The sequence below is a fragment of the Callionymus lyra genome, chromosome 9 (genome assembly GCF_982586985.1).
Source record: "Callionymus lyra chromosome 9, fCalLyr1.hap1.1, whole genome shotgun sequence".
NCBI classification, from domain to species: domain Eukaryota; kingdom Metazoa; phylum Chordata; class Actinopteri; order Syngnathiformes; family Callionymidae; genus Callionymus; species Callionymus lyra.
Genome location: NC_141826.1, coordinates 14036306 through 14154880, shown reverse-complemented (window position 1 = coordinate 14154880; position 118575 = coordinate 14036306). Strand labels below are relative to the sequence as shown.

The window sequence follows — 118575 nt, the reverse complement described above, 5'->3', positions numbered from 1 at the left end:
AGGACGTGAATAGAAGATTACTGGAGGTCAAATTCTTCCTCCTTCTGGAATATTTGATTGGGATTAATAGCCTTCAACATAAAGGAGACAAAGTTCAACAGACCAGCTTCATGGTTGCATCATCTCGATCAGTCGACAAAAACAGATGGTTTTTAAAACGACATTCTATCATCACTTTGCTTTCCAACTAAATCATCATCCAGATTGTTCCTGTGATGTCACATGACAATTACACCATTGATGTTTAAAGTGAAATCAAAAGTCCTGCTTGGTTGAAAAAATCAAAAACTGTCACTGGTTGAAAACGGTTCATAAAGACAAAACTTTTTCAACACTGAGGAGGTTCAGATGCCACCCTTTTGTCAAGTCCAAGACCTGAGGACAAAAAGTAATACTAATAATAACATAATGGAGTATTTGTATGGTTACTATTTGTGTCAAATTGCCAATAAATGTCCAGTTTTACAAACTTTCCTCCTTGACCACTGCTTCCATCATTAAAACTCAAACATTTATTTCTAGTTTTTGTTTTGTATGTGTGACTGGCAAGTAAATTAAGATGGTAAAAAAAGCCTAGGATTTTTTTTTTCAAAATTAATGTAATGGTAAAAACAATATCTTTAATTTATTGTTGATGTAAATATGAACTCAACATGTTCTCAGTCAAACTAAAGTCAGGCTCTCTATATTTTAAGATAGAAGCTTTAAATATAGAGAGCCTGACAATAAACAATTGAAATTGAATGTAAAAATCTAACACAAACACTCACACAGGATCACACCTACAACACAAAGTCACAAACACGCACCAACACACACAGATACATAAACAATCATGTTTCTGTGTTGAATTAGTTTTTGTTTGCTACATTTGAGCTGCTTTTACTTCCTGTTGACGACCACACAGATTTGTTTGAAAAGATCAGTGATGTCGGTCGTTCACACGCCCACAATCTTTTTTTTTTGCTGTGGCTGCTAATTTTTTAGGAGCTGTTGTCGATTGTGCTTCATGTTGCTTCACCTACTTGTCTCTCTCATGTGACATGTTTCCTCCCTGGAGGTGGTTAACCAAACATCCCAGGTCTTTGAAAGTCAATTTTAAGTGACTTCTTGGTGCGTACAAGGAGCTGTCCGAGGTGCTGAAGACGCTGCGAGCAGCAGTAATAGAAAAAAAATATTACTGTGAAAAGAAAATATACTCTTCCTAACATCTCATTACAAAGTATAATATTCACCAGTATCAACATGTATAGTTAACATTCATCATCTATAAAATATGTCTGTGCATGTGCAGGTGAATTTGTGTGTGCGTCACAAGTGTGCTTGAGGATGCTTCTAGAGTCCACCTCAAATTCCCTTAAGTTGTTTTTAAATAGTTTTTAATTAAATGATTTTCCTGTCTACTTTTCATCACCGCTTTTTGTTAAAGCTTCTCAGAGGATATTGTGCTTTGCTGCCTCCCTCCGTTATAGAAAGAGACTCTCGGAAATAAATCCTGTCGATGTAGCTCTGTGCAGCAAAACCAAAATCTTTATTTTTTCTTTGACTTGCTGGTTTAGGATAACATATCATTTAAAGAGACATTTAGTTGGATAACTATCCCTGAATATCTACCTGATGGTGATGTTGTTCACCAGTTGCTGCTCGTTGGAAACCGTTAGCTGCTAGATTGGAACAATACAAATGTTCAACAGACGACAATAAGAGTTTCAAACTCGCAATTTGAATTCAATATTTCCTTCCATACAGTAGAAACACTATGACGTTTTTTCAGAATCAAATCAGATCGCTCTGAGAAGTTTTAATTCAAAAGCAGGATGGAAAACTTTTGTCATGTTTTGAAATGTGTGTTTCCCCTCTGGGGATGAATAAAGCTTTTCTATAAATGATTTTGTCTGATCGTCAAGATAGCAACACCAGTTATCATCACACAACCTTCTGTGAGTCACAAACTTTTTTATTTATTTTTGATTCCATGTTTATATTCACCAATAGTCACTCAAAAGCTAGAACATGTTTGAACGTCACAGATGTCAGATATTACGCAATAGAATCTGAGCTTGAATAGAAACGTTCATGTTACTTTGGTCACTTATTTCAACTTCCTTTCTCTTTCTTAATGAGGTCAAGAACATTTGTTACTTCTTCTCACTGCATGTGACAAAACCACAAAGACCTTCCTCACAGTCCAAACATTCTTCATTTTGATATTGCATTATTAAATGAGGCCGCAATTTAAAAGTTGACTTGTGTGAAAATAGTTATCAATGAAAATATTCTATATATTAAGAAAATTAAATTACTTGACTGTATTATGTCTGTTAAAGGAGTTGTCCATGAGGCTTCCAATGTTCCTGATCCTCCTCCTAGTCCATCCACACAGTTCTTTCTATTGATTGAAGTAGTTCCTGAGTAGAGGTTGAGGTTGTGACGTATCAATCCTTGAAGATCTGACCAGGTCAGACTCCTCTTTTGGCCTCTTGTTCTCTTGTGAAGGATCTCTCTGGTGTTTCCACATCCAGGCTCATCTGAGGTCCAACATAAGTATCATGATGACAAATCTATTCCTTCACATTGACCCCAGAATAGATCACGTTTTCCTGTAGATCCACACGTTTTTCCTTTCTTCCGCTTCTCCTCTTGGTGTAACTCGGCACAGCGTAAACCAATGATTCAGAATTGTCCTGCTGGAAAACGAGAAACATATTAGTACTGATGGATAAATAGAGAAGTTCAGTGACGTCTGGTTTCTACCTGCTGGTCCCCGTCATCAGTGGTGGATGTTGGTTGAAAACGTGAAGATTCTATAGAGGAATGAAAATATTACGCAGATGAACGTGTTTCATTGAACCTCCAACCAAAATAGTGTGAAAAATTCTCTGAACTTTCACTTGTGCTTCTTGTCTCTAGTTTGAGTTTCTATTAGTCTCTTGACAGCATTGATGAGATCAACTGTAGACGATCCTCCTAAAAACCGCCAGAACCTGATGTTACTGGATCCTGTGGTTCATCTCTCTTATATATATACATATATATATATATATATATATATATATATATATAGATTCATGCCAGTAAATATGAGTTAAAATTCAGTCATAGACAAATCAATACTAATATGTTTTATTCTGAAAAAAATAACAGAAATAACCAATTTCCAAAACAAATCTCAACTTAAAGATTTCTAATATAAATCAAGGAATTATAGGATATGTAAAAATATGTTGAACGGGGAGGTGATGAAGACAAAACACATCCCTGATGATTAAAAAACAATGTATTTTCACCCCCCCCCCCCCCCCCCAAAAAGTCAACCCCTTCTTTTCTATTTTGTCTTTGTGTGTAATCATCATCTGAAGTGAGGAATTTGAGGTGAAAGAAGAACAAAAAGAAAGTTTGTGGCAGGAAACAGACTTTTGGAACTTCAGAGTTCTCATGAAGAATAACTGACAAAAGAAAGTCAAACTATTGCATCATTCGGAAGCAAGAACATTGAAGGTGCACCTAATTCACTGATCTACATTTAAAAAAAGAAAGATCTAACAGTTAGTCTTCTTTTTACATCTTTACAAATTAAACATCAGAAGAAACCAAGACAAGAAAATAAATTTGAACCATCAATAAACTTTTTTGAATCCAAAAACGACTTTCTAAGTAAATAATGGATCACATGTTACTTATTTTGTATCATTTTTAATTTGTGGATAAAAATATATATATTCTTACTGTTTAAATCTTGCTTTAGTTTCCAGATGATGTAGGTCATTAGAAGAATAATGAGCAGACAAATGGAGAGACCAGCACCAAACACAATCTCCAGTTTACTTCTGAAGTCACTGCTATTATTTCCTGTTGGAAAATACATTTACAAGTGAATTCAATAATGTAAAATATTTGGTTAAAATACCTTGACTGTCTTTGGATCCATTTCCCCAAAAGATGTGTCCACATGAGACCACGGCGCAGTAGAGGGTCTCATGGTGAGAGGAGCTCACGTCTCTGGACAAGGTGTAGAAACATTTCCTCGACTGAATCTTAGAGTTTTCTTCACATTCATCACCTCCAATGTCACGAGCCAAGAGAAAATGTGGTGCTTTGTCTGCTCCAGATTTGAACCAGTAAACTGATTCTTTTCCAGAACATGAGTTTTTCTTCTCTGTGAGGAGTGAACATTGAAGATTACCGGAGGTTCCTGAATGCAGCAGATCAGTCTGAACCACATCGGTTACATCAGCATCTCTGTCTGTGAAGAAGTCCAAATATTTAGAGATGATTGATTAAAATGGAGAATGAAAACAGATTTATCACAGAAGTTAAATATTATAAATGTAAATATGTGATTTTAAACTGTATCAATAGTGACGAAGAAGATACTTTTACCTTTAACATGCAGAAACGTTGTATTCATAAATGTCGTCTTTAAGAACAAAACTTCACTGCAGTAGTAAAATCCAGTGTCTCCAGACTCTGCTCTGCTAAGAGTCAGATCAAAATGATCTGAGTCACGTTTTGCAGTGAATCGAATCTTGTTTGAAGATAATCTTCCAAAGCGATCCACAGAGACTAAAACTTCCAGCAGGTTGTCAGAAGTTAATCTGGTCCACTGTAAGTCTCCGAGTCTGTTCTCAATGTTGCATTTGAAAGTCACATCCTGTCCAACAAGTACGGTGATTGTTGAGAAGTTTTGATCACATCCTGGAACAGATTAATTTTTTAATTTGTCATTTTTCAGTGTAAATGTAAAATTGTGAACATTTTAATTCACAATTTATCTTTGTTCCACAACAATTTGTCAGTAAAAAGCTGAGTACTGCAGAAATGTTAAAATAAAATAAAAATCTATTTTTGGTTGAAATAGTACCAAATAACCAAAAAAACTTACTTGAACAGTTTGTAAGGAATGTTTTAGGTGAATTTATAGAAACACAAAACTAACTCATCCAGAATCAAAAGGATTTCAAACGAAAACTCAAAACAACAGATGAAAACAATGAGGAAGTGATATAAAAAAACAGCACAAATTATTGTTATTACAAGTAAATCAAGGGTTTTAATGAACTAAAAGTTCATAATGCTGATAATTCTTACCTCCAGTCGAGACAAAGACGAAGAGAAAATAAACGTAAAACATCTTCACCACAAGTCCAGCCAAGTTTGAGATACAAAACCTACAAACAAAGCGTTTATGTTGCAACACAAGTGGGTGGGAACAAAAGAATCATTGGTCGGTCGTCATTTTTTTCTTCTCAGTTCGACCAATGAAAATAATCAGCCTTTTTTTTTACCCCAGAAGAACTCAATGGAAACTTCTGTGTAGAGATTTCAAAGCATGTTTGTGAAAGTATGTTACTCCTCTTTTTACAAGCTTGAAGAATGAATTAAATGGCTCTCAGAGTTATTGTTTTTTCTTAAATATCTTCTGCTTCATGTGAGTTTGGTGCAGCACGTACGAATAATCTTCTTCTGATGTATTCAATTATTGTTTGTATATTTATATTTGAACTTTGAACAGTTCATCTCAAATACTCGGCTGAATTTTGGATATAGTTTTAGATGAGGGCTGTCTGTTGTCCTTAAGAACAGAGTCAAAGCTCGGTCTGCATAGATCCTATTAATTAGGACTCGTTTCCCATGAAGGTTGGAGCATTTTCCGGGTGGAAGATAAGATCTTGCCCCAAATGGAGAAGTTTAAGTACCTTTGGGTCTTGTTCAGGTGTGAGGGAATAAAGGATTGGTAGTAAAAAGAGAGCTAAGCAAAAAGGCAAAACTCTGTGTATACCAGTCGATCTAAGTCTCTACCCGCACCAAGATTCAATCTTTATTAACCAGTACATATTGTTATACATACATAGAATTTTTCGTGGTTGTAACATATGGCAACGAACGCTGGGCAGTGACGGAAAGAAACGAGATTGCGGATAAAAGAGGTCAAACTAAGTTTCCTACGTAGATCAGAACCGCTCCTCTGTCTTCTGTGACCCAAGAGTAGCACATTACATTTTGAATAAACAAACAAATAAATAGATTATACATGTTGGCCATGAACCTGAAGACACAGAAAAATATGAAAAAAATAAAAAATAAAATGTGTAATTTAATCAAAAATTTCAAAAAATCAAATAAATATATAAGAAAAAATTGATTAAAAAAAAATATGGAATAGCGACAGATTTGTTTTTTTTTCTATTCAAATCAAATTTATGTGGAATACTTTACTCACTACATGTTGTTTACACTCACTATAGATATATATTTTTCCATTCAAGTTACACTACAACGACACATAAAGTCAGACATATGATAAAATATGAAGATTTTTGTGCTTGAATAACATATTTTAACTATTTTCATGTTGGATGGATGAGTCTGTGGATAAATGGATGAAAGATACATTTACAATTATAGCTTATAAATGACTGCTGAAACAACTTTCCAAAAAATATATATTTTGTTTGGATATTTTTTTGTTCAAATCTTTATTTCTTTATTGTGAAGAAAACACTCACAGTCTCATAGAGATGTGGTCTAGAGTGCAACATTAAAACCTGTCAAGCGATGGCCCCTGACTTCCTGTCTTCTTCTCTCTGAGGCTTGATGGGCTTCCTGTCTAATGACTCCTAGTGTAAGAAAACATGTCTTTTACACATGTTGACACAACACATGTAAGCAAGCTTTTTGGGCAAATGGGAAAATAAAACTTAATTAAATATCATAAAACATGAAAAAGGGACATGTTGAGTGTTTTAATATCTTGAAAAATGGACTTGACTCCACAGAGCATGTTCATGACGCTCGACTGCTGCAGTTCAAGTCACACCTTCGTGCAGGATGAGGTCTGCAGAGGCTGTTTGTGTAGCTCTCGTGTGGTTACTTCACACGCAGAGATGAAAAAAAGTCCCCTTTTTTAAACCTTGTGCAGCAATAGACAGGAAGGGCGTTTGACGACCACAACAACAAGAAACTTTCCATTCAACTGTGAACAACAAGTTATTCTGCTGGATATGAAACTGTTTAAAAAAAAAGTTTATAATTAGTTAAAATGAAATCAAAAGTTTAACCTTTAAGGGAGATTCGAAGTTGTAAGGTAATTAGAAAAAGGTAATCAACAATATAAACAGTTTACTTGATTTTGTGACTAAATTGTATGTTCGTTCTGTGGAGTGTGTTACTAGAGTGACTTATTTTCATGAACTTTATAAACTGTCATCAAATGCATCTACTGTCTTTATGAATCTCCACAGTCTCCAAATGTTTTTTTTAAACTTATGACAACTCAGATAAAGGGTCTCAAACTCAGTTTAACAGTCACTGAAAATTTGTTTTCACACTTAAAATAATCACTACAAAAGGTCATAAAATTAAATTTGTAGTTATTCGATCCAGTAAAGTTGTTGAAATCTGATCTGAGTGGAGGTGAACTGTCAAAAACTTTTCATTTCTTGTGTGCAAAAGCTAAGAAGAAGATGAGGAGGATGTTTAGATATTAAAAGGGACGTTTTGAGATCAACCTATCAAATCACAGGTACATGTTCTTGTTCCCACCCCTTTTTTGTTTCTCTTTGAAGGCAACAGATGAAAACATTTCACGTCAAAGTGTCGATGTTAGTGGATTTACCGTGACGATGTGGTAAGTATTTATCTCTCACTGGCTGATTTATTTTCATTTAACGTTTCATAAAGTTTCTCTTTCAATGACATTGGAATCAGAAAAACAAAGATTTAACATTTAATAATATGTTTTAATTCAAGTCGAATACGTGCTGAACTTTTTAGCTCACACTAGTAGATGCTTTCTGCTCGCTCTTGTTACTTTCATATCTTCCGTTTTGCAAAGTCCCGAGCTACTTCTATTTCCTCCCACAACCACACAAACACGTCAATGCACGTAAATGACAGCCCATTTCCTGCTTTCAACTTTAAGCGTTGAAGTAGGTCGTCTGAAGGTACGAGAAACTTGGTTTGAAAGAAACATGATTTAAAATCAAATGACTTTTGATTTTGATTTTGAAACAAACGCAAAACATTGAACTTCTTCAGGATAAGTTTTAAATATTTAACATCTACAGAATATTGGTTTTGAGGTTCATATGAATGTGTGACTTATATTTGTTTTTATTATTATTTTGTAGCTGCTTTTCAACAAATGCAGACCAAAGATCATGAAGACCAGGAGGTAAAACTTTCAAAGAACACACTGACCAACTCAATTCAGATTATTCTCAAAGTATATCACTGTGTTTTCTTATAATCCAGCAGGTTAATGAGGACGTTCTGGTCTATGCTGCACCAATTTACAAGAGGAAAAAAGGCAGAAAAGAGAATCCTGATAAGCAAGATAACGTCAAAAATACTGGTGTGAGAGGACATGAATAGAAGATTACTGGAGGTCAAGTTCGTCCTCCTTCTGGAATATTTGATGGGGATTAATATACAGAAAAAGTTCAACAAACCAGCTTCCATGGTTGCATCGTCTTGATCAGTCGACACAAACAGATGCTTTTTAAAACGAGATTCTATCATCACTTTACTTTCCAACTGAATCATCCACTGGATTGTTGCTGTGATGTCACATGAAAGAAAAGCCACCGATTTAAAGTGAAAACAAAACTCGTGCAAGAATGACAATGTGAAAAACTGATACTGGTTGAAAATGGTTTACAATAAAGACAATACTTTTTCAACACTGAGGAGGTTCAAATGCTTATCTTATGCGTATTCAGTCGTGCCTCATCTTGCTTCAACTACTTATCTCTCTCATGTGACATGTGACCGCCCTGGAGTTGGTTAACCAAACATCCCAGGTGCTTGAAAGTTCAGATTGCAGGTTGAAGTCAACTGTTAGCCTCTTAATGGTGCATACGAGGAGCTGTCCGAGGTGCTGAAGACGCCCCTAGCAGCAGTAATAGAAAAAACTAAATTACTTTAAAAAGCAAACAAACTGTTTCTAACATCTCATTACAAAGTATAATATTCATCGGTATCAACGTGTATATTCATTGTCTATAAAATATGTTTGTGCTTTTGCAGGTGTATGTGTGTGTGCGTCAAAAGTGTTGGAGAAAGGACTCTTGGACTTTTTTTTGTTAACTACTTTTTACAGTTATTCATCATCTTACGCTTATGGGTCTTCTTGTTTGAATATTCCCTTTCTTCCTCTTTTCCTGTCCATGTTTACTCTGTGCAGCATAAACAAAATCATATTTTTTCTTTTACTTTCTGGTTTAGGATAACATATAATTTAAAGAGATGTTTAGTTGGATTTCTATCCCTGAATATCTACCTGCTGGTGATGTTGTTCACCAGTTGCTGCTGGTTGGAAACTGTTAGCTGCTAGATTAGAACAAAACAACTGTTCAACAGGCGACAATTAAAGTTTCACACTCGCAATTTGATTTTGTCTGATCGTCAAGATAGCAACACCAGTTATCATCACACAACCTTCTGTGAGTCACGGATGTTTTTATTTATTTTTGATTCCACGTTTATCTTCACCAGTAGTCACTCCAAAGCTAAAAAATGTTGGAACGTTAAAGAAGTGTGATGTTACACAATAGAATCTTAGACTGTATAGCAACGTTCATGTTACTTTGGTCATGTGTTCAAACTTCCTGTCTCTTTCTTAATAAGGTAAATAACATTTGTTTCTTCTTTTCACTGCCTGTGACAAAACCACAAAGACCTTCTTTACACTCAGTTAAAAAACACATTCTTCATTTTGATATTTCATCATTGAATGACGCCACAATTTAAAAGTTGACTAATGTGAATATGCTTGTATATATGAAAATATTTTATATATTCAAGAATACATGACTTTACTGTTTATGTTTATGACTATGTAGTTGAGGATCAACGTTAGTAATTTGAGAAAATAGTTTATTAAAGAAGAGAAATACATACAAAATAGAAAATTTAGTCAGAAACAGGTACTTGTATATGTCTAATTAAGTCTCTGTAAAAACTTGATTATAGAGGAACACAAAAAATAAACAAATATAAAGAATTGAACAAAAACTTATCTTTTTAAGTTTCAGAATGAAGTATCTTTCAGATACGAAGGCCTGAAAAGAATCTTCTTCTTCTTCTTCTTCTTCTTCTTCACAATCCTCTCATCACTTTGGAATGTGGCTTCTCTTCACATCTGCTCTGTATTCTCCCTCTCCAGCCTTTATCAGAGTAAAAATGGCCAAACGTCCAGGCTCATCTGAGGTCCAGCAGGAGCATCATGATGACAAATCTATTCCTTCACATTGACCCCAGAATAGATCACGTTTTCCTGTAGATCCACAGGCTTGTCCTTTCTTCCGCTTCTCCTCTTGCTGTAACTCGGCACAGAGTAAACCAGTGATTCAGAATTGTCCTGCTGGAAAATGAGAAACATATTAACACTGATGGATAAATAGAGAAGTTCAGTGACGTCTGGTTTCTACCTGCTGGTCCCCGCCATAAGTGGTGGACGTTGGTTGAAGACGTGAAGATTCTAGAGAGGAAAGAAAATATTAAGCAGATGAACGTGTTTCATTGAACCTCCAACCAAAATAGTGTCACGACGTCTATGAACTTTCAATTGTGTTTCCTGTCTCTGGTTTGAGTTTATATTTTTCTCTTCACAGAAGTGATGGGATCAACTGTCTCAACTTAAAGATTTCTAATATAAATCAAGGAATTATAGGATATGTAAAAATAAGTTGAACGGCCAGATGATGAAGACAAACTCATCCCTGATGATTAAAAAAACAATTTATTTTCACCCCCTCCAAAAAGTCAACCGCTTCTTTTCTATTTTGTCTTCGTGTGTAATCATTCTTTGAAGTGAGGAAGTCGAGGTGAAAGAAGAACAAAAAGAAAGTTTGTGGCAGGAAACAGACTTTTGGAACTTCAGAGTTCTCATGAAGAGAAAAAAATAACAGACAATATAAAGTCAAACTATTGCATCATTCGGAAGCAAGAACGTTGACGGTATATATATATTTCAATATATAAATGTATAAAAATAATACAACAACAAAGGAGAAAAGTGTCTCTTGAAAGTATTCCATGCTCCTGATCCACTGATCCACAATTAAAAAAAGAAAGATCTAACAGTTAATCTTCCTTTAACATAAAAAAAAAAAAAAAATCAAACCATCAATTAATTGTTTTAATCAAATAACGACTTTTTAATCAATTAATAGATCAATTATTACTTATTTTCAATCATTTTTAATTTGTGGATGAAAGAAAAAAAATATTCTTACCGTTTAAATCTTGCTTTAGTTTCCAGATGATGTAGGTCATTAGAAGAATAATGAGCAGACAAATGGCGAGACCAGCACCAAACACAATCTCCAGTTTACTTCTGAAGTCACTGCTATTATTTCCTGTTGGAAAATACATTTACAAGTGAATTCAACAATGTAAAATATTCCCTTGAAATACCTTGACTGTCTTTAATGTTGGATCCATTTCCAACGAAAATGTGTCCACATGAGACCACGGCGCAGTAGAGGGTCTCATGGTGAGAGGAGCTCACGTCTCTGGACAAGTTGTAGAAACATTTCCTCGATTGAATCTTAGAGTTTTCTTTACATTCATCACCTCCAATGTCACGAGCCAAGAGAAAACGTGGTGCCTTGTCTGCTCCAGATTTGAACCAGTAAACTGATTCTTTTCCAGAACATGAGTTTTTCTTCTTTGTGAGGAGTGAACATTGAAGATTACCGGAGGTTCCTGAATGCAGCAGATCAATCTGAACCACATCAGTTACATCAGCATCTCTGTCTGTGAAGAAGTCCAAATATTCAGTTATGATTGATTAAAATGGAGAATAAAGACAGATTAAACACAGAAGTTAAATATTGTAAATATAAATATGTGATTTTAAACGGTATCAATAGTGGCGGAGAATATACTTTTACCTTTAACATGCAGAAACATTGTATTTATAAATGTTGTCTTTGAGTACAACATTTCACTGCAGAAGTAAAATCCAGTGTCTCCAGACTCTGCTCTGGTAAGATTCAGATCGAAATTATCTGAGTCATGTTTTGCAGTAAATCGAGGAGTCTTCGTAAAAGATGATTTTCCATAGGGATCCAAAGAGACTAAAACCTTCGGCAGGTTGTCAGAAGTTAATCTGGTCCACTGAAGGGGTCCATGTCTCTTCTCAACGTTGCATTTGAAAGTCATATTTTGTCCAACAAGTACGGTGCTTGTTGAGAAGTTGTGATCACAATCTGGAATAGATAAAACATTTACTGATATTTCTGAACGTAAAATTGTGAACATTTTACACAGAGATTTATTTTTTTTAAATGTACTGTTGCCGTTTTGAGATAAGATAAAATATTTTTTTCGTTGAATTTTAACCATATAAACATAAAAACAGATTTGAACAGTTTTTTATAAATGAATCACAAGAATTTTAAACTAAAAATTAAATAACAGATGAAAACAATGAGGAAGTGATTAAAAACTGCACAAATTAAAGTTGTTGCAAGTAAATAACGTGTTTAAATGAAAAGAAAGTCCATAAAGCTGATAATTCTTACCTCCAGTCGAGACAAAGACAAAGAGAAAATAAATGTAAAACATCTTCACCGCAAGACTTCAGAAGTTTGAGATACAAAACCTACAAACTGAAGCGTTTATGTTGCAACACAAGCGTAAGTGGGTGGGAACTAAAGAAGTGATTGGTCGGTCGTTACTCTTCGTCTCACTTCGACCAATAAAAATAATCAGCCTTTTTTCCGCCCCAGAAGAACTCAATGGAAACTTCTGTGTAGAGATTTCAAAGCATGTTTGTGAAAGTATGTTACTCCTGTTTTTACAACCTTGAAGAATGAATTAAATGTCTTTCAGAGTTACTGTTCTTTCTTAAATATCTTCTACTTCATGTGAGTTTTTTTTGCAGCATGAATGAATAATCTTCTTCCGATCTATTCAATTATTATTTATACTTTTATATTTTAACTTTAAATGACTCATCTCAAATACTTGGCTGATTTTCCTTGTTATCTTTAACTATTAATGAGGAAGATTTTTGGTGAAGAACATGTGTTGGTACAAGTAAAAAGTGGATATGATGGAGAGTGTTGAGATAATGTAGAGCATGAAGTTTAATTTTCCTCATTTTCAGAGCCAATTTGATGGCATTTTTTAACAGTACTAAATAATTATTTAATAAAACTTCCCATCATTTTTCGGTAAAGAGTGTCGTCTACTGAGTCTGGGAAAATAATGACTAATAGCTTTAGGTCAGTGGACTGAAAATCCTGAAGAGAAAATGTGCCAACTTCTTACTATCAGCAGCAATTCATCCTCAACACCTCATATTTGTAACCAGAAGGTCCTCAAACCTGTGAGACATAATAACTGTTTTGTAGACAGGAAGTGGAAAACAATATGGTTCGAGCTCAGGTTAGAGAAATAAACATAGTTATGTCGGCTGACTAAGATGCATATTTTAAGGTACATGTTAATCATTTTTTTTAATCAATTTTAATCTCTTGTATCGTTGTGTTCTCAAGGGTCAAAAGGTCGTGTAATCAGCCTCATGAGTCTCAATTTCCCAGCCGTCTACTTACAACCTCAATTTTGTCAATAGAAGAAATTGAAGGCTTATAAATATTAAAAAGACTATTTGTATGACTGGAATTTCAATAAAGACAAAATACAACTCTTAAAAAGTTATTTTTATTCTTTTAGATAAAAAGATAAGACGGATGTGACAAGAGATATTGAACCTGCATGTAATCAATGTCTATGTTTCTCTTTCTTTCCTATTTCTGTGGTATTTATGAACTTTCACATCAGAGTAAATCACATTTTCCACAACATTTTTCTCCGTATGTCTTCTCTCTTCTTCCCTCTTGCTGAAGGTTGGCGTGGCATAAACCAAATGGTTATTTTCCTGCAACAAATTAAACTTCAAGATATATTTCAGATAGTCAAATTTTCATTTTCAAATATTTACCTGCAGATTTTGGTCACTAGTTGTTGTTGTCTCGGAAGCTAAAGAAAAAAAATAGGTAAAACCCTTTTTTTCATGATATGCAATAATTCATGAAGTAAACTGTAGGGAATAAGTTCATATGTCAGACTAAACTAAAAAAAAATGGCTGGAGATCAAGAGAGGTGAAGAGGAGAGTGCAGACAGGGTAATAAAGACTAATGCCAGCTTTCATTTGTGAGTAGCATTTTTTGAAAATGTCAGCACATATATCTTAACAGAGAAAAATAAAAGAATCAAACAAAAGATGAAAGAAAAAAATGAGGATGTTAATACAATTTACTTTTCTTGATTAAAACATTATAATTATCGTATGTTTTGAATCATTTTGATTATGTTCAAGTATATTTTTTATAAATAAATTACAAAAAACATAAATATATAAACAAAAAAAGGACAACTGTCCCTGCAAAGCCTTTTTGAAATATTCTTAGAAAAGTAAAATACAAAAGAAAACAGCATATTGTTACATTGACATTTCTGTTTCCAGATAATGTAGATCATCAGTGCAGTCACTCCGAGGGTTACAGCGAGAACACCAACCAGCACAAACTGAAGACTTCGACATGGATTCACTGTGAAAAGATGTGAGTAAACCATGTTGTTCTTTTATGATCTTTTAAACATTTCACACCTTCAGTGTCCAATTTGGTCCCATTCCCAAACAGGACTTGTCCACATGCGACCACAGCGCAGTAGTGAGTCTCTGAATCAGACGAGGCGTTGCTGCCGACGAGGTTGTAGACACATTTCTGCTGTCCTGTTTTGGATACCTGCACACACTCATCACCTCTGTGTTTATGTGTGTCAAGGACACTGACTTGACCGTTTCTTGATGTGAACCAGTGCACTGTCGGCTCTCCTGAACATCTTGGACTCTCAGGACCAGAGAAGACTGAACACTGAAGGTGTCCGGAGCCATTGAAGGAGATGTCAGTCTGGATATCAGTTTCAGGTCCTGCAAAAAAAGGTAAATTTAATATTTGTTGAAGATCTTCTGAATTGTTTGTCATAACAGAGTTAATTTACCATTGACTCCTACAAAGGTGCTGTTCAGATATTTCATCGTTATATCACCTATTTCCACACAGTAGTACAATCCAGAGTCACTCGCCTCCACTCTGCTGAGGTGCAGAATAAATGTTTCTTTTTTTTTATCGCATGTGGCATTGAAGCGAGTGTTTAGCTTTTCTGGTGAAGAATCTGGGAAAGTTCCTGCTAAAACCTCAGGAGCTGTATTACCAACAGATCTTATCCAATAGTAGTAAGATTGTCCACCAGTAGGAGGAAATGTACATGTTAGATTCACACTTCCCCCGTCATTCACTCGTCTCAAGTTGGTGTCTGTAAATCCTGGAACACAAAAAGACAAGATGACATGATTTTTAGAATCACTATATTATAAATTCATTCCATTATATCAATGTACATTTCCTTTTTAGTTTTAAAGTTATTAAAATGAACACTACTGGGAGCAGAAATGAAAACAAAAAAGTGATAGAAGTGTTCGAAAATATATTTAATAACAATAAAAACTGGTGGCTGAAGTGTTGTGTTAAATAATGCAAGTCGATGTCATATCAAACTTAAATCCACAAACACTTAATTTTAGTGAGAAAAACAAAAACATGTTCTCATACTCACGGCAAATGTTAAAAATGGCTCTTCTAAGTTCATTTTATTTATATTTTACATGTAAATGGAATGAGTTTTGTAGAATGACATTTTTACACAGCATTAATTTAAAAAATGTGTTTCCTCTTATATCACCCGTTTAAAAAAATCTGTCACTCATCGGGCATACTCTCATGTATACATGTAATCATAATATAAAATAAATATAAATACTGCTTAGAAGTATTGTAAGACACATACAATTAAACTACATGTAGAGATATGACATATGGCATTAAAAGGCTTCAAGTTTATAACGTCAGATATAAACCAAAGTCTAACAACTACTGTAGTACTCGCTCCTAAAGACTATTTATCAACGTCCTACATTAGTAGAATTGACTTACGTGCCAGGCTGAAAAAAGAGACCAGGTAGAGGGCAAACAGCATTTTGTCGGTTAATCCAAAACAATCGACAGTGAGAAGTGAACTGACAAAATCTGACGCTAATAGACATTGAACTCTGGGAGGGATCAAGAGAAACTCTCAGAGACGCTATTGGTTTGACACATCCTCTGTGTGTAGATGAAAAGTTCCTCCTTCCTTGCCACAGTTTGATGTTTTAGAAAGTTTTTCTGTATTCATTTGATATGAACTGTTAAAAAACGAGAAAACATTTAGTTTCAATTACCTTTAAATACCTGATATAATGGAGGAGATTGTTGTTTCTTTGATCTCTCATCTTCAACACAGGAATATATCTGGCATGAACATGTCATACGTTTTTTTAGACTGAATTTTTAAACTGTTTTAAACCTGTTTGATGTCCCTTTTTAACACAACTCCCATTGTGTTTAACTGACACAGTTGTCATACTCAATTTGATTCTAAAACACAAACTTATAATCTATTATTTTGAATAAAATTCATCCTCCAGCTGCTAAAGGAAAGTTTTTTTTCTCTGTGGTCTAGAGTGCAACATTAAAACCTGTCAAGCGATGGCCCCTGACTTCCTGTCTTCTTCTCTCTGAGGCTTGATGGGCTTCCTGTCTAATGAGTCCAATTGTAAGAAAACACATTTCTGTCACACGTATTTACACAAAAACTTGAAGGTATTTTTTTCGAAAATTACATAGTTTGGATAAACATTAACTTTCTCTAATTCTATGTTGTAATGTTTATGTAAAATATATTAATCTAATGCTAGTCTAGGTTAACTCTAATGCAAGCCTAGTTGGATCCTCATCTACACTATGTCAGATCTTATTCTAGAATATCATAATTGGAATGCTAAGCTATTCTTGGCTAAAAAATGGACTTGACTCCACAGACCATGTTTATGTGGCTCAACTGCTGCAGTTTAAGTCACACCTTCATGCAGGATAAAGTCTACAGAGGCTCTTTATGTTCGTGCAGCTCTCGTGTGGTTACTTTACACGCACAGATTAAAACAGCAGCAATAGACAGGAAGAGCGTTTGACGACCACGACAACAAGAAACTTTCCATTCAACTGAGAACTTCTTCTGAAACTGTTTTAAAATAGAAAACTACTTTAATTACTTTTAATTTATTTTATCTTTAATTTAGTTAACTGATTTAAATCCAGATTTTTTTTGGGAGCTGATAAAAACTTTAAAGGTTTAGAAAAAAGTAGAAGTAAAAAATGGCTAAAAAGTGAAAATGTGGCTTAATTTTGTGTGTGTTTTGGTGGAGTGTGTGACAAACGTGAATTGTCTCCATTAGCTTATAAACAGTGTCGACAAAAGTATCTACTGTCTCTATGGATGTAGATATTGTTAGTGGCTTTTTGTTCATGTCAGAGCAGGTGCCTTTATGGTATCAGTATCTGAAACCTCCCAGTGCGGGTTAACTGGGGTTTTGTAAAGAAGATAAGAAACATCGCCAGAAAACGGGAATCAGTTTATCTGCTCAAACAGTTCGATGTATCAAACTAATAAATAAATAAACATCATCAAACATCACACGAGATCTGACAGTGTAACATTTGGTCTTCCTGTTTTCGGTTCTCCAGTTATATTTGTTCATGCAGTCTAACCCAGCTAGCTGGGATACGAGAAAAATAACACTCTGGACAGTGCTAGTCCATCCCTTTTAGACATTTTAGATAAGGTCCTCAAACTCAACTGAAATCTATTTATTTAGTAACTAAGGGTAAACATGTGGTAAGAGTTTCTCTTTTTTTTTTAGCTATTTTTCACATTTTCCAAGATGTTCTGGTGTAATTTTTTTCCCCCTAATTTAGGATACATGTACGTTTTTCAATTGGTGAAATATGAATCTTAGCATAATAATAATTAAGTCTCGTTCAAACGTAAATACATCAATTTGGCCATCAACGCCACTCACTTGAAGATCTGTCTTTCCAGTTGGCCCACAAGGCTAAGAGTTTTAGAGTGCTATGATAACAACTATAGTTAATTTATAAATTTTTAATCCATCAAAAGTTATTAAGGATCTTAAGTGTCAGCAATTTCTCTGTCCAACAACTGTGTGAACGACATCACATCGGGTGAGATTCTTTTGGAAGTTTGTCATTTTAAAGATCCTTGAACAAGTGGCAAACAAATCCACCTGCTTAAAATGTACCTTACTTTGAAGATCTAAGATTCAACTTCATTGCAAGCTGTCCTGAGATTTTCTCCTTCAAGGAGCTCTGGAAATAATATGTTTTCACACTTTAAAAAAATCTCTACTAAAGTTAGCAAAATGAATTAATTTGTTGTTGTTCCATCCAATCTAGTTGTTGTTGAAGTCCGATCTGAGTAAAGTTAAACTGCCAGTCAAAAAACAACGTTTGATTTCTTGTGCCAAATCTGAGAAGAAGATGGGGAGGATCTTTGATGCAACACAAGTGATGTGCAGAGTTCAACCAATCACAGAGAACTTTTCATGTTCCCACCCCTCTTTTGTTTCTCTGTAAAGGAAACAGATGAAGACATTTCACCTCAAAGTGTCAATGTTACTGGATTTACCGAGACGATGTGGATTTTTTTCTATCTTGCAATGGTTTTCTTGACATGTCGTAAGTATTTATCCTTACTGGCTAGATGGTTTTCATTTATGTTTGATGAAGTGTTTACACATCTATTTATTTTTTAGCACATTTAATTGTTTAAGGTCCTGTTTGAAAATGCAAGGTCATCAAATCATCACTTTTGAAAAGTTTAGTAATGATTTTGAATTTTATTTTTCTTTGAGGTGGTGAAATTTCCGTTGAAGTGGTAAAAGTCGGACAAAATGTGACTCTGACATGTCGCCGGTTGTCTTCAAGTCAGTGGAAAGGATATTTATATTGGAGTCGACATTCTCCTAATGGTGTTCCAGAGGTTTTAGCCACTTTGCCTTTTCACGGATCACCTTCTACCAAGATTCCTCACATCACAGCAAATCACCCAAACTCTCGAGAGTTTAATCTTCATGTCAGCAGAGTTCATCTGAAAGACACTGGATATTACTTCTGCTCTGAAACTCACTCTTTGGATATGTCGTACTACACTGCAACATTTCTACTGGTGAAAGGTTAGTAATTACTTATTAAACTTAACCCGGAAAATATCGAGACAATTCTTTATATTTTCATAATTTTCTTTCTGACAGAACAAGACCCTCGCAACACCGCTGTGCTACTGAACTCTTCTCTTCATCTTGATCACTCTATGAATCTTCACTGCTCAGTTTTCTCTGGCATTCATAACAAAACATGCTCAGAAGAGAAGAGAGTGTTTTGGTTGAAATCTGGAAGAGAAGAATCTGTTCCAAATGTACTCATGGCACAAGAAACCACATCTGAATGTGAGCAGAAATCGACAAACTCATGTATCTTCAACTTTCACATTAAATCCTCTGCCACCGAGACCTTCTACTGTGCCGTGGTCTCATGTGGAAACATTCTTTTCAGCAATGGAATCAAACTCAACGGTAGATAATGAATCTGGCAATAAAAACACTAGTAAAATATTTAACTTTGATATTTTTCCTGTAGATAACAGGTCCAGTTGTATCCTGTCGACCGGTTTGTTAGGGTCTGTTCTGACTTTGAATCTGGTGGTCATAGCTCTACTGACTGCCTTCATCATCAAACAACGGCACGACTTAAAAAGCAAGTAACCAAACTCGATGTTCTCTTTCTGCTCTACAGTACTTTCTCTTCATGTTTCTTTTTAAAAACTTGAGTATTCCCTCTTATCTTATCACTCACATTGCTGTGATATTTCTTCTTTTACTTCTCATGTATCTAAAGTCAAGCCCTCAAAAAGGAGAAAATATTGTTCCATCTCAGAAACAACATGAAAAGGTGATCTTTGTTGGATTTATGTCACACGATTTAACAGGAAGTCACATCTCTTAGGAGGAGAAAAAAAAACAGGGTGGTCATAGAAACTTTTTCTTTTTTATTGATTGTATTAATGTAAATAGTGTCTAAATTGACTGCATCAGCAGTTGCAGACATGACCAAAATATTAAACACTAAAGAAATTGATCATCTTCATCACAAAATAAAATCTTAGTAGTGATAGGCTAATGAAGATTTAGGAATATTCAGAGTTTAGCATAAGAGATAAAAATTAAAATCTAGAGCATGCTTGAAAGTGTTGTCTCTAACCAACATGTATAAAGCAAAGAGTTTCTGTTTGTTAAATGTTTTCAGGGATTCCTTGATGGGTGAGTTTAAACGCACAACTTAAATAAGCAAAAACAAAAAAAGGTTTTGCTAAATTCATCTATCCTGAGTGAAAATCTGTATTCCAGAGGAAAGAGAAGAGGATGCAGACAGGATGGGACAGTGACCGATCATTTCTATGGCTGTCTGTAACAAAGTACAAGTAGGAATATCACTGCCATGATCTATAGTTACCAGCACAGGTGGTGGTTCAGATTCGGGTCTAAAATCAAACCCCAGATGTATTATTTGTCGCCTGAGATTTAAATAATAAATAATAATAAGTTTGCATTCAGGCTTCAAGTGTGGAACTTTTGTGCATTAGTACCCGCTTGTAGTTACTTTCTGCTCGCTCTTCTTACTTTCTCATCAGAAAAGTCCTGAGCTACTTTTATTTCCTCCCACAACCAAAAAAACATGAAAACACGTGTAAAGTTAAAGCCCATTTCCTGCTTTTCATTTGAAAGCACCACGAGCAAGAAGTAAGTCGCATGAAGAGACAAGAAAACGTTTATTGTTTGGGATTTGTAGAAGTCTGTCGTGGTAGTCAAGTAAAAAAAATATATCTTTCATCCCTCTAATGTCTACGGTTTATTTTTTTTATTTTTTTCATATTGTAGATGTTTTGCAACAAACACAGACCCAACTTCATGAAGACCAGGAGGTAAAACTTTCAAAGAACACTCTGACCAACTCAATCCAGATTATTCTCAATGTATCTCACTGTGTTTTCTTGTAATCCAGCAGGTTATTGAGGATGTTCTGGTCTATGCTGCACCAATTTACAACAAGAGTAAAAGAGGCAGAAAAGAGAATCCTGATATGCAAGATAACGTCATATATACTGGTGTGAGAGGACGTGAATAGAGGATTACTGGAGGTCAAGTTCTTCCTCCTTCTGGAATATTTGATTGGATTTAGTACACGTCAACAGAAAGGAGACAAAGCACAAGCCTACAGACCAGCTTCCATGGTTCTATCATTTCGGATTGTTCCTGTCATGTGATGCTTGGAGTGAAACAAAAACTGCATTGCGTTCCAAAAAAATGTCCTTGGTTGAAATTGGTTGTTAAGATAGACAAAGATTTTTCAACAAAGAGGCGGAACCCCTTCAAATCCATTGGGAAAACTAAAAATATGGTCTGCCTAGTAGTTGAATGTGTCCCACGAGGTGGTTGGCTACAAATGAAAGACAAGTGTTCATATAGCGTAGGCTAAAAAATATGTAACCAATGTCAGCTTTAAATCTTCTATTTTGTCTATCCTACCATGGCTTGCTACTAGAGAATGTCAATCCTCAGGTTTTATCATATGTTTGTGCTAAACTATTACTTTTTTCGGGGGGACACCCTGACCAGGATGCATGTCTGTTGCAGTGCACACTGAGACATACAACCATTAACACACACACTCGTAACCATGGCTACGCCTCCTTCCAACCTTAAAACAAACTTGCAACCTTCTTGCTGTGAGGCGATCGCTCTATCTATTTTCTATCTCTGGTTGCACAACAGGAAGAGGAAACTATACAGCACCTGTTTAAATAGGTCATGAAGCCACGAGCAGAGCGGTTGTCTTACAAATGTGGTATAGACTGAGACCTTTTTAGCAATTTGTTTTATGTGCATTTTTTTTCTTAATCTTTTCCTGGAAACTATAATGAAACAATAAAGTAAATAATAATGTCGATGCATGATTTACAATTTGTGTTTGCTTTTTTTAATAAGTGTATAGTTTGAAAAAAAACAATCTATTCTAGGCTTTGTGCAGAGACACAGGAAGTTTAAAAGCGAGACCATATCAATGTGAAACTTTCCACGCAGCACCAGTTTCTCGTAACTGTGACCACCACAAGGTTTCTGAAAACATGAATGTGTGTGGAAAGAGTCAGCTAAGAATAAGTTTGAGTTTGTGAGAGAGTGGTTTGAAAAGTGGGTCTTGTTCATGAAGCGTGATCAGATCGAGTTTGCCCATAAAACAGTGGGAAATGATTGGGTCTTTTGCAGCCGTAAATATTGTACTAGATCTGATCTTGCGGAAGCTACTGGACCTTCTCTTGAGCATGTGTAAAGTTTTTTTTTTGTAAAATCAAGAATACACTTAAATAATGATCGTCACTATAGGAAATACAGCTTTTAAACCCAGCCCAAACCCTAAATCTAAACCCTAACTCTAAACCCTGACCCTAACCCTAACCCTAAGCCTGACCCTAAACCTAACCCTGAGCCTAACCCTTTCCGTATCCATAAACCTAACCCTAACCTAAATTATGCATGTTCAAACAAATTCTCCAGGGAGTGATCACTGACTAGTTAACTATTAAACAGGTCAAACTAACAAACAATTGGTCATGTTCTGTTGCTGTGTGTGTAAACATTTTCATTCCCACCACAATGCTCACTGCAGAGATCCTATATACTTCCTGCCATGACTTCACAAATACGTGCGCTATGTTGAGAGAGTTTCATGCTCTTGATTTACGAGGCGGGTGTAAGAGCTCAGTGAAGACCACAAGAGGTAAGAATAACTTTCATGCAGAGAGAAGACATACGTGAAGACAAATCAAAAGTTCTTCAGGATGGAATCAAACAAATGCATACAAACAGTATTAACAGTATTGTCAGAGTGGTGGACCAGGACAAATGGAGATGAAGATACTAGGAAGAAGTAGGAAACCTTTTGTGGCAACTTCCTGGTGAGAAATAGCTTAATGTACTTATCGAATCATCATCATGTTTTGTTTTTTCTCCTTTAACATGCTTCTTTTTTAAGCCACAGATGCAAACTTAAATGGCTTATGCATTCTCACATAGATGTCTGTGACAAACACCTGTATAAATAATAAAATAAAGGTTAATCCTTCATCAATATAAATAAAGTATTCAACACAACAGAAATGATTTTACCTCATAATTTTTTTTTTATCGTAGTGTTTCGTTCTGACAGCATGTTGAGGCTTAAGAAAAAAATGGACCAATCAGACGACAGCGAAACTCTCTTGCGACCGTCCTTCTTGTCTTCTATTTAAAAGCGTCAGCTTGAGAGTTGTCGTCTCAAACGACTGAATTGTCAAGAACATGCTGTTCATGTTCTGCTTCATTCTTCTTTTGCTGTTTGGCCGTAAGTGTTTCTTCAACTTAACATACTTGTTTTTATAACTGGATAATTAACTTTACTATATATATATAGAATTACTATATACAGGTTAAAATGTACTATAGTATTGTCATGGTAATGTTACTTTTTGCACTTTTTATTCAGTTATTTTATAGAATCTGCCAAATAAATGCTATCATAGTACAGACATATTCATTTTTAATTGTATCACAATCTTTCTCTATTTTAGTCATTGTTGTCATTTAGAAGAAAAATATTTTTACATTCTCATTATTTTGCTTTGATTTGGTCTAACACAGTATTGACTAATTTAACTAAATTAATTGAACATTTTTTTTAAATTACGTTTCATGGTCATTGTCTTTACAAGAGTAGAAAACTAAACTAATCATATTTTATTGTTCATGTTTCTTGTCTCACAATACTTATAATATACTTAAAATATTTGCTTTTCACATCTGAGTTTATAAAAAAAAGGCAGAATGTAATAGAAAAACTTGACTTAACAGATTTGAAATTCATGTTTCAGATGGTGAAATTTCCGTTAAGGTGGTAAAAGTCGGACAAAATGTGACTCTGACATGTCGACGGTTGACTTCAAGAGAGTGGCAAGGATATTTATATTGGAGTCGACATTCTCCTAATGGTGTTCCAGAGGTTTTAGCCACTTTGCCTTTTCACGGATCACCTTCTACCAAGATTCCTCACATCACAGCAAATCACCTAAACTCTCGAGAGTTTAATCTTCATGTCAGCAGAGTTCATCTGAAAGACACTGGATATTACTTCTGCTCTGAAACTCACTTTTTGGATATGTCGTACCACACTGCAACATTTCTGCTGGTGAAAGGTTAGTTATTACTTATTAAACTTAACCCGAAAAATATCGAGACAATTCTTTATATTTTCATAACTTTCTTTCTGACAGAACAAGACCCTCTCAACACCGCTGTGCTACTGAACTCTTCTCTTCATCTTGATCACTCTATGAATCTTCACTGCTCAGTTTTCTCTGGCATTTATAACAAATCATGCCCAGAAGAGAAGAGAGTGTTTTGGTTGAAATCTGGAACAAATGAATCTGTTCCAAATGTACTCATGGCACAAGAAACAACATCTGAATGTGAGAAGAAATCGACAAACTCATGTATCTTCAACTTCCCCATTAAATCCTCTGACACCGAGACCTTCTACTGCGCCGTGGTCTCATGTGGAAACATTCTTTTCAGCAATGGAATCAAACTCAACGGTAGATAATGAATCTGGCAATAAAAACACTAGTAAAATATTTAACTTTGATATTTTTCCTGTAGATAACAGGTCCAGTTGTATCCTGTCGACCGGTTTGTTGGGGTCTGTTCTGACTTTGAATCTGGTGGTCATAGCTCTACTGACTGCCTTCATCATCAAACAACGGCACGACTTAAAAAGCAAGTAACCAAACTCGATGTTCTCTTTCTGCTCTACGGTACTTTCTCTTCATGTTTATTTTTAAAAACTTGAGTATTCCCTCTTATCTTATCACTCACATTGCTGTGATATTTCTTCTTTTACTTCTCATGTATCTAAAGTCAAGCCCTCAAAAAGGAGAAAATATTGTTCCATCTCAGAAACAACATGAAAAGGTGATCTTTGTTGGATTTATGTCACACGATTTAACAGGAAGTCACATCTCTTAGGAGGAGAAAAAAAAACAGGGTGGTCATAGAAACTTTTTCTTTTTTATCGATTGTATTAATGTAAATAGTGTCTAAATTGACTGCATCAGCAGTTGCAGACATGACCAAAATATTAAACACTAAAGAAATTGATCATCTTCATCACAAAATAAAATCTTAGTAGTGATAGGCTAATGAAGATTTAGGAATATTCAGAGTTTAGCATAAGAGATACAAATTAAAATCTAGAGCATGCTTGAAAGTGTTGTCTCTAACCAACATGTATAAAGCAAAAAGTTTCTGTTTGTTAAATGTATTCAGGGATTCCTTGATGGGTGAGTTTAAACGCACAACTTAAATAAGCAAAAACAAAAAAAGGTTTTGCTAAATTCATCTATCCTGAGTGAAAATCTGTATTCCAGAGGAAAGAGAAGAGGATGCAGACAGGATGGGACAGTGACCGATCATTTCTATGGCTGTCTGTAACAAAGTACAAGTAGGAATATCACTGCCATGATCTATAGTTACCAGCACAGGTGGTGGTTCAGATTTGGGTCTAAAATCAAACCCCAGCTGTATTATTTGTCGCCTGAGATTTAAATAATAAATAATAATAAGTTTGCATTCAGGCTTCAAGTGTGGAACTTTTGTGCATTAGTACCCGCTTGTAGATACTTTCTGCTCGCTCTTCTTACTTTCTCATCTGAAAAGTCCTGAGCTACTTTTATTTCCTCCCACAACCAAAAAAACACGTGTAAAGTTAAAGCCCATTTCCTGCTTTTCATTTGAAAGCACCACGAGCAAGAAGTAAGTCGCATGAAGAGACAAGAAAACTTGATGTAAAATGAACATGAATAAGGAAGTTCAGATGTTTATTGTTTGGTATTTGTAGAAGTCTGTCGTGGTAGTCAAGTAAAAAATATATATCTTTCATCCCTCTAATGTCTACGGTTTATTTTTTTTATTTTTTTCATATTGTAGATGTTTTGCAACAAACACAGACCCAACTTCATGAAGACCAGGAGGTAAAACTTTCAAAGAACACTCTGACCAACTCAATCCAGATTATTCTCAATGTATCTCACTGTGTTTTCTTGTAATCCAGCAGGTTATTGAGGATGTTCTGGTCTATGCTGCACCAATTTACAACAAGAGTAAAAGAGGCAGAAAAGAGAATCCTGATATGCAAGATAACGTCATATATACTGGTGTGAGAGGACGTGAATAGAGGATTACTGGAGGTCAAGTTCTTCCTCCTTCTGGAATATTTGATTGGATTTAGTACACGTCAACAGAAAGGAGACAAAGCACAAGCCTACGGACCAGCTTCCATGGTTCTATCATTTCGGATTGTTCCTGTCATGTGATGCTTGGAGTGAAGCAAAAACTGCATTGCGTTCTAAAAAATTGTCCTTGGTTGAAATTGGTTGTTAAGATAGACAAAGATTTTTCAACAAAGAGGCGGAACCCCTTCAAATCCATTGGGAAAACTAAAAATATGGTCTGCCTAGTAGTTGAATGTGTCCCACGAGGTGGTTGGCTACAAATGAAAGACAAGTGTTCATATAGCGTAGGCTAAAAATATGTAACCAATGTCAGCTTTAAATCTTCTATTTTGTCTTTCCTACCATGGCTTGCTACTAGAGAATGTCAATCCTCAGGTTTTATCATATGTTTGTGCTAAACTATTACTTTTTTCGGGGGGACACCCTGACCAGGATGCATGTCTGTTGCAGTGCACACTGAGACATACAACCATTCACACACACACTCGTAACCATGGCTACGCCTCCTTCCAACCTTAAAACAAACTTGCAACCTTCTTGCTGTGAGGCGATCGCTCTATCTATTTTCTATCTCTGGTTGCACAACAGGAAGAGGAAACTATACAGCACCTGTTTAAATAGGTCATGAAGCCACGAGCAGAGCTGTTGTCTCACAAATGTGGTATAGACTGAGACCTTTGTAGCAATTTGTTTTATGTGCATTTTTTTTCTTAATCTTTTCCTTGAAACTATAATGAAACAATAAAGTAAATAATAATGTCGATGCATGATTTACAATTTGTGTTTGCTTTTTTTAATAAGTGTATAGTTTGAAAAAAAACAATCTATTCTAGGCTTTGTGCAGAGACACAGGAAGTTTAAAAGCGAGACCATATCAATGTGAAACTTTCCACGCAGCACCAGTTTCTCGTAACTGTGACCACCACAAGGTTTCTGAAAACATGAATGTGTGTGGAAAGAGTCAGCTAAGAATAAGTTTGAGTTTGTGAGAGAGTGGTTTGAAAAGTGGGTCTTGTTCATGAAGCATGATCAGATCGAGTTTGCCTATAAAACAGTGGGAAATGATTGGGTCTTTTGCAGCCGTAAATATTGTACTAGATCTGATCTTGCGGAAGCTACTGGACCTTCTCTTGTGCATGTGTAAAGTTTTTTTTTTGTAAAATCAAGAATACACTTAAATAATGATCGTCACTATAGGAAATACAGCTTTTAAACCCAGCCCAAACCCTAAATCTAAACCGTATCTCTAAACCCTGACCCTAACCCTAACCCTAACCCTAAGCCTGACCCTAAACCTAACCCTGAGCCTAACCCTTTCCGTATCCATAAACCTAACCCTAACCTAAATTATGCATGTTCAAACAAATTCTCCAGGGAGTGATCACTGACTAGTTAACTATTAAACAGGTCAAACTAACAAACAATTGGTCATGTTCTGTTGCTGTGTTTGTAAACATTTTCATTCCCACCACAATGCTCACTGCAGAGATCCTATATACTTCCTGCCACGACCTCACAAATACGTGCGCTATGTTGAGAGAGTTTCATGCTCTTGATTTACGAGGCGGGTGTAAGAGCTCAGTGAAGACCACAAGAGGTAAGAATAACTTTCATGCAGAGAGAAGACATACGTGAAGACAAATCAAAAGGTCTTCAGGATGGAATCAAACAAATGCATACAAACAGTATTAACAGTATTGTCAGAGTGGTGGACCAGGACAAATGGAGATGAAGATACTAGGAAGAAGTAGGAAACCTTTTGTGGCAACTTCCTGGTGAGAAATAGCTTAATGTACTTATCGAATCATCATCATGTTTTGTTTTTTTCTCCTTTAACATGCTTCTTTTTTAAGCCACAGATGCAAACTTAAATGGCTTATGCATTCTCACATAGATGTCTGTGACAAACACCTGTATAAATAATAAAATAAAGGTTAATCCTTCATCAATATAAATAAAGTATTCAACACAACAGAAATGATTTTACCTCATAATTTTTTTTTTATCGTAGTGTTTCGTTCTGACAGCATGTTGAGGCTTAAGAAAAAAATGGACCAATCAGACGACAGCGAAACTCTCTTGCGACCGTCCTTCTTGTCTTCTATTTAAAAGCGTCAGCTTGAGAGTTGTCGTCTCAAACGACTGAATTGTCAAGAACATGCTGTTCATGTTCTGCTTCATTCTTCTTTTGCTGTTTGGCCGTAAGTGTTTCTTCAACTTAACATACTTGTTTTTATAACTGGATAATTAACTTTACTATATATATAGAATTACTATATACAGGTTAAAATGTACTATAGTATTGTCATGGTAATGTTACTTTTTGCACTTTTTATTCAGTTATTTTATAGAATCTGCCAAATAAATGCTATCATAGTACAGACATATTCATTTTTAATTGTATCACAATCTTTCTCTATTTTAGTCATTGTTGTCATTTAGAAGAAAAATATTTTTACATTCTCATTATTTTGCTTTGATTTGGTCTAACACAGTATTGACTAATTTAACTAAATTAATTGAACATTTTTTTTAAATTACGTTTCATGGTCATTGTCTTTACAAGAGTAGAAAACTAAACTAATCATATTTTATTGTTCATGTTTCTTGTCTCACAATACTTATAATATACTTAAAATATTATCTTTTCACATCTGAGTTTATAAAAAAAAAGCAGAATGTAATAGAAAAACTTGACTTAACAGATTTGAAATTCATGTTTCAGATGGTGAAATTTCCGTTGAGGTGGTAAAAGTCGGACAAAATGTGACTCTGACATGTCGACGGTTGACTTCAAGAGAGTGGCAAGGAAATTTATATTGGAGTCGACATTCTCATAATGGTGTTCCAGAGGTTTTAGCCACTTTGCCTTTTCACGGATCACCTTCTACCAAGATTCCTCACATCACAGCAAATCACACAAACTCTCGAGAGTTTAATCTTCATGTCAGCAGAGTTCATCTGAAAGACACTGGATTTTACTTCTGCTGTGAAACTCACTTTTTGGATATGTCGTACCACACTGCAACATTTCTGCTGGTGAAAGGTTAGTTATTACTTATTAACTTAACCCGGAAAATATCGAGACAATTCTTTATATTTTCATAACTTTCTTTCTGACAGAACAAGACCCTCTCAACACAACTGTGCTACTGAACTCTTCTCTTCATCTTAATCACTCTATGAATCTTCACTGCTCAGTTTTCTCTGGCATTCATAACAAAACATGCTCAGAAGAGAAGAGAGTGTTTTGGTTGAAATCTGGAAGAGAAGAATCTGTTCCAAATGTACTCATGGCACAAGAAACAACATCTGAATGTGAGCAGAAATCGACAAACTCATGTATCTTCAACTTTCACATTAAATCCTCTGCCACCGAGACCTTCTACTGCGCCGTGGTCTCATGTGGAAACATTCTTTTCAGCAATGGAATCAAACTCAACGGTAGATAATGAATCTGGCAATAAAAACACTAGTAAAATATTTAACTTTGATATTTTTCCTGTAGATAACAGGTCCAGTTGTATCCTGTCGACCGGTTTGTTGGGGTCTGTTCTGATTTTGAATCTGGTGGTCATAGTTCTACTGACTGCCTTCATCATCAAACAACGGCACGACTTAAAAAGCAAGTAACCAAACTCGATGTTCTCTTTCTGCTCTACAGTACTTTCTCTTCATGTTTCTTTTTAAAAACTTGAGTATTCCCACTTATCTTATCAATCACATTGCTGTGATATTTCTTCTTTTACTTCTCATGTATCTAATGTCAAGCCCTCAAAAAGGAGAAAATATTGTTCCATCTCAGAAACAACATGAAAAGGTGATCTTTGTTGGATTTATGTCACAAGATTTAACAGGAAGTCACATCTCTTAGGAGGAGAAAAAAAAACAGGGTGGTCATAGAAACTTGTTCTTTTTTATTGATTGTATTAATGTAAATAGTGTCTAAATTGACTGCATCAGCAGTTGCAGACATGACCAAAATAATAAACACTAAAGAAATTGATCATCTTCATCACACAATAAAATCTTAGTAGTGATAGGCTAATGAAGATTTAGGAATATTCAGAGTTTAGCATAAGAGATACATGTTAAAATCTAGAGCATGCTTGAAAGTGTTGTCTCTAACCAACATGTATAAAGCAAAAAGTTTCTGTTTGTTAAATGTATTCAGGGATTCCTTGATGGGTGAGTTTAAACGCACAACTTAAATAAGCAAAAACAAAAAAAGGTTTTGCTAAATTCATCTATCCTGAGTGAAAATCTGTAATCCAGAGGAAAGAGAAGAGGATGCAGACAGGATGGGACAATGACTGATCATTTCTATGGCTGTCTGTAACAAAATGAAAGTAGGAATATCACTGCCATGATCTATAGTTACCAGCAAAGGTGGTGGTTCAGATTCGGGTCTAAAATCAAACCCCAAATGTATTATTTGTCGCCTGAGATTTAAATAATAAATAATAATAAGTTTGCATTCAGGCTTCAAGTGTGGAACTTTTGTGCATTAGTACCCGCTTGTAGACACTTTCTGCTCGCTCTTCTTACTTTCTCATCTGAAAAGTCCTGAGCTACTTTTATTTCCTCCCACAACCAAAAAAACATCAAAACGCGTGTAAAGTTAAAGCCCATTTCCTGCTTTTCATTTGAAAGCACCACGAGCAAGAAGTAAGTCGCATGAAGAGACAAGAAAACTTGATGTAAAATGAACATGAATAAGGAAGTTCAGATGTTTATTGTTTGGGATTTGTAGAAGTCTGTCGTGGTAGTCAAGTAAAAAAATATATATCTTTCATCCCTCTAATGTCTAACTTTTTTTTTTTTTTTTTCATATTGTAGATGTTTTGCAACAAACACAGACCCAACTTCATGAAGACCAGGAGGTAAAACACTCTGACCAACTCAATCCAGATTATTCTCAATGTATCTCACTGTGTTTTCTTGTAATCCAGCAGGTTAATGAGGATGTTCTGGTCTATGCTGCACCAATTTACAACAAGAGTAAAAGAGGCAGAAAAGAGAATCCTGATATGCAAGATAACGTCATATATACTGGTGTGAGAGGACGTGAATAGAAGATTACTGGAGGTCAAGTTCTTCCTCCTTCTGGAATATTTGATTGGATTTAGAACACGTCAACAGAAAGGAGACAAAGCACAAGCCTACGGACCAGCTTCCATGGTTCTATCATTTCAGATTGTTCCTGTCATGTAATGCTTGGAGTGAAACAAAAACTGCATTGCGTTCTAAAAAATTGTCCTTGGTTGAAATTGGTTGTTAAGATAGACAAAGATTTTTCAACAAAGAGGCGGAACCCCTTCAAATCCATTTGGAAAACTAAAAATATGGTCTGCCTAGTAGTTGAATGTGTCCCACGAGGTTGTTGGCTACAAATGAAAGACAAGTGTTCATATAGTGTAGGCTAAAAAATATGTAACCAATGTCAGCTTTAAATCTTCTATTTTGTCTTTCCTACCATGGCTTGCTACTAGAGAATGTCAATCCTCAGGTTTTATCATATGTTTGTGCTAAACTATTACTTTTTTCGGGGGGACACCCTGACCAGGATGCATGTCTGTTGCAGTGCACACTGAGACATACAACCATTCACACACACACTCATAACCATGGCTACGCCTCCTTCCAACCTTAAAACAAACTTGCAACCTTCTTGCTGTGAGGCGATCGCTCTATCTATTTTCTATTTCTGGTTGCACAACAGGAAGAGGAAACTATACAGCACCTGTTTAAAAAGGTCATGAAGCCAAGAGCAGAGCGGTTGTCTCACAAATGTGGTATAGACTGAGACCTTTTTAGCAATTTGTTTTATGTGCATTTTTTTTCTTAATCTTTTCCTGGAAACTATAATGAAACAATAAAGTAAATAATAATGTCGATGCATGATTTACAATTTGTGTTTGCTTTTTTTAATAAGTGTATAGTTTGAAAAAAAACAATCTATTCTAGGCTTTGTGCAGAGACACAGGAAGTTTAAAAGCGAGACCATATCAATGTGAAACTTTCCACGCAGCACCAGTTTCTCGTAACTGTGACCACCACAAGGTTTCTGAAAACATGAATGTGTGTGGAAAGAGTCAGCTAAGAATAAGTTTGAGTTTGTGAGAGAGTGGTTTGAAAAGTGGGTCTTGTTCATGAAGCGTGATCAGATCGAGTTTGCCTATAAAACAGTGGGAAATGATTGGGTCTTTTGCAGCCGTAAATATTGTACTAGATCTGATCTTGCGGAAGCTACTGGACCTTCTCTTGAGCATGTGTAAAGTTTTTTTTTTGTAAAATCAAGAATACACTTAAATAATGATCGTCACTATAGGAAATACAGCTTTTAAACCCAGCCCAAACCCTAAATCTAAACCCTAACTCTAAACCCTGACCCTAACCCTAACCCTAACCCTAACCCTAAGCCTGACCCTAAACCTAACCCTGAGCCTAACCCTTTCCATATCCATAAACCTAACCCTAACCTAAATTATGCATGTTCAAACAAATTCTCCAGGGAGTGATCACTGACTAGTTAACTATTAAACAGGTCAAACTAACAAACAATTGGTCATGTTCTGTTGCTGTGTGTGTAAACATTTTCATTCCCACCACAATGCTCACTGCAGAGATCCTATATACTTCCTGCCACGACCTCACAAATACGTGCGCTATGTTGAGAGAGTTTCATGCTCTTGATTTACGAGGCGGGTGTAAGAGCTCAGTGAAGACCACAAGAGGTAAGAATAACTTTCATGCAGAGAGAAGACATACGTGAAGACAAATCAAAAGGTCTTCAGGATGGAATCAAACAAATGCATACAAACAGTATTAACAGTATTGTCAGAGTGGTGGACCAGGACAAATGGAGATGAAGATACTAGGAAGAAGTAGGAAACCTTTTGTGGCAACTTCCTGGTGAGAAATAGCTTAATGTACTTATCGAATCATCATCATGTTTTGTTTTTTTCTCCTTTAACATGCTTCTTTTTTAAGCCACAGATGCAAACTTAAATGGCTTATGCATTCTCACATAGATGTCTGTGACAAACACCTGTATAAATAATAAAATAAAGGTTAATCCTTCATCAATATAAATAAAGTATTCAACACAACAGAAATGATTTTACCTCATAATTTTTTTTTTATCATAGTGTTTCGTTCTGACAGCATGTTGAGGCTTAAGAAAAAAATGGACCAATCAGACGACAGCGAAACTCTCTTGCGACCGTCCTTCTTGTCTTCTATTTAAAAGCGTCAGCTTGAGAGTTGTCGTCTCAAACGACTGAATTGTCAAGAACATGCTGTTCATGTTCTGCTTCATTCTTCTTTTGCTGTTTGGCCGTAAGTGTTTCTTCAACTTAACATACTTGTTTTTATAACTGGATAATTAACTTTACTATATATATAGAATTACTATATACAGGTTAAAATGTACTATAGTATTGTCATGGTAATGTTACTTTTTGCACTTTTTATTCAGTTATTTTATAGAATCTGCCAAATAAATGCTATCATAGTACAGACATATTCATTTTTAATTGTATCACAATCTTTCTCTATTTTAGTCATTGTTGTCATTTAGAAGAAAAATATTTTTACATTCTCATTATTTTGCTTTGATTTGGTCTAACACAGTATTGACTAATTTAACTAAATTAATTGAACATTTTTTTTAAATTACGTTTCATGGTCATTGTCTTTACAAGAGTAGAAAACTAAACTAATCATATTTTATTGTTCATGTTTCTTGTCTCACAATACTTATAATATACTTAAAATATTTGCTTTTCACATCTGAGTTTATAAAAAAAAAGCAGAATGTAATAGAAAAACTTGACTTAACAGATTTGAAATTCATGTTTCAGATGGTGAAATTTCCGTTGAGGTGGTAAAAGTCGGACAAAATGTGACTCTGACATGTCGACGGTTGACTTCAAGAGAGTGGCAAGGAAATTTATATTGGAGTCGACATTCTCCTAATGGTGTTCCAGAGGTTTTAGCCACTTTGCCTTTTCACGGATCACCTTCTACCAAGATTCCTCACATCACAGCAAATCACACAAACTCTCGAGAGTTTAATCTTCATGTCAGCAGAGTTCATCTGAAAGACACTGGATTTTACTTCTGCTGTGAAACTCACTTTTTGGATATGTCGTACCACACTGCAACATTTCTGCTGGTGAAAGGTTAGTTATTACTTATTAACTTAACCCGGAAAATATCGAGACAATTCTTTATATTTTCATAACTTTCTTTCTGACAGAACAAGACCCTCTCAACACAACTGTGCTACTGAACTCTTCTCTTCATCTTAATCACTCTATGAATCTTCACTGCTCAGTTTTCTCTGGCATTCATAACAAAACATGCTCAGAAGAGAAGAGAGTGTTTTGGTTGAAATCTGGAAGAGAAGAATCTGTTCCAAATGTACTCATGGCACAAGAAACAACATCTGAATGTGATCATAAATCGACACACTCATGTGTCTTCAACTTCCCCATTAAATCCTCTGACACTGAGACATTCTACTGCGCCGTGGTCTCGTGTGGAAACATTCTTTTCAGCAATGGAATCAAACTCAACGGTAGATAATGAATTATAAATATTAAATTGACTTGATTTTTTTTTTTTAATTATTTTATCTTCCAGCAGAATTTCCAGGCAGTTCTTTCCCTTGGACAATTGTGCTGAGTCTTCCTCTCGTGACTTTCTTAGTTGTTACGCTGTTGCTTCAAGTCATCTGGAAACAAACGTCTGCTGACACTGATGGTAAGAAATCACAATTACTTAATGATAAACTAATAATTTAAACAAAAGCTTTTTTATGACTAGAACTGATATCTTTGACAGGTCATATCCAAGTCCACACAAAGATTTGCAACCATTCATACACACACATACACTTACATGTATTGAATTTATTCATATTACAAACCTGTAACTTTCTTGTTATGAGATTGTCAGGATAACAACTTAACCACCATTGTAATATTTTTATTATAATGGTTATTATCGCAATTCAAATTGCATTTATTGTTGTTGTTCCTTTTAGGTAGAAATTCAAGCTACATTTTTTTACCTACACTAACGATATTATGTGATTTTAGGTATTTATCTGTCTATTTGCAAAATAAAATGTTCTTAACATATTAAATGTTGTTAAATAACGAACATGTGATTTTATTCTATTATGCTTCTCTGCTATCTGCCAATGTTGTTAGTTTCACTAGGATCCATTCCGAAAAGTAAACAATATAAATATGTGAAATATTAAATTCAAATTGTAAAAAAGATAAATGAAATCATCATTTTTATAGTTCAGTATTGTTTTGAGGTTTTAAGGTAAGCCTAAGGTAAGATTTGTTCGAGATCATTGAGTGTTATCCTTCCTTTAAATTAAGCATTTTTAGAGAATATTAGATAATAATTTGCTGTGTGATCTGTTCAATTATTAACCCTGTTTTTAATATTTTCCTAAAGTGTCCACTGAAGACCAACAAGTCTGGAAGGTGAATATATTGTTCTTAAATCACTGCATTGTTGAGAATCACTTAACACATTGTTTATTTATTACAGGAAACCAAAGACTCGTCATTCTACACTGTGGTGTGTTACTCTCAGAGTGAAGCAGGCGGGACAGAACATCAGATGGACGTGAGGCGAAGACAACTTTAAGGGATCAAAGCTGCTTCAATCTGGTCATCAGATGCTTACTTTCAAGCTGTAATGATATAAATATATAATTAGTAAATATATTTTTTCCATTCCTACAAATGATCAATTATTATACTTACATACTTACAGTATACTTGTTGCATATTTCAGGCTATAAATATCATACAGAGATAATGGTAAATATATATATATATATATATATATATATAAATATAAATAATAAATATTAACTATTAATTGTGTATGACATAAAAACTATAATTTAGCAGATGTAAATGTTTGTGTTGGGATGATGTAGTCAGTGGTGAAGAAAGACAATTTATATATTTGAAAATTAACCAGTCATGATGTATGCAAAAACTTTTTTTTACACACAAATCAATAACTTTAAAAATGCTCCTGTATTGAAATAAAAAAATCAAAGAAAAATGGTTGTTGTTGTTTTTCTAACCCTCATGTGATTGACTTTTACATTTACTATGGAAATAAGCCGATAACCTTTTTTTTAAAATGACCTAATGGTAGGATAAATGTTAGTTTTTACATATTGCTGTTGTAAATATGAACGAAACATGTTCGCCCCTATATGTTTCGAGTCAAAAATAAAAACTTTTATGTAAAAATGAAGCAGTCACACAAAGAAGCACGGCCAGAAGCACACCTACAAGCATGCGCACAGACACACACACACAAACACACACACACACACACACACACACACACACACACACATACACACACACACACATTTACTCTACACACACACACACACCTAATCACACGCACAGACACACTGTACAGACACATGCATACAAACAAACCCCTACAGACACACATACATACTGTAAATACACACAAACACCTACACACACACACACACACACACACACACACACACACACACACACACACACACACACACACACCAGTGACAGTATCTTCTGGGATAAAAGTTCTTTATACAAGTTGATCATAATGGATATTAGAGGTATTAAAAAACGTTTGTTTGTATGTTTCGGTAATGTAGTATTCTCTATCACTGTTTCAATGGACAACTTCAGCACCTCGGACAGCTCCTGTTCCATGCCCAGCAAACACTTATATAAATAATAAATTAATAAAATTGCATTTTTATATATATAACAAAAGTAAAGTAGCGATAATAACCATTATAATATTAATCATATTATTAATAATAATAAAACAATGATGGCGCACTGACAGTCTCACAGAAAGAAGATTACACGTTTGTAATTCAAATCAATCAAGTCAATTGATGATTATAATTAATTATCTACCTGTAAGGTTGATTCCATTGCTGAAAAGAATGAGACCAGGGCGCAGTAGAAGGTCTCAGTGTCAGAGGATTTAATGGGGGAAGTTAAAGACACACGAGTTTGTAGATTTCTGCTCACATTCAGATGTCCTTTCTTGAGCGATGAGTGAATGTGGAACAGATTAATTTGTTCCAGATTACAACAAAAACACTCTTTGCTCTTCTAAGCATGTTTTTTTCTTTAAGTTGGAGAAAACTGAGCAGTGAAGATTCATAGAGTGGTCAAGAACATACACTTGAGATCTGTTTGAATTTTTAATTTTTTTAATATCATACTGCTCTTTTATTGACAAAAAATGACTTTAGTTTTCCAAAAAAGATAAGAAATTAAATATGTGTGTTATACCAAATTAAAACAAAGAAATACAGATGACAGGAATAATAAGAATCCGAGATAGAAATAAAATATAAAACAAAATCGAGAAATATTGTGATTCAATTGAAATCAAAAATATTTATACTATAAAAACATTTATTCTGCAGATTCTGAGGAAAATGTGATGTTTAAAATAAGAAGAGTATAAAGAAAATTGCTAAAAGTAAAATAATTAATCATAACATTTACATCAGTTAATATAAACTATGAAATAATAAAGTTAATTGTCAACCAGTAATCATTACAAATGTAAGTAAACTTTGCTGGCCAAACAGCAAAAGAAGAATGACACAGAAGATGAAAAGCATGTTCTTGACAATTCAGTGGTTTCAAATTTCAACAACAACTTTCAAGCTGACACTTTTAAATAGAAGACGAGAGTTGAAGACGAAAGGGAGATTATCTGTCGTCTGATTGGTCCAAATTTACTTAACCATGAACATGCTGTTAATTCCAATCACTACAATAACAAAGTAGCACACTTTGTTTTGTTGAATACTTTATTTATATTAATGACTAATGAAAACATATTTAATTATCTATGAGGGAACATATCATCCATTTCCAGCCCAAATATAGAAGATATATATATATATATATTTTTGTATCGTTCAGGTTCATATCCAGAGAAATAAAGTCAATCTATTCCCTCACTCGCACACCAGAGTAAATCACATTCTCCTCAACAATGATACGATCTTCTCTTCTGCTAGTCTGGTACCTTGGCACAGCATAAACCAACAAATCATCAGGAACCTGCAGGATTGAAGAAGTATGAGTAAGACAGACATTTGAAATTGCTTCTAAATTATTACCTGATGTTGGTCATCTGTCACCAAACAGGAAGCATCTTAAAGTAGAAAAAAACCCATCATCTTAAAATTACGAGTACATATGGCCACACAGGGTTTTATACGGTCTGACATTTTGTGCATTATCTCTTTGCAAGAAATCTATTCTTACATCTCATGGTTCTCTCTAAGACCTCACTCACACCTCGTAAATCAAGAGCATGAAACATTCTCAGCGAAGCTCACGTGTTTGTGAGTTTGTGGCAGGAAGTATGATCTACGTTCTATGCAGTGTGAAAGTGTCGACACACACATGCACAGAAAATAATCCAGTGTTGCTTAGTTTGACCTTTTAAACTTATAACTGTTGAACCTGTTGAAATAAATAACTCACTTTAAAAAAAACAACTAATTTCACTCCTTGGAGAACTATTGTAAGCGTCTTGTGCAATGATCTAATGGAAATGTACCTTTTAAGTTATTTTGTTTCTTGATGATGTAAACCAGTAGAGCTACAACTCCCAGACTCAGAGCAAGACCAGCACCTAGCAGGAACTGGGCCGTCTGTTGGCAGGACTTTCCCTCTGTAGGAAATACAACAACAGCTGTAAGTTTTGAATAAACACCACAATTGGTGGTGAAAATAAAACAGGCAAGTCTGCCCAGTGCAGGGATACAAAAAAAAAAAAAGTATTACAAAAAGCAGATATTTTAACAGTGACAACATGAATAAATCAAATGGGAGGGGCATGAGCTCCAAGCAGAGAATAGCAAGGGGACGCAGCTTTTATGCCAGTGCATCTATCCGACCCCAATTTCAGGGTGAAAGAGGAAATGACAGCAATTTGAACGCACATCAATATCATGTTGCCCTTTTTGGCTAATTTTCTAAAATGTGCGTTGGAAAGAGTAGCTTTACATGCATGGATACAAAAAGTTTGGATTTTTTCGGCAATAATTTTGAGAAGCAAAATCTAATTAATATCTGTCCACTATAATGGCGTCATGATGGGCTAAAGTCCAGCAATAAATCACAAGAAGGAGCGCTGGATCACTGTGACTATTATTATATATAACAAATTCATTATTTATCATTTTATTTATTAAAATGACTTGTACATATGAGTGAAATAAGCTAGATTTGTCATTTAGCTGCCATTTTTAATGAATATTTTGAAATGTTTTTGGGTTTCATAACTGTCGGCCTATCTGGCAACCCTGACGCTATAACATATATGGGTTCTATTGTTATCCAAGACAAGAACTGGTTCCATTACTCCACTCTCATAGCCAAATCACTCAAACACTATTATGTCATTTGACGGATAAAGTATGATTAAATTGTTGGTGTTCCAAATAACCATCTGGATCCAAAAGTATTTTTGAAGGATGGCAATTATCTGATGAGAGAGCTACACGTTGGAAAAGATAATTTACCTTGAGGGATTTTGGATCCCTTTCCGAATAAAATGTGTCCACATGAGACCACGGCGCAGTAGTAAGTCCCATCATCGGATGATCTGATATTCCCATGGAACTGGAAGACGCATACCTGTGAGCCGGTCGTTGAATTCCGCTCACATTCATCACCTCTGGTTTTGTGTGTGAAGAGTACACTAGGTTGTGAATCCACACTCCCGGAGTTGAACCAGTAAACTTTGTTTCCTCCTGAACATGATGTAGAACCAGAGTAGACTGAACACTGGAGGTTCCTTGAACTTCCTGGATTGATCTGAACGAGAGACAAGGCTTGAAGGACAGCGGTGACATCGGTTTCTCCTCCTACCAGGTCAAATAAGATTAGTTAAAAATGAAAAAAAAAAAAAAAAAGAACACATTCTTTACTTAAGATAATCCTACCTTTGACTTGCAAAAGTGTCATGCTCAAAGGCACAAGCTCCAAAGAAAATATTTCAGCGCAGAAGTAAATTCCAGTGTCTTTAAACTGGACAGTTCTGAGACGTAGATCAAACCTCAAGTTGTTGTTTAACATTGTGATGCGCGGCTCTTTAATTACAGGCGGGGAATCGTGCGAGTCCCCTGCTGCGAGGACTTCAGGAAAGCCATCAAAAGAAACCTTAATCCAAAACAAGTTTCCATTCCATACGCTTGATGTTGGACGAGCACATGTCAGGATCACATCTTCTCCAGCCACAACTGTCTTCACAAAGTCGTTCTCACACCCTAGGACACAAAGATGGTTACAAACTATTTTAAATGAACAATCATTTTCATGCTACTTGTAGTATGTTCACTATTAAGAAGAGGAATAACTTCATGCAAGCTAAAAAAAATAAAAATCGCTTTAGAAAAAAATTATTAAGTTAAAAAATCACAAGAAAAATACATACTATTGCAAAAGCAGACAAACATTTTATAGTATGGAAGAAAAATAATTTGTTTGCATTTGAATGTATATAAGTAAAATACATATATATGTTATTGATCAAAGTCAAATAAGTTAATAATCCACTTTTAAAAACTGAAAAATACCTTCTTAGGTTATAACATTTAATGAATGTTAAACATACTTACAGGTAATTGAGAAAAAAAGAGCGAGGCAGCAGATCAAGAGCATTTCGAAAGAAGTCCAGCACAGTTGAGTTGAACACTCTCTTAAGCTTGAGATGGGAGGAAATGAGAAGAGCTCTGTGATCTCATAGGCTGATCTTCACATACAAGTCCTCTGTGCTACCAATAGAAAATCCTTTTAATGTTTAATGCTGTTTTAAAAACTACTAAGCCGGATACAAACCCACATCTATACCCATGGTTAAAAAAAATGTGGTGCTGTCTGTCGTACATTGTTTATTTGTGTTGCAGACATGTGACACCTTTTGGACTTCAAGGATCTTTTAAATAATGATACAGTCTCTTATCGATCTACTGGGAAACTTTTAGGGACATAACAATTTCAAATATATTAAATCCACTAAACTTTACTATATATTTGTGTTTGATGGATCTACTGACTCCTTCAAGAAACATTCTTATTTGTGCAGGCTTTTACCTGACTTACTGGGATTCCTATGTCTGTCTTATGTGTCTTGATCTTTTATGTATATGTTTTAACTGTGTATTGTTTTTGATTATTAAAGCGCTTTGTGACCCTGGTCTAGAAAGGCACTCTAGAAATAACCATTACTTACTTACTTAAGTAAGCTTGGTAGAGTCCAGCCCTGCCTTTGACTGAGAAGTGGTGTGTCTTAAAAATCGAAACCTTCTGCATCACCTCACTAGGAGGTATAGTAGGAGCCTATAGATCTATACAACTGATAATCAGGACATCTGGCGCCGAAGGTCCTAGACGTCTGAGTCCTCCTATTCCTCTGAGCCAGCAGTTGAACCCAGAAGCAATGTTATGCGTACATGACACTGACCACTGCAACTCCCCGTCACCAACTGCGACCCCTGGACGTGAGCCAGTCAAGTCCACGCACAGGAGGACACCATTTGGATTTCACCTTTGAATACCCTGTGCAGGCAATCGGGTCAAAATTGAACTAAATTTGTCCTAAACCCTGGAATGAGGGAGGCTTGCACAGATTTAGAAGTTGCCACCTGTCCACATAGTCGCTGGGCACTTAGCGAACAATGGCGTCCCAATGACTGTGGAAGAGGCAGACCAACCATATCCTGAAGTCCTAAAGCTCTGTCAGTCTTGGACATGACACCATCTGACATGACTTTTTTGTAACTCAAATGATTGATAGCTGACGCCTGGTGTGAAGGCAGGGGGTTGGTCTTTATATTTCAATATTTCAATTTCAACTTGTTCTACTGGGTTTTTGTTTTCACTATTCTCTGATGAAAGAAACTCTTTTATTCGTTCATTGAGATAACAATAGCTAAGTAGTTAAAGCTGTTTAGAGAACATAACACACTGTGTGTCTTTTCGACTCTCACAAATTCATATACAAGTTTGATATAAAGATTTGTGTCTAAAGTGAAGCTCTTGTGGTTAGAATTGAGAAAAACTGGTGCTACATGGAAAGTTACACAATGACGTGGTCTCGCTTTCAACCTTCCTGTGTCTCTGCATAAAGCCTAGAATAGATTTTTTTTTTTTTTTACATGACCTTTAAAGAGCTTCACGAAAACACAGGACGTCCATCTGTAATACCCTTAACTTTACACTTCTTCAAAAGAGAAAACAAGAAAACCTGCGTCGTAATCTTCGATTATATTTATTGTTGTATTATTATCCGCAAGAAAAGGTCGAGAACAACAAAAGCACAAAAAAAAAAAAAAGTCAGAAAGGTCTCAGCCTACATGATATGTGTGAAACAACAGCTCTGGTTGTGGCTTCATGACCTATTTAAACAGGCGCTGTATCGTTTTGTCTGACTTCCTGTTGTGCAACAAGAGACACTTCACCTTCAGTTATGATTTTTGATCCGTCTCCATATAGATCGCGTGAAACATGAGACTACAGCACAGTCACATTTTCAGAGGAGCTGATGTTTCTGGACCTCATGTGTATTTATCCCCTCTGCTTTTGTATGTAACCAGTATTATTGGTGAGTCTCCAGTTCCAGACTTGAACCAGTGAACCATCCCAATTTTATTTTTTGACACTTCCAACAAGTTTTTGTTTCACTCCAAGCATCTTAGCACAAAAACCGACAAGTGGAAGGTTGAGTTGGGAAGCAAAGTGATTATAGAATCTCGTTTTTAAAACCATACATTTGTGTTGAGTGATCAAGAAGATGCTACCATGGAAGCAGGTCTGTAGGATGAACTTTGTCTCCATTCTGTTGAAGTGTATTAATCCCAATCAAATATTCCAGAAGAAGAAAGGATTTGACCTCCAGTAATCTTCTATTTACGTCCTCTCACACCAGTATATATGACGTTATCTTGCATATGATGCTCTTTTCTTCCTTTTTTCCTCTTGCTGTAAGTTGGTGCAGCATAGACCAGAACGTCCTCATTCACCTGCTGGATTATAAGAAAAGACTGATGAAAAATGAAAGACAATAATATGAGTTGAGTTGGTCTGAGTGTTCTTTGAAAGTTTTACCTCCTGGTCTTCATGATCTTGGGTCTGTGTTTGTTGTAAAGCAACTACAAAATAACAAAACAAATGTTAACCTGGTGATAAGAAATACTTAAAAAAACTTTGCTTAATTTAAGAACAGATTTCTAAAAATCCCCCCAAAAATGTTAACTTGTCCTAATAAAGTTCAATGTTTTGCGTTGGTTTATTGATCTAAAGTCATTTGAATTGTAATCATGTTTCTCTCAAACCAAGGTGTTTTGTACATTCAGACGACCTACTTCAACAATTGAAAAGCAGGAAATGGGCTGACAATGACGTGCATTGAGACGTTTGTGTGGTTGTGGGAGGAAATACAAGTAGCTCAGAACTATGCTAGAGGGAAGATATGAAAGCAACGAGCAAGCGAGCAGAAAGCATCTACTACTGTGAACTCATGCAAAAAAGTTGATGCCTCAATTCAAACTTCAAACCAAATATGTTACATCCCATGTTATTCCATTAAACTGGTTATGTTTAATTGTCTTCCTTTAAGTCAAAATTGATGTTCACTTAGGATAGAAAAAAGTTAGCAAATCTGACTTCTCTGTTTTTTTTAATCGTGTTTGAAACTTACCTGGCAAGGAACAAATGTAATACTTGGGTGTACCACCTACTGAACACTGAATATGAGTCTTCCTGAAGCTTTTTTAGCTCATTAATGTTTTTTAGATGATGAAGATTACGAATTTCTGAAGGCTTCTGTAGACTTGTTACTTAATTATTTTTAACTTACTGTATGTTTGATCTATATTGTGCTCTATCAATCAACTTTACCCCTTGTGCGGTTTCTGGGTCGAGGTGAATGACCTCCTTCCCTCCTCTACCTTGACCCAGAGACTGCTCAAAGATTAATAGTATTCATAGTTTAGTATGTCAAAATGAAAGGAAATAGAGTAGAGCCGAGAGAAGGGATCGAGTTTGGTTACTTGCCTTTTAAATCGTGCCGTTGTTTAATGATGAAGGCAGTCTGTAGAGCTATGACAACCAGACTTACAGTCAGACCACACCCCAAGAAACTTGTCACCAGGATAAAACCGCCCCAGTTAGCTAAAGGAAAAAAAAGATACAAGTTAAATATATGCACACTGTATATATATATATATATTTTTATGTATTGCTAAAATTAATTTCCTACCGTTGGGTTTGATTCCATTGCTGAAAAGAATGTTTCCACACGAGACCACGGCGCAGTAGAAGGTCTCAGTGTCAGAGGATTTAATGCGAAAGTTGAAGATACATACGTTTGTAGATTTCTGCTCACATTCAGATGTTTCTTGTGCGATAAGTACATTTGGAACAGATTCATTTGTTCCAGATTTCAACCAAAACACTCTCTTCTCTTCTGAGCATGTTTTGTTATAAATGCCAGAGAAAACTGAGCAGTGAAGATTCATAGAGTGATCAAGATGAAGAGAAGAGTTAAGTAGCACAGCAGTGGTGAGAGGGTCTTGTTCTGTCAGAGAGAAAAAATATAATATTTTAGGAATTTTCAAGATATTTTTTGGGGTCATTTTCATTAGTTATAACTAACCTTTCACGTGCAGAAATGTTGCAGTGTAGTACGAGACATCTGAATGATGAGTTTCAGAGCAGAAGTAAAATCCAGTGTCGTTCAGATGAACTCTGCTGACATGAAGATTAAACTCTTTATAGTTCAGTCGTGTCGCTGTGATGTGAGGAATCTTGTTAGAAGGTGATCCGTGAAAAGACAAAGTGGCTAAAACCTCTGGAAAACCAGTAGGAGAATGTCGACTCCAATATAAATTTCCTTGCCACTGATTTGAAGACAACCGGCGACATGTCAGGGTCACATTTTGTCCGACTTTTACCACCTCAACGGACATTTCGCCACCTCAAAGAAAAAATAAATTCGAAATCAGCCTTTAAAAAGTGACGTTTTCATTCATTAAGATTCACAAAAACAGGAAAATGTCAATGAGATTAGCTCAAAAAAGTGAATACATGTGGAAAAATGAAACAAAAATGTAATGAAAATCAATCAGCCATTGAGAGATAAATACTTACGACATGTCAAGAAAAGTAGGGCAAGATAGAAAAGAGGCCACATCGTCTCGGTAAATCCAGTAACATCGACACTGAGGTGAAACGTCTTCATCTGTTGCCTTTACATAGAAACAAAAGAGGGGTGGGAACAAAAAAAGTTCTCTGTGATTTGATTGGTCGAACTTCGAACACAACTTGTAAGATTTCAAAGATTCTGCTCATCTTTTTCTCAGCTTTTACAAATAATAAATCAATCGGTTTTTTTGTACAGTTCACCTTTACTCAGACTTCAACAACAACTTTATTTGGATAAAACAATAAAAGCTTCTTTTTTTTTTACATTTAGTGGCAATTTTTTCCTCATGAAAGCTTGATATAGGTCGGATGCATACATTTACAAATACCAGTCAATTGTAAGCAAGTATGTTTGTTGGTCAACATGTTCAAGAAAGTGAGAAAAGTGTTAATCTCAAACAATTTGATGTAGGAAATCATCCAAATGGGGGTCAAACTAAAATAATCCTCTGATGCTTGACATCCCACTGGAAATACATGGAAAGAGAAAACCATTTTTTAACATTTTTTCAATCCCCATATAAAGAGTGTTCTCTTCATCTTTTGCTTAAACTTTGTCAGCCAAACAAAAACAAATTAATTTAACTGGCAAATTGAAAAAACTTTTTTCAGGTTGTTTGCAGTTTAGGAATTAATCTTTTATGGTTTCATCGAAAGGTTTCATCAGGATTCGGGTTTTGTGAAGATGTTTCTTATCTTCTTACCAAAACCTCAGTTAACTCTCACTGGAAGATTTCACATACCATAATGGGACCTGCTCTTTCAGAAACAAAAACCCACAGCGATTTTTGCTGCTTCATTTTGGTTTCATTTTCACCACATTTAAGGTAAACTAACAATTGAAAAAATGTGAACTGGAATAGATGCATTTGTAAACACTGTTTATGAATATCATCAAGGTCATTCACTCTTGTCAGACGCACAAAAAACAACACACAATTTAGCCACAACATAATTTTGACTATTCATTAATTCATATTGTTGATTACTTTTCATATTTTAATTAAATTGAAATCGATTTCTGTTTAAAAATAAAGTTTCAGATCCAGCAGAAGACCTTGTTGTTCACAGTTGAATGGAAAGTTTCTTGTTGTTGAGGTTGTCAAACGCCCTTCCTGTATATTGCTGCACAAGCTTTAGAAAAGTGGACTTTTTTTCATCTCTGTGTGTAAAGTAACCACACGAGAGCTGCACAAACATAAATACCCTCTGCAGACCTCATCCTGCACGAAGGTGTGACTTAAACTGCAGAGGTCGAGCGTCATTAACATGCTCTGTGAAGTCCATTTTTCAAGATGTTTAATCACTTTTTAACGTTTTATGATTTAACACGTAAACATTTAATTTAACATTTAAAATTTATAATCCAGAATTAATATTCTGATAAATATTTTATAAAACTGAATAGTTAACGATGAAAAATAAAATTAGATTTTCTTTTCACTTAAATAACAGCGTTATTTACATTATATTTTAGCATTATATATGGCATATGGTAGATGAGGATCTAACTAGGTTAGCAATAGAGTTACTTTAACATAGCATTAGATTCAGAAAAGACTAGCATTAGATTCATGCATCTTGAAACATAGCATTAGATAGATAAAGTTGATATTTATCCAAACTATGTAATTTGAAATAAACTAGCTTCAAGTTTTTGTGTCAATACATGTGAAAGAATTGTGTTTTCTCACACTAGGAGTCATAAGACAGGAAGCCCATCAAGCCTCAGAGAGAAGAAGAAGACAGGAAGTCAGAGGCCATCGCTTGACAGGTTTGAACGTTGCACACTAGACCACAGAGAGAGAAAACTTTCCGTTTAGCAGTTGAATGATGAATTGAGGCTGATGTGGGAGGTTCTTTCTCTGAGACTCTCTGTTACTTGACCATAAAGAGACACGATTTAAACAAAACAAATTTAATCCAAACACATTTTATTTAGGTCTATGATAAACTTGTAGTCCATTTGTTTGATCAGGAATTAGATTAGATAAGATTGACTTTATTAAATGAATAGTACATAGACTTTTGTTGCAGTAGTCATTAAAAGTGTACCATTAAACTTAAATGCTCCACCTATTCACCCATTCATTCATCCGTCCATCTATCCACCTGTCATGCCACCCACAAAACAGGTGAGGTTTAAAGTGTTTTTTAAAATTTAAGAGTCTTGGTACTTGCAGTATGACGGATGGAAGTTCTAGCAAAATGTTAATAAATCATGCCAGCTGTGGTCCTTATCCCTCATAGAACATAACGGATCAAACAATTTTTTATCTTTACTAAATCAGCATTTCAGTTCATGTAAAACTATAAGGAAGAAAACATTTTCTTAGTACATATCAAGTTGTTTTTTTCTTTGAACATGTGAAAAAATACGAAAAAAAAAGAAAAAGGTTTCACCATCTATAACTGTGGCAAGGAAGGAGGAACTTTTCATTAGCCACAGAGGAGGTGTCGGACCAATAGCGTCTCTGACTCCTCTTGATCCCTCCCAGACTGACTTGAATGTCTATTTAATAGCGTCCGATGAAGTCAGTTCACTTGTTAGTGTCGACTGTTTTGGATTAACCGTCAAAATGCTGTTCGTCCTTTATCTGTCTCTATCTTTTTTCTGTCTGGCACGTAAGTAAATTCTACAATTGATAGATGTGTATAAATAGCCTTTTGGAGAGAGTACTAGTTATTAAATGTTGTTATTTTTAAATGTACTTTATCTGTGAATTTCACATTGTTAGTATTTGTCTTACAAGAGGTTTAGTTATAATGACTTTATAATGAAGTGCCTCGAGTAGCAAACCTTTAGATTATAGTTGTGTTATTATTGTGACATTTTCCATTAGCTTATTAGTGTGGAGTGTGAATGATCATGACAGTGTCTAGATTCACCAGATTATTATTACATGTGTACATGATTTTATAACACAATTAATTACGCACAGATTGTGTATGAGATATGAGCGGTAGATTTCTGTGAAGTGAAGGTGCTTTTTGCAATCACCTGGAGGAATATTGTATATGTTTCAATTAAAGAATAATATAATTACTAACGGGACGGCCGTGTACCATTCATCATCATCATCGGATTCCGGGAAAAAAACATAGTCTTGACACATTAAGTATAGTATAATTGTAACATTTCAATGGTTAAAAATTAGCTTACATGATTTGGAATGATGTGATAATTCTGTGTGAGAATTTTCTTGTTAAAATGTTGTTGTTTTTTTTGCCAATACAAGAAAGTGTAGGATTTAGATTTAAACTCACATGGACACTTGAATTATTTAACACAACACTTCAGCTAACAGTTTTTATTCATTTATAACAATTGTAGTGATTTTAAACTTTACCATCTATTGCAATTTTTTATGTTCCAGGATCTACAGCCACCAACTTGATACGAGTGAATGACGGGGAAAGTTTGAAACTACCTTGCAAATGCACTTCTCCTACTGTTTCGAGAAAGGTTACATATTTTTGGATAAGATCTGTTGGTAACAAAGTTCCTGAGGTTTTAGCAGGAACTTTCCCAAATTGTTCACCAGAAAAGCCAAACAACACTCGCTTCAATGCCACATGCGATGAAAAAAAAGAAACATTTATTCTGCATCTCAGCAGAGTGGAGGCGAGTGACTCTGGATTGTACTACTGTGTGGAAATAGATGATATAACGATTAAATATCTGAACAGCACCTTTGTAGGAGTCAACGGTAAATTAACTCTGTTATGACAAAAATTCAGAAGATCTTCAACAAATATTAAATTTACCTTTTTTTGCAGGACCTGAAACTGATATCCAGACTGACATCTCCTTCAATGTCTCCGGACACCTTCAGTGTTCAGTCTTCTCTGGTCCTGAGAGTCCAAGATGTTCAGGAGAGCCGACAGTGTACTGGTTCATATCCAGAAACGGTCAAGTCAGCGTCCTACACACACATAAACACAGAGGTGATGAGTGTGTGCAGGTGTCCAAAACAGGACAGCAGAAATGTGTCTACAACCTCGTCGGCAGCATCGCCTCGTCTGATTCTGAGACTCACTACTGCGCTGTGGTCGCATGTGGACAAGTCCTGTTTGGGAATGGGAGCAAATTGGACACTGAAGGTGTGAAATGTTTAAAATATCATAAAAGAACAACATGGTTTACTCACATCTTTTCACAGTGAATCCATGTCCAAGTGTTCAGTTTGTGCTGGTTGGTGTTCTCGCTGTGACCCTCGGAGTGACTGCAGTGATGATCTTCATCATCTGGAAACAGAAATGTCAACTCAAAGGTAAGAATCAGCTGCTTTGTTCATTGTCATTGTTTATGTGTGTAAGTAGATTTGCTCTCAGTGAGTCTTTTTTTTTTTAAATAGTATATATTAATATTTTTTACCAAAATGCCATATTTTACCAAAATAATCTTCCAAAGATAATAATAGGAAAAAAATACAATTAAATAAAGAAAATAATATTTATATAACAAAACTGAATATAAAAATATGGTTAACATAAACTGGTGTTTTCCAGCTTTCCAGACAACACCAACTGGTGACCAAAATCTGCAGGTAAATATCTCCAAATCATCACTTTAGACTCTGAGATATATCTTGAAGTATCATTTGTTTTCAGGGAAATAACCATTTGGTTTATGCCACGCCAACCTTCAGCAAGATGAGAGAAGAGAGAAGGAACACGGCGACGAACGTTGTCGAGGATGTCATCTACTCTGATGCTAAAGTTCATAAATACCACAGAAATAGAAAAGAAAGAACAACATAGAGATTTGATAATCACAAAAATGTTTTGTCACATCCTTCTTCAGTCTTTCAGTGAGTCAAGTTATGGTGAGTTAAAGTTCAACTCATGTCAAAACCTGACTTTCATGACTTGAAGTCTTCCACTCTAAGATGCAGTAAGTCCCTCATCATGATGTGGTTTAAAGTTATTAACTTTCAAAGTGTCTTGGAGTTGGAGACTTCTGGGATTGATGACACTGCATGACAAACCATTGATGTTTGACCAATCACGGCTTAGTGGGCGTGGTTATGGTAAACAAAATGTCTTCTTTAGAAAAACCAAGTGTTTTTAGTGGGCGGCGCGTAAGATAATTTGCTAATGTATATGTATATGTCAATGAAAAGAGAGTTTTGTACAACACAACACACTGATGAGTACAATAGAGTCCAAGATCAATTTAAGGCACACTTAAATTTACAACATTAGTTGACCTAGTTGAAGCTCAATAAATAAGAGACGCTGGTGAGGGATTGTTGTGAACTGCAAATTAAATCAAATAAACATATCTTTTGAACTCCTGAAGAAAAAACAAAAAATAAAATTGTTTTAAACACCTATATATTGAGTGTCTAAAGCCTACTTCCTTCAAGCATTAGTTTCTATTGACTTTTTTTTTTTTTTTTTTTAAAGTGGCAACTGAAAAATACCTTGTTAAGTTCCCCCCTATCTGCTCTTTCATTGCAACATAGAATTTTAATAAATTACATTTTGTTTATCTTAAACCCAGCTGGACTTGTGTTGAAGATGTTATTCATTTATTTTCTCACAATCTTTGTCGAGATTAAGTTCAGGTTCAAACAAATAAATTGGTTTTAATCACATATTTAATATTATTATGTAAATTGTCGACTTTCTACATTTCAATGCATGTTTTTGGACATCAATTTCTTCTAAAAAGATGAAATATTCACTGAGAATAATGCGGGTAAATCTTCAAACAACAAAAGATTCCTGCAGCTGCTTTTTGTTTAGAAAGTTAAAAATGTAAGAAAAACACAGAGAGAAGAGATCGTAAACTGAAGAGACACATTTTGAACATGTAAACTTCTTCTGGGGTGAAAAAAACAAGCTGATTATTTTCATTGGTCGAACTGAGAAGAAAAAAAATGACGACCGACCAATGATTCTTTTGTTCCCACCCACTTGTGTCGCAACATAAACGCTTACACTTGTAGGTTTTGTATCTGAAACTTGGCTGGACTTGTGGTGAAGATGCTCTACATTTATTTTCTCTTCGTCTTTGTCTCGACTGGAGGTAAGAATTATCAGCTTTATGAACATTCTATTTATCTATTTTAACACTAGATTTACTTGTTATAACATTAACTTGTGATTTTATATAGATATATATTTCTTAATTTGTTATGTCTTTTATTTTAAATTCAGTAATAAATCATTTAATTCAGAGTTTCTTTAGTCTTTAAAAATGTATCTGAATAACAAACCAATTTTTCTGCTTATCAGATACACATTTAACCAGATAATGTTGTGTATTTTACCTTTACACCCTTTAAAAACTAGGTTTTTACACTTTGGTGTGAAATAAAATAACATTGTAAAGTGTGAAGAAAAATCTTCCAGTATTTTAGTTCAAAAACAAAAACTACATGTTTTATCTGTTCCAGGATGTGATCAAAACTTTTCGTCAAGCAGCGTACTTGTTGGACAGGATGTAACTTTCAAATGCAAAATTGTGAAAAGATTCGGGAACTTACAGTGGACCAGATTAACTTCTGACAACCTGCTGGAAGTTTTGGTTTCTGTGGATCCCTTTGGAAGAAAAACATTAACTAAGACTCCTCGATTCACTGCAAAACGTGACTCGAAACATTTCGATCTGAATCTTACCAGAGCAGAGTCTGGAGACACTGGAATCTACTTCTGCAGTGAAGTTTTGAACTCTGAGATGACATTTATTAATACAATGTTTCTGCATGTGGAAGGTACATTTAACATTTTTTTTATTTTTATTTTACATAAACATAAATCACTATGCAGTTATAATGACTTCTTTGAGTTAGGTGATAAGATTCCATGATAATATTGTATTAGTAATTTTATTTCCATAGATTCTTTGCACATTCTCTTCCATCGTTTGTATGTTAATATTTTATTTTTTAGCATTTAAACATGTTGACTGCTTTCATGAATCATCTCTAATTATTTGGACTTCTTCACAGACAGAGATGCTGATGTAACTGATGTGGTTCAGACTGATCTGCTGCATTCAGGAACCTCCGGTAATCTTCAATGTTCACTCCTCACAAAGAAGAAAAACTCATGTTCTGGAAAAGAATCGGTTTACTGGTACAAATCTGGAGCAGACAAAGCACCAAGTTTTCTTTTGGCTCGTGACATTGGAGGAAATGAATGTGAAGAAAACTCTACGATTCATTCGAGGAAATGTTTCTTCAACTTGTCCAGAGACGTGAGCTCCTCTCACCATGAGGCCCTCTACTGCGCCGTGGTCTCATGTGGACTAATCTTATTTGGAAATGGATCGAACAACGAAAATGCTCAAGGTACTTCAACCAAATATTTTTCGTCGTTGAATTTTACATTTACATTTATTTTCTAACAGGAAATAATAGCAGTGACTTTAGAAGTAAACTGGTGATTGTGTTTGGTGCTGGTCTCTCCATTTGTCTGCCCATTATTATTCTACTGATTTACATCATCTGGAAACTAAAGCGAGATTTAAACAGTAAGAATTTTTATTTTTCTTTCACTGATTAAACATGATTAAAACTAAGTAATAACTCATCCAAAGTAATTTTTGGATTCAAAATAAATTGATGGTTTTACTATATTTTCTTCTGAGGTTGTCTTTTTAAAATGTCGATCAGTGAATCAGGTGCATGGAAAACTTTAAAGACCAACTATTCTCCTTTCTTGTTTCATCCTTGATATATATTTTCTTTCAGATTCATAAGACACCTTTAATCATTGAGCTTTGTGTGTTTCTTCTTCTGGAGAACTGTTAAGTTTAAGTAGTCGGTTTCCTGCCACAATCTTATTATTTTCTTATTTTACCTCAACTTCCTCACATTAGAGGAATGAACTTAATTTGCCACAACGACAAAGTAAAAAATTGCTATTTAAAATCATAATGTTTTCGGATCATCAGGGTCACAGACCTGCATTCATAATGAATTCAGAATCAAACTGAACATGTAGAAAAAAGGTTCCTTTTGTGAATGTTTTAACTTAACATTTTCTTTCTTATATTTTTACTTTTTCTTTTATTTAAAAAAAAAAATCTATATTAGAACGTTAAATTAATAAATTAATTTAATTTAATGTTTTTTGCAAGATTGTTTTTATTTTATTGTATGACTCATATTAAAGTACGTAAAATATTATTTAAATATTTGTGATATTGTTATATTTTGCCTGATATTATATACATTCACCACTAACTTCAGTGAAACCTAATGGTCAGACAAGATCGACAACTGAAATCACTAGGAGATTATATACAAAAGTGGAAATCTAAGGTGCAAAATAAAGTATACAATAAAGAACAAGTGTCAAGGAGAAAGATGATCAAAGGATAGAGATATATTAACCACAAGATCCATAAAGATCAGGTTCTGGCGACTTATTCATGCTTCAATAACAAATTAGGTTTTTAGGAGGATCATCTACAGTTGATCTCATCAATGCTGTCAAGAGAAAAATAGAAACTCAAACCAGAGACAGGAAGTACCAGTGAAAGTCCAGAGAAGTTGTGACACTATTTTGGTTGGAGGTTCAATGAAACACGTTCATCTGCTTAATATTTTCATTCCTCTCTAGAATCTTCACGTCTTCAACCAACATCCACCACTGATGACGGGGACCAGCAGGTATAAACCAGACGTCACTAAACTTCTCTATTCATCCATCAGTATTAATATGTTTCTCATTTTCCAGCAGGACAATTCTGAATCATTGGTTTACACTGTGCCGAGTTACACCAAGAGAAGAGGCAGAAGAAAGGAAAAACGTGTGGATATGCAGGAAAACGTGATCTATTCTGGGGTTAATCTGAAGGAATAGATTTGTCATCATGATGCTCCTGCTGGTCCTCAGATGAGCCTGGACATGGAAACACCAGAAAGATCCTTCACAATAGAACAAGAGGCCAAAAGAGGAGCCTGACCTCTTCAAGAATTGATAAGTGACAACCTCCACGTCCTTCTGTGTAAGCTCTCTATTCAAGTGTTTGATGTAATTGTCCCCTGGGTTACCAAAATGGTAAACCTCTCCCTTACTACTTGTGTTTTTCCCAATGCATTTAAACATGCCAGGCTTAGACCCGACTGACCTAAGTAATTACAGGCCTATTTCTAAGCTCTCTTTCTTGTCCAAAATCTTAGCGAAGGTGGTGACTAAGTAGCTGTCTTTGTTCCTGGATCAGAGCGGCATCCTTGCCAGCCTTACTTAAAGTGTCCAGTGACATCATGATGTCGGCTGACTGGGGTCAATACACTTTTCTGGTTCTCTTGGATCTGTCTTCAGCCTTTGACACAGTTGATCAACAGATGCTGCTGAGAAGACTGAAGGATGAAGTGGGTTTGTCTGGGTCTGTGTTACAGTGGTTCTCATCATACCTTTCTGGGCGCAGTTTTTGTGTTTTTAATCAGACAATCAAATAAGGTCTGAATCAGCTGATCTGTTGTGTGGAGTCCCTCAAGGTTCTGTTTTTGGTCCTTAATTATTTTCGTTGTACTTGATTACCCTGGGTTAAATCATTCAGATATTTCCTGATATTACTCACAGCATTTTTGCTAATGACATCCAGCTCTACTGCTCATTTAATCCAACTGAGCCCCAGAAGCTAAACAGCTTAGTCAACTGCTTGCTAGAAATCAAACAATGGCTGAGTGAAAACACTTTGCAGTTAAATGTGAACAAAACTGAAACTCTTGTTACTGCACTTGATGACAAAGTTCCAGTGTTGAGTCGGTACTCGGGTGACTTGGGTCAGTCTGTCAAACAGAGCCTGAGAAACCTGGGTGTTGTATTTGATAAAGACATGTCTTTAGTACAACATTTCAAAAACTGAAAACTGTTTCCTTCAACTGAGAAAAATCTCTAAACTTAGGAAAATGATGTCAAAACACGACCTGGAGCTTGTAATCCATCCATTTGTGTCTTCTTGCTTAGACTATTGTAACAATTTATCTTTTCTAAACCAGAAGGAGCTGTTTTTCCTGCAGTTAATACAAAACTATGCACCCGCCCTAGTAGGAGAACTCACATTTTCCCGATCCTTAATACTCAGCATTGGCTGCCAGTTTCTTTCAGGATCAATTTTAAAATGATGGTTCTTACTTTCAGATCTATTCATGGTCAGGCTCCTTCTTACATCAGTGATCTGATCCAGCCTAAGAACCTAGCTTGGGCTCTGAGGTCTGTGGATCAGAATCTACTGATGGTTCCTGAACACGCTTCTTGACCAGAGGAAAGAAATCCTTCCAGACTGTTGCTCCTAAGCTTTGGAACGATCTTCCTCTCCCTCTGTGTTTGATGATCTACTTACTCCTTCAAGAACGGCTTAAGAAATTTTTATTTGTGCAGGCTTACGTATATCATTTTTGGGGCTGCTCTGCTTCGACCTATGTCATCTTGGCCTTTTAAAGTATATATTTTTACTGTGTATTTTTTTTATTGTTAAAGCTCTTTGTGACCCTGGTCAAAATCATTTGAAAAAATCAAGGTTCCTTGAAACAAAGTCAGAAAAATATTGTATATTTTAAAGAATTAATAAATTAAACTTCATGATTTTTCTAAATATTTTCTGCTGGATGTTTTTTTTTTTTTTTTTTTTAAATACGTTCCCCTTCCCTCTTCCAGATTAAAAAGTGACCTTGATTTTTATCCCTTTTCCAGCGCTTGAATCACTGGCTCTTGATTCTCATTGAATCATTATCATGAATGAAATGGAAAAACTTCTGAAATGTTTCCTAAGCAACCACCTTTTAACAATAAAGTGATAATTTTGTCATCAACATTCAAATGCTATTTTTATATTTTTAAATTCAGAATATCATGAAGGTAGGAAATATTATCAAGTCTTGTGACATTGTAGGTGACGAATGTGAAGAAAACTCTACGATTCAGTCGAGGAAATGTTTCTACAACTTGTCCAGAGACGTGAGCTCCTCTCACCACTATAGAAGTTTGTATTAAATCTAAATCTTTACCCAAATTATTTTGCTCAACATCCACTGAACAGCAAAATGTGCAGTAGGTAAATATTCAAGGAGTAACAGTTAATATTTATGAACATTTTTTTTTAAATTATTTTTCTGTTTCATTCATGCAGGGAAGTGAATATTCATCTGTGCACTCTGTGGCCATGTTTACTCTGATGAAGGCTGGAGAGGGAGAATACAGAGCAGATGTGAAGAGAAGATACTTTTAAAAGTGATGAGAGGATTGTGAAGTAGAAGAAAAAGAAGATCTGATCAATTAGATACAGCCCTTTGTATTGTATTTAAAAGTGTTTTAATTCTAAAAATCATACAACATCTTATTTTTATTCTTTTGATCTCTTTTTTACTTGCTTGTGTGATACAATAGAATAAAAATAGCAAATAGATGCATACATACTGTAGATCAGACCAAGATAATAATCGCTTTTGTCTGAGTGTGAGGGAGGTCTTTGTGGTTTTGTCACATGCGGTGAGAAGAAGAAACAAATGTTGAAGAAAGAGACAGGAAGTTTAAATATGGGACCAAAGTAACATGAGAGTTTCCATACAAGCTCAGATTCTATTGTGTAATATCTGACTAATGTGGCATTAAAAGGTTTGTCATATTCTCAGTTAATTTTGGTAAAGACAGACATGATTTAAAATACATAAACACAACAAAAATGTTCGTGACTCAAAGAAGGTTGTGTGATAATAACTGGTGTTGATATCTTGACGATCAGACAAAATCATTAGTTGAAAATGCCAGAAGTTTTTATCCAGCTATTGAATTAAAATGAACTCGGAGAGCCCAGTGTCATCAGCACCTCGGAAAGCTCCTTTATACGCATCAATAAAACCCTTAAAAATGCACATCAACTCACAGTCAGAACTTTCAAGCACCTGGGATGTTTGGTTAACCACCTCGATAGAGATCACAGGTCAAAACCAGAGAGATAAGAAGGTGAAGAAACTTTTTCATGAGAGCATATGGACTAAAAGGAAATGCCACAGATGACAGACAACAGAGAAAAAAGGGGAAAGAGAGTCACCTGCTCTGACACAAACAGAAAGAAACACATTTTGCTGATTCATTTTGGTATAATTTTCTTGGAATTATGTCTAATCTAACATTTGGAGATAAACACTGTTTATTTTAAGATTGTGAAGGTCATTCACTCTTGTCACACACCCCACAAAATATTTTCCACGTTTAGCAATTACTATTGTAAATTACTTTTTTTCAAAGCACCTTATAACTTTCTAAGTGCCTCAAAAGTTCCACTTTGGAATCAGAATTGAACTTAATTAATGATAAAATTAATTAGTTTTCTATTTTAAAACAGTTTCAGATCCAGCAGAAGAACTTTTGTTGTTCACAGTTGAATGGAAAGTTTCTTGTTGTTGTGGTCGTCAAACGCCCTTCCTGTCTATTGCGAGAGCTGCACAAACATATAGATCCTCTGCAGACTTCATCCTGCATGAAGGTGTGACTTAAACTGCAGCAGTCAAGCGTCATGAATATGCTCCGTTGAGACAGGTCCATTTTTCAAGATGTTTAATAACTTTTTAATGTTTTACAATACTGCATTAAGTTTTAAAAGCTTTAATGTAACATTAAAATAAATAATCCAGAATTAATATTCTGATAAATATTTTATAAAACTGAAAACGATTTACAATAAAAAATACACATTTCATTTCTTTTCACTTTTCTTAGCATATTTTAGCGTTCTTAATATGGTATTTTAGGATTATATATGGCATATGGTAGATCAGGATCTAACTAGATTTGCATTAGAGTTACTATAGCTTTGCATTAGATTCAGAATAGAGTAGCATTAGATTAATGTATCTTAAAACATAAGATAGATATAGTTCATATTTATCCAAAATATGTAATTTAGGAAGAATCTAGCTTCAATTTTTTGTGTGAATACATGTGAAAGAATTGTGTTTTCTCACACTAGGAGTCATACGACAGGAAGCCCATCAAGCCTCAGAGAGAAGAAGAAGACAGGAAGTCAGAGGCCATCGCTTGACATGATTTAACTTTGCACACTAGACCACAGAGAGAGAAAACTTTCCGTTTCGCAGTTAAAGGATGAATTGAGGCTGATGTGGGAGGTTCTTTCTCTGACACTCTCTGTTACTTGGCGATAAAGAGACACGATTTAAACAAAACAAAATTAATCCAAACACATTTTATTTTGGTCTATGATTAAGTTGTAGTCCTTTTGTGTGATCAGGAATTAGATTAGATAAGATTAACTTTATTAAATAAATAGTACATGGACTTTTGTTGTTTGTTGTCTTTTTTTTTTAATTGAAGTCTTCCTCTCCAAGATGCAGTAAGTCCCTCATCATGATGTGGTTTTGAAGTTATTTCTTTATAAAATGAATTCCCGTCTAAAATCTCTGTGAATGAGAGGTTACGAGAGCTGAGTCCATTATGATGTAACAATGTGTCTTGGAGTTGGAGACTTCTGGGATTGATGACACTGCATGATAAACCTTGATGTTTGACCAATCACAGCTTAGTGGGCGTGGTTATGGTAAACAACATTTATTCTCCAGAGTCTCCAAAGTTTTCAGTGGGTGGCATTTAAGATCATTTGCTAATATATATGTATATGTCAATGAAAAAAGAGTTTTGTATAAACACAGATGATGAGCGCAATAGAGTCCAAGATCAATTTATGAGATACGTAAATCAACACATTAGTTGACCTAGTTGAACTCAACAAAAAAGGGAGACTGGTGAGAGATTGTTGTGAACCGCAACTATATATTGAGTGTCTAAAGCCTACTTTCTACATCTGTTTGATGATTTCAGAACTCAAATTCCTATTTATCCTCATATTTTTTTTAATTAGTGCCAACCAAAAAATACCTTGTTAAGTTCCCCCCAATAGTATAGAGTAGAGAATAATGCGGGTAAATTGTCAAACCACAAAAGATTCCTGCAGCTGCTTTAGGTTTAGAAAGTTAAACATGTAAGAAAAAAACAGAGAGAAGAGATCGTAAACTAAAGAGACACATTTTGAACATGTAACCTTCTTCTGGGGTGAAAAAAACAATCTGATTATTTTCATTGGTCGAACTGAGAAGAAAAAAATGACGACCGACCTGATTCTTTTGTTGCCACCCACTTTTGTCGCAACATAAACGCTTCAGTTTGTAGGTCTTGTGTCTCAAACTTGGCTGGACTTGTGGTGAAGATGCTCTACATTTATTTTCTCTTCGTCTTTGTCTCGACTGGAGGTAAGAATTATCAGCTTTATGAACTTTCTATTTATCTATTTTAACACTTGATTTACTTGTATTAACATTAATTTGTGATGTTATATATAGATATATATATTTATTCATTTGTTTTGTTTTTCATTTAAATTTCAGTAAATCATTTCTTTAGTCTTTAAAAGATCAGCTGAAATTATGTTTTTAAGAAAAAGATTTTTCTGCTTATCTGGTACAAATTCAACCAGATATTGTTGTGTATTTTACCTTTACACCCTAGAAATACTGATCAGCAAAGGTTTTTACACTTTGGTGTAGAATACAAATAAATGGTAAAGTGTAAAGAAAAATGTTCAAATATTTTAATTCACAAACAACAACTACATGTTTAATCTGTTCCAGGATGTGATCAAAACTTTTCGTCGAGCACCGTACTTGTTGGACAGGATGTGACTTTCAAATGCAACACCGTGAAAAGATTTGGGAACTTACAGTGGACCAGATTAACTTCTGACAACCTGCTGGAAGTTTTGGTCTCTTTGGATCCCTATGGAAGTCGATCAATAACCAATTCTCCTCGATTCACTGCAAAACGTGACTCGAAACATTTCGATCTGAATCTTACCAGAGCAGAGTCGGAAGACACCGGATTTTACTTCTGCAGTGAAGTCGTGAGCTCAAAGACAACATTTATAAATACAATGTTTCTGCATGTTAAAGGTACATTAATACTTTTTTATTTATTTTTTATATTTGATATAAACATAAAACATTATGTGGTTATAATAAAAATTGCATTTTTTTTTGGTTTGTTTATTCCCATTTCCATTCATGTTTTTAGATCTGACTCTTTGAGTTAGGTGATAACCTTCCATGATGATATGGTATTAGTTATTTTTATGTCCATAGATTGTGTGCACCTTCTCTTGTATCATTTGTATGTTTATATTTAATTTTTGAGCAATTACAACTTTTATCTGCTTTTTGTCCAATATGTTCATGAATCATCTCTAAATATTTGGACTTCTTCACAGACAGAGATACTGATGTAACGGATGTGGTTCAGACTGATCTGCTGCATTCAGGAACCTCCGGTAATCTTCAATGTTCACTCCTCACAAAGAAGAAAAACTCATGTTCTGGAAAAGAATCAGTTTACTGGTTCAAATCTGGAGCAGACAAGGCACCACGTTTTCAATTGGCTCGTGACATTGGAGGTGATGAATGTGAAGAAAACTCTACGATTCAAACCAGGAAATGTTTCTACAAATTGTCCAGAGACGTGAGCTCCTCTCACCATGAGACCCTCTACTGCGCCGTCGTCTCATGTGGACACATTTTCTTTGGAAATGGTTCCAACATCAGAGCCGTTAAAGGTAAAGGACCAGTTACATTTGCATTAAGACTATGCTCAATAATGTATTTTGTTCCTCCAGATATCTCTACCGATGATTTTCTGATGACAACTAGGTCAGCAGCTGTTGTCTCCATAGGTCTCGGAGTTATGGTTCTACTGATTTACCTCCTCACGATACTTGATGAATGTGTTGGTGAGTAAATAATGAAATAATAAAAATATGAAGATGACTTTATAATTATTTTGATTTTATCTGCCGATATTTTTCACCATCCACTGATGAGCAACATGTGCAGCAGGTAGATATTTAGGATGTAAAAGTGAAAATTATTAAATCTGTTTTTAATTCCATTTTGTCCGTTTCATTCATGCAGGGAAGTGTAGATTCATCTGTGCACTCTGTGGCCATTTTTACTCTGATGAAGGCTGGACAGGGAGAATACAGAGCAGATGTGAAGAGAAGACACATATAAAAGTGATGAGAGGATTGTGAAGAAGAAGAAGAAGAAGAAGAAGAAGAAGAAGAAGAAGATGTCGACGTTTTTTTTTTTTTCTGAAAAATGTATTAAATTTTATTTTCAGATTTGTTATGTTGCTTGCGAGATACAATAGAAAAAAAACAAAAATAAAACTGTGATGCTTTCATGATAAAGATCAGACCAGTGTTAATGGGCAATAATTCATGACTGTTATTATTTTGTATCTTTATAATCAAGTGACCACAGAAACTAAAGGAAACCTTAAAATAACTGTTTCTGTTTAACACTTTATCTTGTTTGTATTTTTATTCTTTAATAAAACTGAAATAAACTTTTGAAAAAAACAACAACAACAACGTTCGTCTCAACTTGTGTTAATCCTCAACCACGCAGACACACGATAGTAAAATCATATATTTATTGAAATATATCACATTTTTATTTATGATCATATTCAAATCATCAAATATTAGTGTGAGTGTGAGGAAGGTGTTTGTGGTTTAGTTACATGTGTTGAAAAGAAGAAACAAATGTTCTTGACCTCATTAAGAAAGAGACAGGAAGTTTGAATATGTGACCAAAGTAACATGAAAGTTTCGATACAATTTTGATTATACTGTGAAAAAACTGACTTCTGTGACATTCAAATATTTTTCATCTTGTGAGTGAATTTCGGTGAAGGCAGACATGACTTCAAAAACACTAAAAAATGTCTGTGCCTCAAATAAGGTTGTGTTATAATAACTGGTGTTGCTATCTTGACGATCAGAAAAAATCATGGAGTTAAAACTCCAGAAGTTTTTTATCCAGCTATTGAATTAAAATTAACTTGAAAAGCTTGATAGAAAAAGCTGAGAGCTCATTGTCATCAGCACCTTGGACAGTTCCTTATACGCACCAAGAAAACCCTAAAAATTGACTTCAACTCACAATCTGAACTTTCAAGCACCTGGGATGTTTGGTTAACCACCTCCAGAGAGGTCACAGGTCAAAACTAGAGAGATAAGAAGAAACTTTTTCATGAGCATCTGGACTAAAAGAAAATGCCGCAAATGACAGACAACAGCAAAAAAAGGGAAAGACAATCACCTGCTCTGACACAAACAAAAGGAAACACACATTTTGCTGCTTCATTTTGGTAACATTTTCTTGGAATTATATCTTATCTAACGTTTGGAGAAATTTGGACATTCATGGAGACAGTTAATGCAACACTGTTTATTTTAAGATTCTGTCACTCTTGTCACACACTCCACAAAAAACATACATATATTATCTTTCACTTTTTAGCAATTAATATTCTTAATTACTTTTTTCCAAGTACCTTAAAACTTTCTAAGTGCCTCAAAAGTTCCACTTTGGAATCAGAATTGAATTTAATTAAAGATAAAATGAAGTAGTTTTCTATTTTAAAACAGTTTCAGATCCAGCAGAAGAACTTGTTGTTCACAGTTGAATGGAAAGTTTCTTGTTGTTGAGGTCGTCAAACGCCCTTCCTGTCTATTGCTGCACAAGGTTTAGAAAAGTTGACTTTTTTTCATCTCTGCATGTGAAGTAAACACACGAGAGCTACACAAACATATAACACCTCTGCAGACTTCATCCTGCACGAAGGTGTGACTTAAACTGCAGCAGTCGATGTCATGAACATTCTCCGTTGAGACAGGTCCATTTTTCAAGATGTTTAATAGGTTTTTAATGTCTAACAAAACGTCATCAAGTTGTAAAAGCTTTATTGTAACATTAAAATAAATAATCCAGAATCAATATTCTGATTAATATTTTATAAAACTGAAAACAATTTACAGTGAAAAATATAATTTTCATTTCTTTTCACTTTTCTTAGCATATTTTAGCGTTCTTAATATGGTATTTTAGGATTATATATGGCATATGGTAGATCAGGATCTAACTAGATTTGCATTAGAGTTACTATAGCTTAGCATTAGATTCAGAATAGACTAGCATTAGATTAATGTATCTTAAAACATAGCATTAGATAGATATAGGTCATATTTATCCAAATGTCATTTAAGAAGAAGCTAGCTTCAAATTTTTGTGTGAATACATTTGAAAGAATTGTGTTTTCTCACATAGGAGTCATAAGACAGGAAGCCCATCAAGCCTCAGAGAGAAGAAGAAGACAGGAAGTCAGAGGCCATCGCTTGACAGGTTTTAACGTTGCACTCTAGACCACAGAGAGAGAAAAGTTTCCATTGAGCAGTCGGAGGATGAATCGAGGCATGGGAGGTTCTTTCTCTCAGAGTGAGTGTTACTTGGCGATAAACACATTTTATTTAGGTCTATGATAAACTTGTAGTCCAATCTGTCTGATCAGAAATTAGATTATATAAGATTGACTTTATTAAATGAATAGTACATAGACTTTTGTTGCAGTAGTCATTAGAAGTGTACTATTAAATTTAAATGTTCCACCCATTCATCCTTCCATATATTCATCCACCCAACTGTCCATCCACCTATTCATCTGTACATCTATCCACCTCTATCTCCTTTTTTAATTGAAGTCTTCCTCTCCAAGATGCAGTAATTCCCTCATCATGAAGTGGTTTTGAAGTAATTGATTTATAGACTTCTTTCCTGTCTAAAATCTTAAGGAATAAGAGGTTACGAGAGCTGAGTCCATTATGATGTAATCATGGCTTCACTCCTCCTCTAGCCTACTGTAATTATGCCCCGCTTTGTTTATACAATGAGTGTCTTGGAGTTGGAGACTTCAAAAGAGGTCCAATATATATTTAAGAGATACTTAAATTAACACATTTGTTGACCTAGTTGAACTCAATAAAAAAGGGAGGCTGGTGAGAGATTGTTGTGAACTGCAAATAAAATAAATAAACATTTTGTAAAATGGTTTTCTTTTTAAATCGTGAAAAAATACAAAAAATAAAGTTGTTTTAATCACCTATATATTGAGTGTCTAAAGCGTACTTCCTGTTTTAGATGTTTTCAGAACTCAAATTCCTCTATTAATTTTTTGTGGTGAAGATGTTATTAATTTATTTTCAAACCATCTTTGTCTAGATAAGTTCAGGTTCAAACAAATAAAGTGGTTTTAATCACATATTTAATCAACTTTAGTCAACTTTATTTCAATGCATGTTTTAAGACGTCAATTTCCTCTAAAAAGATGAAATATTCAGTGAGAATAATGAGGGTAAATCTTTAAACTACAAAAGATTCCTGCAGCTGCTTTTGGTCGAGAAAGTTAAAAATGTAAGAAAAACACAGAGAGAAGAGATCGTAAACTAAAGAGACACATTTTGAACATGTAAACTTCTTCTGGGGTGAAAAAAACAAGCTGATTATTTTCATTGGTCGAACTGAGAAGAAAAAAATGACGACCGACCAATGATTCTTTTGTTCCCACCCACTTGTGTCGCAACATAAACGCTTCAGTTTGTAGGTTTTGTATCTGAAACTTGGCTGGACTTGTTGTGAAGATGTTTTACGTTTATTTTCTCTTCGTCTTTGTCTCGACTGGAGGTAAGAATGATCAGCTTTATGAACTTTCTATTTATCTATTTTAACACTTGATTTACTTGTAATAACATTAACTTGTGATTTTATATAGATATATATTTCTTCATTTGTTTTGCCTTTTATTTTAAATTCTGTAAGAAATAATTTAATTCAGAGTTTCTTTAGTCTTTAAAAATGTATCTGAATAACAAACTGATTTTTCTGCTCATCTGGTACAAATTTAACCATATAATGTTGTGTATTTGACCTTTACACCCTAGACATACTTATCAGCAAAGCTTTTTACACTTTGGTGTAAAATAAAAATTAACTGTAAAGTTTAAAGAAAAATGTTCCAATATTTTAATTCACAAACCACAACTAATTGTTTAATCTGTTCCAGGATGTGATCAAAACTTTCCGTCAAGCACCGTACTTGTTGGACAGGATGTGACTTTCAAATGCAACATTGGGAGCCGATTCGGGAACTTACAGTGGACCAGATTAACTTCTGACAACCTGCTGGAAGTTTTAGTCTCTTCGAATCCCTATGGAAATCAAATAGTAAACAAGACTTCTCGATTCACTACAAAACGTGACTTGAAACATTTTGATCTGAGTTTTACCAGAGCAGAGTTGGAAGACACTGGATTTTACTTCTGCAGTGAAGTTGTGAGCGGAAAGATGACATTTATAAATAAAACTTTTCTGCATGTTGAAGGTACGCTAACACTTTTTTTTTATTTGACATAAACCTAAAAAAATATGTGGTTAAAACATTTTTTTTGCATTTTGTTTGTTTGTTTATTTCCATTTCCATTCATTTACATCTGACTCTTTGAGTTAAGTGATAACATTCCATGATGATATGCTATTAGTTGTCTAAAATTCCATAGATTCTGTGCACCTTCTCTTGTATCATTTGTATGTTTATATTTAATTTTTGAGCAATTAAAGCTTTTATCTGCTTTTTGTCCAATATGTTCATGAATCATCTCTAAATATTTGGACTTCTTCACAGACAGAGATGCTGATGTAACTGATGTGGTTCACACTGATCTGCTGCATTCAGGAACCTCCGGTAATCTTCAATGTTCACTCCTCACAAAGAAGAAAAACTCATGTTCTGGAAAAGAATCAGTTTACTGGTTCAAATCTGGAGCAGACAAAGCACCACGTTTTCTCTTGGCTCGTGACATTGGAGGAGATGAATGTGAAGAAAACTCTACGATTCAAACGAGGAAATGTTTCTACAACTTGTCCAGAGACGTGAGCTCCTCTCACCATGAGACCCTCTACTGCGCCGTGGTCTCATGTGGACACATTTTCTTTGGAAATGGATCGAACAACGAAAATGCTCAAGGTACTTCAACCAAATATTTTTCGTCATTGAATTTTACATTTACATTTATTTTCCAACAGGAAATAATAGCAGTGACTTCATGAGTAAACTGGTGATTGTGTTTGGTGCTGGTCTCGCCATTTGTCTGCTCATTATTCTTCTACTGGTTTACATTATCTGGAAACTAAAGCGAGATTTAAACGGTAAGAACTTTTTTTTACATTCACAGATCAATAAATGATGCGAAAAAAGTAATAACTCATCTATTTTATGATTAGAAATTAGTTTTGAGATTTAAAAAAGTTATTTGATGGTTTAATTTTGTATTTTCTTCATTTCTTCAGATTTTTTCTGTGTAGAGATGTTAAAGGAAGGACGACTGTTGGATCTTTCTTTTTATTATATGATATGTCATGATCATTCAGTCATTTGCACGGAATTTGTTTCATCATTTATAGATATTTTTTTACAGTTCATAAGACACCTTCAATTATGTAGCTTCCGAATGATGCAATAGTTAATTTCTATTGTGTTTTTTTGTTTCCTCACTTCATGAGAACTGCAAAAATCAAGCCGTCGGTTTCCTGCCACAATCGTTCTTTTTTTTCTTTCACCTCTACTTCCTCACTTCAGATGAATGCACTTGGTTTTTGACACAAAGACAAAATAGAAAAGAGGAGTTGTGTGAAATGTTCCTTTTGTGGTATTTAACTAGTCCATAGGTAAATGATTAAAAGTATTTTTAATTTTATTTTTTACATACGTCTTCCTGGTTAAAAAAATAAATAAATATAAGAAACATTTTAATAATTTGTTTTTTTGCAGGATTGTATTCATGATATTGTATGACTGTCATTAAATTACATTAAATATTATTTAAATATTGATTTTTGATGTTGTTTTATTTGGCATAATATTATATATATTCACCACTACAGTTTATCTCATCAATGCTGTCAATAGAAGAATAGAAAATCAAACCAGAGACAGGAAGTACAAGTGAAAGTTCAGAGAAGTTTTGAAACTATTTTGGTTGGAGGTTCAATGAAACACGTTCATCTGCGTAATATTTTCTTTCCTCTATAGAATCTTCACGTTTTCAACCAACATCCACCACTGATGACGGGGACCAACAGGTAGAAACCAGACGTCACTAAACTTCTCTATTGATCCATCAGTATTAATATGTTTCTCATTTTCCAGCAGGACAATTATGAATCATTGGTTTACGCTGTACCGAGTTACACCAAGAGGAGAAGCGGAAGAAAGGAAAAACGTGTGGATCTACAGGAAAACGTGATCTATTCTGGGGTCAATGTGAAGAAATAGATTTGTCATCATGATGCTCCTGCTGGACCTCAGATGAGCCTGGACTTGGAAACACCAGAGAGATGCTTCACAGGAGGACAAGAGGCCAAAAGATTAGCCTGACCTGCTCAGATCTTCAAGGATTGATACGTCACAACCTCAACCTCTACTCAGTGACTACATCAATCCATAGAAAGAACTGTACGGATGGACTAGGAGGAGGATCAGGAACATTGGAAGCCTCATGGACAACACCTCTTACAGGAGCAGAATCTTGGCCAAAAAAATTGTTGAGGAGAACACATGATCAGTAAGATCTACTCTGGGATAACATCAGAAGAAGTTAGACATTATTGAATATCCATCATCAACCAAACTTCCACCAGAAGCCACGACACCAGAGAAATGCTAAGGAGAAACTATTTATTCAATGCTATGGATGGACTTTTTTGGAAATGTAACATGTGACTTCAGAATCATACATACATGGTGTCCTTATTTTATTTTAATGAGAAGTTAAATCTGAAAGAGTTCATCAACATTCAAGTTTTTTTATTTACGTGAATGTGTTAATGTAAATTTTAATAAAAAAAAAAAAAAAAGATGTTTTCATTACCATTCACCCCGTAAATTATCATTACCATTCATACACTGTAACATTTAGTATTTTACAGATTTTTTTGGATGCTTTCAAACTAATGATTGTATCTCTTGTATAACATGAAGCTTGTTCAATGTAATAATAAAAGATCAATTGTTACTTATTTTTAATCATTTTTAATTTGTGGATGAAAAAAAAAAATATTACTTTCGTTTAAATCTTGCTTTAGTTTCCAGATCATGTAAATCAGTAGAAGAATAATGAGCAGACAAATGGCGAGACCAGCACCAAACACAATCTCCAGTTTACTTCTGAAGTCACTGATATTATTTCCTGTTGGAAAATACATTTACAAGTGAATTCAACAATGCAAAATATTTGGTTAAAATACCTTGACTGTCTTTGATGTTGGATCCATTTCCAACGAAAATGTGTCCACATGAGACCACGGCGCAGTAGAGGGTCTCATGGTGAGAGGATCTCACTTCTCTGGACAAGTTGTAGAAACATTTCCTCGACTGAATCAAAACACACAACATTTATACTAGAAGTCGAGTTAAAATAGGTTTAAGTCAAGACTTTTGATGAATCTAGTCTTAGTGATTGAAAGGCATAATTTAAAAGAACTTTTATAAAAACTTAAATCATTATTTTGTTCTGCAGTTGATGTTAAAAGTTATAACATCTGCCGTCTGAGTCCACAAGACTTTCAACAAAGACTTCTTCCATTCGCTGAACTCAAAATCAAAGAGTCGAAGATCGTCCAATGAAATCAGAGAACTTACTTCCTCCCTCCTCTTGTGTTTCTACTTTAAAGTGTCGCGCCGAGAGTCTTGACCTCAAACTGTCGCGTTTGCTGAAGCTGTCGTGGAGATGCTGTCGTTCTACTATCTGGCTGCTCTGCTCTGGATTGGAGGTGAAATAGATTTACTTTACTTCACCATAGTTACAAGTCCTTTCGGGAAAATTATCTTCTGCTTTTATAAATCCTTCCATATTACTTTCCTGTTTGGATTCTAACTTAACATTAAATTATCTCATCTTTGTCTTTCAGGGTGTGAAAATGTTTTTTTGAGATCCGTTCAAGTCGGACAAGATGTGAGTCTTCACTGCAGAACGAGCAAATACGGGACAACGAGATGGATTCGATTTTTTACAGACAAGTTTCCCGAAATGTTATCTAAGACAAATCACTCTGAACATAGTGTTTCAAATGCAGGGAAACACGATCAATTAGTGACATTTGATCTGGATTTACATGGAATACGTTTGAATGACACAGGATTTTACTTCTGCCTAAAAGCTTGGCATTCTGATTTTAAGATTCTGACTGCAACTCTTTTGCAAGTTGAAGGTAAGGTGACCTCCTTATTTATTACATGTTTACTATTTATACTGTATGTGTACATTGTATTGTACTGTATATTATTCACTGAACCAGTATCAAATGAAGATACATTTAAGATTTCTAAATACCATTTTTACTTTATTCATTCATGACAGAAATAAAACCTGCGATCACTGATATCCAAGAGACTTCACCTGATGTCCAACGACCTCTTTTCAATCTACAATGTTCAGTTTCTTCTGGTTCAAAGAGTAACTCATGTACAGAGAGAGTTTACTGGTTCAAAACCAGAACTGAAGAGTCACCGAGCTTACTGGTCGCACGTCAAACCAGGCCTGATGATTGCACCTCGAATTCTACGTCTGGATTGAGGGAATGCGTCTACAGTTTGTCCAGAGAAGAGAACTTTGTTGATGATGAGACGCTTCACTGTGCTGTGGTCTCATGTGGACACATTTTCTTTGGACACGGAACCAAAAACAAAACTAACGGTATACATTTAATACTAGGACATGCATTTTTTATTCATCTTATCAGACATTTCCCCTTTTCCAGAAGATCAAGTTTACTCGTGGAAAACTGAAATAGTGTTGAGCTCTGCTCTCACCATCAGTCTGGGAGTTAACGTTCTACTGATGTACATCATCAGGAAACACAACGGTAAGAAAGATCTTTGAGCTAACACTGTGTAGCATTGTGCCAAGATTATTTGCTTGATCTCTTCTTGACATTAGGACTGTTCCTAAAATAAATTAAAAAATACAAATATAAAAAACAGCATTTTTTTTTTATCATCTAGCCACATTCTATACTTTATTTCTAAAGGCTGGTACTTTTGCCGTCTTTGTCTTGTCCTGGTCCGAACAGTCTACAGTCGGTCGCTATTTTTTTTGATCTAAAGATAACAAAGTAGTCGTGAACATTTGTCAAGCTGAAATAAAATAATAAAGATTATATTTTATAAGTTGAACAAAGCATGAAGCTAATAGTATTTAAATGTTGATCTTGACTTGGACTGTCTTGCCCTGACACTCTCTGAACTTAAGTTTCTTGACCTCAACTTTGTTGTTTTAATTATGATGGTCAGTCCATTCTCAGTGTCATTTGAATATTGTATATATATATATATATATATATATATATATATATATATATATATATATATATATATCTTTCTGACAAGTGAAACTTTAAATTGTGATGTTGTGTGATGCTATCTTTCATCAGTTCCTAACAGTCTGAACACACCAGATAACTTCCTGCCACAATCACTCAATCTCTTATCTCTTTGCTTCTGTTTCCTTCTCTTTGGTGTTAACCTCTGATTTGATTGTGGGAGAACTTACTAGTGTTTCTACTGTATGACAGGAAATAACCGTTTTTCTAAAGTGTGGGAGTGAAAATCTCACTGTTTCCTGTTTAACAGTTGTTTTGTTCCAATCTAGCAGCTAACAGTTTCCAACCAGCAGAGACTGATGAACAACAGCACCAGCAGGTAGATATATAAAGGGATATTTATACATCTAAACATCACTTTCTAAAGATCATTTCTTAAATTGCAGCAGGTAAACAATGAGCATTTGGTTTATGCTGCACCGAGATTCACCAAGAGGAAAAGTGGAAGGAAGGAAAGATGTACAAATATGGAGGAAAACATGATATATTCTGGTGTTCGAGGGATGGAATAGAGCCTGTATCTTCAACTATGGACCAGTGGATTCTGGTTCACATTCAGAAACTATTATTGCTATTGTTGTAAAAAAAAAAAAAAACAGGATTTTTTTGTGGTGATATTAGTCAATAAGTAAATAGACAAAATACAAGAATGAAGAAATTAGATGATACAATTAGTGTCAGCTTGTCAAAAAAAAAAAAATCTGATGCACTAAATTATCATCACAATATATAAATTAATATATATTAAGCTTGAAGAAAAACTTCCTGTACATGTTTGTGTCATGTTGAATTCCAGGTTTTCAGTGTTCAGTGTTCAGTGTTAAAACAGTGTTTTTATTAACAGTATGAATAAAATCCTTTGTAATAGATGTCTCTTTTCATGGAAATCTCTCAAGACGTAAAAATGTGAATATTTAATTTAATACCTTTATATTTATTTCATTCTTCACAGGACTTGGGTGAACGTAAGGTCTGTCTATCCAGCTGAAGAAAGAGTCGAGCCAGAAGGCTTTTTATTTACTATTTCTATTCTTACCAATGGTCATCAACCAAAAGAACTAACATGATGGATCTGAGAAGTTGAAATGAGGCCTGCTCTAGAGATCAGTGAGAGGCTCGTCCATTAGAATGAAGCTCAAGATCTTTGAGGTGGACTCTAGACGAACATATTTTACATGTGATGAATATTAATTATACCAGCTTATACTGGTAAATATTACAGATTCTGCTGATAAACAAGATTATTTTGATGCTCCAGTAATGTTTCTCTGTGTATTGCTGCTGCTCGAGGCGTCATCAGCACCTCGGACAGCTCCTTGTACGCACCAAGAAGGCGCCAAAAATTGACCTCAACTTGCAACCTAAACTTTCAAGCACCTGGGATGTGTGGTTAACCACCTCCAGAGAGGTCACAGGTCAAAATCAGAGAAATAAGGAGGTGAAGAAACTTTGTCATGAGCATCTGGACAAAAAGAAAATGCCCCAAATGACAGACAACAGAGAAAAAGGGGAAAGAGAGTCACCTGCTCTGACAAAAGGAAACACACATTTTGCTGCTTCATTATGGTTACAATTTCTTGGAATTTTTTCTAATGTAACATTTGGTCAAATTTGGACATTCATGGAGACAGTTATTGCAACACTGTTTATTTTAAGATTGTGAAGGTCATTCACTCTTGTCACACACTTACTTTTTAGCAACTACTTTTTTTAATTACTTTTTTCCAAGTACCTTAAAACTTTCTAAGTACCTCAAAAGTTAAACTTTGGAATCAGAATTTAACTTAATTAAAGATGAAATTAAGTAGTTTTCTATTTTAAAACAGTTTGAGATCCAGCAGAATAACTTGTTGTTCACAGTTGAATGGAAAGTTTCTTGTTGTTGTGGTCGTCAAACGCTCTTCCTGTCTATTGCTGCACAAGCTTTAGAAAAGTTGACTTTTTTTCATCTCTGCGTGTCAAGTAACCACACGAGAGCTACACAAACATATAACACCTCTGCAGGCTTCATCCTGCACGAACATGCTCCGTTGAGACAGGTCCATTTTTCAAGATGTTTAATAACTTTTTAATGTTTTACAATACTGCATTTAGTTTTAGATGCTTTAATGTAAAATCTGAAATATATAATCCAGAATCAATATTCTGATAAATATTTTATAAAACTGAAAACTATTTACAATGAAAAAATAAAATGTTCTTTTCTTTTTAATTTTCCGAGCATATCTTAGCGTTCTTAATGTGATATTTTAGGATTACTTATGGCATTTGGTAGATAAGGATCTAACTAGGTTAGCATTAGAGTTACTATAGCTTAGCATTAGATTCAGAATAGACTAGCATTAGATTAATGTATCTTAAAACATAGCATTAGATAGATATAGTTCATATTTATCCAAAATATGTCATTTAAGAAGAAGCTAGCTTCAAATTTTTGTGTGAATACATTTGAAAGAATTGTGTTTTATCACATAGGAGTCATAAGACAGGAAGCCCATCAAGCCTCAGAGAGAAGAAGAAGACAGGAAGTCAGAGGCCATCGCTTGACAGGTTTTAACGTTGCACTCTAGACCACAGAGAGAGAAAACTTTCCATTGAGCAGTCGGAGGATGAATCGAAGCTGATGTGGGAGGTTCTTTCTCTGAGAGTGAGTGTTACTTTACGATAAAGAGACATAATCTAAGCAAAACAAAATGAATCCAAACTCATTTTATTTAGGTCTATTATTAACTTGTAGTACATTTGTGTGATCAGGAATTAGATTATGTAAGATTTACTTTATTAAATGAATAGTAGATAAACTTTTGTTGCAGTAGTCATTAGAAGTGTACCATTAAACTTAAATGTTCCACCCATTCATCCTTCCATATATTCATCCACCCAATTGTCCATCCACCCATTCATCTGTCCATCTATCCACCTCTATCTCTTTTTTTAATTGAAGTCTTCCTCTCCAAGATGCAGTAAGTCCCTCATCATGATGTGGTTTTGAAGTAATTGATTTATAGACTTATTTCCTGTCTAAAAATCGGAGTCCATTATGATGTAATCATGGCTTCACTCCTCCTCCAGCCAGCTGTAATTATGCACTGCTTTGTTTATACAATGAGTGTCTTGGAGTTGGAGACTTCATACTAATGAGTAAAATAGAGGTCCAAGATATATTTAAGAAAAACTTAAATCAACATATTAGTTGACCTAGTTGAACTCAATTAAAATCGGAGACTGGTGAGAGATTCTTGTGAACTGCAAATAAAATAAAATAAACATTTTCTAAAATGTTTTTTTTTTTTTAATCCTGAAGAAAATACAAAAAATAAAGTTGTTTTAATTGCCTATATATTGATTGTCTAAAGCGTACTTCCTGTGTAATATGTTTTCAGAACTCAAATTCCTCTATTGACATTTTTTATTTTCAAATAAGTGGCTACTGACAAATGCCTTGTTAAGTTCCCCCCTTGTTAAGTATCTGCTCTTTCATTGTAACATAGAATTTATTTTTATTTTTATCTTAAACCTGGTTGGACTTGTGTTGAAGATAATATTCATTTATTTTCAAACCATCTTTGTCTAGATTAAGTTCAGGTTCAAACATATAAAGTGGTTTTAATCACATATTTAATGTTATTATGTCAAATGTCAACTTTATTTTAATGCATTTTTTTAGACGTCAATTTCCTCTAAAAAGATGAAATATTCACTGAGAATAATGCGGGTAAATCTTCAAACCACAAAAGATTCCTGCAGCTGCTTTTGGTTGAGAAAGTTAAAAATGTAAGAAAAACACGGAGAGAAGAGATCGTAAACTAAAGAGACACATTTTGAACATGTAAACTTCTTCTGGGGTGAAAAAAACAAGCTGATTATTTTCATTGGTCGAACTGAGAAGAAAAAAATGACGACCGACCAATGATTCTTTTGTTCCCACCCACTTGTGTCGCAACATAAATGCTTCGGTTTGTAGGTTTTGTATCTGAAACTTGGCTGGACTTGTGGTGAAGATGTTTTATATTTATTTTCTCTTCGTCTTTGTCTCGACTGGAGGTAAGAATTATCAGCTTTATGAACTTTCTATTTATCTATTTGAACACTTGATTTACTTGTAATAACATTAATTTGTGATTGTATATATATATGTATATATTTCTTCATTTGTTTCGACTTTTATTTTAAATTCAGTAAGAAATAATTTAATTCAGAGTTTATTTAGTCTTTAAAAATTGATCTGAATAACAAACAGATTTGTCTGATTATCTGGTACACATTTAACCATATAATGTTGTGTATTTCACCTTTACACCGTAGAAATACTGATCAGCAAAGGTTTTTACACTTTGGTGTGGAACAAAAATTATTAAATACATTCTCAAGAAAAATGTTCAAATATTTGAGTTCACAAACAACAACTACATGTTTAATCTGTTCCAGGATGTGATCAAAACTTTTCGTCAAGCACCGTACTTGTTGGACAGGATGTGACTTTAGAACAACATTGTGAAGAGTTATGGGAACTTACAGTGGACCAGATTAACTTCTGACAACCTGCTGGAAGTTTTGGTCTCTGTGGATCCCTTTGGATTACAATTACAAACCAAGTCTCCTCGATTCACTGCAAAACGTGACTTGAAACATTTTGATCTGAATCTTACCAGAGCAGAGTCGGAAGACACTGGATTTTACTTCTGCAGCGAAGTTTTAATCTCAAAGATGACATTTATGAATGCAACTTTTCTGCATGTTAAAGGTACATTAACACTTTCTTTTTTTTCATTTGACATACACATAAAACATTATGCGGTTAAAACATTTTTTTATCAACTTGTTTATTTGTTTATTTCCATTTCCATTCATTTAGATTTGACTTCTTTGAGTTAAGTGATAACATTCCATGATAATATCATATCAGTTATTTTAATGTCCATAGATTCTGTGCATCTTCTCTTGCATCGTTTGTATGTTAATATTTAATTTTTTAACATTTAAACATGTTGACTGCTTTTTGTCTAATATTTTCATGAATCATCTCTAAATATTTGGACTTCTTCACAGACAGAGATGCTGATGTAACTGATGTGGTTCAGACTGATCTGCTGCATTCAGGAACCTCCGGTAATCTTCAATGTTCACTCCTCACAGAGAAGAAAAACTCATGTTCTGGAAAAGAATCAGTTTACTGGTTCAAATCTGGAGCAGACAAAGCACCACGTTTTCTCTTGGCTCGTGACATTGGAGGTGATGAATGTGAAGAAAAATCTACGATTCAATCGAGGAAATGTTTCTACAACTTGTCCAGAGACGTGAGCTCCTCTCACCATGAGACCCTCTACTGCGCCGTGGTCTCATGTGGACACATTTTCGTTGGAAATGCATCCAAACTCAAAGAGGCTCAAGGTAAAGGACCAGTTACTTTTGCATTAAGACTATTCTTAATAATGTATTTTGTTCCTCCAGATATCTCTACCGATGATTTTCTGATGACAACTAGGTCAGCAGCTGTTGTCTCCATAGGTCCATTTTTTTCATCTCTGCGTGTCAAGTAACCACACGAGAGCTGAACAAACATATAAACCCTCTGCAGACTTCATCCTGCACGAACATGTACAGGATGACTTTTCCATTTTTCAAGATGTTTTATAACTTTTTAACGTCTAACAACATTTCATTAAAAGTAATTTTAAAAGCCTAAATGTAACATTAAAATAAATAATCTGGAATCAATATTCTGATAAATATTTTATAAAACTGAAAACGATTTACAATGAAACATACAATTTTCATTTCTTTTCACTTTTCTTAGCATATCTTAGCGTTCTTAATATGGTATTTTAGGATTATATATAGCATATGGTAGATCAGGATCTAACTAGGTTAGCATTAGAGTTACTATAACTTAGCATTAGATTCAGAATAGACTAGCATTAGATTAATGTATCTTAAAACATAGCATTAGATAGATATAGTTCATATTTATCCAAAATGTGTCATTTAAGAAGAAGCTAGCTTCAAATTTTTGTGTGAATACATTTGAAAGAATTGTGTTTTCTCACACTAGGAGTCATAAAACAGGAAGCCCATCAAGCCTCAGAGAGAAGAAGAAGACAGGAAGTCAGAGGCCATCGCTTGACAGGTTTTAACGTTGCACTCTAGACCACAGAGAGAGAAGACTTTCCATTGAGCAGTCGGAGGATGAATCGAAGCTGATGTGGGAGGTTCTTTCTCTGAGAGTGAGTGTTACTTTACGATAAAGAGACATAATCTAAGCAAAACAAAATGAATCCAAACTCATTTTATTTAGGTCTATTATTAACTTGTAGTACATTTGTGTGATCAGGAATTAGATTATGTAAGATATACTTTATTAAATGAATAGTAGATGAACTTTTGTTGCAGTAGTCATTAGAAGTGTACCATTAAACTTAAATGTTCCACCCATTCATCCTTCCATATATTCATCCACCCAATTGTCCATCCACCCATTCATCTGTCCATCTATCCACCTCTATCTCTTTTTTTAATTGAAGTCTTCCTCTCCAAGATGCAGTAAGTCCCTCATCATGATGTGGTTTTGAAGTAATTGATTTATAGACTTATTTCCTGTCTAAAAATCTGAGTCCATTATGATGTAATCATGGCTTCACTCCTCCTCCAGCCAGCTGTAATTATGCCCTGCTTTGTTTATACAATGAGTGTCTTGGAGTTGGAGACTTCATACTAATGAGTAAAATAGAGGTCCAAGATATATTTAAGAAAAACTTAAATTAACACATTAGTTGACCTAGTTGAACTCAATAAAAATCGGAGACTGGTGAGAGATTCTTGTGAACTGCAAATAAAATAAAATAAACATTTTCTAAAATGTTTTTTTTTTTTAATCCTGAAGAAAATACAAAAAATAAAGTTGTTATAATTGCCTATATATTGATTGTCTAAAGCGTACTTCCTGTGTAATATGTTTTCAGAACTCAAATTCCTCTATTGACATTTTTTATTTTCAAATAAGTGGCTACTGACAAATACCTTGTTAAGTTCCCCCCTTGTTAAGTATCTGCTCTTTCATTGTAACAAAGAATCTATTTTTATTTTTATCTTAAACCTGGTTGGACTTGTGTTGAAGATAATATTCATTTATTTTCAAACCATCTTTGTCTAGATTAAGTTCAGGTTCAAACAAATAAAGTGGTTTTAATCACATATTTAATGTTATTATGTCAACTGTCAACTTTATTTCAATGCATGTTTTAAGACGTCAATTTCCTCTAAATCTTCAAACCACAAAAGATTCCTGCAGCTGCTTTTGGTTGAGAAAGTTAAAAATGTAAGAAAAACACGGAGAGAAGAGATCGTAAACTAAAGAGACACATTTTGAACATGTAACCTTCTTCTGGGGTGAAAAAAACAAGCTGATTATTTTCATTGGTCGAACTGAGAAGAAAAAAATGACGACCGACCAATGATTCTTTTGTTCCCACCCACTTGTGTTGCAACATAAATGCTTCGGTTTGTAGGTTTTGTATCTGAAACTTGGCTGGACTTGTGGTGAAGATGTTTTATATTTATTTTCTCTTCGTCTTTGTCTCGACTGGAGGTAAGAATTATCAGCTTTATGAACTTTCTATTTATCTATTTTAACACTTGATTTACTTGTAATAACATTAACTTGTGATTGTATATATATATATATATATATATATTTCTTCATTTGTTTCGACTTTTATTTTAAATTCAGTAAGAAATCCTTTTAATTCAGAGTTTATTTAGACTTTAAAAATTGATCTTAATAACAAACAGATTTGTCTGATTATCTGGTACACATTTAACCATATAATGTTGTGTATTTCACCTTTACACCGTAGAAATACTGATCAGCAAAGGTTTTTACACTTTGGTGTAGAACAAAAATTATTAAATACATTCTCAAGAAAAATGTTCAAATATTTGAATTCACAAACAACAACTACATGTTTAAACTGTTCCAGGATGTGATCAAAACTTTTCGTCAAGCACCGTACTTGCTGGACAGAATGTGACTTTAGAATGCAACATTGTGAAGAGTCGTGGGAACTTACAGTGGACCAGATTAACTTCTGACAACCTGCTGGAAGTTTTGGTCTCTTTTGATCCCAATGGATTACAATTACAAACCAGGTCTACTCGATTCACTGCAAAACATGACTCGAAACATTTTGATCTGAATCTTACCAGAGCAGAGACGGAAGACACTGGATTTTACTTCTGCAGTGAAGTTGTGAGCGGAAAGATGACATTTATAAATACAACTTTTCTGCATGTTAAAGGTACATTAACACTTTTTTTGTATTATTTGACATAAACATAAAACATTATGTGGTTTAAACATTTTTTTTAGCAATTTTATTGTTTGTTTATTTCCATTTCCATTCATTTAGATCTGACTTGTTTGAGTTAAGTGATAACATTCCATGATAATATCGTATACGTTTTTTTAATGTCCATAGATTTTGTGCATCTTCTCTTGCATCGTTTGTATGTTAATATTTTATATTTTAGCATTTAAACATGTTGACTGCTTTTTGTCTAATATTTTCATGAATCATCTCTAAATATTTGGACTTCTTCACAGACAGAGATGCTGATGTAACTGATGTGGTTCAGACTGATCTGCTGCATTCAGGAACCTCCAGTAATCTTCAATGTTCACTCCTCACAAAGAAGAAAAAGTCATGTTCTGGAAAAGAATCAGTTTACTGGTTCAAATCTGGAGCAGACAAGGCACCACGTTTTCTCTTGGCTGGTGACATTGGAGGTGATGAATGTGAAGAAAACTCTACGATTCAAACGAGGAAATGTTTCTACAACTTGTCCAGAGACGTGAGCTCCTCTCACCATGAGACCCTCTACTGCGCCGTGGTCTCATGTGGACACATTTTCTTTGGAAATGCATCCAACATCAAAGCCGTTCAAGGTATTACAACCATGTATTTTACGTTGTTGAATTCATATTTACATTTGTTTCCCAACAGAAAAAACAGACCCTTGTGACTTCATGAGTAAACTGGAGATTGTGTTTGGTGCTGGTCTCTCCATTTGTCTGCTCATTATTCTTCTACTGGTTTACATCATCTGGAAACTAAAGCAATATTCAAACAGTAAGAACTTTTTTTTTCCACACACAGATTAAGAATGATGCAAAATAAGTAATAGCTGATATATTTTATGATTAGAAATTCGTTTTGGGATTTAAAAAAGTTAATTGATGGTTTTATTTTATTTTATTTTATTCGTTTCTTGTGATGTTTTCTGTGCAGAGATGTTAAAGGAAGGACTGTTGATCTTTCTTATTATTAATGTAGATAATTTAATCAGGTGCACAGAACTTTTCTTCTTTCTTGTTTCATCATTTATAGATATTTTTTCCAGTTTATAAGACACCTTCAATTAAGTAGCTTCCGAATGATGCAATAGTTTGAATTTCTATTGTGTTTTTTTGTTTCCTCACTTCATGAGAACTGCAAAGATCAAGCTGTGGGTTTCCTGCAACATTTTTTTTTTTTCTTTCACCTCTACTTCCTCACTTCAGATGAATGCACTTGGTTTTTGACACAAAGACAATATAGAAAAGAGGAGTTGTGTGAAATGTTCCTGTTGTGGTATTTAACTAGTCCATCAGTAAATGATTTAAAAATTATTATTCTTTTGTATTTTACATACGTCTTCCTGGTTAAAAAATGTTATAAATATTAGAAACATTTTAATTATTTGTTTTTTTTGCATGATTGTTTTCATGATATTTTATGACCGTCATTAAAGTACATAAAATATTATTTAAATATTGATTTTTGATATTGTTTTATTTGTCATAATATTATATACATTCACCACTATGGTTGATCTCATCAATGCTGTCAAGAGAAGAAAATAAATCAAACCAGAGACAGGAAGTAGAAGTGAAAGTTCAGAGAAGTTTTGACACTATTTTGGTTGGAGGTTCAATGAAACACATTCATCTGCTTAATATTATCTTTCCTCTATAGAATCTTCACGTCTTCAACCAACATCCACCACTGATGACGGGGACCAGCAGGTAGAAACCAGACGTCACTGAACTTCTCTATTTATCCATCAGTACTAATATGTTTCTCGTTTTCCAGCAGGACAATTCTGAATCATTGGTTTACGCTGTACCGAGTTACACCAAGAGGAGAAGCGGAAGAAAGGAAAAACGTGTGGATCTACAGGAAAACGTGATCTATTCTGGGGTCAATGTGAAGAAATAGATTTGTCATCATGATGCTCCTGCTGGATGTCAGATGAGCCTGGATGTGGAAACACCAGAGAGATCCTTCACAAGAGAACAAGAGGCCAAAGGAGGAGTATGACCTGCTCAGATCTTCATAATTGATACGTCACAACCTCATTCTCTACTCAGGAACTACATCAATTTATAGAACATTGAAAGCCTCATGGACAACACCTCTTACAGGAGCAGAATCATGGCCAAAAACATGTTGAGGAGAACACATGATCAGTCAGATCTACTCTGGGAAAACATCAGAAGAAGTTAGACATTATTGAATATCCATCATCAACCAAATTTCCACCAGAAGCCACGACACCAGAGCAATGCTAAGGAGAAACGATTTATTCAATGCTATGGATGGACTTTCTTGGAAATGTGATTTCAGAATCATACGTACATGGTTTCCTTATTTTATTTGAGTGACAAGTTAAAACTGAAATTGTTCATCAACACTCATGTTTTGTAATTACATTAATGTGAATAAATTCAATTTTAATAAAAAATAAATTAAAAATCAAGTTTTCATTATCATTCACCTGGTAAATTATCATTACCATTCGTACACCGTCACATTAAGTATTTTACAGATTTTTTTATTTTTGGATGCTTTCTCACTAGTGATTGTATCTTTTGTACAACATGAAGCTTCTTCAAATTAATTTGACAAATTGTTACATGATTATGAACCACTGAGCCGCAAATGCTGAAGCAAACTCTTATCTCTTTCCTGTCTAATGAGTTCTGCGCATTCGTTTGATCCAAGGAAGAGTAACATTTTAGAATTAAATGAATGAGTACAAAAGTAGGTCGTACAAGACCTCAAATATAACAGTTTAACAAAGAAATGCAAATTATTCAGAAATACCATAGGTTCCGAGCTCGGTCCAGTCTCTGTCAGACATCCTGGTTCACCCACCAGATCCTTCCAGAGAGTGGCAGCTAATCTTTAGGTCGTCCTTTCTTTTAAAGACCTCAAGACACTCCCAAAATAAGTAAAGTAAGTAAATCTGACTCCATTATGAACAACAGATGTTGTTTGACCTAATCAATGACCTAAACAAAGAATCTTCAGACTTCCTTCACACTTGTTATCTCAAACCAGGTCTGTAGACCATAAATTCTGTGCCTTGACATTTTAAGAGTCGTAAACAAACAAGGACAGCATTTCCACATGGCTCCATCCTTCTTTTACCAATACATATGTCCTTCACAGTCAGCACTTTTGACACAGAGTTGCGCCAAGTTCCATACAAGTTAAGGAATAGATGCCCAGAGCCCCTGAACCCTGAACCTTTAAACCCCAAACCGTTTGAACCCTGCTGCCTGGAAAAGGCAGCTGTCATCAGACAGAATACAAGAAGATGTTTAAGATCTGAATAAGAGATAACATTATCAATGTTTAACAATTAAATGCACAAGAAAGAGGACATACATTCAACCCATCAATGAATACACATATAGGGAAGTAATTTGGAATATGTCTTCAATGCCCAGGAATTGATTTATTATTTTGGCAAAAAAATCAAATGTTTATCAAATGTCATATTATTACGTTTTCTTTTTAATTCTGAATATCATGAAGACAGGTTATGTTTTTTATTTTTTTTAGCTAATTTATCTTTCTTTTATTTAATGATTATGTGTTTGATTTCCAACTTCACATCTTTGGTGATTTTGTATAGAGATTAAAACACTTTTCTTTCCAACTGTTCTAACTTGTTGGACGGGATGTGACTTTCAAATGCAACATTGAGAACAGACACGGAGACTTACAGTGGACCAGATCAACTTCCGACAACCCACGAAAAGTTCTAGTCTCTGTGGACCCCTATTGATGACCAACAATAACCAAGACTCCTCGATTCACTGGAAAACGTGACTCAGATCATTTTGATCTGCATCTTAAAAGAGCAGAGTGTGGAGACACTGGAGGAACAGAGTGTGGAGACACTGGATTTGTATCAATACAACGTTTCTGCATGTTAAAGGTAAAAGTATCTTCTCCACCTTTATTGATAGATGATCAAAATATGAATTAAAAGGAATATTTTTTAATTGAGTAAATCTGAGAAAAAAAAAATAAAAAAATTCAGCAACTAAAATGTATAACTGTGTTTTATCCAGTTTTTAAATCTTCGAAAAACTTTATTTCACAGACAGAGATTTTGAAAATCTGGAGCAGACAAAGCACCAAGTTTTCTCTTGGCTCGTGACATTGGAGGTGATGAATGTGAAGAAAACTCTACGACACTCATTTGCATGAAGACTATGCTTAATAATGTATTTTTTTCCCGAGGATATCTCTATGGATTATTTTCTGATGAGAACTAGGTCAGCAGCTGTTGTCTCCATAGGTCTCAGAGTTATAGTTCTACTGATTTACCTCCTCACGATACTTGATGAATGTGTTGGTGAGTAAATAATTAAATAAGAAAAATAGGAAGTGAAAGTATCAGAATTAATCAGACTTTATATTTTACTTTATCTGCCGATATTTTTTACCATCCACTGAAGAACAACACGTGCAGCAGGTGGATATTTAGGAAGAAAAAAAAAGAAAGATCTAAAAGTTAATCTTCCTTTAACATCTCTACACAGACAACATCAGAATAAACCAAGAAAAGAAAAGGAAAATCAAACCATCAATTACATTTTTTAAATCCAAAAACTACTTTCTAATCAAATAATAGATCAATTGTTACTTATTTTTAATCATTTCTAATTTGTGGATGAAAAAAAAAAGATTCTTACCGTTTTAATCTTGCTTTAGTTTCCAGATGATGTAAATCAGTAGAAGAATAATGAGCAGACAAATAATGAAACCAGCACAAAACACAATCTCCAGTTTACTTCTGAAGTCACTGCTATTTTTTTTACTGTTGGAAAATACATTTACAAGTGAATTCAAAAATGTAAAATATTTGGTTAAAATACCTTGACTATTTTCGATGTTGGATCCATTTCCAACGAAAATGTGTCCACATGAGACCACGGCGCAGTCGAGGGTCTCATGGTGAGAGGATCTCACGTCTCTGGACAAGGTGTAGAAACATTTCCTCGTCTGAATCAAAACACACACCATTTATACTAAAAGTCGAGTTAAAATAGGTTTAAGTCAAGACTTTTGATGAATCTAGTCTTAGTGATTGAAAGGCATCATTTAAAATAACTTTTTTAAAAACTTAAATCATAATTTTTTTCTTCAGTTGATGTTAAAAGTTATAAAATCTGCCGTCTGAGTCCACAAGACTTTCAACAAAAACGTCTTCTATTCGCTGAACTCAAAATCAAAGAGTCGAAGATCGTCCAATGAAATCAGAGAACTTACTTCCTCCCTCCTCTTGTGTTTCTACTTTAAAGTGTCGCGCCGAGAGTCTTGACCTCAAACTGTCGCATTTGCTGAAGCTGTCGTGGAGATGCTGTCGTTCTTCTATCTGGCTGCTCTGCTCTGGATTGGAGGTGAAATAGATTTACTTTACTTTACAATAGTTACAAGTTATTTTCAGGAAAATTATCTTCTGCTTTTATAAATCCTTCCATATTACTTTGGATTCTAACTTCACATTCAATTATCTCTTCTTTGTCTTCCAGGGTGTGAAAATGTTTTTCTGAGATCCGTTCAAGTCGGACAAGATGTGAGTCTTCACTGCAGAACTCGGAGCAAATACGGGACAACGAGATGGATTCGATTTTTTACAGACAAGTTTCCCGAAATGTTATCTAAGAGAAATCCCTCAAGTGCAGGGAAACAGGATCAATTAGTGACATTTGTTCTGGATTTACATGGAATACGTTTGAATGACACAGGATTTTACTTCTGCCTAAAAGCTTGGCATTCTGATTTTAAGATTCTGAACGCAACTCTTTTGCAAGTTGAAGGTAAGGTGACCTCCTTATTGATTACATGTTTACTATTTATACTGTATGTGTACATTTTATTATACTGTATATTATTCACTGAACTAGTATCAAAATGAAGGTAAATTTAAGATTTCTAAATACTATTTTTATTTTCTTCATTCATGACAGAAATAAAACCTGAGATCACTGATATCCAAGAGACTTCAAATGATGTCCAACGACCTTTTTTCAATCTACAATGTTCAGTTTCTTCTGGTTCAAATAGTAACTCATGTAAAGAGAGAGTTTACTGGTTCAAAACCAGAACTGAACAGTCACCGAGCTTACTGGTTGCACGTCAAACCAGGCCTGATGATTGCACCTCGAATTCTACGTCTGGATTGAGGGAATGCATCTACAGTTTGTCCAGAGACAAGAACTTTGCTGATGATGAGACGCTTCACTGTGCTGTGGTCTCATGTAGACACATTTTCTTTGGACACGGAACCAAAACTAACGGTATACTTTAAATACTAGGACATGCATTTTTTATTCATCTTATCAGACATTTCCCCTTTTCCAGAAGATCAAGTTTACTCGTGGAAAACTGAAATAGTGTTGAGCTCTGCTCTCACCATCAGTCTGGGAGTTAACGTTCTACTGATGTACATCGTCAGGAAACACAACGGTAAGAAAGATCGTACACTGTGTAGCATTGTGTCAGGATTATTTGCTTGATCTCTTCTTGACGTTAGGACTGTTCCTAAAATAAATTAAAAAATACAAATATAAAAAACAACATTTTTTTTGATCATCTAGCCACATTCTATACTTTATTTCTAAAGGCTGGTACTTTTTGCCGTCTTTGTCTTGTCCTTGTCCGAACAGTCTACAGTCGGTCGCTATTTTTTTTGATGTAAAGATAACAAAGTAGTCGTGAACATTTGTCAAGCTGAAATAAAATAATAAAGATTATATTTTATAAGTTGAACAGAGCATGAAGCTAATAGTATTTAAATGTTGATCTTGACTTGGACTGTCTTGCCCTGACACTCTCTGAACTTAAGTTTCTTGACCTCAACTTTGTTGTTTTAATTATGATGGTCAGTCCATTCTCAGTGTCATTTGAATTTTCAGAATATACATATATATATATATAGATATATATGTATATATATATCTTTCTGACAAGTGAAACTTTAAATTGTGATGTTGTGTGATGCTATCTTTCATCAGTTCCTAACAGTCTGAACACACCAGATAACTTCCTGCCACAACCACTCGATCTCTTATCTCTTTTGCTTCTGTTTCCTTCTCTTTGGTGTTAACCTTTGATTTGATTGTGAGAAAACGTACTAGTGTTTCTACTGTATGGGAGGATAATAACCATGTATATAAAGTGTGGGAGTTAAAATCTCACTGTTTCCTGTTTAACAGTTGTTTTGTTCCAATCCAGCAGCTAACAGTTTCCAACCAGCAGCGACTGATGAACAACAGCACCAGCAGGTAGATATATTAAGGGATATTTATACATCCAAACATCACTTTTTAAAGATAATTTCTTATATCGCAGCAGGTAAACAATGAATATTTGGTTTATGCTGCACCGACATTCACCAAGAGGAAAAGTGGAAGGAAGGAAAGATGCACCAATATGGAGGAAAACGTGATATATTCTGGTATTCGAGGGATGGAATAGAGCCTGTATCTTCAACTATGGACCAGTGGATTCTGGTTCACATTCAGAAACTATTATTGCTAGTGTTGTAAAGAAAACATAGGATTATTTTGTGGTGATATTAGTCAATAAGTAAGTAGACAAAATACAAGAATGAAATAAGATTATACAATTAGTGTGAGGTTGAAATAAAAAAATCTGATGCACTTAATTATCATCACAATATATAAATAATATATATTAAGCTTGAAGTAAAAATCCAACTTCCTGTACATGTTTGTGTCATGTTGAATTCCAAGTTTTCAGTGTTCAGTGCTAAAAGTGTGTTTTTATTAATAGTATGAATACAATCCTTTGTAATAGATGTCTCTTTTCATTGAAATATCTCAAGAAGTAAAAATGTGAATATTTAATTTAATACCTTTATATTTATTTCATGCTTCACAGGACTTGGGTGAACGTAAGGTCTGTCTATCAAGGTGAAGAAAGAGTCGAGCCAGAAGGGTTTTTATTTACTATTTCTATTCTTACCAATGATCATCAACCAAAAGAACTAACATGATGGATCTGAGAAGGTGAAATGAGGCCTGCTCTAGAGATCAGTGAGAGGCTCATCCATTAGAATGAAGCTCAAGATCTTTGAGGTGGACTCTAGACGAACATATTTTACATGTGATGAATATTAATTATACCCGCTGATACTGGTAAATATGACAGTTTCTGTATACTTTTGATGCTCCAGTAATGTTTCTCTGTGTATTGCTGCTGCTCAAGGTGTCTTCAGCACCTCGGACAGCTCCTTATACGCACCAAGAAGGCGCCAAAAATTGACTTCACTTGCAACCTAAACTTTCAAGCACCTGGGATGTGTGGTTAACCACCTCCAGAGAGGTCACAGGTCAAAATCAGAGAGATAAGAAGAAACTTTGTCATGAGCATCTGGACTAAAAGAAAATGCCGCAAATTACAGACAACAGAGAAAAAAGGGAAAGAGAGTCACCTGGTCTAACACACACAAAAAGAAACACACATTTTGCTGCTTCATTTTGGTTAAATTTTCTTGGAATTATTTCTAATCTAACATTTGGAGAAATATGGACATTCATGGAGGAAGTTATTGCAACACTGTTTATTTTAAGATTGTGAAGCTCAATTACTCTTGTCACACACTCCACAAAAAATATACTTAAATTACCCACAAAATATTTTTTTTTAGCAATTACTTTTGTTAATTACTTTTTTCCAAGCACCTTAAAAGTGCCTAAAAACGTTCCACTTTGGAATCAGAATTGAACTTAATTAAAGATAAAATGAAGTAGTTTTCTATTTTAAAACAGTTTCAGATCCAGCAGAAGAACTTGTTGTTCACAGTTGAATGGAAAGTTTCTTGTTGTTGAGGTCGTCAAACACTCTTCCTGTCTATTGCTGCACAAGGTTTAGAAAAGTTGACTTTTTTTCATCCCTGCATGTCAAGTAACCACACGAGAGCTGCACAAACATATAAACCCTCTGCAGACTTCATCCTGCACGATCATGCTCTGTTGAGACAGGTCCATTTTTCAAGATGTTTAATAACGTTTTATTATACTGCAGTTTTCAAAGCTTTAATGTAACATTAAAGTATATAATCCAAAATCAATATTCTGATAAATATTTTATAAAACTGAAAACGATTTACAATGATATATACAATTTTCATTTATTTTCACTTTCCTTAGCATATGTTAGCGTTCTTAATATGGTATTTTAGGATTATATATGGCATATGGTGGATCAGGATCTAACTAGGTTAGCATTAGAGTAACTATAGCTCAGCATTAAATTTAGAATAGACTAGCATTAGATTCATGTATCTTATAACATAGCATTAGATAGATATAGTTCATATTTATCCAAACTATGTAATTTAGGAAGAAGCTAGCTTTAAATTTTTGTGTAAATACATTTGAAAGAATTGGGTTTTCTCACATAGGAGTCATAAGACAGGAAGCCCATCAAGCCTCAGAGAGAAGAAGAAGACAGGAAGTCAGAGGCCATCGCTTGACAGGTTTTAACGTTGCACTCTAGACCACAGAGAGAGAGAAGACCTTCTGTTTAGCAGTTAGAGGCTGATGTGGGAGGTTCTTTCTCTGAGAGTGAGTGTTACTTGACGATAAACACATTTTATTTAGGTCTATGATTAACTTGTAGTCCATTTGTGTGATCAGGAATTAGATTAGATAAGATTGACTTTATTAAATGAATAGTACTTAGACATTTGTTGCAGTAGTCAATAAAAGTGTACCATTAAACTTAAATGCTCCACCTATTCACCCATGCATTCATCCGTCCATCTATCCACCTGTCATGCCACCCACAAAACAGGTGAGGTTTAAAGTGTTTTTTAAAATTTAAGAGTCTTGGTACTTGCAGTATGACGGATGGAAGTTCTAGAAAAATGTTAATAAATCATGCCAGCTGTGGTCCTTATCCCTCATAGAACATAACGGATCAAAAAAAATTTCATCTTTACTAAATCAGCATTTCAGTTCATGTAAAACTATAAGGTAGAACACATTTTCTTAGTACATATCAAGTTGTTTTTTTCTTTGAACATGTGAAAAAATACGAAAAAAAGAAAAAAAGGTTTCACCATCTATAACTGTGGCAAGGAAGGAGGAACTTTTCATTAGCCACAGAGGAGGTGTCGGACCAATAGCGTCTCTGACTCCTCTTGATCCCTCCCAGACTGACTTGAATGTCTATTTAATAGCGTCCGATGAAGTCAGTTCACTTGTTAGTGTCGAATGTTTTGGATTAACCGTCAAAATGCTTTTCGTCCTTTATATGTCTCTATCTTTTTTCTGCCTGGCACGTAAGTAAATTCTACAATTGATAGACGTATATAAATACTCTTTTGGAGCGAGTACTAGTCATTAAATGTTGTGTTTGTGATTTTAAGTCGTAATTTTAAGTTTACTTTATATGTGAATTTCACATTGTTAGTATTTGTCTTACAAGAGGTTTAGTCATAATGACTTTATAATGAAGTGCCTCGAGTAGCAAACCTTTAGATTATAGTTGTGTTATTATTGTGACATTTTCCATTAGCTTATAAGTGTGGAGTGTGAATGATCATGACACTGTCTAGATTCACCAGATTATTATTACATGTGTATATGATTTTATAACACAATTAATTACGCACAAAATTGTGTATGAGATATGAGCGGTAGATTTCTGAGAAGTGAAGGTGCTTTTTGCAATCACCTGGAGGAATATTATATGTTTCAATTAAATAATAATATAATTACGAACGATACATTTTACAAATTGACGTCATGAGAGAGAGGTAACTTATCATATGTTGTGAAAGACAGTGTGTGAGAGTTTTTGTGTAAAACTTTAGGACGGCCGTGTACCATTCATCATCATCATCGGATTCCGGGAAAAAAACATAGTCTTGACACATTAAGTATAGTATAATTGTATCATTTCAATGGTTAAAAATTTGCTTACATGATTTGGAATGATACGATAATTCTGTGTGAGAATTTCCTTGTTAAATGTTTGTTTTTTTTTGCCAATACAAGAAAGTGTAGGATTTAGATTTAAACTCACATGGAGACTTGAATTATTTAACACAACACGTCAGCTAACAGTTTTTATTCATTTATAACAAGTGTAGTGATTTTAAACTTTACCTTCTATTGCATTTTTTTATGTTCCAGGATCTACAGGCACCAACTTGATACGAGTGAATGACGGGGAAAGTTTAAAACTACCTTGCAAATGCACTTCTCCTACTGTTTCGAGAAAGGTTACATATTTTTGGATAAGATCTGTTGGTAACAAAGTTCCTGAGGTTTTAGCAGGAACTTTCCCAGATTGTTTACCAAACAAGCCAAACAACATTCGCTTCAATGCCACATGCGATGAAAAAAAAGAAACATTTATTCTGCACCTCAGCAGAGTGGAGGCGAGTGACTCTGGATTGTACTACTGTGTGGAAATAGGTCATCTAACGATTAAATATCTGAACAGCACCTTTGTAGGAGTCAACGGTAAATTAACTCTGTTATGACAAAAAAAAATTCAGAAGATCTTCAACAATATTTAATTTACCTTTTTTTGCAGGACCTGAAACTGATATCCAGACTGACATCTCCTTCAATGGCTCCGGACGCCTTCAGTGTTCAGTCTTCTCTGGTCCTGAGAGTCCAGGATGTTCGGAAGAGCCGACAGTCCACTGGTTCACATCCAGACAGGGTCAAGCGAGCGTCCTACACACACATAAACACAGAGGTGATGAGTGTGTGAAGGAGTCTAGAACAGCTCAGCAGAAATGTGTCTACAACCTCGTCGGCAGCATCGCCTCGTCTGATTCTGAGACTCACTACTGCGCTGTGGTCGCATGTGGACAAGTCCTGTTTGGGAATGGGACCAAATTGGACACTGAAGGTTTGAAATGTTTAAAATATCATAAAAGAACAACATGGTTTACTCACATCTTTTCACAGTGAATCCATGTCCAAGTGTTCAGTTTGTGCTGGTTGGTGTTCTCGCTGTGACCCTCGGAGTGACTGCAGTGATGATCTACATCATCTGGAAACAGAAATGTCAACTCAAAGGTAAGAATCAGCTGCTTTGTTCATTGTCATTGTTTATGTCTGTAAGTAGATTTGCTCTCAGTGAGTCTTTTTTTTTTTAAATAGTATATATTAATATTTTTTACCAAAATGCCATATTTTACCAAAATAATCTTCCAAAGATAATAATAGGAAAAAAATACAATTAAATAAAGAAAATAATATTTATATAACAAAACTGAATATAAAAATATGGTTAACATAAACTGGTGTTTTCCAGCTTTCCAGACAACACCAACTGGTGACCAAAATCTGCAGGTAAATATCTCCAAATCATCACTTTAGACTCTGAGATATATCTTGAAGTATCATTTGTTTTCAGGGAAATAACCATTTGGTTTATGCCACGCCAACCTTCAGCAAGATGAGAGAAGAGAGAAGGAACACGGCGACGAACGTTGTCGAGGATGTCATCTACTCTGATGCTAAAGTTCATAAATACCACAGAAATAGAAAAGAAAGAACAACATAGAGATTTGATAATCACAAAAATGTTTTGTCACATCCTTCTTCAGTCTTTCAGTGAGTCAAGTTATGGTGAGTTAAAGTTCAACTCATGTCAAAACCTGACTTTCATGACTTGAAGTCTTCCACTCTAAGATGCAGTAAGTCCCTCATCATGATGTGGTTTAAAGTTATTAACTTTCAAAGTGTCTTGGAGTTGGAGACTTCTGGGATTGATGACACTGCATGACAAACCTTGATGTTTGACCAATCAAGGCTTAGTGGGCGTGGTTATGGTAAACAAAATGTCTTCTTTAGAAAAACCAAGTGTTTTTAGTGGGCGGCGCGTAAGATAATTTGCTAATGTATATGTATATGTCAATGAAAAGAGAGTTTTGTACAAACATACTGATGAGTACAATAGAGTCCAAGATCAATTTAAGGCACACTTAAATTTACAACATTAGTTGACCTAGTTGAAGCTCAATAAATAAGAGACGCTGGTGAGGGATTGTTGTGAACTGCAAATTAAATCAAATAAACATATCTTTTGAACTCCTGAAGAAAAAACAAAAAATAAAATTGTTTTAAACACCTATATTTTGAGTGTCTAAAGCCTACTTCCTTCAAGCATTAGTTTCTATTGACTTTTTTTTTTTTTTTTTTTAAAGTGGCAACTGAAAAATACCTTGTTAAGTTCCCCCCTATCTGCTCTTTCATTGTAACATAGAATTTTAATAAATTACATTTTGTTTATCTTAAACACAACTGGACTTGTGTTGAAGATGTTATTCATTTATTTTCTCACAATCTTTGTCGAGATTAAGTTCAGGTTCAAACAAATAAATTGGTTTTAATCACATATTTAATATTATTATGTAAATTGTCGACTTTCTACATTTCAATGCATGTTTTTGGACATCAATTTCTTCTAAAAAGATGAAATATTCACTGAGCATAATGAGGGTAAATCTTCAAACAACAAAAGATTCCTGCAGCTGCTTTTTGTTTAGAAAGTTAAAAATGTAAGAAAAACACAGAGAGAAGAGATCGTAAACTGAAGAGACACATTTTGAACATGTAACCTTCTTCTGGGGTGAAAAAAACAAGCTGATTATTTTCATTGGTCGAACTGAGAAGAAAAAAAATGACGACCGACCAATGATTCTTTTGTTCCCACCCACTTGTGTCGCAACATAACAATCAGTTTGTAGGTTTTGTATCTCATACTTGGCTGGACTTGTGGTGAAAAGATGTTTTACATTTATTTTATTTTCGTCTTTGTCTCGCCTGGAGGTAAGAATTATCAGCGTTATGAACTTTCAATCTATTTAAAAACTTGATTTATTTGTATTTAGATTCATTTGTGATGTTGTACATGAATATACATTTTTCTTTTTTTTTTCTTTTTCGTCTTTTATTTAAATATACATTTTAATTGAATTCAGAGTTTCTTTAGTCTTTAAAAATTAATCTGAATAACAAACCAATTTTTCTGCTTATCAGATACACATTTAACCAGATAATGTTGTGTATTTTACCTTTACACCCTTTAAAAACTAGGTTTTTACACTTTGGTGTGAAATAAAATAACATTGTAAAGTGTGAAGAAAAATCTTCCAGTATTTTAGTTCAAAAACAAAAACTACATGTTTTATCTGTTCCAGGATGTGATCAAAACTTTTCGTCAAGCAGCGTACTTGTTGGACAGGATGTAACTTTCAAATGCAAAATTGTGAAAAGATTCGGGAACTTACAGTGGACCAGATTAACTTCTGACAACCTGCTGGAAGTTTTGGTTTCTGTGGATCCCTTTGGAAGACAAACATTAACTAAGACTCCTCGATTCACTGCAAAACGTGACTCGAAACATTTCGATCTGAATCTTACCAGAGCAGAGTCTGGAGACACTGGAATCTACTTCTGCAGTGAAGTTTTGAACTCTGAGATGACATTTATTAATACAATGTTTCTGCATGTGGAAGGTACATTTAACATTTTTTTTATTTTTATTTTACATAAACATAAATCACTATGCAGTTATAATGACTTCTTTGAGTTAGGTGATAAGATTCCATGATAATATTGTATTAGTAATTTTATTTCCATAGATTCTTTGCACATTCTCTTCCATCGTTTGTATGTTAATATTTTATTTTTTAGCATTTAAACATGTTGACTGCTTTCATGAATCATCTCTAATTATTTGGACTTCTTCACAGACAGAGATGCTGATGTAACTGATGTGGTTCAGACTGATCTGCTGCATTCAGGAACCTCCGGTAATCTTCAATGTTCACTCCTCACAAAGAAGAAAAACTCATGTTCTGGAAAAGAATCGGTTTACTGGTTCAAATCTAGAGCAGACAAAGCACCAAGTTTTCTTTTGGCTCGTGACAGTGGAGGAAATGAATGTGAAGAAAACTCTACGATTCATTCGAGGAAATGTTTCTTCAACTTGTCCAGAGACGTGAGCTCCTCTCACCATGAGACCCTCTACTGCGCCGTGGTCTCATGTGGACTAATCTTATTTGGAAATGGATCGAACAACGAAAATGCTCAAGGTACTTCAACCAAATATTTTTCGTCGTTGAATTTTACATTTACATTTATTTTCTAACAGGAAAAAATAGCAGTGACTTCAGAAGTAAACTGGTGATTGTGTTTGGTGCTGGTCTCTCCATTTGTCTGCCCATTATTATTCTACTGATTTACATCATCTGGAAACTAAAGCGAGATTTAAACAGTAAGAATTTTTATTTTTCTTTCACCGATTAAACATGATTAAAATCTAAGTAATAACTCATCCAAGTAATTTTTGGATTCAAAATAAATTGATGGTTTTACTATATTTTCTTCTGAGGTTGTCTTTTTAAAATGTCGATCAGTGAATCAGGTGCATGGAAAACTTTAAAGACCAACTATTCTCCTTTCTTGTTTCATCCTTGATATATATTTTCTTTCAGATTCATAAGACACCTTTAATCATTGAGCTTTGTGTGTTTCTTCTTCTGGAGAAGTGTTAAGTAGTCGGTTTCCTGCCACAATCTTATTTTTTTCTTATTTTACCTCAACTTCCTCACATTAGAGGAATGAACTTAATTTGCCACAACGACAAAGTAAAAAATTGCTATTTAAAATCATAATGTTTTCGGATCATCAGGGTCACAGACCTGCATTCATAATGAATTCAGAATCAAACTGAACATGTAGAAAAAAGGTTCCTTTTGTGAATGTTTTAACTTAACATTTTCTTTCTTATATTTTTACTTTTTCTTTTATTTAAAAAAAAAAATCTATATTAGAATGTTAAATTAATAAATTAATTTAATTTAATGTTTTTTGCAAGATTGTATTTATTTTATTGTATGACTCATATTAAAGTACGTAAAATATTATTTAAATATTTGTGATATTGTTATATTTTGCCTGATATTATATACATTCACCACTAACTTCAGTGAAACCTAATGGTCAGACAAGATCGACAACTGAAATCACTAGGAGATTATATACAAAAGTGGAAATCTAAGGTGCAAAATAAAGTATACAATAAAGAACAAGTGTCAAGGAGAAAGATGATCAAAGGATAGAGATATATTAACCACAAGATCCATAAAGATCAGGTTCTGGCGACTTATTCATGCTTCAATAACAAATTAGGTTTTTAGGAGGATCATCTACAGTTGATCTCATCAATGCTGTCAAGAGAAAAATAGAAACTCAAACCAGAGACAGGAAGTACCAGTGAAAGTCCAGAGAAGTTGTGACACTATTTTGGTTGGAGGTTCAATGAAACACGTTCATCTGCTTAATATTTTCATTCCTCTCTAGAATCTTCACGTCTTCAACCAACATCCACCACTGATGACGGGGACCAGCAGGTATAAACCAGACGTCACTAAACTTCTCTATTCATCCATCAGTATTAATATGTTTCTCATTTTCCAGCAGGACAATTCTGAATCATTGGTTTACACTGTGCCGAGTTACACCAAGAGAAGAGGCAGAAGAAAGGAAAAACGTGTGGATATGCAGGAAAACGTGATCTATTCTGGGGTTAATCTGAAGGAATAGATTTGTCATCATGATGCTCCTGCTGGTCCTCAGATGAGCCTGGACATGGAAACACCAGAAAGATCCTTCACAATAGAACAAGAGGCCAAAAGAGGAGCCTGACCTCTTCAAGAATTGATACGTGACAACCTCCACGTCCTTCTGTGTAAGCTCTCTATTCAAGTGTTTGATGTAATTGTCCCCTGGGTTACCAAAATGGTAAACCTCTCCCTTACTACTTGTGTTTTTCCCAATGCATTTAAACATGCCAGGCTTAGACCCGACTGACCTAAGTAATTACAGGCCTATTTTTAAGCTCTCTTTCTTGTCCAAAATCTTAGCTAAGGTGGTGACTAAGTAGCTGTCTTTGTTCCTGGATCAGAGCGGCATCCTTGCCAGCCTTACTTAAAGTGTCCAGTGACATCATGATGTCGGCTGACTGGGGTCAATACACTTTTCTTGTTCTCTTGGATCTGTCTTCAGCCTTTGACACAGTTGATCACCAGATGCTGCTGAGAAGACTGAAGGATGAAGTGGGTTTGTCTGGGTCTGTGTTACAGTGGTTCTCATCATACCTTTCTGGGCGCAGTTTTTGTGTTTTTAATCAGACAATCAAATAAGGTCTGAATCAGCTGATCTGTTGTGTGGAGTCCCTCAAGGTTCTGTTTTTGGTCCTTAATTATTTTCGTTGTACTTGATTACCCTGGGTTAAATCATTCAGATATTTCCTGATATTACTCACAGCATTTTTGCTAATGACATCCAGCTCTACTGCTCATTTAATCCAACTGAGCCCCAGAAGCTAAACAGCTTAGTCAACTGCTTGCTAGAAATCAAACAATGGCTGAGTGAAAACACTTTGCAGTTAAATGTGAACAAAACTGAAACTCGTGTTACTGCACTTGATGACAAAGTTCCAGTGTTGAGTCGGTACTCTGGTGACTTGGGTCAGTCTGTCAAACAGAGCCTGAGAAACCTGGGTGTTGTATTTTATAAAGACATGTCTTTAGTACAACATTTCAAAAACTGAAAACTGTTTCCTTCAACTGAGAAAAATCTCTAAACTTAGGAAAATGATGTCAAAACACGACCTGGAGCTTGTAATCCATCCATTTGTGTCTTCTTGCTTAGACTATTGTAACAATTTATCTTTTCTAAACCAGAAGGAGCTGTTTTTCCTGCAGTTAATACAAAACTATGCACCCGCCCTAGTAGGAGAACTCACATTTTCCCGATCCTTAATACTCAGCATTGGCTGCCAGTTTCTTTCAGGATCAATTTTAAAATGATGGTTCTTACTTTCAGATCTATTCATGGTCAGGCTCCTACTTACATCAGTGATCTGATCCAGCCTAAGAACCTAGCTTGGGCTCTGAGGTCTGTGGATCAGAATCTACTGATGGTTCCTGAACACGCTTCTTGACCAGAGGAAAGAAATCCTTCCAGACTGTTGCTCCTAAGCTTTGGAACGATCTTCCTCTCCCTCTGTGTTTGATGATCTACTGACTCCTTCAAGAACGGCTTAAGAAATTTTTATTTGTGCAGGCTTACGTATATCATTTTTGGGGCTGCTCTGCTTCGACCTATGTCATCTTGGCCTTTTAAAGTATATATTTTTACTGTGTATTTTTTTTATTGTTAAAGCTCTTTGTGACCCTGGTCAAAATCATTTGAAAAAATCAAGGTTACTTGAAACAAAGTCAGAAAAATATTGTATATTTTAAAGAATTAATAAATTAAACTTCATGATTTTTCTAAATATTTTCTGCTGGATGTTTTTATTTTTATTTTTTTTAAATACGTTCCCCTTCCCTCTTCCAGATTAAAAAGTGACCTTGATTTTTATCCCTTTTCCAGCTCTTGAATCACTGGCTCTTGATTCTCATTGAATCATTATCATGAATGAAATGGAAAAACTTCTGAAATGTTCCCTAAGCACCTTACCTTTTAACAATAAAGTGATAATTTTGTCATCAACATTCAAATGCTATTTATATATTTTTAAATTCAGAATATCATGAAGGTAGGAAATATTATCAAGTCTTGTGACATTGTAGGTGACGAATGTGAAGAAAACTCGCTCAACATCCACTGAAGAGCAAAATGTGCAGCAGGTAAATATTCAAGGAGTAACAGTGAATATTTATAGACATTTCTTTTTATATTATTTTTCTGTTTCATTCATGCAGGGAAGTGAATATTCATCTGTGCACTCTGTGGCCATGTTTACTCTGATGAAGGCTGGAGAGGGAGAATACAGAGCAGATGTGAAGAGAAGATACTTTTAAAAGTGATGAGAGGATTCTGAAGTAGAAGAAAAAGAAGATCTGATCAATTAGATACAATTTACAGCCCTTTGTATTGTATTTAAAAGTGTTTTGATTCTAAAAATCATACAACATTTTATTTTTATTCTTTTGATTTCTTTTTTACTTGCTTGTGTGATACAATAGAATAAAAAATAGCAAATAGATGCATACATACTGTAGATCAGACCAAGATAATAATCGCTTTTGTCTGAGTGTGAAGGAGGTCTTTGTGGTTTTGTCACATGCGGTGAGAAGAAGAAACAAATGTTGAAGAAAGAGACAGGAAGTTTAAATATGGGACCAAAGTAACATGAGAGTTTCCATACAAGCTCAGATTCTATTGTGTAATATCTGACTTATGTGGCATTAAAAGGTTTGTCATATTCTCAGTTAATTTTGGTAAAGACAGACATGATTTAAAATACATAAACACAACAAAAATGTTCGTGACTCAAAGAAGGTTGTGTGATAATAACTGGTTTTGCTATCTTGACGATCAGACAAAATCATTAGTTGAAAATGCCAGAAGTTTTTATCCAGCTATTGAATTAAAATGAACTCGGAGAGCCCAGTGTCATCAGCACCTCGGAAAGCTCCTTTATACGCATCAATAAAACCCTTAAAAATGCACATCAACTCACAGTCTGAACTTTCAAGCACCTGGGATGTTTGGTTAACCACCTCGATAGAGGTCACAGGTCAAAACCAGAGAGATAAGAAGGTGAAGAAACTTTTTCATGAGAGCATATGGACTAAAAGGAAATGCCACAGATGACAGACAACAGAGAAAAAAGGGGAAAGAGAGTCACCTGCTCTGACACAAACAGAAAGAAACACATTTTGCTGATTCATTTTGGTTTAATTTTCTTGGAATTATGTCTAATCTAACATTTGGAGATAAACACTGTTTATTTTAAGATTGTGAAGGTCATTCACTCTTGTCACACACCCCACAAAATATTTTCCACTTTTTAGCAATTACTATTGTAAATTACTTTTTTTCAAAGCACCTTATAACTTTCTAAGTGCCTCAAAAGTTCCACTTTGGAATCAGAATTGAACTTAATTAATGATAAAATTAATTAGTTTTCTATTTTAAAACAGTTTCAGATCCAGCAGAAGAACTTTTGTTGTTCACAGTTGAATGGAAAGTTTCTTGTTGTTGTGGTCGTCAAACGCCCTTCCTGTCTATTGCTGCACAAGCTTTAGAAAAGTGGACTTTTTTCATCTCTGCGTGTGAAGTAACCACACGAGAGCTGCACAAACATATAGATCCTCTGCAGACTTCATCCTGCACGAAGGTGTGACTTAAACTGCAGCAGTCAAGCGTCATGAATATGCTCCGTTTAGACAGGTCCATTTTACAAGATGTTTAATAACTTTTTAATGTTTTACAATACTGCATTAAGTTTTAAAAGCTTTAATGTAACATTAAAATAAATAATCCAGAATTAATATTTTGATAAATATTTTATAAAACTGAAAACGATTTACAATGAAAAATACACATTTCATTTCTTTTCACTTTTCTTAGCATATCTTAGCGTTCTTAATATGGTATTTTAGGATTATATATGGCATATGGTAGATCAGGATCTAACTAGATTTGCATTAGAGTTACTATAGCTTTGCATTAGATTCAGAATAGAGTAGCATTAGATTAATGTATCTTAAAACATAGCATTAGATATAGTTCATATTTATCCAAAATATGTAATTTAGGAAGAATCTAGCTTCAAGTCTTTGTGTGAATACATTTGAAAGAATTGTGTTTTCTCACACTAGGAGTCATACGACAGGAAGCCCATCAAGCCTCAGAGAGAAGAAGAAGACAGGAAGTCAGAGGCCATCGCTTGACATGATTTAACTTTGCACACTAGACCACAGAGAGAGAAAACTTTACGTTTCGCAGTTAAAGGATGAATTGAGGCTGATGTGGGAGGTTCTTTCTCTGACACTCTCTGTTACTTGGCGATAAAGAGACACGATTTAAACAAAACAAAATTAATCCAAACACATTTTATTTTGGTCTATGATTAAGTTGTAGTCCTTTTGTGTGATCAGGAATTAGATTAGATAAGATTGACTTTATTAAATAAATAGTACATGGACTTTTGTTGTTTGTTGTCTTTTTTTTTAATTGAAGTCTTCCTCTCCAAGATGCAGTAAGTCCCTCATCATGATGTGGTTTTGAAGTTATTTCTTTATAAAATGAATTCCCGTCTAAAATCTCTGTGAATGAGAGGTTACGAGAGCTGAGTCCATTATGATGTAACAATGTGTCTTGGAGTTGGAGACTTCTAGGATTGATGACACTGCATGATAAACCTTGATGTTTGACCAATCACAGCTTAGTGGGCGTGGTTATGGTAAACAACATTTATTCTCCAGAGTCTCCAAAGTTTTCAGTGGGTGGCGTTTAAGATCATTTGCTAATATATATGTTTATGTCAATGAAAAAAGAGTTTTGTATAAACACAGATGATGAGTGCAATAGAGTCCAAGATCAATTTATGAGATACGTAAATCAACACATTAGTTGACCTAGTTGAACTCAACAAAAAAGGGAGACTGGTGAGAGATTGTTGTGAACCGCAACTATATATTGAGTGTCTAAAGCCTACTTTCTACATCTGTTTGATGATTTCAGAACTCAAATTCCTATTTATCCTCATATTTTTTTTAATTAGTGCCAACCAAAAAATACCTTGTTAAGTTCCCCCCAATAGTATAGAGTAGAGAATAATGCGGGTAAATTGTCAAACCACAAAAGATTCCTGCAGCTGCTTTAGGTTTAGAAAGTTAAACATGTAAGAAAAAAACAGAGAGAAGAGATCGTAAACTAAAGAGACACATTTTGAACATGTAACCTTCTTCTGGGGTGAAAAAAACAATCTGATTATTTTCATTGGTCGAACTGAGAAGAAAAAAATGACGACCGACCTGATTCTTTTGTTGCCACCCACTTTTGTCGCAACATAAACGCTTCAGTTTGTAGGTCTTGTGTCTCAAACTTGGCTGGACTTGTGGTGAAGATGCTCTACATTTATTTTCTCTTCGTTTTTGTCTCGACTGGAGGTAAGAATTATCAGCTTTATGAACTTTCTATTTATCTATTTTAACACTTGATTTACTTGTATTAATATTAATTTGTGATGTTATATATAGATATATATATTTCTTCATTTGTTTTGTTTTTCATTTAAATTTCAGTAAATCATTTCTTTAGTCTTTAAAAGATCAGCTGAAATTATGTTTTTAAGAAAAAGATTTTTCTGCTTATCTGGTACAAATTCAACCAGATATTGTTGTGTATTTTACCTTTACACCCTAGAAATACTGATCAGCAAAGGTTTTTACACTTTGGTGTAGAATACAAATAAATGGTAAAGTGTAAAGAAAAATGTTCAAATATTTTAATTCACAAACAACAACTACATGTTTAATCTGTTCCAGGATGTGATCAAAACTTTTCGTCGAGCACCGTACTTGTTGGACAGGATGTGACTTTCAAATGCAACACTGTGAAAAGATTTGGGAACTTACAGTGGACCAGATTAACTTCTGACAACCTGCTGGAAGTTTTGGTCTCTTTGGATCCCTATGGAAGTCGATCAATAACCAATTCTCCTCGATTCACTGCAAAACGTGACTCGAAACATTTCGATCTGAATCTTACCAGAGCAGAGTCGGAAGACACTGGATTTTACTTCTGCAGTGAAGTCGTGAGCTCAAAGACAACATTTATAAATACAATGTTTCTGCATGTTAAAGGTACATTAATACTTTTTTATTTATTTTTTATATTTGATATAAACATAAAACATTATGTGGTTATAATAAAAATTGCATTTTTTTTTGGTTTGTTTATTTCCATTTCCATTCATGTTTTTAGATCTGACTCTTTGAGTTAGGTGATAACCTTCCATGATGATATGGTATTAGTTATTTTTATGTCCATAGATTCTGTGCACCTTCTCTTGTATCATTTGTATGTTTATATTTAATTTTTGAGCAATTACAACTTTTATCTGCTTTTAGTCCAATATGTTCATGAATCATCTCTAAATATTTGGACTTCTTCACAGACAGAGATACTGATGTAACGGATGTGGTTCAGACTGATCTGCTGCATTCAGGAACCTCCGGTAATCTTCAATGTTCACTCCTCACAAAGAAGAAAAACTCATGTTCTGGAAAAGAATCAGTTTACTGGTTCAAATCTGGAGCAGACAAGGCACCACGTTTTCTCTTGGCTCGTGACATTGGAGGTGATGAATGTGAAGAAAACTCTACGATTCAAACCAGGAAATGTTTCTACAAATTGTCCAGAGACGTGAGCTCCTCTCACCATGAGACCCTCTACTGCGCCGTCGTCTCATGTGGACACATTTTCTTTGGAAATGGTTCCAACATCAGAGCCGTTAAAGGTAAAGGACCAGTTACATTTGCATTAAGACTATGCTCAATAATGTATTTTGTTCCTCCAGATATCTCTACCGATGATTTTCTGATGACAACTAGGTCAGCAGCTGTTGTCTCCATAGGTCTCGGAGTTATGGTTCTACTGATTTACCTCCTCACGATACTTGATGAATGTGTTGGTGAGTAAATAATGAAATAATAAAAATATGAAGATGACTTTATAATTATTTTGATTTTATCTGCCGATATTTTTCACCATCCACTGAAGAGCAACATGTGCAGCAGGTAGATATTTAGGATGTAAAAGTGAAAATTATTAAATCTGTTTTTAATTCCATTTTGTCCGTTTCATTCATGCAGGGAAGTGTAGATTCATCTGTGCACTCTGTGGCCATTTTTACTCTGATGAAGGCTGGAGAGGGAGAATACAGAGCAGATGTGAATAGAAGACACATATAAAAGTGATGAGAGGATTGTGAAGAAGAAGAAGAAGAAGAAGAAGAAGATGTCGACGTTTTTTTTTTTTCTGAAAAATGTATTAAATTTTATTTTCAGATTTGTTATGTTGCTTGCGAGATACAATAGAAAAAAAACAAAAATAAAACTGTGATGCTTTCATGATAAAGATCAGACCAGTGTTAATGGGCAATAATTCATGACTGTTATTATTTTGTATCTTTATAATCAAGTGACCACAGAAACTAAAGGAAACCTTAAAATAACTGTTTCTGTTTAACACTTTATCTTGTTTGTATTTTTATTCTTTAATAAAACTGAAATAAACTTTTGAAAAAAACAACAACAACAACGTTCGTCTCAACTTGTGTTAATCCTCAACCACGCAGACACACGATAGTAAAATCATATATTTATTGAAATATATCACATTTTTATTTATGATCATATTCAAATCATCAAATATTAAGATAAATGTTTTTTGTCTGAGTGTGAGGAAGGTGTTTGTGGTTTAGTTACAAGTGTTGAAAAGAAGAAACAAATGTTCTTGACCTCATTAAGAAAGAGACAGGAAGTTTGAATATGTGACCAAAGTAACATGAAAGTTTCGATACAATTTTGATTATACTGTGTAAAAACTGACTTCTGTGACATTCAAATATTTTTCATCTTGTGAGTGAATTTCGGTGAAGGCAGACATGACTTCAAAAACACTAAAAAATGTCTGTGCCTCAAATAAGGTTGTGTTATAATAACTGGTGTTGCTATCTTGACGATCAGAAAAAATCATGGAGTTAAAACTCCAGAAGTTTTTTATCCAGCTATTGAATTAAAATTAACTTGAAAAGCTTGATAGAAAAAGCTGAGAGCTCAGTGTCATCAGCACCTTGGACAGTTCCTTATACGCACCAAGAAAACCCTAAAAATTGACTTCAACTCACAATCTGAACTTTCAAGCACCTGGGATGTTTGGTTAACCACCTCCAGAGAGGTCACAGGTCAAAACTAGAGAGATAAGAAGAAACTTTTTCATGAGCATCTGGACTAAAAGAAAATGCAGCAAATGACAGACAACAGCAAAAAAAGGGAAAGACAGTCACCTGCTCTGACACAAACAAAAGGAAACACACATTTTGCTGCTTCATTTTGGTAACATTTTCTTGGAATTATATCTTATCTAACGTTTGGAGAAATTTGGACATTCATGGAGACAGTTAATGCAACACTGTTTATTTTAAGATTGTGTCACTCTTGTCACACACTCCACAAAAAACATATATATATTATCTTTCACTTTTTAGCAATTAAAATTCTTAATTACTTTTTTCCAAGTACCTTAAAACTTTCTAAGTGCCTCAAAAGTTCCACTTTGGAATCAGAATTGAATTTAATTAAAGATAAAATGAAGTAGTTTTCTATTTTAAAACAGTTGCATATCCAGCAGAAGAACTTGTTGTTCACAGTTGAATGGAAAGTTTCTTGTTGTTGTGGTCGTCAAACGCTCTTCCTGTCTATTGCTGCACAAGCTTTAGAAAAGTTGACTTTTTTTCATCTCTGCGTGTGAAGTAACCACACGAGAGCTACACAAACATATAACACCTCTGCAGACTTCATCCTGCACGAAGGTGTGACTTAAACTGCAGCAGTCGATGTCATGAACATTCTCCGTTGAGACAGGTCCATTTTTCAAGATGTTTAATAGGTTTTTAATGTCTAACAAAACATCATCAAGTTGTAAAAGCTTTATTGTAACATTAAAATAAATAATCCAGAATCAATATTCTGATTAATATTTTATAAAACTGAAAACAATTTACAGTGAAAAATATAATTTTCATTTCTTTTCACTTTTCTTAGCATATTTTAGCGTTCTAAATATGGTATTTTAGGATTATATATGGCATATGGTAGATCAGGATCTAACTAGATTTGCATTAGAGTTACTATAGCTTAGCATTAGATTCAGAATAGACTAGCATTAGATTAATGTATCTTAAAACATAGCATTAGATAGATATAGGTCATATTTATCCAAATGTCATTTAAGAAGAAGCTAGCTTCAAATTTTTGTGTGAATACATTTGAAAGAATTGTGTTTTATCACATAGGAGTCATAAGACAGGAAGCCCATCAAGCCTCAGAGAGAAGAAGAAGACAGGAAGTCAGAGGCCATCGCTTGACAGGTTTTAACGTTGCACTCTAGACCACAGAGAGAGAAAAGTTTCCATTGAGCAGTCGGAGGATGAATCGAGGCGTGGGAGGTTCTTTCTCTCAGAGTGAGTGTTACTTGGCGATAAACACATTTTATTTAGGTCTATGATAAACTTGTAGTCCAATCTGTCTGATCAGAAATTAGATTATATAAGATTGACTTTATTAAATGAATAGTACATAGACTTTTGTTGCAGTAGTCATTAGAAATGTACTATTAAACTTAAATGTTCCACCCATTCATCCTTCCATATATTCATCCACCCTACTGTCCATCCACCTATTCATCTGTACATCTATCCACCTCTATCTCCTTTTTTAATTGAAGTCTTCCTCTCCAAGATGCAGTAATTCCCTCATCATGAAGTGGTTTTGAAGTAATTGATTTATAGACTTCTTTCCTGTCTAAAATTTTAAGGAATAAGAGGTTACGAGAGCTGAGTCCATTATTATGTAATCATGGCTTCACTCCTCCTCTAGCCTACTGTAATTATGCCCCGCTTTGTTTATACAATGAGTGTCTTGGAGTTGGAGACTTCAAAAGAGGTCCAATATATATTTAAGAGATACTTAAATTAACACATTTGTTGACCTAGTTGAACTCAATAAAAAAGGGAGGCTGGTGAGAGATTGTTGTGAACCGCAAATAAAATAAATAAACATTTTCTAAAATGGTTTTCTTTTTAAAACGTGAAAAAAATACAAAAAATAAAGTTGTTTTATTCACCTATATATTGAGTGTCTAAAGCGTACTTCCTGTTTTAGATGTTTTCAGAACTCAAATTCCTCTATTAATTTTTTTTTTTTCAAATAAGTGGCAACCGACAAATACCTTGTTAAGTTCCGCCTATCTGCTCTTTCATTGTAACATAGAATTTATTTTTATTGTTATCTTAAACCTAGTTGGACTCGTGGTGAAGATGTTATTCATTTATTTTCAAACCATCTTTGTCTAGATAAGTTCAGGTTCAAACAAATAAAGTGGTTTTAATCACATATTTAATCAACTTTAGTCAACTTTATTTCAATACATGTTTTAAGACGTCAATTTCCTCTAAAAAGATGAAATATTCAGTGAGAATAATGCAGGTAAATCTTCAAACCACAAAAGATTCCTGCAGCTGCTTTTGGTTGAGAAAGTTAAAAATGTAAGAAAAACACAGAGAGAAGAGATCGTAAACTAAAGAGACACATTTTGAACATGTAACCTTCTTCTGGGGTGAAAAAAACAAGCTGATTATTTTCATTGGTCGAACTGAGAAGAAAAAAATGACGACCGACCAATGATTCTTTTGTTCCCACCCACTTGTGTCGCAACATAAACGCTTCAGTTTGTAGGTTTTGTATCTCAAACTTGGCTGGACTTGTGGTGAAGATGTTTTACGTTTATTTTCTCTTCGTCTTTGTCTCGGCTGGAGGTAAGAATGATCAGCTTTATGAACTTTCTATTTATCTATTTTAAGACTTGATTTACTTGTAATAACATTAACTTGTGATTTTATATAGATATATATTTCTTCATTTGTTTTGCCTTTTATTTTAAATTCTGTAAGAAATAATTTAATTCAGAGTTTCTTTAGTCTTTAAAAATGTATCTTAATAACAAACTGATTTTTCTGCTCATCTGGTACAAATTTAACCATATAATGTTGTGTATTTGACCTTTACACCCTAGACATACTTATCAGCAAAGCTTTTTACACTTTGGTGTAAAATAAAAATTAACTGTAAAGTTTAAAGAAAAATGTTCCAATATTTTAATTCACAAACCACAACTAATTGTTTAATCTGTTCCAGGATGTGATCAAAACTTTCCGTCAAGCACCGTACTTGTTGGACAGGATGTGACTTTCAAATGCAACATTGGGAGCCGATTCGGGTACTTACAGTGGACCAGATTAACTTCTGACAACCTGCTGGAAGTTTTAGTCTCTTCGGATCCCTTTGGAAATCAAATAGTAAACAAGACTTCTCGATTCACTACAAAACGTGACTTGAAACATTTTGATCTGAGTTTTACCAGAGCAGAGTTGGAAGACACTGGATTTTACTTCTGCAGTGAAGTTGTGAGCGGAAAGATGACATTTATAAATAAAACTTTTCTGCATGTTGAAGGTACGCTAACACTTTTTTTTTTATTTGACATAAACCTAAAAAAATATGTGGTTAAAACATTTTTTTTGCATTTTGTTTGTTTGTTTATTTCCATTTCCATTCATTTACATCTGACTCTTTGAGTTAAGTGATAACATTCCATGATAATATGCTATTAGTTGTCTAAAATTCCATAGATTCTGTGCACCTTCTCTTGTATCATTTGTATGTTTATATTTAATTTTTGAGCAATTAAAGCTTTTATCTGCTTTTTGTCCAATATGTTCATGAATCATCTCTAAATATTTGGACTTCTTCACAGACAGAGATGCTGATGTAACTGATGTGGTTCAGACTGATCTGCTGCATTCAGGAACCTCCAGTAATCTTCAATGTTCACTCCTCACAAAGAAGAAAAAGTCATGTTCTGGAAAAGAATCAGTTTACTGGTTCAAATCTGGAGCACACAAAGCACCACGTTTTCTCTTGGCTCGTGACATTGGAGGAGATGAATGTGAAGAAAACTCTACGATTCAAACGAGGAAATGTTTCTACAACTTGTCCAGAGACGTGAGCTCCTCTCACCATGAGACCCTCTACTGCGCCGTGGTCTCATGTGGACACATTTTCGTTGGAAATGCATCCAACATCAAAGAGGCTCAAGGTAAAGGACCAGTTACATTTGCATTAAGACTATGCTCAATAATGTATTTTGTTCCTCCAGATATCTCTACCGATGATTTTCTGATGACAACTAGGTCAGCAGCTGTTGTCTCCATAGGTCTCGGAGTTATGGTTCTACTGATTTACCTCCTCACGATACTTGATGAATGTGTTGGTGAGTAAATAATGAAATAATAAAAATAAGAAGATGACTTTATAATTATTTTGATTTTATCTGCCGATATTTTTCACCATCCACTGAAGAGCAACACGTGCAGCAGGTAGATATTTAGGATGTAAAAGTGAAAATTATTAAATCTTTTTTTAATTCCATTTTGTCCGTTTCATTCATGCAGGGAAGTGTAGATTCATCTGTTCACTCTGTGGCCATTTTTACTCTGATGAAGGCTGGAGAGGGAGAATACAGAGCAGATGTGAAGAGAAGACACACACATCATAAGTGATGAGAGGATTGTGAAGATTTTTTTTTTTTTCTGAAAAATGTATTAAGTTTTATTTTCAGATTTGTTATGTTGCTTGCGAGATACAATAGAAAAAAAACAAAAATAAAACTGTGATGCTTTCATGATAAAGATCAGACCAGTGTTAATGGGCAATAATTCATGACTGTTATTATTTTGTATCTTTATAATCAAGTGACCACAGAAACTAAAGGAAACCTTAAAATAACTGTTTCTGTTTAACACTTTATCTTGTTTGTATTTTTATTCTTTAATAAAACTGAAATAAACTTTTGAAAAAAACAACAACAACAACGTTCGTCTCAACTTGTGTTAATCCTCAACCACGCAGACACACGATAGTAAAATCATATATTTATTGAAATATATCACATTTTTATTTATGATCATATTCAAATCATCAAATATTAAGATAAATGTTTTTTGTCTGAGTGTGAGGAAGGTGTTTGTGGTTTAGTTACAAGTGTTGAAAAGAAGAAACAAATGTTCTTGACCTCATTAAGAAAGAGACAGGAAGTTTGAATATGTGACCAAAGTAACATGAAAGTTTCGATACAATTTTGATTATACTCTGTAAAAACTGACTTCTGTGACATTCAAATATTTTTCATCTTGTGAGTGAATTTCGGTGAAGGCAGACATGACTTCAAAAACACTAAAAAATGTCTGTGCCTCAAATAAGGTTGTGTTATAATAACTGGTGTTGCTATCTTGACGATCAGAAAAAATCATGGAGTTAAAACTCCAGAAGTTTTTTATCCAGCTATTGAATTAAAATTAACTTGAAAAGCTTGATAGAAAAAGCTGAGAGCTCAGTGTCATCAGCACCTTGGACAGTTCCTTATACGCACCAAGAAAACCCTAAAAATTGATTTCAACTCACAATCTGAACTTTCAAGCACCTGGGATGTTTGGTTAACCACCTCCAGAGAGGTCACAGGTCACAACTAGAGAGATAAGAAGAAACTTTTTCATGAGCATCTGGACTTAAAGAAAATGCCGAAAATGACAGACAACAGCGAAAAAAGGGAAAGAGAGTCACCTGCTCTGACACAAACAAAAGGAAACACACATTTTGCTGCTTCATTTTGGTAACATTTTCTTGGAATTATATCTAATCTAACGTTTGGAGAAATTTGGACATTCATGGAGACAGTTAATGCAACACTGTTTATTTTAAGATTGTGTCACTCTTGTCACACACTCCACAAAAAACATACATATATTATCTTTCACTTTTTAGCAATTAAAATTCTTAATTACTTTTTTCCAAGTACCTTAAAACTTTCTAAGTGCCTCAAAAGTTCCACTTTGGAATCAGAATTTAATTTAATTAAAGATAAAATGAAGTAGTTTTCTATTTTAAAACAGTTTCGGATCCAGCAGAAGAACTTGTTGTTCACAGTTGAATGGAAAGTTTCTTGTTGTTGAGGTCGTCAAACACTCTTCCTGTCTATTGCTGCACAAGGTTTAAAAAAGTTGACTTTTTTTCATCTCTGCGTGTCAAGTAACCACACGAGAGCTACACAAACATATAACACCTCTGCAGACTTCATCCTGCACGAAGGTGTGACTTAAACTGCAGCAGTCGATGTCATGAACATTCTCCGTTGAGACAGGTCCATTTTTCAAGATGTTTAATAGGTTTTTAATGTCTAACAAAACGTCATCAAGTTGTAAAATCTTTATTGTAACATTAAAATAAATAATCCAGAATCAATATTCTGATTAATATTTTATAAAACTGAAAACTATTTACAGTGAAAATATAATTTTCATTTCTTTTCACTTTTCCTAGCATATTTTAGCGTTCTTAATATGGTATTTTAGGATTATATATGGCATATGGTAGATCAGGATCTAACTAGATTTGCATTAGAGTTACTATAGCTTAGCATTAGATTCAGAATAGACTAGCATTAGATTAATGTATCTTAAAACATAGCATTAGATAGATATAGGTCATATTTATCCAAATGTCATTTAAGAAGAAGCTAGCTTCAAATTTTTGTGTGAATACATTTGAAAGAATTGTGTTTTCTCACATAGGAGTCATAAGACAGGAAGCCCATCAAGCCTCAGAGAGAAGAAGAAGACAGGAAGTCAGAGGCCATCGCTTGACAGGTTTTAACGTTGCACTCTAGACCACAGAGAGAGAAAAGTTTCCATTGAGCAGTCGGAGGATGAATCGAGGCGTGGGAGGTTCTTTCTCTCAGAGTGAGTGTTACTTGGCGATAAACACATTTTATTTAGGTCTATGATAAACTTGTAGTCCAATCTGTCTGATCAGAAATTAGATTATATAAGATTGACTTTATTAAATGAATAGTACATAGACTTTTGTTGCAGTAGTCATTAGAAATGTACTATTAAACTTAAATGTTCCACCCATTCATCCTTCCATATATTCATCCACCCTACTGTCCATCCACCTATTCATCTGTACATCTATCCACCTCTATCTCCTTTTTTAATTGAAGTCTTCCTCTCCAAGATGCAGTAATTCCCTCATCATGAAGTGGTTTTGAAGTAATTGATTTATAGACTTCTTTCCTGTCTAAAATCTTAAGGAATAAGAGGTTATGAGAGTCCATTATTATGTAATCATGGCTTCACTCCTCCTCTAGACAGCTGTAATTATGCCCCGCTTTGTTTATACAATGAGTGTCTTGGAGTTGGAGACTTCAAAAGAGGTCCAATATATATTTAAGAGATACTTAAATTAACACATTTGTTGACCTAGTTGAACTCAATAAGAAAGGGAGGCTGGTGAGAGATTGTTGTGAACTGCAAATAAAATAAATAAACATTTTGTAAAATGGTTTTCTTTTTAAATCGTGAAAAAAATACAAAAAATAATCACCTATATATTGAGTGTCTAAAGCGTACTACCTGTTTTAGATGTTTTCAGAACTCAAATTCCTCTATTAATTTTTTGTGGTGAAGATGTTATTCATTTATTTTCAAACCATCTTTGTCTAGATAAGTTCAGGTTCAAACAAATAAAGTGGTTTTAATCACATATTTAATCAACTTTAGTGAACTTTATTTCAATACATGTTTTAAGACGTCAATTTCCTCTAAAAAGATGAAATATTCACTGAGAATAATGCGGGTAAATCTTCAAACTACAAAAGATTCCTGCAGCTGCTTTTGGTTGAGAAAGTTAAACTTGTAAGAAAAACACAGAGAGAAGAGATCGTAAACTAAAGAGACACATTTTGAACATGTAACCTTCTTCTGGGGTGAAAAAAACAAGCTGATTATTTTCATTGGTCGAACTGAGAAGAAAAAAATGACGACCGACCAATGATTCTTTTGTTCCCACCCACTTGTGTCGCAACATAAACGCTTCAGTTTGTAGGTTTTGTATCTCAAACTTGGCTGGACTTGTGGTGAAGATGTTTTATGTTTATTTTCTCTTCGTCTTTGTCTCGACTGGAGGTAAGAATGATCAGCTTTATGAACTTTCTATTTATCTATTTTAAGACTTGATTTACTTGTAATAACATTAACTTGTGATTTTATATAGATATATATTTCTTCATTTGTTTTGCCTTTTATTTTAAATTCTGTAAGAAATAATTTAATTCAGAGTTTCTTTAGTCTTTAAAAATGTATCTTAATAACAAACTGATTTTTCTGCTCATCTGGTACAAATTTAACCATATAATGTTGTGTATTTGACCTTTACACCCTAGACATACTTATCAGCAAAGCTTTTTACACTTTGGTGTAAAATAAAAATTAACTGTAAAGTTTAAAGAAAAATGTTCCAATATTTTAATTCACAAACCACAACTAATTGTTTAATCTGTTCCAGGATGTGATCAAAACTTTCCGTCAAGCACCGTACTTGTTGGACAGGATGTGACTTTCAAATGCAACATTGGGAGCCGATTCGGGAACTTACAGTGGACCAGATTAACTTCTGACAACCTGCTGGAAGTTTTAGTCTCTTCGGATCCCTTTGGAAATCAAATAGTAAACAAGACTTCTCGATTCACTACAAAACGTGACTTGAAACATTTTGATCTGAGTTTAACCAGAGCAGAGTTGGAAGACACTGGATTTTACTTCTGCAGTGAAGTTGTGAGCTCAAAGATGACATTTATAAATAAAACTTTTCTGCATGTTGAAGGTACGCTAACACTTTTTTTTTATTTGACATAAACCTAAAAAAAATATGTGGTTAAAACATTTTTTTTGCATTTTGTTTGTTTATTTCCATTTCCATTCATTTACATCTGACTCTTTGAGTTATGTGATAACATTCCATGATGATATGCTATTAGTTGTCTAAAATTCCATAGATTCTGTGCACCTTCTCTTGTATCATTTGTATGTTTATATTTAATTTTTGAGCACTTAAAGCTTTTATCTGCTTTTTGTCCAATATGTTCATGAATCATCTCTAAATATTTGGACTTCTTCACAGACAGAGATGCTGATGTAACTGATGAGGTTCACACTGATCTGCTGCATTCAGGAACCTCCGGTAATCTTCAATGTTCACTCCTCACAAAGAAGAAAAAGTCATGTTCTGGAAAAGAATCAGTTTACTGGTTCAAATCTGGAGCAGACAAAGCACCACGTTTTCTCTTGGCTCGTGACATTGGAGGAAATGAATGTGAAGAAAACTCTACGATTCAAACGAGGAAATGTTTCTACAACTTGTCCAGAGACGTGAGCTCCTCTCACCATGAGACCCTCTACTGCGCCGTGGTCTCATGTGGACACATTTTCTTTGGAAATGGATCGAACAACGAAAATGCTCAAGGTACTTCAACCAAATATTTTTCGTCGTTGAATTTTACATTTACATTTATTTTCCAACAGGAAATAATAGCAGTGACTTCATGAGTAAACTGGAGATTGTGTTTGGTGCTGGTCTCTCCATTTGTCTGCTCATTATTCTTCTACTGGTTTACATTATCTGGAAACTAAAGCGAGATTTAAACGGTAAGAACTTTTTTTTACATTCACAGATCAATAAATGATGCGAAATAAGTAATAACTCATCTATTTTATGATTAGAAATTAGTTTTGAGATTTAAAAAAGTTATTTGATGGTTTAATTTTGTATTTTCTTCATTTCTTCAGATTTTTTCAGTGTAGAGATGTTAAAGGAAGGACGACTGTTGGATCTTTCTTTTTATTATATGATATGTCATGATCATTCAGTCATTTGCACGGAATTTGTTTCATCATTTATAGATATTTTTTTACAGTTCATAAGACACCTTCAATTATGTAGCTTCCGAATGATGCAATAGTTAATTTCTATTGTGTTTTTTTGTTTCCTCACTTCATGAGAACTGCAAAAATCAAGCCGTCGGTTTCCTGCCACAATCGTTCTTTTTTTTCTTTCACCTCTACTTCCTCACTTCAGATGAATGCACTTGGTTTTTGACACAAAGACAAAATAGAAAAGAGGAGTTGTGTGAAATGTTCCTGTTGTGGTATTTAACTAGTCCATAAGTAAATGATTTAAAGTATTTTTTATTTTATTTTTTACATACGTCTTCCTGGTTAAAAAAAATAATAAATATAAGAAACATTTTAATAATTTGTTTTTTTGCAGGATTGTATTCATGATATTGTATGACTGTCATTAAATTACATTAAATATTATTTAAATATTGATTTTTGATGTTGTTTTATTTGGCATAATATTATATATATTCACCACTACAGTTTATCTCATCAATGCTGTCAATAGAAGAATAGAAAATCAAACCAGAGACAGGAAGTACAAGTGAAAGTTCAGAGAAGTTTTGAAACTATTTTGGTTGGAGGTTCAATGAAACACGTTCATCTGCGTAATATTTTCTTTCCTCTATAGAATCTTCACGTTTTCAACCAACATCCACCACTGATGACGGGGACCAACAGGTAGAAACCAGACGTCACTAAACTTCTCTATTGATCCATCAGTATTAATATGTTTCTCATTTTCCAGCAGGACAATTATGAATCATTGGTTTACGCTGTACCGAGTTACACCAAGAGGAGAAGCGGAAGAAAGGAAAAACGTGTGGATCTACAGGAAAACGTGATCTATTCTGGGGTCAATGTGAAGAAATAGATTTGTCATCATGATGCTCCTGCTGGACCTCAGATGAGCCTGGACTTGGAAACACCAGAGAGATGCTTCACAGGAGGACAAGAGGCCAAAAGATTAGCCTGACCTGCTCAGATCTTCAAGGATTGATACATCACAACCTCAACCTCTACTCAGTGACTACATCAATCCATAGAAAGAACTGTACGGATGGACTAGGAGGAGGATCAGGAACATTGGAAGCCTCATGGACAACACCTCTTACAGGAGCAGAATCTTGGCCAAAAAAATTGTTGAGGAGAACACATGATCAGTCAGATCTACTCTGGGATAACATCAGAAGAAGTTAGACATTATTGAATATCCATCATCAACCAAACTTCCACCAGAAGCCACGACACCAGAGCAATGCTAAGGAGAAACTATTTATTCAATGCTATGGATGGACTTTTTTGGAAATGTAACATGTGACTTCAGAATCATACATACATGGTGTCCTTATTTTATTTTAATGAGAAGTTAAATCTGAAAGAGTTCATCAACATTCAAGTTTTTTTATTTACGTTAATGTGTTAATGTAAATTTTAATAAAAAATAAAAAAAAACATGTTTTCATTACCATTCACCCCGTAAATTATCATTACCATTCGTACACTGTAACATTTAGTATTTTACAGATTTTTTTGGATGCTTTCAAACTAGTGATTGTATCTCTTGTATAACATGAAGCTTGTTCAATGTAATAATAAAAGATCAATTGTTACTTATTTTTAATCATTTTTAATTTGTGGATGAAAAAAAAAAAATATTACTTTCGTTTAAATCTTGCTTTAGTTTCCAGATCATGTAAATCAGTAGAAGAATAAGGAGCAGACAAATGGCGAGACCAGCACCAAACACAATCTCCAGTTTACTTCTGAAGTCACTGATATTATTTCCTGTTGGAAAATACATTTACAAGTGAATTCAACAATGCAAAATATTTGGTTAAAATACCTTGACTGTCTTTGATGTTGGATCCATTTCCAACGAAAATGTGTCCACATGAGACCACGGCGCAGTAGAGGGTCTCATGGTGAGAGGATCTCACTTCTCTGGACAAGTTGTAGAAACATTTCCTCGACTGAATCAAAACACACAACATTTATACTAGAAGTCGAGTTAAAATAGGTTTAAGTAAAGACTTTTGATGAATCTAGTCTTAGTGATTGAAAGGCATAATTTAAAAGAACTTTTATAAAAACTTAAATCATTATTTTGTTCTGCAGTTGATGTTAAAAGTTATAACATCTGCCGTCTGAGTCCACAAGACTTTCAACAAAGACTTCTTCCATTCGCTGAACTCAAAATCAAAGAGTCGAAGATCGTCCAATGAAATCAGAGAACTTACTTCCTCCCTCCTCTTGTGTTTCTACTTTAAAGTGTCGCGCCGAGAGTCTTGACCTCAAACTGTCGCGTTTGCTGAAGCTGTCGTGGAGATGCTGTCGTTCTTCTATCTGGCTGCTCTGCTCTGGATTGGAGGTGAAATAGATTTACTTTACTTTACAATAGTTACAAGTCCTTTCGGGAAAATTATCTTCTGCTTTTATAAATCCTTCCATATTACTTTCCTGTTTGGATTCTAACTTAACATTAAATTATCTCATCTTTGTCTTTCAGGGTGTGAAAATGTTTTTTTGAGATCCGTTCAAGTCGGACAAGATGTGAGTCTTCACTGCAGAACGAGCAAATACGGGACAACGAGATGGATTCGATTTTTTACAGACAAGTTTCCCGAAATGTTATCTAAGACAAATCACTCTGAACATAGTGTTTCAAATGCAGGGAAACACGATCAATTAGTGACATTTGATCTGGATTTACATGGAATACGTTTGAATGACACAGGATTTTACTTCTGCCTAAAAGCTTGGCATTCTGATTTTAAGATTCTGACTGCAACTCTTTTGCAAGTTGAAGGTAAGGTGACCTCCTTATTTATTACATGTTTACTATTTATACTGTATGTGTACATTGTATTGTACTGTATATTATTCACTGAACCAGTATCAAATGAAGATACATTTAAGATTTCTAAATACCATTTTTACTTTATTCATTCATGACAGAAATAAAACCTGCGATCACTGATATCCAAGAGACTTCACCTGATGTCCAACGACCTCTTTTCAATCTACAATGTTCAGTTTCTTCTGGTTCAAAGAGTAACTCATGTACAGAGAGAGTTTACTGGTTCAAAACCAGAACTGAAGAGTCACCGAGCTTACTGGTCGCACGTCAAACCAGGCCTGATGATTGCACCTCGAATTCTACGTCTGGATTGAGGGAATGCGTCTACAGTTTGTCCAGAGAAGAGAACTTTGTTGATGATGAGACGCTTCACTGTGCTGTGGTCTCATGTGGACACATTTTCTTTGGACACAGAACCAAAAACAAAACTAACGGTATACATTTAATACTAGGACATGCATTTTTTATTCATCTTATCAGACATTTCCCCTTTTCCAGAAGATCAAGTTTACTCGTGGAAAACTGAAATAGTGTTGAGCTCTGCTCTCACCATCAGTCTGGGAGTTAACGTTCTACTGATGTACATCGTCAGGAAACACAACGGTAAGAAAGATCTTTAAGCTAACACTGTGTAGCATTGTGCCAAGATTATTTGCTTGATCTCTTCTTGACGTTAGGACTGTTCCTAAAATAAATTTAAAAATACAAATATAAAAAACAACATTTTTTTTGATCATCTAGCCACATTCTATACTTTATTTCTAAAGGCTGGTACTTTTGCCGTCTTTGTCTTGTCCTGGTCCGAACAGTCTACAGTCGGTCGCTATTTTTTTTGATCTAAAGATAACAAAGTAGTCGTGAACATTTGTCAAGCTGAAATAAAATAATAAAGATTATATTTTATAAGTTGAACAAAGCATGAAAATAATAGTATTTAAATGTTGATCTTGACTTGGACTGTCTTGCCCTGACACTCTCTGAACTTAAGTTTCTTGACCTCAACTTTGTTGTTTTAATTATGATGGTCAGTCCATTCTCAGTGTCATTTGAATATTGTATATATATATATATATATATATATATATATATATATATATATATATATATATATATATATCTTTCTGACAAGTGAAACTTTAAATTGTGATGTTGTGTGATGCTATCTTTCATCAGTTCCTAACAGTCTGAACACACCAGATAACTTCCTGCCACAATCACTCAATCTCTTATCTCTTTGCTTCTGTTTCCTTCTCTTTGGTGTTAACCTCTGATTTGATTGTGGGAGAACTTACTAGTGTTTCTACTGTATGACAGGAAATAACCGTTTTTCTAAAGTGTGGGAGTGAAAATCTCACTGTTTCCTGTTTAACAGTTGTTTTGTTCCAATCTAGCAGCTAACAGTTTCCAACCAGCAGAGACTGATGAACAACAGCACCAGCAGGTAGATATATAAAGGGATATTTATACATCTAAACATCACTTTCTAAGATCATTTCTTAAATTGCAGCAGGTAAACAATGAGCATTTGGTTTATGCTGCACCGACATTCACCAAGAGGAAAAGTGGAAGGAAGGAAAGATGTACAAATATGGAGGAAAACGTGATATATTCTGGTGTTCGAGGGATGGAATAGAGCCTGTATCTTCAACTATGGACCAGTGGATTCTGGTTCACATTCAGAAACTATTATTGCTATTGTTGTAAAAAAAAAAAAAAAACAGGATTTTTTTGTGGTGATATTAGTCAATAAGTAAATAGACAAAATACAAGAATGAAGAAATTAGATGATACAATTAGTGTCAGCTTGTCAAAAAAAAAAAAATCTGATGCACTAAATTATCATCACAATATATAAATTAATATATATTAAGCTTGAAGAAAAACTTCCTGTACATGTTTGTGTCATGTTGAATTCCAAGTTTTCAGTGTTCAGTGTTCAGTGTTAAAACAGTGTTTTTATTAACAGTATGAATAAAATCCTTTGTAATAGATGTCT

General features: G+C 34.5%; 17 protein-coding genes across 21 annotated transcripts; 13 read left to right on the top strand and 4 right to left on the bottom strand.

Annotated features, from left to right (window-relative positions):
• Positions 1-1610: 1610 nt before the first annotated feature.
• LOC148071923 (uncharacterized) lies at positions 1611-4702 on the bottom strand (the record flags this gene model as incomplete). The annotated part of the gene is made up of 5 exons (XM_087798618.1): positions 1611-1664; positions 2755-2804; positions 3727-3849; positions 3914-4243; positions 4381-4702. Coding segments are annotated over 5 exons (879 nt in total), but the record flags the coding sequence as incomplete, so codon positions are not given.
• Positions 4703-9798: 5096 nt separating this feature from the next.
• Positions 9799-12168, bottom strand: LOC148071922 (uncharacterized). Its single transcript, XM_087798617.1, has 5 exons — positions 11898-12168; positions 11419-11760; positions 11238-11360; positions 10431-10480; positions 9799-10363 (listed from the first exon to the last, which is right to left on the bottom strand). The coding sequence occupies exons 1-5, from the start codon at positions 12166-12168 to the stop codon at positions 10238-10240; spliced, it is 912 nt and encodes a 303-aa protein (XP_087654743.1). The 3' UTR covers positions 9799-10237.
• Positions 12169-13729: 1561 nt separating this feature from the next.
• On the bottom strand, positions 13730-16072 carry LOC148071921 (uncharacterized). Its single transcript, XM_087799200.1, has 6 exons — positions 16012-16072; positions 15020-15343; positions 14625-14948; positions 14461-14565; positions 13955-13992; positions 13730-13891 (listed from the first exon to the last, which is right to left on the bottom strand). Exons 1-6 carry the CDS (start codon positions 16052-16054, stop codon positions 13742-13744), a joined length of 984 nt encoding a protein of 327 aa, XP_087655326.1. The 5' UTR covers positions 16055-16072; the 3' UTR covers positions 13730-13741.
• Positions 16073-18576: 2504 nt separating this feature from the next.
• LOC148071920 (uncharacterized) lies at positions 18577-21976 on the top strand. 2 transcript variants are annotated; one of them, XM_087799466.1, is made up of 6 exons: positions 18577-18648; positions 18825-19145; positions 19224-19544; positions 19609-19725; positions 20907-20950; positions 21034-21976. In XM_087799466.1, exons 1-6 carry the CDS (start codon positions 18606-18608, stop codon positions 21151-21153), a joined length of 966 nt encoding a protein of 321 aa, XP_087655592.1. In that variant the 5' UTR covers positions 18577-18605; the 3' UTR covers positions 21154-21976. The 2 variants fall into 2 exon arrangements, with proteins under 2 accessions (XP_087655592.1, XP_087655591.1); XM_087799465.1 differs by having other exon boundaries at positions 21031-21976.
• Positions 21977-23359: 1383 nt separating this feature from the next.
• On the top strand, positions 23360-27052 carry LOC148071919 (uncharacterized). 3 transcript variants are annotated; one of them, XM_087799463.1, is made up of 6 exons: positions 23360-23406; positions 23933-24253; positions 24332-24652; positions 24717-24833; positions 26043-26086; positions 26170-27052. In XM_087799463.1, exons 1-6 carry the CDS (start codon positions 23364-23366, stop codon positions 26287-26289), a joined length of 966 nt encoding a protein of 321 aa, XP_087655589.1. In that variant the 5' UTR covers positions 23360-23363; the 3' UTR covers positions 26290-27052. The 3 variants fall into 3 exon arrangements, with proteins under 3 accessions (XP_087655589.1, XP_087655588.1, XP_087655590.1); XM_087799462.1 differs by having other exon boundaries at positions 26167-27052; XM_087799464.1 differs by having other exon boundaries at positions 24717-24837; positions 26170-26307.
• A 1408-nt stretch (positions 27053-28460) lies between these two features.
• On the top strand, positions 28461-29980 carry LOC148071918 (uncharacterized). The gene is made up of 4 exons (XM_087798616.1): positions 28461-28548; positions 29073-29393; positions 29471-29791; positions 29856-29980. Exons 1-4 carry the CDS (start codon positions 28506-28508, stop codon positions 29978-29980), a joined length of 810 nt encoding a protein of 269 aa, XP_087654742.1. The 5' UTR covers positions 28461-28505.
• Positions 29981-33600: 3620 nt separating this feature from the next.
• LOC148071917 (uncharacterized) lies at positions 33601-34939 on the top strand. The gene is made up of 3 exons (XM_087798615.1): positions 33601-33688; positions 34213-34533; positions 34611-34939. Exons 1-3 carry the CDS (start codon positions 33646-33648, stop codon positions 34937-34939), a joined length of 693 nt encoding a protein of 230 aa, XP_087654741.1. The 5' UTR covers positions 33601-33645.
• Positions 34940-37972: 3033 nt separating this feature from the next.
• Positions 37973-45650, bottom strand: LOC148071916 (uncharacterized). Its single transcript, XM_087798614.1, has 12 exons — positions 45592-45650; positions 45098-45418; positions 44702-45019; positions 44497-44613; positions 43549-43592; positions 43348-43466; positions 41061-41146; positions 40386-40709; positions 39963-40307; positions 38996-39109; positions 38550-38584; positions 37973-38490 (listed from the first exon to the last, which is right to left on the bottom strand). Exons 1-12 carry the CDS (start codon positions 45632-45634, stop codon positions 38377-38379), a joined length of 1980 nt encoding a protein of 659 aa, XP_087654740.1. The 5' UTR covers positions 45635-45650; the 3' UTR covers positions 37973-38376.
• A 2558-nt stretch (positions 45651-48208) lies between these two features.
• On the top strand, positions 48209-51160 carry LOC148071915 (uncharacterized). Its single transcript, XM_087799461.1, has 6 exons — positions 48209-48270; positions 49023-49355; positions 49426-49749; positions 49809-49919; positions 50158-50195; positions 50260-51160. The coding sequence occupies exons 1-6, from the start codon at positions 48225-48227 to the stop codon at positions 50407-50409; spliced, it is 1002 nt and encodes a 333-aa protein (XP_087655587.1). The 5' UTR covers positions 48209-48224; the 3' UTR covers positions 50410-51160.
• Positions 51161-59813: 8653 nt separating this feature from the next.
• Positions 59814-62041, top strand: LOC148071914 (uncharacterized). Of its 2 annotated transcripts, none has more exons than XR_015712862.1 (5): positions 59814-59873; positions 60252-60569; positions 60884-61225; positions 61286-61505; positions 61581-62041. XR_015712862.1 is itself a non-coding variant. In XM_087799460.1 (5 exons), exons 1-5 carry the CDS (start codon positions 59831-59833, stop codon positions 61697-61699), a joined length of 936 nt encoding a protein of 311 aa, XP_087655586.1. In that variant the 5' UTR covers positions 59820-59830; the 3' UTR covers positions 61700-62041. The 2 variants fall into 2 exon arrangements, 1 of the variants encoding a protein (XP_087655586.1); XM_087799460.1 differs by having other exon boundaries at positions 59820-59873; positions 61286-61399.
• Positions 62042-65143: 3102 nt separating this feature from the next.
• LOC148071913 (uncharacterized) lies at positions 65144-71587 on the top strand. Its single transcript, XM_087798613.1, has 12 exons — positions 65144-65192; positions 65572-65889; positions 66190-66531; positions 66591-66713; positions 67597-67646; positions 67714-67836; positions 69272-69335; positions 69474-69773; positions 69923-70258; positions 70323-70427; positions 71213-71262; positions 71330-71587. The coding sequence occupies exons 1-12, from the start codon at positions 65150-65152 to the stop codon at positions 71453-71455; spliced, it is 1980 nt and encodes a 659-aa protein (XP_087654739.1). The 5' UTR covers positions 65144-65149; the 3' UTR covers positions 71456-71587.
• Positions 71588-77100: 5513 nt separating this feature from the next.
• Positions 77101-81671, top strand: LOC148071912 (uncharacterized). Its single transcript, XM_087799456.1, has 6 exons — positions 77101-77167; positions 79146-79237; positions 79543-79884; positions 79943-80068; positions 80954-81003; positions 81071-81671. The coding sequence occupies exons 2-6, from the start codon at positions 79201-79203 to the stop codon at positions 81194-81196; spliced, it is 681 nt and encodes a 226-aa protein (XP_087655582.1). The 5' UTR covers positions 77101-77167; positions 79146-79200; the 3' UTR covers positions 81197-81671.
• Positions 78482-92582, top strand: LOC148071910 (uncharacterized). The gene is made up of 5 exons (XM_087799457.1): positions 78482-78528; positions 90854-91177; positions 91237-91347; positions 91586-91623; positions 91688-92582. Exons 1-5 carry the CDS (start codon positions 78486-78488, stop codon positions 91835-91837), a joined length of 666 nt encoding a protein of 221 aa, XP_087655583.1. The 5' UTR covers positions 78482-78485; the 3' UTR covers positions 91838-92582.
• LOC148071911 (uncharacterized) lies at positions 84631-88781 on the top strand. The gene is made up of 5 exons (XM_087799651.1): positions 84631-84678; positions 84811-85098; positions 85249-85572; positions 87713-87740; positions 88724-88781. Exons 1-5 carry the CDS (start codon positions 84636-84638, stop codon positions 88779-88781), a joined length of 741 nt encoding a protein of 246 aa, XP_087655777.1. The 5' UTR covers positions 84631-84635.
• Positions 92583-93091: 509 nt separating the features above from the next.
• Positions 93092-108799, top strand: LOC148071909 (uncharacterized). The gene is made up of 6 exons (XM_087799458.1): positions 93092-93105; positions 107064-107381; positions 107683-108024; positions 108085-108198; positions 108288-108304; positions 108380-108799. The coding sequence occupies exons 2-6, from the start codon at positions 107345-107347 to the stop codon at positions 108485-108487; spliced, it is 618 nt and encodes a 205-aa protein (XP_087655584.1). The 5' UTR covers positions 93092-93105; positions 107064-107344; the 3' UTR covers positions 108488-108799.
• Positions 108800-111900: 3101 nt separating this feature from the next.
• Positions 111901-115247, top strand: LOC148071908 (uncharacterized). Its single transcript, XM_087799131.1, has 6 exons — positions 111901-111949; positions 112329-112646; positions 112944-113285; positions 113345-113467; positions 114351-114400; positions 114468-115247. Exons 1-6 carry the CDS (start codon positions 111907-111909, stop codon positions 114591-114593), a joined length of 1002 nt encoding a protein of 333 aa, XP_087655257.1. The 5' UTR covers positions 111901-111906; the 3' UTR covers positions 114594-115247.
• Positions 115248-116031: 784 nt separating this feature from the next.
• LOC148071907 (uncharacterized) lies at positions 116032-118289 on the top strand. Its single transcript, XM_087799368.1, has 6 exons — positions 116032-116090; positions 116229-116528; positions 116678-117013; positions 117078-117182; positions 117971-118020; positions 118087-118289. The coding sequence occupies exons 1-6, from the start codon at positions 116048-116050 to the stop codon at positions 118210-118212; spliced, it is 960 nt and encodes a 319-aa protein (XP_087655494.1). The 5' UTR covers positions 116032-116047; the 3' UTR covers positions 118213-118289.
• The last annotated feature ends 286 nt before the right edge of the window (positions 118290-118575 follow it).

Excerpts from the sequence above, each read along its gene's own strand:
- LOC148071922 (XM_087798617.1), bottom strand. The coding sequence starts at position 12,168 with ATGACTTTCAAATGCAACGTTGAGAAGAGACATGGACCCCTTCAGTGG. Across the intron at positions 11,361-11,418 it reads CAACATTAAAGACAGTCAAG|GAAATAATAGCAGTGACTTC; the intron begins GTATTTCAAGGG and ends ATTTTCCAACAG. Across the intron at positions 10,481-11,237 it reads ACTAAAGCAAGATTTAAACG|AATCTTCACGTCTTCAACCA; the intron begins GTAAGAATATTT and ends TTTCCTCTCTAG.
- LOC148071921 (XM_087799200.1), bottom strand. The coding sequence starts at position 16,054 with ATGCTGTTTGCCCTCTACCTGGTCTCTTTTTTCAGCCTGGCAC. Across the intron at positions 14,566-14,624 it reads GACCAAATTGGACACTGAAG|TGAATCCATGTCGAAGTCTT; the intron begins GTGTGAAATGTT and ends ATCTTTTCACAG. Across the intron at positions 13,993-14,460 it reads CTGGAAACAGAAATGTCAAT|CTTCCGAGACAACAACAACT; the intron begins GTAACAATATGC and ends TTTTTTCTTTAG.
- LOC148071920 (XM_087799465.1), top strand. The coding sequence starts at position 18,606 with ATGTGGATTTTTTTCTATCTTGCAATGGTTTTCTTGACATGTC. Across the intron at positions 19,146-19,223 it reads AACATTTCTACTGGTGAAAG|AACAAGACCCTCGCAACACC; the intron begins GTTAGTAATTAC and ends TCTTTCTGACAG. Across the intron at positions 20,951-21,030 it reads AACTTCATGAAGACCAGGAG|CAGGTTATTGAGGATGTTCT; the intron begins GTAAAACTTTCA and ends CTTGTAATCCAG.
- LOC148071919 (XM_087799462.1), top strand. The coding sequence starts at position 23,364 with ATGCTGTTCATGTTCTGCTTCATTCTTCTTTTGCTGTTTGGCC. Across the intron at positions 23,407-23,932 it reads TCTTCTTTTGCTGTTTGGCC|ATGGTGAAATTTCCGTTAAG; the intron begins GTAAGTGTTTCT and ends TTCATGTTTCAG. Across the intron at positions 24,834-26,042 it reads ACAACGGCACGACTTAAAAA|ATGTTTTGCAACAAACACAG; the intron begins GCAAGTAACCAA and ends TTCATATTGTAG.
- LOC148071918 (XM_087798616.1), top strand. The coding sequence starts at position 28,506 with ATGCTGTTCATGTTCTGCTTCATTCTTCTTTTGCTGTTTGGCC. Across the intron at positions 29,394-29,470 it reads AACATTTCTGCTGGTGAAAG|AACAAGACCCTCTCAACACA; the intron begins GTTAGTTATTAC and ends TCTTTCTGACAG. Across the intron at positions 29,792-29,855 it reads CAATGGAATCAAACTCAACG|ATAACAGGTCCAGTTGTATC; the intron begins GTAGATAATGAA and ends TTTTTCCTGTAG.
- LOC148071917 (XM_087798615.1), top strand. The coding sequence starts at position 33,646 with ATGCTGTTCATGTTCTGCTTCATTCTTCTTTTGCTGTTTGGCC. Across the intron at positions 33,689-34,212 it reads TCTTCTTTTGCTGTTTGGCC|ATGGTGAAATTTCCGTTGAG; the intron begins GTAAGTGTTTCT and ends TTCATGTTTCAG. Across the intron at positions 34,534-34,610 it reads AACATTTCTGCTGGTGAAAG|AACAAGACCCTCTCAACACA; the intron begins GTTAGTTATTAC and ends TCTTTCTGACAG.
- LOC148071916 (XM_087798614.1), bottom strand. The coding sequence starts at position 45,634 with ATGTGGCCTCTTTTCTATCTTGCCCTACTTTTCTTGACATGTC. Across the intron at positions 43,593-44,496 it reads ACAACGGCACGATTTAAAAG|TTGCTTTACAACAAACACAG; the intron begins GCAAGTAACCAA and ends GTTATTTTGTAG. Across the intron at positions 40,710-41,060 it reads TCTTTTTTTCTCAATTACCT|GGTGTGAGAACGACTTTGTG; the intron begins GTAAGTATGTTT and ends TTTGTGTCCTAG.
- LOC148071915 (XM_087799461.1), top strand. The coding sequence starts at position 48,225 with ATGCTGTTCGTCCTTTATCTGTCTCTATCTTTTTTCTGTCTGGCAC. Across the intron at positions 49,356-49,425 it reads CACCTTTGTAGGAGTCAACG|GACCTGAAACTGATATCCAG; the intron begins GTAAATTAACTC and ends CTTTTTTTGCAG. Across the intron at positions 49,750-49,808 it reads GAGCAAATTGGACACTGAAG|TGAATCCATGTCCAAGTGTT; the intron begins GTGTGAAATGTT and ends ATCTTTTCACAG.
- LOC148071914 (XM_087799460.1), top strand. The coding sequence starts at position 59,831 with ATGCTCTACATTTATTTTCTCTTCGTCTTTGTCTCGACTGGAG. Across the intron at positions 59,874-60,251 it reads CGTCTTTGTCTCGACTGGAG|GATGTGATCAAAACTTTTCG; the intron begins GTAAGAATTATC and ends AATCTGTTCCAG. Across the intron at positions 61,400-61,580 it reads GATACTTGATGAATGTGTTG|GGAAGTGTAGATTCATCTGT; the intron begins GTGAGTAAATAA and ends TCATTCATGCAG.
- LOC148071913 (XM_087798613.1), top strand. The coding sequence starts at position 65,150 with ATGTTTTACGTTTATTTTCTCTTCGTCTTTGTCTCGACTGGAG. Across the intron at positions 65,193-65,571 it reads CGTCTTTGTCTCGACTGGAG|GATGTGATCAAAACTTTCCG; the intron begins GTAAGAATGATC and ends AATCTGTTCCAG. Across the intron at positions 66,532-66,590 it reads GAACAACGAAAATGCTCAAG|GAAATAATAGCAGTGACTTC; the intron begins GTACTTCAACCA and ends ATTTTCCAACAG.
- LOC148071910 (XM_087799457.1), top strand. The coding sequence starts at position 78,486 with ATGTTTTATATTTATTTTCTCTTCGTCTTTGTCTCGACTGGAG. Across the intron at positions 91,178-91,236 it reads GACCAAATTGGACACTGAAG|TGAATCCATGTCCAAGTGTT; the intron begins GTTTGAAATGTT and ends ATCTTTTCACAG. Across the intron at positions 91,348-91,585 it reads ACAGAAATGTCAACTCAAAG|CTTTCCAGACAACACCAACT; the intron begins GTAAGAATCAGC and ends GGTGTTTTCCAG.
- LOC148071912 (XM_087799456.1), top strand. The coding sequence starts at position 79,201 with ATGACATTTATAAATACAACTTTTCTGCATGTTAAAG. Across the intron at positions 79,885-79,942 it reads CAACATCAAAGCCGTTCAAG|AAAAAACAGACCCTTGTGAC; the intron begins GTATTACAACCA and ends GTTTCCCAACAG. Across the intron at positions 80,069-80,953 it reads ACTAAAGCAATATTCAAACA|AATCTTCACGTCTTCAACCA; the intron begins GTAAGAACTTTT and ends TTTCCTCTATAG.
- LOC148071911 (XM_087799651.1), top strand. The coding sequence starts at position 84,636 with ATGCTGTCGTTCTTCTATCTGGCTGCTCTGCTCTGGATTGGAG. Across the intron at positions 85,099-85,248 it reads AACTCTTTTGCAAGTTGAAG|AAATAAAACCTGAGATCACT; the intron begins GTAAGGTGACCT and ends CATTCATGACAG. Across the intron at positions 85,573-87,712 it reads CTTTGGACACGGAACCAAAA|AGAGAAAAAAGGGAAAGAGA; the intron begins CTAACGGTATAC and ends ATTACAGACAAC.
- LOC148071909 (XM_087799458.1), top strand. The coding sequence starts at position 107,345 with ATGACATTTATAAATAAAACTTTTCTGCATGTTGAAG. Across the intron at positions 107,382-107,682 it reads AACTTTTCTGCATGTTGAAG|ACAGAGATGCTGATGTAACT; the intron begins GTACGCTAACAC and ends ACTTCTTCACAG. Across the intron at positions 108,025-108,084 it reads CAACATCAAAGAGGCTCAAG|ATATCTCTACCGATGATTTT; the intron begins GTAAAGGACCAG and ends TTGTTCCTCCAG.
- LOC148071908 (XM_087799131.1), top strand. The coding sequence starts at position 111,907 with ATGTTTTATGTTTATTTTCTCTTCGTCTTTGTCTCGACTGGAG. Across the intron at positions 111,950-112,328 it reads CGTCTTTGTCTCGACTGGAG|GATGTGATCAAAACTTTCCG; the intron begins GTAAGAATGATC and ends AATCTGTTCCAG. Across the intron at positions 114,401-114,467 it reads CTGATGACGGGGACCAACAG|CAGGACAATTATGAATCATT; the intron begins GTAGAAACCAGA and ends CTCATTTTCCAG.
- LOC148071907 (XM_087799368.1), top strand. The coding sequence starts at position 116,048 with ATGCTGTCGTTCTTCTATCTGGCTGCTCTGCTCTGGATTGGAG. Across the intron at positions 116,529-116,677 it reads AACTCTTTTGCAAGTTGAAG|AAATAAAACCTGCGATCACT; the intron begins GTAAGGTGACCT and ends CATTCATGACAG. Across the intron at positions 117,014-117,077 it reads AACCAAAAACAAAACTAACG|AAGATCAAGTTTACTCGTGG; the intron begins GTATACATTTAA and ends CCCCTTTTCCAG.